The 144,179-nt window shown below is 37.4% G+C and overlaps 1 protein-coding gene across 7 annotated transcripts; it reads right to left on the minus strand.

Annotated features, from left to right (window-relative positions):
- Positions 1–1,212: 1,212 nt before the first annotated feature.
- On the minus strand, positions 1,213–74,343 carry SCAF11 (SR-related CTD associated factor 11). Of its 7 annotated transcripts, none has more exons than XM_022572392.3 (16): positions 74,088–74,343; positions 51,944–51,997; positions 44,786–44,867; positions 42,498–42,655; positions 32,718–32,795; positions 29,441–29,541; positions 27,452–27,513; positions 14,108–14,166; positions 13,748–13,857; positions 12,668–12,769; positions 10,782–10,891; positions 7,432–10,134; positions 6,114–6,349; positions 4,766–4,984; positions 4,283–4,402; positions 1,213–3,999 (listed from the first exon to the last, which is right to left on the minus strand). In XM_022572392.3, the coding sequence occupies exons 3-16, from the start codon at positions 44,844–44,846 to the stop codon at positions 3,853–3,855; spliced, it is 4,266 nt and encodes a 1,421-aa protein (XP_022428100.2). In that variant the 5' UTR covers positions 44,847–44,867; positions 51,944–51,997; positions 74,088–74,343; the 3' UTR covers positions 1,213–3,852. The 7 variants fall into 7 exon arrangements, with proteins under 7 accessions (XP_022428100.2, XP_089776707.1, XP_089776706.1 ...); XM_089920581.1 differs by having other exon boundaries at positions 4,766–5,047; XM_089920580.1 differs by having other exon boundaries at positions 4,814–5,047; positions 6,003–6,349.
- Positions 74,344–144,179: the final 69,836 nt, after the last annotated feature.

The raw sequence follows: 144,179 nt of genomic DNA on the forward strand, positions 1-144,179 counted from the left end.
ATCGAAGTTGGAACTAAGAGTAAACTATAAGCTCAGACACTGTGGAGGGACTATAAATTAGGACACTTTTCAGAGAGCAACTTGGCAACATCTATCCAAATGAAAAATGTGTATATCCTGAAATTCAATGTAACCTTGTATACAAAAAGATTGGCAGAGGTAAGTCACACAGGGTGTTAGTTAAAACATTGTTTCTAGTAACCAAAACGTGTACATAACTTAAAATGTCCATCAACAGAGGAACACGATATAGCCCCTATAAAATAGAACATGGACATGACTATACCTTCAAGTTATTAAGGGAACTAGAAATGCACAAGTTTACAGGATATAATTCATGTGCTGGGGAAAAAGATCTGTGAAAACTATTTTCCGGGAGCCTTATAAAAAGCATCTTTATAAATGCATTGAAGCGTTTGGGAAAAATAACTTTCTGATGGTTCTCTTTGTAGAGACAAATCAGCTTAGGAAAACAATGGAGTTTTAAACTAAATATATTCAGTTTTAAACTCAATTTAAAAAATTACACTTCAAGTGTATGTATATAATTACATCTTAAATTTTAGGGGGAAATAAAAACTGATCAAGATATTCTACTTACAGGAATCAATTCCCAGAAAATAATCTGAAACAGGCACAATTTATGTATAAAGATGTTTACATCAGTCATTTAATTAGTACAATTTATATTTTGCTAATTTTATTATTTATATTATTAAAAATAGCTTAATATCCAATAGTGGAGGACTGTTTTAAGTGATGGTATATAATACTATTATAGCTATTAAAAGTCATGCTGCAGAATTTTTATTAAAATGGAAACTTCTCAATACATTAAGTGAAAAAGATGTTACAACACAGTTATGTGCAGTTTGATCAGTGTTAATAGTTACCTTTAAGTGGTAGGATTACAGGCTATTTTTCTCCTTTTGTTTTTAGGTTTCTTCCTTCTTTTACAGATTTTTTAATTTACTAAATAAGCTTTTCTAATTTCCTACAATGATATGTAATTAGGAAAAAATGCTATTAAAATACATGCTTATAGCTAACTCCCCTTGCTTTACAACTTGGACATTTACGTTAACTGTGATGCTAAGCCTAACTACTTTGGTACAAATCCAAGAAATACTGCAACACATGTTTGGAAAGAGCTTATGTGGTGAAAGTCACTATTTCCCAGGAATCTTAATAATAAAATGTTAAAGACACTACTTTGTTTATCAAAAGAATTTATTAGAAAATATTACATACTACATATCTGTTTAATAAGAGTATTGTTTCAGTAGACAGCACTCCATCCTCATACTACAAACAATGTCTCACGGACCATGGAGCAAGCACTGTGCTTGTGAAGCTACATCTTTTGGATGGAACATTCAAGCAGTACACACTGTGGCCATTTAAAGGAAAATAATGGAAAAAATATAATTACCAGAGGAGAAAAATCAAAACTTTTGGAATGTTAAAATAACAACTAATTTTAGTCCCAAAATTCTAGGCGTCACTATAGCCTAAAACATCAGTCAATGTGACTAGGAAGTTAAAGAGACCAAGGTTTCAAAGGTTAATACTGAATCTTCATAAATAACAAGAGGAATCTGTAACCCCACAAAATGTTTTTAAGTTTGTGCACATGCAAAATTAATGTAAATTTCTGATAAAAGAATGGGAAATGTTAAAAAGCAATGTATTTTTTTAACATAAAGCATGCACTTTCTAATACATTCTTAAATATTTCAAAGTTGATTCTAGTCCAGTAATATTCTTCATTAGCTATTTCAATTGCAGGCCAACCAGTACCCCAACCAGATACAGAGTCGTACACTGTTGTTATTCAAGAAAGGTGGAATTAATTCTTAGCACTGCTACCAAAGATGCGAGACTTTTAACTCTTGACCACAGCACCTATTTTTCTTCAAAACTTTTAAACATGTTTGCACAAGCTAAACGGTATAAAGCAAATTTTAAACTGTCATCCAACTCCCAAATGTCACTGAAAGAAAACGTCGGAAAAATATGTTGTGTGATTAATCAATTTAGGCAATTTGCTACAAAATTTTCTAAATGTGAACCAGCTTTAACCCAAAATAGATTAAAAATTCACACAATTGTTTCTAGAGTTCAAAACTGAAACAAATGAGGTGTGCATTGATATTTAAAACTGTCTTAATATTTTATTAGAAGAAATATACTTCCAAAACTCTTTCCCCATCATAATCTAAACACAAACTTTAATTAAAAATATATATAAATCAGTAGAATACCATATTACAAATGCCCAGAAATGCAGAATAAAGATCAGAAACTGCTTGGAAATATTTCTACCACTTTGGGGATTATACTCATAATCTAATAAAGATTATGAACTAGCACAATCATTACTGGGGCCAATATTTCAAAATTCGCCTATCAAAGCTAGCACCAGGAGAGTATTATACACATAAAATTGAGAAACAGATAATCTTTACCTCAGAAAAGCACAGTCCTAAAGAGTATTGCTTTCACTATTTAGCTAGAACAAGGGTCAGTCTGTCTCACTGAGGCACACATCCATCTTTGTGCCATTAACATCTTATCTGAAGTGCTTTCCAGTCATTTGGTATCTATTGAAAACTGTTACTGGAATGAAACAGTTTATCATGGAAATAATCCATTTTTTCTTCCAAGATGCCAAATAAAATAATAAGGCTAGAACATTTTAAACTTACCTTTAATAAAAATAGTACTAAAAAAAAACCCAATCTCTAGTCCCTGAAAGCCTAAACAAGACTCCATTATTTAATTCCTCTCCTTTTTCCAAAACACCGGTTTTAATGTCTAGAATTTCGCAACACGGTTAATGGCCACCATATGGTCACCAAATTAACACTTTATTCACTGTAAAGCATTTGGAGATTTCTAAAATGTGAGAATTTCATTAGTGATTAGTCAGATGAGCAACAATCTGAAAGCCACTGAAGCAAATGTCATGATTCTACCGTAGCCACAGGGAAGGGGGGGGTCACTACTTAAAAGCAATTCTCCAATTGGCACAATCAATTTACCATCTCTGATAAGTAGAAGATATTATGGAAGAACATAATTTTTACAAAGCCAACACTTTCTCCAAACAGGTCTTCTAAATTCAACAGAGCCTTAGACTGCCGAAGTTGTAAATCTAGCAAATCAAATTGCTTCATCTCAACTGGGGGAAAAAAAGGCACAAAAGAAAACCAAGCAGCATAACCTTTATTTGGTGATACAACAGGTGAACAGTGTTCTAAAGTTTTGAACACTGAATTTTACTCGTGTGATAATTTGTTTTCTATCTAAGCAATTTACTCAGATGTGTGCTTTAAAAATACACAGTAGGAACCCTGTAATTGGTATGTTCTGTGATTAGAAATATTTTTCATGGTAATACATTATTTATCTTTGTATAATTAGAGAGAAAAATCATAAAGATCATACTTTATTTTTAGCCTGACAGAATAAATGTATTATATATATCTCTTCCAAAACCAGTGCACTCAGAAGTTCATTTATGCACTCCACTGTTCAAATCAAAAAGCTGTACATCTTCTTCCAGTATCCACAATATAACACAGTCCTTGTAAAAATGCACATTCCTTTAACCCCTTTACTTTCCCTTGAATTTTTTTTTTTTTTGGGGGTGGGGTGGGAGGAAAAGATATAGAAGTTGCGGTGCAGAACTATATTTATTTAGAGCAAAACATTATATCCTACATTAAAAAAAATAATTTTATCAAAACCAAATTTCAATCACAGTTACGTATGATTTTCCATTAAAGGTACATGTTGAAATTGCACTTTGCAGGTATCTTGATAGTGTCCTTTATAGTGCTCCCCACTTCAGCCTATGTTTTTATCAGCAGACACAGGTTCTTCCAGAGTTTTCTTTTGGCTTCCCTTCCGTGAATATTTGTATTTGTCTACATAGGCTTTAACCAGATTTGCCACTTTAGTAGAATTTACTTCTCCACTCTTACTATGACAAACCTATAAAAAAAAAGAAGGGGGAATATTTTTCTCATACTTAAACAGATTAAAGGAAAATAGAAAGCTTTATGAAAAACAAATATGCCAAAGAGATAACCAGACATTTTTTAATGTTTCATTATCTCCTGTTGGGTACACGTTTCGTTATCTCAAAAGGTAAAAAACAGACAAGAATGGTAGAAGCTACCTCTTACTATTTTAATTAATTTAATTAATCATTCCTTTATTAAAACAGGCATGTTCAAAACAATATGTACATAACTCCACTAAAGCTATAACTTACTTTATCTACCGCTTTCCGCACAATCTCTTTATATTCTTCCTTGGTGATATCTTTATTTTGATAAAATGGCTTAATGGCCAATTTTACCTCCTGTGCTGCTTTTTCTTGAATTTGCAATTTCTGATAAGAGGAAAATGTATAATTATTATTTGCCCAATTACGTACTTTCAAAAAAAATTCTTTAAAAATATAAAATTGAAAACACTGTACATTTACATTATTGCAAGGAACTATTCAAATATTAGTGTTATAAATACAAAATAGTTATTTACTAACACATACCAAACATTTCTAAAAATAAATATGAAATACTACCAGTAATTCAACTGGCACCAACATATTCAGACAGAACCCTTTAAATAATATTGGAATTTAAGACTATCAACAATAAATTCCCTTCACCACTTATACAATAGAAAGCTGTTATTTTTTCATCTTTATCATATACAGAATCATGTAAGTTGCTCTCAACTTTGAACTTGCCTTGTCTGTCTTCGAGCTATCTGCGCTGGCTTCCACTGTAACACTTACTTTGCTCTCTGCCAATTTTACAGCAGCATTAGAAGCTCTGCTGTGACTTGATGACGAAGTATTACCAGAACTTGGTCCCTGAACTGCTCCCACATTTCCTGGGGCTGCTGTCGGAGCGGGCAAGACTGGTGTACTCATGTTATTACTTGCATGAGAAGCACTAGGAATGCCCTGTTTTAAAGAGTTATCATCAGTTAATGAATTACTTGTGCTCGACAGAAGTCTTTTAGTCACCTATTAGGAATAACATCAAAAAAAAAAATCAAAGCAATCCAATACTTAAGTACTTAAGGGAAGTGCATATTTCAGGTCATTTATATCTAAAGGACTCTGAAGAAAAATGAGTAACATTCTTAAACACAGCCCCGTTTAAATATTTCATGATGACTTTTAAAAAATATATATGTATTGTAATGTTCTGACAGCAACACTAAAACCAACAAGAAGCAGAGCAGCATTAATAACAGTATCTTTCCTACAAGGCTCTTGAGAGTAGACGCCCCCCCTTCAAAGACGGAGGAAAGTGAGACAGTGAAGTCAAATGACTTGCAGTGAGTTGACAGCAGAAAAAGATACAAGATCCCAAATTCCCACTCCCCTGCTCTTCCAACTCTTGCTGTCAGGATTCTAGAATTTCTGAGATGTAGACATGAAACTATAATCAACACAATGTTTATAGATTATTATTGAAATTTTTCTATATTTAAGAAGTGCCTCAGAGGCACTTTTTTCACATGGTAAATTCATGAAAATGAAACACAGAGGGTAATGGACGATGAACAGCTTTATCTGGTGTTTGAACAAAACAGTACAAGGTTTATCACAGTACCCAATCACAAGTTCCCACCCCCTAAAAGTCCAATAAATCAGGGAAAGTGTCCACCACTTGATTCTAGTTTGGCTCATAATTTGGTCTTTTTAACGTGACCTAAAAACCTGTTTGGGTATCAGCAATAGCCTGTATGTAGCTCAGATTTGATACTATGCATTCAGTTCATTTTCTCATTTGGGAGTGGGAGGTTTGGGGAAGGACAGTGAAAAGGGGGTTATGAAGGTTTACCATAAACCTAACCGAATAAGTCACTGTGTATGGATATCCAGCCAGGAAGCCCTTTCTTGAACATCTGTCCCTAATAGCTAAATGTTTACAATGGCTATGTTGATGAAACTTGAGTTGCTGAAAACATACCTGCAATTGCTTTCCATCTGGCTGTGAAGCAATGTAGCTGACTTGCTGGGATGGAGGGGGAGGGGGTGGTGGTGGTGGTGGTCCCTGAGATACACTGGTGGGAGCAGCTACCTGCATGAGAGGTACTCCTGTGTGCAGATGCAAGGGCAGCTGAGGATGAATGTTAAACGGATTGCGCTGGAGATTCATCAAAGGAGCGTGAACACCCACTGGATATGGGAAGATATTCATAGGCTGGTGTTGTGCATTCATTTGTTGCTGCATTACATTCATTTGTGGTTGCATCATATTTATAGGTAGCTGAGAACCATCACCTTGTTGGTTTGTTTGGTCTTTTAGGTTAGAATCTATCAAAAGAAAAAAGGCTTATGAAAAAAAATCATGTTACAAATTTCTTTAGCCAGAGAAACAAAGCACCACTGGTTACAATAAAATAGCAATTAACAGAACGCCTAAACCAATACCCAATTATTCAGTTTAATCCTGTCATTCCTAAATAACGTGGGCTGATTTTCTAACTGAAAGAAAACATTCAACTAAAATTATTTTAAAGCATAACTCCACACAATAACATCGGTCAACACTCACAAAGAATCAGTAGCTCAAGAAACTTCCTAGTTAAAGAAATAATCACATAAAATTTAAGATTACTAAATTAGAAGGTTAATCACTTTTTAAAAATCTGCAACAGAGTTTTTCTTGCAATGTTCCCAAGAAAAGTCAAGGAAAGATAAATCTTTCTTTAGCAGAGTGACTTATTTATAGGAAAACGATAAAAAAATTTCAAGTGCAGGGCTTCCCTGGTGGCGCAGTGGTTGAGAATCTGCCTGCCAATGCAGGGAACACGGGTTCGAGCCCTGGTCTGGGAAGATCCCACATGCCGCGGAGCAATTAGGCCCGTGAGCCACAACTACTGACCCTGCGCGTCTGGAGCCTGTGCTCCACCACAAGAGAGGCCGTGACAGTGAGAGGCCCGTGCACCGCGATGAAGGGTGGCCCCCGCTCGCTGCAACTAGAGAAAGCCCTCGCACAGAAACGAAGACCCAACAGAGCCAAAAACAAACAAACAAACAAATAAATAAATAAATAGAATTCAAATAAAACATTAAAAAAAAAATTTCAAGTGCACACATCTGATATAAATGAAACAGAATTTAAATCCTGCATAGGACTATCTCAAATTCTTCTACTGTAGCAAATTATACTTAAAATATTTATGTCTTTGGCAAGGTTTGGGGCAGGCATGGGGTGAAAAAAGAAAATAAATATTGAAGTGTATATCTATTATACAATACAAAGTGACTTGTAAATAACTGGGATTCACTTTAACATAAAACTATAAATAGGGATTATTTCAACTCATATAAATAAGGTATTAAATTTATAATCTCTTTCTTCAAATAAAAGTGTTGATAAACAAACACGTTACCCTGTTCAGTTGTTTCCTCCTCTTGCCTCATCCATCCAGACTGTGGACCTGAAGAATTCCTCCCTCGTCGTGAATAGTAGTTTTGTACATCTGCTGGCAGAGTCTTTCTCACAGCCCAGCTAGATGCAGATGTCCACCCCGACCTATCTGCCGGTGTATCAAATGAGAACTCTTGCTCACTTTTCCGTTTATAGGGCTGCTGTTCCACAAACTTGAAAGTCTCATTCCCTGAACTATTTGAATTCCCTGAGAGGGGTTTTCGGTTTTGCCACCTGTTTTCATTTTGATCTGTGTAGGCAAAACCACCTCTGTAAGCGCCTCTGCCACGGTTACCTCTACCACGGTTCGACATCCAACCTGAACCAAAGTTTTTATTCCAAGAATTCCCTGCATTTTCATTTCTATTTTCTTCCCAATGAGAATCTTTTAACTTTTCTGGATTTCTGGTCCTCGGATCAGGCCCAGAATTTATTTTTTCTGTTACCCAACTGGGACAGTCGTTTCTATGTTTGTCAGCAGAATCTGAATCATCAGCATCTGGACTGATGTCATTTTTTTCTTTTCTTGTATTTTCATTCTGTTTCTCTGAGTCATTCTTTCTGTATCGATCATTTCCTCGTGGACATCTCCAACCATCATTTGCCCATCTTTCCTTCCATCGAGGAGAATAACTGACTCTGTCATTTCTACCAAATGATGAACTCTTACTTTTTGTTCTAGATCTTGATGGTGACCTAGAACGAGATCTGGACCGAGACCACCTTCTGGTTCTCCTTTCTCTATCTCGATCTCTCTTTGGCCCATCTCTATCACTTTCTCTTTCTCTGCTCCGGGACCTGGATTTTTCTCTTGGGGAGGAATCTTTCAGTCTTGACTGAGATCTTCTGTTCTCTCTAGAAGTGTCTCTTTTTGGGGAGAGTGATTCAGATCTTTTGCCTTCCCTAGTGCTATCTCTTTTTGGAGATCGAGACTGAGATTTCCTCCTTTCTCGTGGGTCCTTTTTTGGGGACTGAGAACGAGATTTTCTCCGTCCTCTTGCAGATTCTTTCTTGGGAGATGGTGATCGAGACTTCCTGCTTTCTTTTCCAGTTTCTCTCTTGGGAGATGGAGACTGAGACCGCTTCTTTTCTCGTGCAGTGTCTTTGTTGGGAGACCAAGTTGTAGATGGAGAATGAAATCTAGATCTTCGAGTACGAGGCTTTTTGGCTTTGTCTATCGTATCTATTGGGATTTCAGATGGCTGAGACACAGTTTCAACCTTTTCATTTGAAGGACCAGAAGATGACATATTCTTTTGGGAACTGTGCTCCACATAATTTTCATTCAATTGTTTAGCATCAGCACTTACAGACGGTTCTAGTTCAGATTCATTCTGGTCACTGCAAAATGAATCACATTCCATAGGTATCATTTCATTATTGTCCTCACTAAAATGCTTCTGAATCAGTGCAACATGTGTTTTAGGCAATTCTGTAGATCTGGGATGTTCAACCAGAGATTCAGTCTTTTCTTCGAAAGATTTGTCCAATTTGGTGTTAAGATTTTTTTTCAATAAATTGTTTTCAGAGTCTTGAATACTATTGAAATTTTCATTTCCTGAAGTATCACATGTTGCAATTATTTCTGCATCTTCATTTTCAACATGCCCAAGCAAATGAACCTCTGAGCTCTCAATGGATTTTTTGTCCACTGTTTGTATAATTCCACCCTCAGAAGATTCTAATTTGGGGCTGTCAATAAGATGTTCTGTTTTTACTGTAGAATCTTTATGATCAATAATTTTTACTATAGGACTCTCCATAACTTTTTCTTCATTAACCGCTGACTCTGCATTCTCAGGGATCTCACCTAGGCTTGATATAGGTTGGTGTACTTCAATTTCAGATCCTGAACATGTAAGAAAATCATTTGGAAGATGATCTGTACATCCATCAGCTTTTACTTCTGATTCTGAGGGTAAAGCTATTTGGTCTTGATTTTCCAATGGGTCACCTCCTTTTTCAGAAGTATTCTTAGAAATCTCACTTTCCAGACATAACATATTAGCCTCTATACCTGTATTCTCAACTTTTTGAATTTCCTCCTCCTCTCCAACTAGCACAGGAGGATCTTGGGTACCAGATTCAGAATATAAAGATTCTACTCTTTCCTCTGTATCATGGGTCTCACTATGTTCCTCACTTTCTTTTACTGGCTCACTGCAACTTCTCAATCCATTAGCAGACTCATTTTCTATATTTATCTGCACAGTGTTACTACTTTCTACATCTGATTGATGTTCTTTCTCTAACACAGGTGGTATGTCAGATTCTACTATTTCTTCATCTACTGAATCACTGGAAGATGATTTTTCAGGGGGAGGTACAGAGCTCCGAAGTTTCTTTTTCAGTAAAGGTAGTTTTCTTCCTCTTCTTACAGACTTCCGTTTTGGAGCCTGCCTTGTTTGCTTTTCTGACTCACCTGAAGAGGAAACACTTACAGATGGATTATTACTATCTGGGGCATCACACCCAGAATTATTTGATACTGGGGACCTCTGAGACTGACTGACTGGTTCAGCTCTCGTGTTACGTGTAGATCTCCTTGTAGGAGTTGTTGCTGCTGGTTTTCGTCTTGATCCTCTGGTGTTTGAGGTACCAGAAGTTTGCTTCTTCTCTTCTCCTTCTTGAGTATGTGCTAATGCATATCCTTTGCAAGAAGTACCTAATAATACATGTTTTTTAAAAAGTAAAAATTGTATGTTTCAAAAAATGATAATAGTTTGGCTTAAGCTTATTTTAGCATAAAATAGACATCTATAACAGAGTGAAACAAAATATACTTGTGAATCAAATTATAAATAAATGCATAGCTACTAACACCTGAGTAATACCAATTTTTTAGTGCTACTGAAATGAGTTATCCCAAGATTTGAATCCATGTGGGCAATTTTATAGGGAAAACAACAAAAGAAAATATGTTTCGTCTGATAACTGCCATTTGCTTAATGAATCAATAGGCAAAAGCAAGAGACAATAGCTATCCACAAACAGTAGAGACTCAAACTATTTGTTCATAATTAATAGGAGATATTACTTTAAAGATCTATGGTTTGAACATTGAAGCCCTAAATAGAAAGGAGACTTCTAATCAGTTCCTCAAAGACATGAAGCTGTAATTTCTTAAAAGGAATTTTCTAGTTGGGACAATTTTAAAGTCAAGTCACTGTACAAATATTTATAAAAATATCTAGGACTTACTATCTATACCTTAATTTACACTTTTTCTAAGTCATCAACACTCATTCTTTTTATGAGACTGAAAGAGGCTAATAACTTTTTTTAAACTAGAAAGAATTTCAAAAACTTTACCAAAATTTTCTAAAGATATGGTACTTGTTGGAAAAATAGTTCTTGGCAACACAGAGGAGGAGATGAGAGGAAGCACTTCTGTTTCAATATTCCAGGGTATAAAACTAATTCTGAAAATTCAAAAAAAAAAAAAGACATTTTTGTTTAAATGGTTTAAAAATTAAACCAGCAATTTAAAGGTACTAATTTTCCAAATCAGGTTAGCGACATTAAAATACAGGGTGCTTAAATTATTTTCTGCCAAATAGCTAAAAATGTAAGCTCAAGGTTACTCATTGTTCAAAGATGGTTACCAACTGGCTGCAAAAAACAAAAAACAGAAAACCTTTTAAAAGCATGTTTTTTGATAAATTAATAGCAAAGGGAGATCAAAGGCAACTTAATACATAACAGTTGTTTCTTGTTTAAAGAAGTTAATGCAAGACTTTGTCAAAAAAATTTTTTAGCCTTTTTTTCCACCACTCTAAAAAATAATAAATTTGGATAACAAAATGCAGATAAATAAAATACACAAATGAAATGCACAGATTTTAAGTTCACAGTATGATGACTTCTGACCAATGTATACACCTGTATAACCTCCACCCCAAACAAGAAATAGAACATTTCCGCCATCCCAGAAAGCTCCTTCATGCCCCTTGCTCCAGCCCCACTCCACTTCCAGGCAACCAAAGAGATAATTTAGTCAAGTTAATCAAATCAGGTTTTAAAGAAATTATCAAGGTCAAAGGGGAATCAGTCCATACATTTTAAAAAAGTAACAAAAACTGAAAGTAAAACTACATCACTTGAATTTTGAATGTGATAAACATTATGGATGTTTATCACATTTTTTATTAGACTTCTTTATGTTTTTACAGCATATATCAGGGCCAAAAACATCAAAATAAATACATTTTTAAAAAGGAAAAAACCACCTGATTTCTATTGCTATGTTATATTCTAAAATTCCTCAATCTGAGGATGATGGCTCTTCAAGGTTCCCAGGGTCTCTATGGACCTGCTAAAACGCCAAAGTTTCTTCATTCACAACCAATCCACCCTCAGCTTCTTCCTACTCTGATTCATATTTTGTTTAGTCAGGTCTCATAACAAAAGACTATCTCACCCAGTCTAAGGTGAGATTCTGGAGTAGGAGGAAAGAAGCTTGAAGAACAATGTGCAACTTGCACATGTACAAAGAAAACAGCTCTAAGAAAAGGTTTCATATTATACATATCTGGACTTTCCAATTTTACTTATGTTCCACTGTTATTCCTAGAGGGTGAAGGCCCTTCGCAGAACTGTATTACAGTGATATCTAAAAGTTACAGTATGTTACAGGAATGAATATAAAACTCTGGCAAGGAACTTGGTCTTTACATAGGAACCTGATTTAAGTATACATCGTGTACCTACCAATGTGTTAATAGCTTCAGAAAAAACTAAGAAAGAAAGGGCTAGATTATAGAAAGTCATGAACGCCAGGGCAAAGTAGGGACTTGATCAAGTAGTGATTTAGAATAACACTGTGGAGATGGGAAGTGTCATGATAAAATCAGTGCTTCAGCTAATAGCACACAGGGAAGACTGGAATGGAGGAAAAGATAGAAGAAGGATGGAAGATCTGAATGCTATTACTAATAATGGATCTTATCATTTGGGTGCTCTCCCTGTTAAAGTAATCAAATATCTACATTTATTAAACAAATAAATAAAATATTCTTTACTTTTCAAGGGGTTCTTTAAATAGGGGCTTTTCATTAGGCAACTGAAACACCAAAGTTGAATTAAACAAAACTTTCTTAGAAACATACCCATTGAATAAGATACCTCTGTGCCTTATTAATGATATCTTATGCACATGTTAGCATGTAGACACTTTAGTAAACAATTTTTTTTTTTACCTTCCAATTCCAGGTAATGTATCAGGAAACCATGACAATTCCAGTTCCTGTCTCTTCTGCCTAATCAATGCACTGATTTCATTGACTTCTATAAATTCTGTACTAAAAGATAAATTTTAGACCCTCATCAGAATTCCAAATATTTAAGTTCAGAATAACAACTGGGTTATACCATAAATAGCAGAAGTTTTTATACCTAGCATTATAAATCACATTTTTTAAAAAAAGAACATTTTTCTATTTAAAAACTTTCAAAATGAACTCATTCCTAAACTAAATTTTTTATATTATAAATCTAAATTGTACTAATCCGATTCATAAAAATAACACTTGAATTTCTATCTTGACAGAATTTTAAAAAAGTCAATTCAGACTAATAGCCTTATTATTGAGAGAAAAAAGCAACACTACTTCTATCCCATGAACCAAAGTTGCAGCAAGCAGTTCCAGCCAAAATTCTAGGTGCAATAGTTTGCCATCTGAAACTAAGCATAAGACAAAAGAAGAAAGTAAAGGAAGGCATGGTTATTTTTGTAACTAAAAATGGGTACAGTTCAGTTTTTCAAAAGGCTACTTGGATGTAATTGTTTTCTTTGGTACCTTGCCAACCTCTAAAATTAAATCACAATCTTAATCTGTCTCGTTCATTCAACCAACTCCATGTGATTTTAAAACTCCAACTTAATCTTCAAATTCCACAAATATCTACTCACGATCTATAATGCCAGTTACTAAAAGATTCAAAGATGACTGAGTCTACTCTGAAAGTGTTCTGCTTTATTAGGTACTTCCCTCATCATTTAACAACTAGCCTACTTCTCTATCACATAAAAACCTTGTGTAGAACAACTAAATTTATTATTAAGGAAAAGGAAGACCACTAGGATAGGCAGTCACTGCATAATAGAGGGTCACAAAGTAACAGGTTTCCCTTTGTTTATTTGCCAAAAGAAACAAAAACATAAAACAAGGTGCTTTCATAATGTTTGTTGAGCCAAGTTTAAATTTCTACCAAAAGTTAACTTTAATAACTAAAATATCAAATATAAAAAGCATAAATTAAAAGCAGAAAATACTAACCAGTAAGCTGTACTGGTAAAAGAAGATTCTCCAGTGTGACTACTAGAAGAGAAGATATTGGAGAAAAAATTTCTGAAGCACTGATTTGTACACGGATTTGATCTTTGAGGCTAGAAAAGTAAAGAGAGGTTGGTGTTACAGCAAACAAAATCTTTCCATAATAGGTAGGTAATATTGGGTTAGCCAAAAAGTTCATTTAGGTTTTTCTGTTAAATCGTACTGAAAAACCCGAACGAACTTTTTGGCCCACCCAATAGTTATATTTAAATATTCTGATATACCTGAGGCACTAGAGTTATGTACCAAAACAATAATAAACTTATTAATCTACGAAAAATATTTTTCTTTATTTCAACAAACCTTATTTGTCTTTATTATTGCATTTTCTTTTCCTCCCATTTCACTGTATTTAGAGTTTCCTGTACAAAGACACAAAAAGATCTTACCTTAATTTTTATTTTAAAAGGTTTTAAACGAGTATGGATACTGGCATATTGACAAGAGAAGGTTAAAATGTGTAGAAAAGTTGTATTTAAAATAACAGTACTTGCATTTATATAATTTTTTTTAATGCTAATTTTATCTTGTTAAGCCACAGACAAAAGGAAAATATAAGAGGGCGCAATACAGAAAACTAGTGAAGCATGTAAAACTGCTATGCTCGGAGCATTAAGTATTAAAATTCTAGTCAATATTTTCTGGCACCATGTGCAAACTTAAACCATCCTATAATGAAAAGCATATAAAAGAAGTCAAATTATGTAATATCAATAATGCACTTAATATATCCTTTCAAGTTATGACCTAAACAACAGGTACTGTTAACTCACCTCAAGTAGAAGCTGACCAGGGGAACTGGGGCCATCAGCCCTTGTCAACCATAAATTACCATTTGGCCACAGTCACCAATTTCAATTAAGTACCCTCCCCCTTCCTCCTCAAACTTTATAGAATTAGGAAAAGTAGAAGTGTTGATTAAAACAGCTTTCTGCTACAGCAACGTTTTTGGTTGTATTGCTTACGACTTATTTTTTGGTTTTACCTGTCCCATCTGAAAATTTATTTCTATGGATACATACTTCCAGGTTAAGGAAGATAAAGGAGGAATAGTTTCTGCTAACCACAAAAATTGTGTTAACATCTTTATAGATTACTGCTCTTGGTTTTCTTTATCATCAAACCTATGTTATTAGTCATCTCTACCTATCAATACACTTGTCTGCAATAAACTGCTGCTGGTACTGCCACTGCTCTCTCCTCAGAGCTCTGGGAAAAGTTTACAGTACAATCAACAACTGGTCTTTCAATCTCCAGCCAAACTTGTCTCACAAAGGCCCTACTAACTTTGTTCAAAATAAATCAACCTGACTGACTGGGAGGCCTGTTTCCTGCCACTGCAAGATTGTAAGTACTTTGGGTTTCTTCTGTCAGTCCAGTTGGTAACAGTCTACTTTCTACTTAATAACATACTAATTTCCTTTTAAGTTACTATATAACAGCTGTATGGTTTCATGCTATTATCCATCCTTCACACACGTCCCACCCAGAACTGCTGTAACAAATGAAATGTCATGCTGGGGAGAGGGGTGCTGGCTGAGTTCCAGGAACTTATTTTCCTACCCTTTGATGTATATCTAAAAGATGATACTGACTTTTTCAAGTGGTTAAAGAAGCCAGGAATAAAAATGCGTGATAGGTACCCAGCCACATTCTTAGAAATAACAATTTCCTTCAACTAGACTGAGAATTGCTGTGTTGTAGCTACACAGTATTTTTTACGCCCAAAGGGTGCTAAGTTGTTCTCATTCAGGTTTCATTCACTCAATACTGAATAAGTACATACTGCTGACACAGCATTCCTTCACTTGGAAGCCTATGTCAAGAAGCCACCACAGATGAAATGCTCTCTGTTAGTTTTCTGGCCAATGCTAAGTATGAAAATCTCGTCCAAAAGCTATTTCACATATTTCAAGGTAATTCTCAGGTGATTATGAGCAGCTCCAATGGTGGATTTGTCTAAACTGTGGTTTCCTAGAGACCATTTCACAAGTTCATTCTACTAATCTATCCTTTGGACAGCAGTGATACATCTTTTCATTTAATTTTTATCAAAGTAATGCATGTACATACTTTAAGAAGTCAAACAGCATTTCTAGACTTATTAAAAAAAAAAAAAAAAACTACAGCAATCCCCACTCCTGATTTCAGCTCCACCAAAGCACTCATCAAATCCTTTAGCTGTTTCCTCTCATATTTCACCTCTTTATTTCTAAATAACATGCTTACTCTACCTTGATTTTTTTGGTTTCAGATATTTTCCAATTTTTTTTTCTATAGAAGATAAAGACTTTTGCTCCTCTACCCTAATGTTCTTTTGATATATCAACATTGGACATAAGCAATATTACATAATTATAACTATACAGACATTCTCGGCTGAACCATGTACTGAATTATGATTACTTTTCTTGCACAACTTCTTGCTTCTCCTAGGGATAATGACTGCTTTGTTTTCTTTTTTCTTTAATTATATTATCTACCATTAACTTAGCTAACTCTACAACAAAAGTATAAATCTCCTCTTAATACACTCAAATACATCAATTCATCCATCAAGTTTGCTCCCCACTCTCTTGGAAATACTCTTCTTTTGTCTTGCTCCAATCTGAACGGACAGCTCTCTAAATGCTGCTGTTCAACCGTCATTCTGAGACTATCCTCCATCGTAGTCACGATCCCCTTTTTTCCTGAGTCGAAACTCATTATTTTTCTCCTTTCTCTGTTTCTTTTAGGAACTCATTTTCTGAACCTCACATTGTTCCTTTGTTTACTTTCTCATTAAGTGACACATACATATCCTCCAGTATAATTATGAGAGAGGATGTGTGAGAATGAATTTTTGAGCTCTTATGTATTTGAGAATGTCTTCATTTTGCCCTAACACTTGACTGATGGTTTGGTAGTGTACAGAATTTTCTAGGTTAGTAATTGTTTTCCCCAGAATTTTCAAGGCAGTGCTCCACTGCTCCATCTGTTGTTGATGACAACATTCTTTTACACATGGTCTATTTTCTCTCTCTAGAAGCTCTTCAAATATTGTTATATGCAGAGTTCTAGGATTTTATAAAGCACTTAGTATAGTTCTTTCCTCATTTACTAGGTATTAGGTTAATTATCTGGATACTCATACTCTACTATTCTGGGAAATTTTCTTTTGTTGTATTTTTCTTGATAAATTTCTCCCTTTTATTTTTCCTTTCTGGAATTTTAGTACTCAGTACCGGAACCTCATGAACTAATACCCTACCACCTCTTTGACTTCTGTCCCACTTTCTGAGGTTTCTAAGCTCATCTTCCACTTCTGTTCAATATTTTAAACTTCTACTGTAATATTCTAAATTTCCAAAGGTTTTCTTTTTTTAGTCTTTTCTTGTCTCACTGATGAAATATCCCTTCTCTTATCTCTGAGGATATTAACTTTCAAGTAGTTCCCTGTTTCCCAGCACTGGGTTTCTATCAGGTTCCTTTCCTTTGTCTCTTTATTGATCTCTATTATATTGGAGGTTCCCTCAAATCTCTGGTGATCCTTGATTGTTTGCGGGACACTAAAATACTGATTGAAGATGATGTGGATGGGTGGTCAGCGCCTTTCAATGGCTTTCACTGTAAGGTGATCAAGCACAGACCTGGCTGCTTCATTCAGAGACACCCAAATGGCAGTATCTCCAAGTCTTTTAGGCAAGACAGTATCCTGGAAGATACCTTCTATCTCCCACTTTGGGAACAAGCAAGATTGCAAGTGCTTTGGGAAATGATCATGGGTAGGGAACTAGAGGCCTCAACATCTGACTTAATTTCCTTTTCTTTACTGTTGTTTCCTCTACCCCCATGTGTGCTACGGTTTAATCTAGTTCAACCACTCATTCTGGAGAGTAAGCCTCCAGTCTTTGCCTGCATAGACTCCTTCCCCTACACTGGCCAGAAATGTGCAGGATAAACTTCTCCTTTAAAAAATTTAACCAATTCTGTTTTTCAGCACAACTGCATATACCTGCTTTCAGAGAGAATAGAGGCCCCCAGACCCAAGACTAAGGTTCTATGGTACGTGAACTGATTTGATTCTTAACCCCACTCTCTCCATGAAAGGTTTGGGCTTCAGCTTTCTGCTAAGACAGTTTACCATTCACCTCAAACAACCATTTTCAAGCTTCTATTTTATGGACATCTCTTATCTGCTGTCCCTTCTCTCTAGTTCTCTTATCTTTCTGGCTTTAAATTTTAATTTTCTTTTCATTCCTTTATGGTCATTTCCATAGGGTTCTAGGAGGGATAAGAGAATTAAACAGGTGCTCAATCTGTTATGCTTAACCGGAAGCTTATCTCATTCTTTTGAATTCAGTATATCCCAAAAGATGTTTCATGACAACATCTTTTTCTACAATACGAACCAGTATAACAAAGGCTCTGAGCTTAGAGCCTAGTACTTGGCAGGCACCCAATTAAAAACTTCGAAAAACTTGAAAAAATTAAAGACACTAAACCGCATTGCTTCTGAAATCTAGCCAAGCAATCATAAAAAGACAGATAATATTTTCTCAAGAAGTTCTTTCATAAAAATAAATTTAAATTATCCTTTGGGCACCATGGTTCCTGCTCAGTCTAACTAGGTAAATACATAAAAATGTTCTTAATTTGCACAACTTCCCACTAACTCTACCTTCACCTTAACTTTCATCTTAGTTCCTTGCTCAGTCATCAAATGCCTACATTTAAGAGTCCAAGGTTGCTTCTCTTTTGCATGATAGGTTCATTATTGCCTCTAAACTTTGAGACAATTACAAGTAACTTTACAGATTCTCTTGGTCTTCTAATGAGGCAGTTTGTTAATAAATGATATCTAAGAAATGTCAATGTGAAAATTAAAGGTTAAAACCCTTAAAGGTTCTATTCCTATAGTTATGACTTATAAACTTGAGCCTGAAAAAAAACAAAAACAAAACCTGTTCTCTATTACATTTCTGAAAGGAAACACAAAATAAAGTTAATTACAAAGTTAATTGGTCCACTAAGTAGGGAGCAGTCTGCTATTTATATCGAGCCATTAGAAAAAGACGATAATTTGAGTTATAAAGCTTGTGGACAGCCACAAAGTGAGAGGCTTAAGATGAGTAATATTAATAATATCATACTTCAGCATTATTCTGCAGTGGTAAGAGGCATTAGACATAAGAGTCAGAAGACTGGATCAAATTCTGTCTGCTCCAACTGTGTGATCTTGGCCAAGATATTCAGCCTTTTAAAATTGTTTTAAAATTTATAATTATGAACAATTTTGAACATTCCATAAAGTACAAAAAATGACACCTACAGGGCAGATTTAACTGTTAACATTTAGTTATTTTACTTTTATATTAATCTTTGTTTCAGTCTCTTTGCCTTCAAGAGAAAACTACTTTCCTAAAATTGTCTTTTATTTTCACGCATCTTTTTATTACTAAAGCTTTCTGACGTTTGTTTGCTGTCTGTTACAGGCATAGATCAGTTACCTTTTATCATCAGGTAGCTACAGCCAAGGACAATCAAATACTAAGTACTTAATTACCATTACCACTTTGTATGATACCCTGGAAAATGCCATACAGAAAACACAACTATTCACAACTTAAAATCTTACTAGAAAAAAAAAGCCACAAAACAAGCTAATATACTTTATTTCATTGAAGTTAACGTAAGAACTTGAATTATTTTATGCACCACTATCAGGGGAAAATGGCCAATTAAATTCTCATAGTACATTTTTTTTAATTACAGAAAGTTTCAAAAAAACACAAAATAGAGCAAATAGCATAATGAAACTCCATTATACCCATATCCCTGCCTCCACAATTATTAATTCACATCCACTGTTAATTTATCTACTACCTTCTCAAGTCATTTTGAAACAAATTCTAGACATCATATCATTTTAATGCACAACTATTTCAGTAAATAACTCTAAAATATAAGTGTTCTTTGGGGAAAAAAATAACATTAATACTATTATTACAAGTAAACAAAAAACTTCCAATAACTCCTTAATACCAAACACCTGAAGTTCAATTTTCCCCAACTGTCCTTAAAGTTTTATATATATATATTTTACTTTCTTTTTACAACATGTCACAATAAGGATCCAAATAATCCAACTGTGACTAGTTGAATCTTTCTTTTGTCTCTTTTAATCTACAGGTTCCCTCTCCCACTTTTAAACTCCTTGGAACTTTTTGACAGAAGAAACCAGGTCATTTGTCTATGGTCTACATTTTGTTGATTGCATCTCCTTGTCACTTAACACGCATCTCTGTCTCTTGTATGTCTTATAAATTAGTAGTTAGATTTCTTAATCAGAAATGAGAGGCCCGCGTACCGCAAAAAAAAATTAAAAATAATAAATAAATAAACTTTCCTTTACTACCTGTTCAATTACCTTGATGTATAGTTTATATACAAAAGGCAAGGTAGATGCTTGTATCTTTCCTTTCATATATTGGTTTTAAAAATGAGTTAACTTCCTAGCATCCTCTAAAATAGACCAATTTGTGTTTGTTTACTTATAAGGTAGCATAATGAACTCATGAACTTAAACATATCTGACAGGTTTCAATAACTGTCCTTGACAGTTACTGAAGTTATTATCCTCTTCATGCTCAGATTGTTCCATTTTTGCCTAAAGGGAGCCCAATCTAGTTGATTCTTGAGACTTTTTGTTACAATCCTAGCACTGCTTTGAAAGTTTCCTTGCCTTCTGTTAAGAAAAAAATATTCTAGGCACATCTTATTTATTTACTATCTCAAACCTGGAAACAGTCATTTATTTCAAGGAGGCCTGGTTCTTTTATTAGGAAATGTTATTTGGAGAACACAATCTCTGCATCAGAGTTGGGTCACAGTGATTTCTCATCACTTAGAAATTTTATTTCGGAATTACTGAAAGAGCTGTTTTTGACCACCAAGCTGTTTTGGCCACCAAGTTTGTAATGAATTTTTTACAGCAGCCCTAGGAAACTAATATAGACCTAGGTACAGTTTTTAATTGACTAATAAAAGTGAATATACAGGCATAATAAATTGGTTAAGGCATTCATAAAACTTCTTTACATGCAAAATCCAACTTTTTCTAATTACTTTTCAACCCAAGTTTGTTGATGACCATTTTTCACATGATATCATCCTCTATGCTATCAAGAACAGTGGTGATTTGTGGAGAATACAGTCCATAAATTATGTAATATCTTTGTATGGTGACAGATGGTAAATGGGTTTATCATGGTGATCATTTTGAAATGTATAGAAATATCAAATCATTATGTGTGTACCAGGAACTAACAGTGTTGTAGGTCAATTATACTTCAAAAACAAACAATCAAACAAACTCATAGAAAAAGAGCTCAGACTTGTGGTTACCAGAGATGAAGGTTGAGAGGAGGGGGAATTGATGAAGGTAGTCAAAAGGTGCAGACTTCCAGTTATAGGATAAATAAGTACTAGGGATGTAACATACAACATGATAAATATAATTAACACCATTGTATGTTATACCTCAAAGTTGTTCGAGAGTAAATCCTAAGAGTTCTCATTACAAGGAAACAAATTTTTTTCTATTTCTTTAATGTATCTATATGAGATGATGTTCACTAAACTTACTGTGATAATCATTTCATGATGTATGTAACTCAAAACATTATGCTGTATACCTTAAACTTACACAGTGCTGTATATATCAATTATTATCTCAATAAAGCTGGAAGAAAAATAAAGAACAGTGGTGATTCTTCAGGAAATCCATACAAGAACTAAATCATTGGTGCTGGCCTCTTATATTGGCCTTGCAGTTAAGTATGTACTTAATAGAATTAGCCAACTTATGACTTTCTCGGGAATGCTGGTGCATGTGTCTGATGAATTTCCCCCAATTCTCTCTCAGTTAGAGGTCTAGGGGTTAAGAAAACTCCAGGATTATCTATGGATCTTCTCCCAAGTTTCTGCTATCTATTCTCCAGATTTAATGACAGCACTTTGTATGTTCATACAATCACAGGCAGTGACAACTATGCAGCTGCTTGGTCAACAGTGATCATATGAGACAAATGATAAGATAGAATCCTACTTCAGAGATGTTACAATGGGGGAAAAAAAGGGTTCTCAGAATTGATCAAGTAAGGCGTATACTAAATGAGTCATAAAGACAAAAAAGAAACACAGCCTGAGAACAAAGAGACAGCTCCAGAATTTTTCAAACAGATATTTAGCTTCCTATCTTTTTGGAGTAACTTTTACCAAGTTTTCCTAAAATGGTTTCACCACATTGTAATCCAGTGAAAAAAAACCTTTAATGGTATCTTTTTGCATAACATTACTCCTTGTAAGATAATATGCAGAAATTTTAGCTTTATTGCTCAACTCTCTATGACAGCCTCAACCTTCCTTTTCCAGTCTTATTTCTGATCATGGTCTTTATTAACATTTTTGCCCAAACTCAAGAGTGGGGAAAGAAATGATAACTGCAAGAAACCATCAATATGACTTAAGCCCCAAACACTAATTCACATATCAACATGAACCAATTACCATTAAAACAATCTAAAGATGAAAAAACCTTTTGCATATGACATGCAAACATCCATATTTTTTCAGAGCATCTCTACTTGGTTGTAGAGTAAGCATCTTACATGTCCAAAAGAGAAATCTTTATTATACCATCCCAAACATTCTATTGGCCTTCCCCATCTCAGTAACTGGCAACTCCATTTTAACAGTTGTTCAGGCCAGGACTTTAGTCTCACCCTTGACTTCTTTACCTCACATCCAATCCATCAGCAAATCCTTTTAATTTCACCTCTGAAATACAACATTTACAGAATTGAGCCACTTCTCACCACTTCCACTAATATCTTCCTGGCCCAACCCACCATAATCTGTGGCTTGGAACACAGCCACCAAACTAGTCTCTCAGGCCTCCTATGAGGACCTTGCCCTCCTATGAACTATTCTCTCCTTCACAGCCAGAGATCCTTTAATAATATGTCAGTCCATACTATCCCTGAAAATGCTTGCCATTTAGGAGGCGTTAAATGACCTCCCAGCCAATGGCTTAACTCTTCCTCCTCCATCTACGTAATTCAATTGTTCTAGTCATACTGACCTCCATGCTATTCTCTGAACATACCATGATTGCTCGTCTCAAGGCTTTTGCACTTGCTCTTCCCTCTCCTGCAACACTCTAGATACATTTATGGCTTGAACCCTTACTTATTCTAGATTGCTGTTCAAATATAATCTAATCCAAGAGGCTTTCCCTGATGCCTTATATAATCACCTCCAGAACGTCATCATCCTTTGTCCCTTTACCCTACTTTATTCTTCTTTGAAGCACGTATAACACCTGTCATATTATACATTTATCTCTTTATTGTCCACAAAAGATACTCTGTTAGCAAGCACTTTGTCTCTTTTGTACATTACTACAACCCTAAGAGTCCAGAGCTGCTTCAGTCTGTTGAATGAATGAGTTCATCTCAATTCCCTTTTGCTCTCCTAGTACAAACTTCTCATACTGAGTATGTGGTGAGTATGGATTTAGAATTTACACCTGAATAATCTTCATTAAACATGATAACTAAATGTAAGCTATTTCATCAGGTACATAATCTATCTCAATGCTGGAAGAAAAACTGTCTTAGTAAGATGTATTAAACGCCACAAGTAAAAAGCAACATCACAGAAAAAAATCTAAATGGGTAATCAGTAAGTACCCAATACCCTTCAACTCAATCCAGACTTGTTCAGTTAAGACATCTGCTAATAATTACATGATAGGTATTAGTACTCTTGTTCTACCCACTCATAAAGTATAAAGAATATTCTGCCTATCCTAAACCAAACAAATGACTTCAGGCATCTTAACATAAGTAGACATGGCATTAAGTTACAGGCCTTGGATAATGTTAACCTTCTGGCAGGAAATACGTTTTTTAAGAACTATAATTTAAAATTACCTATTCAAAATTTTAAAACTCCCAACAAACAAAAGTCCAGGACCAGACGGCTTCTCAGGTGAATTCTACCAAACACTGAGAGAAGAGTTAATATCTACCCCTCTCAAACTATTCCAAAAAACTGCAGAGGAAGTAACGTTTCCAAGGCCAGCAACCCTAATACCAAACCAGACAAAGATATCACAAAAAAAGAAAATTAAAGGCCAATATCACTGGTGAACATACACCCAAAAATACTCAACAAAATAATGGCAAACCAAATTCAACAGTACAGTAAAACGATCATATATGCCATGATCAAGTGGGATTTATCTCAGGGATGAAAGAATGGTTCCATATCCACAAATCAATCAATGTGATACTCATTAACAAACTGAAGAGTAAAAACCATATAATAATCTCAATAGCTGCAGAAAAGCTTTTAAAAAAATTCAACACCCCTTTATGATAAAAACTCAATAAAGTGGGTATAGAGGGACCACACCTCAACATAATAAAGGCCATATATGACAAACCCACAGCGAACATCACACTCAACGGTGAAATGCTGAAAGCATTTTCCTCTAAGATCAGGAACAAGACAAAGATGCCCACTCTCGCTAGTATTATTCAACATAATTTTGGAAGTCCTAGCCACAGCAATCAGACAAGGAAAAGAAACAAACAGCATCCAAATTGGAAAGAAAGAAGGAAAACTTTCACTGTTTGCAGATGACATATTATACATAGAAAATCCTAAAGGCGCCACCAAAAATCTACTGGAACTCATCAATGAATTTGGTAAAGTTGCAGGATATAAAATTAATATGCAGAAATCTGTTGCACTTCTCTACCCTAACAACAAACTATCAGAAAGACAAATTAAGAAAACAATCCCATTCAAAATTCCATCAAAAAGAATAAAATACCTAGGAATAAATCTAACTAAGGAGGTAAAAGATCTGTACTTGGAAACCTATAAGACGCTGATGAAAGAAACTGAAGACAACACAAACAGATGGAAAAATATATCATGTTCATGGACTGGAAGAATTAATATTGTTAAAATGACCACATTACCCAAGGCAATCTACAGATTCAATGCAACCTCTATCAAAATACCAATGGCATTTTTCACAGAACCAGAACAAATAATTCCAAAATTTGTATGGAAACACAGAAGACACTGAATAGCCAAAACAATCTTGAGAAAGAAGATTAAAGCTAGAGGTATCATATGATCCACCAATTCCATCCCTGGGTATTTATCCAAAGAAAACAAAAACAGTCATTCAAAAAGATATATGCACCTCCATGTTTACTGTAGCATTACTTAAAATAACCAAGAGGGCTTCCCTGGTGGTGCAGTGGTTGAGAGTCCGCCTGCCGATGTGGGGGCCCCGGGTTCATGCCCCAGCCCGGGAAGATCCCACATGCCGCGGAGCAGCTGGGCCCGTAAGCTATGGCCGCTGAGCCTGCGCGTCCAGAGCCTCTGCTCCGCAGCGGGAGAGGCCACAATGGTGAGAGGCCCGCGTACCACAAAAAATAATAATAATAAAAAAAATAAAAATAACCAAGATATGGAAGCAACCTAAGTGCCCATCAATAGATGAATGGATAAAGAAGATGTGAGATACACACACACACACACACACACACACACACACTCCACACAATGGAATATTACTCAGCCATGAAAAAGAATAAAGCCCTGCCATTTGCAACAACATGCAAGGACCTACAGGGAATTATGCTAAGTGAAATAAGTCAGACAGAGAAAGACAAATACTGTATGATATCACTTATACAAACAAAATCATAGAAAAAAAGATCAGATTTGTGGTTACCAGAGGCAGGTGGTGGGGGAAGGAGGAACTGGATAAAGGAAGTAAAAAGGTACAAACTTCAAGTTATAAGATAAATAAGTACTAGGGATGTAATGTACAACATGATAAATATAATTAACACTGCTGTATGTTATACATGAAAGTCATTATGAGAGAAAATCCTAAAAGTTTTCATCACAAGGATAAAAATTTTTTTTTCTATTTCTTTAATGTTGTATCTATATGAGATGATGAATGTTCACTAAACTTACCATGGTAATCATTTTATGATGTATGTAAGTCAAATCATTATGCTGTACACTTTAAACTTAGTGTTGTATATGTCATACATAATTTACATAGGTAATATACATAAGTTATGCACATAATTTATATACATAATTTATATATGTATATATATATATTTATATACATAAATTGGAAGGAAAAAAATTAGCTATTCAACTGGCTTACGATGTCCCCTGAAAACTTGTTTAGTATTTTATATTCTGAATAGTAAAACAAATTCTCAAATCCAAATGAATCAGAGTCTTATAAATGGCCTTCACCATACTGAAGCACTATAGATTTAAGATTTGCCTATGTTTTCCTCTCTAAAAATAAATCCAGGCAGGAGATACATAAAGAAAATTACAGTAGTCTTAAAACTAAGATTATCATAGGGAGAATGGGCCAGATTATCTAGAGAAAATCTATAACATCATTTACTCTTCCTTAGCAGTAAATTTTACATCAGATCCTAGAATTACCAAACAAAGGCTATTCATTAAAAAGGATGCTATTCTACAGCAATGACACATAAAAACAAAGAAGTTTTGATACCTAAAGTTCTTTAACAAAAGAAAAATGCTTATCTAACCATAAAGTCCTTATAGTGAAATTCCACTTTAAGAGTAAATTATCAAAGACAGACATTCATTAATCTGTAAATCTGGGGTTATCTATAATCCTGAGATCATGTTAATTCAAATAAAAAAGCCAATAACAACAACAACCAAACTTGGTATTCAAACGTATAAAAAATGAAGTTGATTATTATTTAGTTTTAAGAACAATGAATTCATTAATTCTTTCTATCTATAAATAGAAATTAATTATAACCTGGCCTGGAAAATAAATGCTCACTTCTCCCTGCTTACAATTAGCCTATAGTAAGTTGTTCTTTGTAACAAGAATAAACCGCTTGAGCTCCAAAGAGTCACAAAGCACTATAGTGCCATTTTTCTCAGGCCCTGCTGCAAAGCTTTCCTGTATTAAAGAACCATACACTAGACAACAAGAGACAGGCATATCTATGCTCATTTAGATAAATATATAAGAAATGCTTTATTTCCAAATAAAGTTTCAAATTAAAAGTGTGGCTCAAAGCCAAACCACAACTTCCTCTGGGAACTATGAATTACCTTCTCACTGTCACAGGCTTCTCTTGTTACTGCTTACAGTTATTGTCCCACAAGGTATTTCATCTCAGTTCCCATAAGGACTTCTGCACTAATGAATGGAGTAGGGCCACGATGTAGGTTGCTAACCAAGTAGTTGGAAAACATCCTTTTCTCCTTTTCCTCCCCAACATACATGCGTGCGCGCGCGCGCGCGCACACACACACACACACTCATTCACTCTCTCCTTCCCTCCTTACAGCTGAGCATGAAAACAAAAAAGGCAGGAAACAGTATAAATGACTCCATGAAAGCAGTTTATGTAAGACTGAATACAGTGTACAGAGCTCAGCAGAGTTCTGTGCATGACTATTTTCCAAGCCAAAATATTACTTACAAGAACTCTGGCACAAGCATTAAAGTAAGAAACAAAAAAAGGTAGAACACACAAGAAAGTCACTTACTGTATATCATCTTCAAGTCATAAAGTTTTGCACTTAATAGATCTTCTCTTTTGACTTTTTTTCTGTAAACACCAATAAAGAGATGAAATAAGAGAAAACTGTTACTTTGCTCATTTATTTTCAATCCACTGCCCACCAAATTGAAAGTATTATGCACTAAGTTTTAAATTTTAGCAAAGAAAGCATGATTAGTTGGACTCCCCACTTAGCTGCCACTCCAATGACTGCAATGGAGATTCACTAACAAGAAACAAAACACTCTTGCAATCCCTTTCCCTGGAACTGGGAGAAACTATCAGAAAGAGGAGTTTTACAGCTTTAGAAGGGAGAGGCAACACTGAATGGGATATCTTCTAAGTGCAGGAAATGAGGCATATGCCTCATAAACATAAGATTGAATGAGAGGAATTCTAAAAACATCCAAAAGACTCCCAAAATAATGTACGGTAAAAATCTAATAGCTGACAGATTTTCCACCTTGTAAGAAATCATTAAGGGTATGACTTGGTGAGCAAAAGCAAATTATTATTTTGCATTAGTATTTTGCATTACATCCCTATACCATCCCTCTACCACAGTCCTTGAGAAAAAAGTTAAGCATGTGGACTACCTCAGCTCTGTTAGACCCACCGTATGACCCTATCACAGGTCATACAATGATGAGCACTGCACTCTCAGCACGAGCCAAGAGAACTGGGTAATTCTGAAAAAATGCCTACCTATGACATTGTCACAGCCAAGAATAGGAGATGAATCAATAATGAAGCTAGCAAAAGGTATTTCTTCACTATGCTTGGGAAAAATGTGCTATTTACTATATAACCATAAATGGAAGACTCAAAGCTGACTCAGATATAATTAAAAGAAACTGTAAATAAAATTTGCTCTACTGCAGTTATTAACTGGCTTTATGGGTGGGCTCTTGAACTGAGTGTTCCAGGAATCCCTTAAAATCTAAAAACTTTTATCTCTAAGTATGTTTTCAGATAGTAGTTGTCTATAGTTTTCTTAGGATTACCAAAAGAAGTCTGTAACTTCCCAGAAGTCTACAACTTCTAAAGAGCTACAGGGTTCTAAACTAGTTGCATGATTCAATAAATCTCAAGGAATATTGTTAACTGTTTTGGTAACTAATATATTTACTCTCTTAAGATATTAGTATTCTGATGAAATGTACTAATGAATCATAGATTTAATTATGACTTTGACAACTTTTGGACAGCTCTAAATATACTTCAGATCAAAAAGGGCTTCAATTTTAAATGTACTGTAAGAAGTTATTTTAAGTATTAATAATAAATGAATCTCCAGTACACTACTAATTCAATTTAATTCAAAAATATGTTAATATCTGTTAAACCTGCGTACTAAGTATTTCTAGGCAATTATGTTTTAACAATAGCAGTTAATGAAACAAATCCAAACGTGTTTAAAAATTTTTTTAAACAATAAACATTTGTTATAGCAGTAGCAAGTGTCTGCTATAACACAGAGAAACAAAATGAGAAAGATAATAAGTAGTTTCAATTACAACTGTCTCATGAAGAATGTTGTACTATATCTTTAGTTACTTTCTACTTTCTGTCCATAAATACTAGAGCAGTTACTCAAAATGTGGGCTGTGCACCAATGCTTATCCATATTTGTTTGTGATATGTACAAAAATGCATAAGCATTCAGAAAATTTTACAGAAATTTTACACTGTTGTAACTTTTATTGTACAAAAATATCAATCTAAAACAAATTAGGAAAAAACTAAAAAAAACTAATTCATCGAAGATAGAGGTCAAATAAATTATATTCTCAGATTTCAGCTGGTCCTTCCTTAACTTATCAAGGGTGTGCCTTAAAAGAAGTAATTAAATACATTTAAACCTCACCTCAAATTAAATACAGAAAACCTCATTTTTTTAAGTACTTTTTTTCATTTTACTAGCTATCTTCTGATTCTACACAGTTGGATTCCACTTCTGAAGTTCAGCACTAACCTCATACAGCTTTTAGAATTTTCCTGACAGGACAGCTGTTTCTTAAAAGAGCTTTCATTTTTCTTGTCATTTGTTTCTCTCAACTGTCTTTTTATGTGAACCTGTGAGAAAAAGCAAAATCACCTATTTAGACTGATAATCTGGCATCACAAATGATAACCTACACATTTCCCTTGAAAGGACAAAAAATTAAAGAAACAAAATTATCTGAATGAACGTGCAGCCCAAATACATATGCTTATTAATTCAAGCATGCTAAACTATAAACTTAGTATGTGTGCTAAGCTCTGGGGAAACATAACAGTAAGAGAGGGGCATGTAAATAGATTAAGTGCTCATAACAAATATAAACACAGATCTTTGTATACATGTAGAACTGACTTTGAGGATATCAGAGAAGACTTTAATGAGTAGATGATTTATGAGTTGGTCTTCAAGAATGAGTAGGAATCTGTATAAGGAAAAAATATTCTAAATGGAGGGAACACAGTTATAAGAAACAGTTAAGAAGCCAATGCAGATGGGGAAGAAAAAATTAGCAGGATATGAAGCTGATACAATGTATTAGGACCAGACTGTAAAGGGTCCTGAATAAGAAAATAATTCTATAGGAATCAGAAAACAGAGTTTTTAAAGCATGTGAATGAGATGATCAAATCTGTTTTCTTTGGCAGTGATATGGAGAATGAACCAGTTAAGGGAAACTATAAAAGTCAGGAAACTGGAAAAAAGTTCTTATAACAGTGTAGATCTATACTGTATGAGACAATAGTCACTAGCCACATACTTTTAAGCATGTGAAATGTGGCTGGTTTAAATTGAGATGTACTTGTAAGTGTAAAATATACACCGAATTTCAATGAAAACAACAACAAAAAATAAAATCCTTCAATAATAATTCTTCTAAAATATTACATGTTGAGATAATACACTAGATATGTTGGATTAAATAAATTATAAAAATTCAATTTAACTGTTTCCTTTTGGTCTTTTAATGCGGCTACTAAAAATTTTATATTATAGAGTGGTTTGTGGTATATTTCTATTGGTAGAACAGGTCTAGATGACAGCATGAGGGCCTACAAAGAGGTAATGACGTGGGAACAAATTTAAGACATTGTGCAGAAGGAACAGGCAAAAATAAGACAAAGAGAAAAAATGGAAAACTCCCAGATGTTTTTGATCTGGGTGACTGGGATTATGGTACCATACAACTGGGGTTAGGGGACGGCGCAGGGAATGAGATGAGTTTGGGGTTTGTTAATATTTAGATTCCTTTGGTATTCTAGATGGAGATGTCCAACAAGTGGTTGAAAATATAAGCAATTATATATGACCCATTCGAGTTTAATTGTAAAGGGAAAAGGATAATAAAGATTCAAAAGAAGTAAAAGGGCAAAGGAAGATATTAAGAATATATGGATAATGCCACACACAGAATTACCGTATGACCCAGCAATCCCACTACTGGGTATATACCCTGAGAAAACCATAATTCAAAAAGACACATGCACTCCAACGTTCACTGCAGCACTATTTACAATAGGCAGGTCATGGAAGCAACCTAAATGCCCACTGACAGACGAATGGATAAAGAAGATGTGGTACATATATACAATGGAATATTTCTCAGCCATAAAAAGGAACAAAACTGGGTCATTTGTAGAGTCGTGGATGCATCTAGAGACTCATACAGAGTGAAGTACATCAGAAAGAGAAAAAAAATATCGTGTATTAACGCATACATGTGGAACCTAGAAAAATGGTACAGATGTACCCGTTTGCAGTACAGAAACTGAGACACAGATGCAGAGAACAAACGTAAGGACACCAAGGGGGTGGGTGGGGGGTGGGAGGTGGGGTGTGGTGTGGTGTGGTGTGATGAATTGGGAGATTGGGATTGACAGGTATACACTGATGTGTATAAAATGGATGACTAACATGAAGCTGCTGTATAAAAAAATAAAATTCAAACAAAAAGAAAGAATATATGGATAATATCACACATGATAAGAAATACCTTTTAAGTTTGGCAAAATTAGATTAACACTCCCCCAAGCTTTTAACTTAAGTAACACTCAAACCCTATTAAATAAAACATAAATTTTTATTCCAAGCAACAGAACAAAATTCACATGAAGCAACAGAACAAAATTTTACAGAAGAATATCTTTGAAAGCTAGTTCATGCTAAAGAATCTTCAGCAACATAATATACGTAGTCTGGAAAAACAGAACATGTCTTTCAGAGAAGTGTTGCTTTAATTTTGATTATACTATCACACACATATATAACGTTTTATCTTTTCTCCAAGATATATACTAATTTGTATAGATGTCCAGAGTTAACACAATTACAACATGCAGTATCTTTCACATGTCATTTTATTTGAATTGCAATCTCATTTGTACCTTATGTCACTGAGACTTATCTGGAAAAAATATATCAAAACAAATTATAAACACCTACACTGAGAACATCTAACGCTTAAATAGTTTTATGTTGCTTACATGCCCCTTCCTATTCACAAAGATAGCAACCAAAGTGTTGGTGCTACTTGGGAAGTTTGTTTTTCCCATCAATGGCATCATATATGTATATATTGAGTATTCTCATTTTTAACTGTATACCATTCCTGACTTACTAATGAGAACCTCAAGACATCTTTCTTACACATTTCACTTTACGTAAATTACTACTTACTCTCTTTTCACTTTTTATTCATTAACTCAGGAATATGTTCCTATCTCTTTCTTCTTCTTTTATTTGTAAGCCAAAAATAAATGTGAATACAAATCATAATCATGGCTCTTAATCATAAGTAACATCAGCATGGTATGTGAATCTCAAGAATGTGACTAGGATTAAGCATTACAATAAAATTGTAAGTAACGAAAGAAGTCATCTGCCCATGACAACACTGAAACCATGAGAAGTCCCTCTCAAGATCTTCACAAACCCCCTTATTCTTCTCGAATTAAACTCAGTTTCCTTCAAGCACCAGAATTTAAGAACAAAGACACCCTTTTATATTTAATTTTGTTTAATCTTCTCAACATTATGTTTTTCATGAAAACGTAATTTTCAGGTACTCTGGACTTAAGTTTTTGTGGGGGTTTGTCTTTGAATCTAATATTCCATTCAAACATTTTTTCAATGGAAATTAAACACATTAAAGTTGAACAATTCACAAATATACTCAAACTGGAAATTTAAAGCAAAATCATCTCAATTAAGTTTAAAGAGTTTGTTTTACAAAATAAAATCTAAACCTTACCTTAACACAACCTTCCAATGCACTGAATTTACACACCGCCTGAAAAGGTTTCCGGTCAATAGGACATGAAGCCAGTGTCTGAAAAATGATGAACAAGTTATAACTTTACGAATGTCTCTTTAAAACAGATCAAAATTAAACTATAACAAACGCATTTACGGTAAGTTTTTCACCAGAAGAGGAAACCATAGAAAAATAATTTTTTCTTCTTTCAAAGATAAAGATGAAATACTTTCCACCTGTATTACTCCACAAAGTAATAAATGCCATAATTTTAAAAATTCATTCAAACATTTACTGAGCACCTACTGTATGCTAAATAAGTGGAATACAACGATGATCAGAGATAAGATCTTTGTTATTAAGATAATACCTATTAAGACTTGTTGCACAGTTGAGTACTACAGCTATAATGAAAGGAAAGCTGGGCTGAAATCACTACCTCTCTGATCCAAAGCACTTGAGTAACTCTAAATAAGCTGTGAAAGGAATGGCTTGGACAGGTCCCTTATAGATTTTAATATTCGATGACAATATTTTCCCCCAAAATAATTTTGAATAGGCAGTTGTACCAGCAATAAAAAAAACTGTAGATATGAAGAAAAGCAAGGATTCCTCTGCTGCTCCCTCAGCCATGTAGATGCCCTCTCCGAAAGTAGTTTCTTATGTATCCTTTTAGAGATACCCAATGTTTATGCATAACGTGTATCTTTTAAATATAAAATATAATTCAGATGCTGAACTGAATCTTGTTTTTCTCTTAATTACATATTTTAAATTGGCTCATATTACTATTTCAGAGCTGTCCCATTCTTAACAGCATGGTATGTCATATAGTTTTAATTTACATTTCCTTTTATATGAGTAAGGTTGAAAATATTTCCACATTTAAGGGCTCTTCAAAGTTCCTTTTCTTTAAACTGTCTACTCATGCCTTTTGCCTAACTTTTTTATTAGGTTGCTGGTCTTTTTCAAAGTGAATTGTAGGCTTTCTTTATAAATTAAGAAAAATTGTCCTTTGTTCACTCTGTAATTCTAAATCATCTTTATCTTGACATAAATATATTTCCTATACTTTCAAAATTAACATGCATCAACTATAATTGAGTTTCTCTGATAATACTATTAAATGTTTGTACAGGAATAGGCTTATATTATTTAAATAATTTAAGATAAAGTATGTTGTCTACTAGGGTAAAAGGGAAGATTCTGTAGCCTAAGAAGAAAATGCTGAAAGGCGGTATTTTAATACCTATGGTTATAAAAGTAAAACAGGATTCTAGCAATTTAATAGCAATAGTCTAATAGATAATATAATAATGAAGTTTTGATAAATTATCCTATATTCCCTAGTGGAAAAATGTGATATTTGCTTTTCTGGACTTTGGCACATATCAAGATATGCTTACACAAAGCACAAGTACAACAGACTGTGTGTGGCCCTCGATCATATAATACATTTTCACAAAGCTTGTGAGTCACTTTGGAAGCAGCCAAAGTATAAACAGAGTTACTTTTTACTACTCTGCTAAAAAGTGATTTTTCTTTTCTTAAGTAGGTAGGGCTTGATAAAATGCTCTACACCGTATCTGAATTAGGAAATTTGACTTTCCTGACTATATTAAACCAATTCAGACTGGTAGAACCCAGCTCAGCTTACTTCCAAGTACTATGCATTTAGGATGCTAGTACACTCCCTACAGAAAATTTGACCTTAAAAAGCTTTGCTACAAGTAGCAACAAAGCTGTCCACAGCTTTTTAATAATGCATTACAAATAGCAATTCTAGTTCAAAGAACTCAACATCATAACTACGTGATTGTTGTTTATATTACCATTTACTGCATGAAATTTCTTAGACTAGAGGTTATATTAACACATTTATAATTCAAAATAATACTTTAAAGTGGAAACTTTCAAATATTTATTTTTACTAAAGTTTCAAAATATATTTGTATTTCTATTTTAAAGGTAAATTTAGATAAAATTCATTAAAAAGATAAAACAGGGACTTCCCTGGGAGTCCAGTGGTTAAGGCTTCGCCTTCCAATACAGGGGATATGGGTTTGATCCCTGGTCAGGGAGCTAAGATCCCATATGCCTCGTGGCCATAAAACCAAAACAGAAGCAATACTGTAACAAATTCAATAAAGACTTTAAAAATGGTCCACATTAAAAAAAAAATCTTTGAAAAAAAAAGATAAAACAATAATAAAATGTGTTTCCTTCAATGTTTTTTAAAAAATTATTAAGGCATGTGTAAGGGCTCTGGATTTACTGTCTATTTTTATATCTTGTCCTGTGTATAACCTTGAGCAAATTACATAGCCTTCCTTTGTCTCATTTGTGAAACTGGGGATAATAATAATCTGAGGTTTTCACAGTAATTAATGGCATACACTAAGTACTGTGTAAAGTCTTCTAAATATTAATGAGCTTTACAGCACTAACAATAAAAAAGCTTGGTTCACTAACAAAAAGATAACTCACAATATGATGTACATATACATGTGAGAGACTGAATTCTTAGTGAGTTTTCTTGTTGGAATTTTCAAAGTTCATGACATATATGGAAATTAAACTATTCCATTTTTAAATATCTATTTCAAGTTGTAACACTTACGAAGATCCAAAGAAAGCCACTGTGTTAAAGAAATTCATTCTATATCAGATGCATTGAACCTTTCAAAAACTCTGAAATTACACAATCCCATTTTCTTCTTTATTAAATTTCCTCTGTTGACAACAGCTAAATGGCACTCTTCCCTTTCCCATGTTCAAACTGACAAGAGTTTTAACCTGAGCCGTTCCATTTTGATCTGTGACAGGTATTAGGGTTCTGAGTAAGATTTTGGTTTTGTTCTTTTTTCCTTAACTATAATTGTCATGGATTTGTCTAAGGTTTCATGTGGAGAAAGGGTTCCACTGCTATTTCAAAAACAAAAAGAAAGAAAACAAATAAAAAATAGTAGTCGGAAAACTACTGCTATCTATTATGATAATCTGTATATACTTACATTTCCTAAAAATAATCTACTTAACCCTAGAAAACAAGTTAACAGATTTTCTTTGGCTCAGGCTTACCGTCAGAAAAATTTCTTAAAAGCAGGTTATCCTCCTCAGATTAAAAAAAAAGCATAGGTCAGAAAATAAGCTACCTATAGTAGACAAAATATCTTTGCTATGGCTACTGAGAAATGATGATATCCATTTCTGACCTTAAAACAGTTTAGCAAAGCATTTCAAACGGGAAACAGAAAAGAAATTCAGTTATCCTGAGTTAAGTCTTTACAGCATACCTCAATAAATAGTGACTAAAGAACTTAATGAAAAAGAAATCAAAACAGATTTTTAAAAACTAAATGGATCTTTCATTTTTTGTTAATGTATAACGTAAGAAAAATATAAGGCTACTTTACATTAGCATATTAGCCAAAGTGCAAAGACACTGTCATCAGTAGGTACTAAAGCATAAAATTATATATCACATGATGATCAAACAGCTTTAATAGGAAAGTAAAAAAAAAAAAAGGTTTTAAAAAATGGTTTGCATTGGCCTAATTTTAAAGCATTCCTAAGGAATCTTCATCCTTATAATCCAGCAGATACCCATTCAGAAAATCTCAAAGATATTTTAATCTCACTTTCCAGAGTTTGTGTCACTAAAATAACTAATTTAGTTTTTAAGTTGTGTGGTTTAAAAAATTCACATTTAAAACTAATGTTGAAAAATTTTATCTAATATACTTAATTCTTCTTTAAAATATATTTTTAGTTTTAAAGGAAATTATCCCAAATTTTATTTTCCTTGTATACAACAAAAATAAATACCCTTTGGTTATTCACCATTTTGAGTTCTTATATACAACAAAAATACCCTTCAATTATTCACCTATTTAAATTGACAATGACTTTTATTTCAATAATTTTTCAAGTATCTAATTTAATTAGCTTCATAGTCAAAGTAATCCAATATCATCATTCAACTTTGTGATACAGCTACAAAATTAACAGAATTTGATCACTACTTTACAATGTAATGTGTATTAAAAAACAGAGCATTCATTTTACTGTGAATGCTCTGTACTGAGGTTATATCAGTTAAGGAGGCAATTTCAATAGAAAAAAATAATCTTCCTAATGATTTCAGTAAAACATACCCTAGTATTCTGAAGCGTTGTAAATTCCCAGCTCAGATAAACCCATATTTAAATGTAAGAACAGGAAACCTTCCTTATTTGGGAATTCAGGATTCTTGATTTCTAATATTTCTTGCTTCCTGCTGCTGCTCTATCCTCAATCACAAAGGCTGCCTACCGATAGCCCCTCCTAGAGAGAGAGAAGCAAGTGTTAAAGGTAAGTGCTTAAAGACTAAATCTCAGTACCTATGCTTTAGGTAGGTTTGTCTGTTCATGGGAATCTCTAGAACATTTATCTCTCTTACTAATAAATAGAGCACATTATATAAAACTGCAGTTCAAAATCAAATAAAGATGATTTAGGAATGCATACCATTAGAGGTTGCTGCTTATTTTAAAGCCATTCACTAGGACCTATCCTTTCTTCTTGATGGTCCCAAGATACCTAGTCTGCACCTCTAAAGAAGTGCTCACCTGTAGTCGGCCTACATGTACACTATCACATTTAACCAGTTCTTTCAAGACAGTCCTATCACATTTAACCAGTTCTTTCAAGACAGCTTTCAGGAATGTATCCCTACAGGGCAAATGGCTGTCAGTAATAAAATTAACAGCAAGAAAACTTTTTATCCAACTACTCAAAAGGAACTCTTTCATATTCTTAAAAATAAATTACAACAGTTGGGTAGAATTACTTTTAACCTTTCTTTTCTTTTGACATTTAATAGTTAAGACTTTCGTTTTCTAGCATAAAAACAGAAAATCCCATAAACTATCTGTATAAATCACTTTACAAATTCTGACATTTAAAATTAGACTACACAGAAATACACATTAATTTACCCAACTGGTAAAAATAGAATATTAAATGAAAACCTATTACATATATGCTTTAGGTAATGAGCATTCACAATATAAAAATATTCTTTGCTCTACCAAAGGTTTTACCAAAGGATCAATACAGAGTGAAAACAACTAGGAATTTGGAATAATTAGTCACAAATTCAAGTTCTGGAGGAGTCAGAACTAGCAACCTCTCTAATCTACTTTAAGGATGAAGATAGACAGCTCTGAATCACCTATCACACAAGTTGTAATAATTAAATGAATTAACGTATTTGACAATGCTTTACAGATTATAAAGATAAGGACTAACAGTAGCGCTCCACAGGTATGCTTACATTATTGTTCACAAAGAAGTAGAAGTACATAACAGAGAGGTTTGGTTTAGTTCAGGAATAAAGAAAAAATTTACATCTTAGGAAAAACTGTTGGGGAAATCCAGGCAATAAAACTTTGCTGAATTATGTTACCAAACAATAATCTAATCACTAGAATGATGTATAAGTTTCTACTCACTGCATAAGGGAACATCTGTATATAAAACATATCAGTAGCCAAGATGTAAGTCAACGGGTCACATTTTGATTTTTTTTGGTATGTACTATTAATCCAAAAACATACTCCTCACCTGTCTGCACTGAACACTGTTGTCTGACTTCTTCAAGAACCGTACATCACCACAGTAAGACCCTCTTCATTTCTAGTCTCATGAGAGAAAACATACCTTTGCCAACTGTGCAATTTTGATTTCATTAACCTTACTTTCTCAAACTGAAGCTGTCAGCATTTGATATAAATGGAGGACTGAGAGAAATAAGTTGAGGGAGGATAATTTGCTTATAGTAGGAAAGTTAATCACATTAAAAAAATTACTTTAAAAATAAGGGAAATATTTACATTACTTAAAAAAGAATCCCAGTGAATATCAAAAACCTCCTAATCACATATATTGCATGTTCCTTTTAAATAGAGTAAAAACTCTTAACCACTTCAAACATGAAATGTCTCCAAGTCCTCAAACTTTAACCCTTTTAAGGGTCAAAACTGTAACCACTTCTTGGCAACCTGCCAAATCCTAACTCTTATTTTCTTAGTGTGTGTGTAGGTTACCCTATTGTCTACTGAGGATCATAATTATGATTGGCTGTCAATGCTATGGCCATGTGTCAAACTTCCCTAGCCTTCACTTTTCTAATTATCTACTTTAAAATGTGCAAACTCAGACAATCAAGATTAAACTTATGTGTAAACTAAATGCCCTCAATATGTTTAGACTGTATTTTTCCTCACAGTATGGATAAAATAATTAACTTTCTAAGTGGCTGATAAACTTTAGTGTATTGGTTCTATACATATTTCATCAGGTTAAAGGCCTTCTTTAGTTCCAGATTCTCAGTTCTAATACTGCTGATTTAAATTAACAAGAACTTCAACTTTCCTAAGTGTCAATTACTGTGTCTTTGTTTAGATCAATATTTCATTTCTACATCATCATTTTTATTTTATAAACCAGCAGGCTTACCATCTGTGAACTTCTTGAAACTAAACACAGAATGGACATGTTTAATTTCAATTTGTTCTAGTGTCCCTAATGGGAGGCAATTAGGCTATGGGCCATGAAGACCACCAGCTTCCATTATTCTGAATCTTTCTGCCCTAGGTAAGTAGATTCTATGAATATCTAGAGACTAAATTCAGTTACTTAATTAGTCCTTAAATGGCTTTTGTTTTAAATAACCAAAGAACCAAAATTTTAGAACTTGAAGAGACTGAAACTGATTGTGACTCTGGATATAGATATTTTAAGAACATGAGAAATTTCAGGAATGTGTCCAAAATAAATATACTAGACTATTAAATACTTTGTTTCTTATGGAGAATTTCTCCAATGATTAAAATATTAAGGTGAAAGTAAATAAATGAGTCCTTCTTGGCTCTTGATACCTATTCTGAATCAAATTTTAATAAACCTTGAGAATAAATCTCAGATAGCTCAACAGAATTTCTGAAAGACACATAAGACTAGGAAGGTGATCCTGAATACATTTTGTACTTTTTTCTTATTATGTAGATTTCCAACCACTGTAAATTTCACTTTTGATTTCTAACTCCCTACTAAAAGTGAACATTAGTAAAATTTAAAACTATGGATCAATTTTTAAAAACTATTTTAATTTCAGGCTCTTGAAGTATTTAGAAACAACTTAAGAGTTCAGGATCGATGCCTTGCATTTCAAATAAACATTAACATAGTAATTTAAATGAAAGAATATAAAAGAAAGCCTTAGCACAAGGCCGGGCCAGTTAGCAGAGTCTGAATACAAATGCTCTTTCCTAATCCTGAAATCCAAAGTAAACTACATGCCTCTTTTTCAAAACAGAAGGAGGCTGAGGAAAATGAGAAGAGAGATCTTAATAACTAATGGCCATAAATAAAAACACTAGTGAATATGAAATCTGCTTCTATTTGTCAAAGCACTGATATACTTCAAAACATATCTAATTTTTATCATACCAATAAAAGATTCAAACTGAAAATTTTGAAGTGATTTTGTTAACCAGTAATCATTTATTAATTATAATGAACATTTTTTTTTTTTTTTTTTTTTTTGGCGGTACGCGGGCCTCTCACGTTGTGGCCTCTCCCGTTGCGGAGCCCAGGCTCCGGGCGCGCAGGCTCAGCGGCCATGGCTCACAGGCCCAGCCGCTCCGCGCCATGTGGGATCTTACCAGACCGCGGCACGAACCCGTGTCCCCTGCATCGGCAGGCGGACCCTCAACCACTGCGCCACCAGGGAGGCCCTATAATGAACATTTTATTAGTAGATTGTGTTCTTGTTACTGCTCAACTTAATGGTTTATTTAACTGATGTCTGCTATCCCCACTAGGGACAATGAAATAATTCAGAATATTCTGTTTATTCTCTGCTTTCAAGGTTAACTAGTTTTGTTTAAACAATACCTCAACTCCCCCACTGCCCATCACAATTTATGGCAGTACAGCCAATAAGTATTTTCTTTTAGAAGCAATTTGGCTTCAACAAAATGTTTACATCCAAAGGGGTAACACAAAAGAAGAAAAATATTACATGCAAGAAAAGTGCTGATTGCAATACTATGTATGTTAGCAAGTATTTTTAACTTAAAAGTATTCAACAATAGTTAAAAACATGGACAAGTTTAGCACTATCTAGTGGAGTTGAATATGTACATAGTCTACAATCACTTCTAGATACTTACCCTAGAGACACCTGAACTTGTACACCATGATAAAGCTAATGGTTGTATCAAAGATGCATGTAGTGTAATGAAGGATGACGAATCAAGCCTATTTTACACATTCTAATCCTCAGAGAAAAACACATACTCAAATCATGGTTGTTGAACCTCCCAATTATGTGGTCACTGAATGCAATCTCACAAAAAGCACTGCATTGAAGCCTTCTAGCCATCCAGTAATTCTCTACTGGAAGCAAAATCTCCTCTATTTTTAAGATATCTAATCACAAAGCAAACCATGGTGCACTAAATTCAACACAGATGAAATCATTAGTTGGGTGGCAGAGAAAAATATGCATTCTTATTTCATTAGTCAATGCTCCTGCAAACACACAGAGATTTACAATTATATTAAATAATTAAATTAAACTCAAAATATTTTTTCCCAGAATACATTTTCACCTATCCTTAGTCCTTTCTTGCCAAAAACCAGTTTAGACTTTTATCTAATTAGAACTGTTTCCAAGTATACTATTATTAACTCAATTGGTATAACAAATCTTTTTCTTCCCCCTCCCAGAACTTGGCCATAGAGTCAGTACACAGTTATGCTCTCTTTTTCATACTACTGATGAAATATAAGCTAGACACGGAACTCTGAAAACCCCAGTTATATAATAGACAATTAACTCCAATGTGCATAAGGACAACAAAGAATTTGAATGCAGCTAATGTTAAAAACATTTTTAAGATTTATCTCCTTTACTAATTTTTTCACACTGACAAATTACTAACTCAGAAAATATAGCATGAGCAGTATGATAAATTTTTATTTCACAATTTCTAACAATGGGGCTCATAATGAATATTCAATATACAGTACCGTGATCTACTTGACCCAAAATGAATCAACATAATACATTAAAAGTCCCAAATTTTCCTGTTTCTTAATCATTAACTATCTATGAAGAACCTCAATAATATCTCTAACTTTGAAATTAGTTCAAAATAAATGAAACACAGGAACTAGAAAATGCAGTTGTAAATTTATTTCTGTCTCTTTAAGCTATGAGACCTTGGCCAAGTTATAGAACACAAAATCCAAGTTTCCACATCTGTAAAATGGAAATACACTGATATATCTGTTCTGGTTATCCCACAGGCTGATATAAGGAAGAAATTTAATAATCTATGTAAAAATTCTCTGAAAAATATAAAACACAAAGCAGAGAGAAGGTGTTATTATTAGTAGTAAATAGATATAATCACAAGAGGGTCAAGTACACTGAAGATGAATTACTGCATTTCTACCAGAAAAAAATACTTAATCCATTATCCCGTTTTTTTAATGGTATGCATTTAAAATTTTTTAATCATAAAAGAACAAAAAGCTGAATATAAAAAATTTAGAAGGGAATATACTAACAAAATTTGAGCAATACAGAGATGTTTGTCCTAAGTGGAGGAAAACACATTACTGTGAAATAATTTATGAAAGGCAGTATCAAGTCTTTAGACTAGGTGGAATGAAATCATGCTAGGGAACTAAAATACAATAATATTTAATACTTAGACTCACCTCTGCCCATTTAAGAATACAGGTCAAGCAGAAGACATGATTACAGCTTTCTGGAAAACCAATTTCCTTCTCTAACAGGCAACTGAGACATATTGGACATCTATCAGCTTCACTGTACAACAGACCAATGGTAGCAGTATTATCTTTGTTTTCTTCACCTATAAAGTAAAGCAACGATATATGCTTTCAATTTCTCCAGGCCAAATGACTTATGTTTGTGGTGGTACGATGGACTAGATACTCTAAAAGGCCCTCCTTCTACAAAGTAATTAGATCTTAGATACACTATAAGAAACAAACTCCTTGAGCACAATAACCCCAACGTTTACTGATTTATAATTTAAGGGAGGAGTGAAAAGAATTTTTCATGAATTAATTTTAAAATAGGTAATAATCACATAGTTCAAATATTTAAAAGTGAAAAAAGGTTATAGTGACAAATCTCCCAAGCAAATCTACTCCCATCCATCTAGTTCCACCCAATGCAACAAATAACAACTGTTGTTTGTTTTGTGTTCTTCCAGAGACAAGATAGAATGCACAGACAAGTAAATCCTAATATATATTCTTTCAAACCTCCTTCTTCACACAAATGCTAGAACACTATACACAGCAGTCTGTGTTTTTTGTTGTTTCAACCTATGGATGGGACATTCACCTGTTTTCAAACTTGGGCTATTACAAACAATGCTGCAATGAAAAACTTTTCATTTCCCATTTTTAATAGTGTATCTACAGAATAAATTCTTAAAAATGGAATTGTTAGACCAACGTGCACATACATTTGTATTATGAATAGATGCTGCCAAATTATACCCCTTAGGGTTTGTACTAATTTAAACACCTACCAGCAATGTAACCAACACACAAGAAGTAAGCAGTGCTGGCTCAAAAGTAAAAGAAACTCCAAGATTCAACATAAAACAAAACAAAAATACAGAAATGGTCAGCTGAAATGTGACCAGTATATGCCAAGCAAATGGAAAAGCTGGCATTGCCCTGGAAACATGTCCATACTAGTGTTCAGATCTGGAGACTAACCTTAGGACCAATCCAGGTAGGGAAACTGATCCTAGGAGATTCCAGTTTTAAGCCAAGACCCTCAAATGGGGTTAAAGTGGTCCCAGCATGGGTTCAGAAAAAAGCAAATACATACAAATCCTCTGAAGGAAAGCATCCCTAATTTAGGCCCTCAGGATTCCACAGATTAAACAGATCAAATATGAGCTCATAATCAAACTTTACCAAACAGAAGAAAATACGCTGCCTTGAGTAAGAATCAGCAGAAACAAGAATGAGTTTAGATTTATTTTTATATTTATGTATTATATTTATTTATTATAAATTTATTTAGATGTCCACTGGCTTCAAATATCAGAACTTTCAAATACTACATAAAATAACTGAACAGCAATTAGACCCAGAAGAAAAAAATATTTGTGAACTGGAAGAACTGAAGAAACTACCTAGACCGTAAGAGACAGACAAGGAGATATAAAAACAGAGGTTGGGAAATGAGGTCAGAACAAAGTCTAACATATTAATTGAAGTTCAGAAGAAGAGACTAAAGGGCAGGCAATAGTTGAAGCAGTAATGGCTGGGAAATGATAAAACAAAAACATGATCCAACAGATAAAGGACACACAAGGTATACTAAACAGGAGTAATAAAAATAATCCATGTTTAGAAACAAAGTAGCAAAACTGTACAATATCAAAGATGAAAACAAGATCTTAAAAGCAAAAAGAGGGAAAAGACAGATCATCTACAAGGGAATGACAATTAGGTTGAAAAGACATTCCTTGACAGCTAGTAAGAAAACTAGAAAATAGCTAAATAATATCTTCAAAGTGCTAAGAGACAAAAAAAAATTTATCAATCCAGAATTGTATATCTTTCAATAGTTTTGAAGAGGATAAAATAAATACAAAAACTTAAGTTTACCACCAACAGACTTTCACTAAAGAACGTGAGATTTTTTTCAGGAAGAAGGGAATGGAGAAAAAACCAAGGACAGTAATAATAAAAACAGAAAAATGTCATTCCTAAATCAGTAGGGAGCAAAACTTAAGAAGAAAAAGAGCAGAGCTCAATGAACTAAAAACTGACTGATCAAAAATAAGACAAGAGAAGAGGGAAAAAAAAGGTGTGCACTTCTTATTTAGGCAGCTTATTTCACAGTTTAAGAACAACAAAAATATGTAAATACAAAAAACTCCTTGTTAACAAACAGTATGGAAACACTAACTTTTGCTTTCAACACACAAGCTTTATAAAAATTAAGTTACCTTCCATATCTTCATAGTCCTGATCTCCCACATTTAGGGTATATAGAGTTTTCTTCTTCATTTCTCCTTGAAAAAGGGTTTCCTATAAGATGAATTATAATAGAGAATTTTTATGTTTGCCTTGTCCCAATAATATCTATATTAAAAAAAAACCCAAACTGTAAGAAATTATTTTACACATAAAAAAACACAATACAAACCAAGCCAGTAAATTTTCTGGATAATCCAGTACACTTTTATACTCCTTGCCACCAAGCACTGTCTTACTGAAAGGAGAAGCCTTGTATAAGTATTAAACAACAAAGACTAATGATAAATTTTTTGGTACAGACATAAATACAATCAGAGCTTAGAGAAAAGAGATCCATTTGGACTGAAGTTTTCATTGAAGTTGACAGGTTACATATGTTAAGGAGCTTAACACATTTAAGGAGCAAAACAGTATGAAGGAATAAAAAGGAATTTAGCTAGGCCAATCTGACAAATAAGAGTCAGTGGGTATAACAACTGACACTACAGAAATACAAAGGATCATGAGAGGTTACTAAAAGCAACTATATGCCAATAAAATGGACAACCTGGAAGAAATGGACACATTCTTAGAAATGCACAACCTTCCGAGACTCAACCAGGAAAAACAGAAAATATGAACAGACCAATCATAAGCACTGAAATTTACACTGATTAAAAATCTTCCAACAGGGCTTCCCTGGTGGCGCAGTGGTTGAAAGTCCGCCTGCCAGTGCAGGGGACACGGGTTCGTGCCCCAGTCCGGGAAGATCCCAACATGCCGCAGAGCGGCTGGGCCCGTAAGCCATGGCTGCTGAGCCTGCACGTCGGAGCCTGTGCCCCGCAATGGGAAAGGCCACAACAGTGAGAGGCCCGTGTAACGCAAAAAAAAAAAAAAAAATCTTCCAACAAACAAAAGCCCAGGACCAGATGGCTTCACAGGCAAATTCTATCAAACATTTAGAGAAGAGCTAACACCTTTCCTTCTCAAACTCTTCCAAAATATAGCAGAGGGAGGAACACTCCCAAACTCAATTCTACAAGGCCACCATCACCCTGATACCAAAACCAGACAAAGATGTCACAAAGCAAGAAAACTACAGGCCAATATCACTGATGAACATAGATGCAAAAATCCTCAGCAAAACACTAGCAAACAGAATCCAACAGCACATTAAAAGGATCATACACCATGATCAAGTGGGGTTTATTCCAGGAATGCAAGGATTCTTCAAGATACGCAAATCAATCAATGTGATAAACCATATTAACAAATTGAGGGAGAAAAACCATACAATCATCTCAATAGATGCAGAGAAAGCTTTCGACAAAATTCAACACCCATTTATGACAAAAATTCTCCAGCAAGGAGGCATGGAGGGAACTTACCTCAACATAATAAAGGCCATATACGACAAACCCACAGCCAACATCATCCTCAATGGTGAAAAACTGAAACCATTTCCTCTAAGATCAGGAACAAGACAAGGTTGCCCACTCTCACCACTATTAATCAACATAGTTTTGGAAGTTTTAGTCACAGCAATCAAGAAGAAAAAGAAATAAAAGGAATCCAAATTGGAAAAGAAGAAGTAAAACTGTCAACTGTTTGCAGATAACATGATACTATACATAGAGAATCCTAAAGATGCTACCAGAAAACTACTAGAGCTAATCAATGAATTTGGTAAAGTAGCAAGATACAAAATTAATGCACGGAAATCTGTTGCATTCCTATACACGAGTGATGAAAACTCTGTAAGTGAAATTAAGAAAACACTCTCATTTACCATTGCAACAAAAAGAATAAAATATCTAGGAATAAACTTATCTAAGGAGACAAAATACCTATATGCAGAAAATTATAAGAGACTGATGAAATTAAAGATGATACAAACAGATGGAGAGATATACCATGTTCTTGGATTGGAAGAATCAACATTCTGTAAATGACTCTACCACCCAAAGCAATCTACAGATTCAATGCAATCCCTATCAAACTACCACTGGCATTTTTCACAGAACTAGAACAAAACATTTCACAATTTGTATGGAAACACAAAAGACCCGGAACAGCCAAAGCAATCTTGGGAAAGAAAAATGGAGCTGAAGGAATCAGGCTCCCTGACTTCAGACTACACTACAAAGCTACAGTAGTCAAGACAGTATGGTACTGGCACAAAAACAAAATTATAGCTCAATGAAACAGGATAGAAAGCCCAGAGATAAACCCACGCACATATGGTCACCTTATGTTTGATAAAGGAGGCAGGAAGTTACAGTGGAGAAAGGACAGCCTCTTCAATAAGTGGTGCTGGGAAAACTGGACAGCTACATGTAATAGAATGAAACTAGAACACTCCCTAATACCATACACAAAAATAAACTCAAAATGGATTAAAGACCTAAATGTAAGGCCAGACACTATCAAACTCTTACAGGAAAACACAGGCAGAACACTCTATGACATAAATCACAGCAAGAACTTTTTTGACCCACCTCCTAGAAAATGGAAATAAAAACAAAAATAAACAAATGGGACCTAATGAAACTTAAAAGCTTTTGCACAGCAAAGGAAAACATAAACAAAGACGAAAAGACAGCCCTCAGAATGGGAGAAGGTATTTGCAAATGAAGCAACAAAGGATTTATCTCCAAAATTTACAAGCAGCTCAATATCAAAAAACAAACAACCCAATCCAAAAATGGGCAGAAGACCTAAATAGACATTTCTCCAAAGAAGATATACAGATTGCCAACAAACCAATGAAAGAACGCTCAACATCATTAATCATTAGAGAAATGCAAATCAAAACCCCAAGATATCTCATCTCACACTGGTCAGAATGGCTATCGTCAAAAAATCTACAAACAATAAATGCTGGAGAGGGTGTGGAGAAAAGGGAACCCTCTTGCACTGTTGGTGGGAATGTAAATTGATATAGCCACTATGGAGAACAGTATGGAGGTTCCTTAAAAAACTACAAATAGAACTACCATACGACCCAGCAATCCCACTACTGGGCATATACCCTGAGAAAAACATAATTCAAAAAGAGTCATGTACCACAATGTTCATTGCAGCTCTATTTACAATAGCCAGGACATGGAAGCAACGTAAGTGTCCATCATCGGATGAATGGATAAAGAAGATGTGGCACATATATACAATGGAATATTACTCAGCCATAAAAAGAAACGAAATTGAGTTATTTGCAGTGAGGTAGATGGACCTAGAGTCTGTCATACAGAGTGAAGTAAGAAAGAGAAAAACAAATACCGTATGCTAACACATATATATGGAATCTAAAAAACAAACAAACAAAAATGGTCCTGAAGAACCTAGGGGCAAGACGGGAATAAAGACGCAGACCTACTAGTGAATGGACTTGAGGATAGGGGCAGGGGGAAGGGTAAGCTGGGACAAAGTGAGAGAGTGGCATAGACATATATACACTACCAAATGTAAAATAGATAGCTAGTGGAAAGCAGCTGCATAGCACAGGGAGATCAGCTCAGTGCTTTGTGACCACCTAGAGGGGTGGGAGGGAGGGAGACGCAAGAGGGAAGAGATACGGGGAACATATGTATATGTATAACTGATTCACTTTGTTATAAAGCAGAAACTAACACGCCATTGTAAAGCAAGTATACTCCAATAAAGATGTTAAAAAAAAAAAAAAGTCAGTGGGTGAAAGAGCAACTGTGTGTATATACTGAGAAGGAATGGGCATGTAAGCCAAGAAGTTCATCTGAAAGATTACAGTGAGGGTAACGAGAGTAATAAGCAGAGCAATATAAATCAAGTAGGGCTAGATTATAGACAGATCTCTAATGATTGACTGAGAGGTTTAGAGTCAATCCTATAGATTCTTCTGAGGAAGACTGACATGAATATAAGCAATGCAAATGAATCTTTTAAAAGAATGATCTGCCTGCAAAACACAGAACGATTATAGAGCGGGGAGAGATTGGAAGCAGAGATGTTTGCATAGCTAGAGTAATTGGCTATGAAGTGAATAAAAAAGAAAGAAATTTTGAAGAGCTGAAGAATTTCTGACATTTGGCGACTAAATAAATACAAAGGAAGGAGTAAAAGATCATTTTGGCCTAGGGGACTAGGTAAATGGTGATTACAAGAGACAAAATGAGAAACAGAGGAAAGGAAATTAATTTGTTAGTCGAGGGGAACAAATTTATGAAGTAAAATTATTTTTTAAATCAACTCTTAGAATTCTTTCTTGAACTGATGCAAGACGAGTGATTGCAATGAAGTATTCAAATATATTTTGTAATATCTAGGCACAAGAAATCCCCAATTTCATCAGTTATGATTCTTCCATGTGTACATGAAGTAGTTTTTCTATTAGTTTGTTAAATAACGTACACATGTGAGTTTCTACATTAAAGGTATGTACTGCCTAGGAAAATTCTGTATTAGATTAATAAGGAGAAATGCAAAGGCCCATACTTCGATTCAATACCCAAGCAGAAAATAAGAAACTAACAGATACAAGAATAATTTAAAGGTTTTTAGTAGGTTAAAAATTGGAAATTTGAGTCAGGACTAGAGTTACTTTTAAAAGGTTAATTCAATCACAGTCTACCTTAATAAAAGTAGATAGAATGTCAAGAACAAAAGGAAAACTTCCCACTCAGCCTACATTAACATTTGTTTTAGTTCTGGTGCTATTCTTCAGGTATCAGGTAACAACTTATAGGCTAAGGTAAATACATTGGCTTCTTTGAGTGTGATAAGCCAGTAAGGGGTTTAAGGCAGAGGAGGCAGCAAAGGGAAAAGCAGAGGCCAGCAAGCAGACTACTGCAATAATCTAGAGGGGGAGATGACAGTGGCTTGTACTAAAGTAGTAGCAAGGTTGATGAAAAGTGCTCAGATTCCAGCAGTTTTCAAAATACAGCCATCAGGATTTGCTGACAGACTAAATGCGGCATATGTGTTAGAGCAAGATTCCAGGATTATTCCACAGTATTTTGATTTGAGTAACTAGAATGATGGAATTGCTGAGATAGAATACTTTTAAAAATATTCCGATAGTCACAGGTTACTATTCCACTTGGTATTTACTCAGGACAGTATCAATATCACTTGGGAACTTGCTACAAAGATACCTCAGGCACCACTCTAGACTAGTGAATAAGAATCTGCACTTTATCAAGATTTGTGCAAGATTCATATGTACAGTAAAGCCAACTTCCAAACTTAGCTGATTTTAGAATCATACTATGCCCCTGTATGATCTATAATTGAGTGTAATTCTTCATTTGGGGAAATTCATACCACACCATCTTACCCCATTATCCTAACTACCTGAGAATTAAAAAAAAAAAAAAATTGTAATTTTTGTCATAAGCATACCTGTGCTTATGACACTGTCTAGCAATAAAAAGCATTCAAATGTTAACCATTACTATTAATGCACATTTTCCATCCCAATCCCAGTCTTAAAACCATTAAGTGCCTGCCAATTAACTACTCAAAAATTTGATACTCCCTCTAAGAATGTTATTTTTATTTTCCCTTGAAGAAACCATAAGCAAGGCTATTTGTTAGTGATGTCGGGGTGGCAGTGGGGGTGGGGGGTGGAATTCGATCCATTATTATAGGCCAGCGGTCAAAAAACTGGCTGTTTCTGTAAATAAAGTTTTGTTGAAGAACAGCCATGCTCATTCCTTTATATATTGCCTATGGCTGCTTTTGCACTACAATGGCAAAGCTGAATAGTTACTACAGAAACTGTATACTTGGCAAAGCCTAAAATAATTACGATCTGGCCCTTTTCAGAAAACGTTTACCAAGCCTATTACAGACTATAGAAGGCTGCCTAGTTTGGAGATGTGGCTCAGTCTTTCACTGCAGAGGGCCCGTCAAGCTTTCCTAAGTATAGGCATCTATTTACATTTGTACTCAACCTGTACTATGGCACAACAGCTTCTCATTACACATCTGAGTCAATGGTTCTGCAATGGTGTCCTTGAGTTTCTTTAAAAATACCCTGAAGGCTATGTGATTTTGTTGATTTATCTACATTTATTTTATCAATCTGGCTTAAACTATCATGGATATTTGCCCTAGTGCTTTCCACTTGTTCGCTTCAGAGTAAGGTTAAGGCAATTACCTCCTTCAGCTTAATAGTAATTTCCTTTCCAACTTCTTTGCTACATAATCAACTCCCTCCTGCTTCTAATATGTCACTGTTAATTTTTAAATCCCTTGCAGAATGGTCCCTCTAATTTTTTTTCCTACCTGATTTCCACCGTATAACACTCTTACCACACTTTGCAAGTAGACCTGTTTGCTTCAAGTGGGCTATTTTGACAAGTTTTTGTTTAGAATATCCTTCGCCTGGAGCTTTAATACCAGCACTCTTCAGTATAGATAGGAATGTCCCTTTAGCACTAGTTTTAGAAAAAAACTGTCTGGGTTCAAACATTAACTAGTCTGACACTTACTAGTAGTATGACTTCTTTAAGCCTGTTTCCTATTCTATAAAATGGAGATAAAACAGTAACCATTTCAGTCATTATGAAAATCAAATTACATAATCTCATAATCCATTTAAAGTGTTCAGACTAGCACAAAGTACTCAACAACAAACACACATGCACAGACACATGAATACCTCCCCAACTCAAACGGATTTTACGTATATCACAGGATTAAAACTGATAAATCTGTATGACTCTCAGATTTTCATTATTAACAAGTGAACAAATTTTAAAAACTCCTGTAACTCAAAGAATATCCACATATAGAAAGAATATGAGTAAAATGTTTACAAAATTTAAATTGTCAAATAGTTCTTCAAACGAAACTTACACAAAGATAAATAAGTTCTTTATTCTACATTGATAATATTTATCAAGATTCCTGTTTATCTGAAAATAAAAATGTTGAAGCAAGACACAAAATCTAGGACTCACAAAGTAAATAGCCCTAGGATTTTTGTATCCTATTTTCTACTTTATATAGATATAGGAGATAAAACACTAAATGCCGTAACATATGGCAACTCCAGCAAAAAAGAAGAGGTCATGTTTAAGTGAAGCTCCAACCACAACTTCCTAGGTGGTACCTAAGAGTGTCATTTAGTTTTTAATAAGTATACAAATATTTACAAGGCTTCTTACCCTTAAGATGCTTCAGGTCGAGCAGTCAGGTAATCGGTTTTCCATCAAACTTTTCTGGAGAGGGAATTATGAAAATTAGTCCTATTTCATTTCATTTTCACCTGGCTGCTCCCTTATTTAACTTGGGTACAGAAGAAAGGAGACTAGCAAAGTATAAAGAAGTACTTATTACAGAGGGCCCCAGATGTGAGTATAATTTATCTAGAACTTAAAACATTTCGACAGAGTGACTATATGCCTGCAGATATGAAGACACACATATGTACTGGAAGCAAACAATAATGAAAACATTTTGTTCAGGGAGGGAGAAGTACAAGAAAGCACATTTCAGCATATAGGAGAAAACCGACTGAAAACAGAGTAATGGAGAATTAGAAGAAAATCTACCCCAACAAATACACATAGGCTTACCACCTAAGAAAGCAATTTAGAAAAAGATATACAAAAAGATATTTAAAGAGCCCAGAAATTCAACTACTAGTATTTCAATTACTTCCTGAACTCCAGATTTTAGTATCCTTAGCCAATAATCACTTTTCTCTTTTTTTTCTCTTCTTTTTCAACCGGCCCCACACCGGACTCCCCACATTTCTACAGCCTGCCTCTTTCTCTCCTTCTCTTTCTCTCTCTCTCTCTCTCTCCCTCCCTCCCTCTCTCTCTCTCCCTCCCTCCCTCTCTCTCTATTTATTAAATATTTAGTCAGTGCTCCATATTTTCTATTTATTTATTAAATATTTAGTCAGTGCTCCATATTTTCTAGGTACCAACTAGACCTTAAGCACTGACACACCTGATAAAAACAAAAACAAAAATCAGTAACAACAGAGTATAGCAGATGCTGTAATGGTGGTAAGCACAGGATATTACAGAAGCACACAGTGAGCACTGATGTATCCTTGCAACATACGCCTTTGTAAAAAAAAGGCTTCCGAATGAAGACCAAATATATTTAAAATGTATTTTTCTAACCCCACCCAACTATTCTGTACCATTATAGCATTTCCATCCTTAAAGGACTCAAAAATGGGATTGTCAACTTGAACATGATAGTGAGGATTTTAATTTTTAAAACAAACGAAGGATATATGCAAACAGGTAAGGTGATTCTGACTATTTTACACTTCCTCTATGGGAGTGACTATTAGGCAAACATGAAACACACACTGTACCTGATCCCACACAATAAAGTTTTATCCCCAGAAAAAGCTTTTCAGACTAATGCTTAGACATATAGGTAGAAAAAAGTATCTTTTCTCTTTCTTCAAATTTTATAACATAGTACATTTTCATACAATGATCTGAGTATGTTAATATCTAACTGAATGTAATGAATTAAAAAAAATAATTTACAGGTCTTTAATAAACAAAGTGTTTGCCCTTCAACACACCAATTTCTCTCTACTCATGATCACAAGTTACATATTTTTTCAACATCAAATTTTTTTAGTTAAAAATAAAACTCTTTGGCTTCCCTGGTGGCGCAGTGGTTGAGAATCTGCCTGCTAATGCAGGGGACACGGGTTCGAGCCCTTGTCTGGGAGGGTCCCACATGCCGCGGAGCAACTAGGCCTGTGAGCCACAACTACTGAGCCTGCACGTCTGGAGCCTGTGCTCCGCAACAAGAGAGGCCGTGATACTGAGAGGCCCACGCACCGTGATGAAGAGTGGCCCCCGCTTGCCACAACTAGAGAAAGTCCTCGCACAGAAACGAAGACCCAACACAGCAAAAATAAATAAATTAATAAACTCCTACCCCCAACATCTTCTTAAAAAAATAAATAAATAATAAAAAAAAAATAAAACTCTTAATCAGAAAATAATTCAATGGAGAACCAACAAATTAGGATATCTATTTACAAAAACAGCAACAAAATTTTCATTCCTGCCAATACTTTCAATTTCACCCCAACTTTATAAATACCAACCAACAGTAAAACTGAAATGGATATAAAAATCAATTTTTGTTTTATTGGATTCATTTACATGCTGCTATGGTCTTAATGTTTATATCCCCCCAAAATTCATGGTGAAATCCTTATCCCTAAAGGTGATGGCATTATTAGTAAGGGGGGCCTTTCGGATGTACTTAAGTTAAGAGGGTGGAACCCTCATGAAAGGGATTAGTGCCTTATAAAAGAGGCTCCAAAAAGATCCCTAATCCCTTCCACCATGTGATGATTCAAGGGAAAGTCTGAGACCTGGAAGAGGGCCCTCACCCAACCACGGTAGCACCCTGATCCTGAACTTTTAGCCTCTAGAAATAATTTCATTCTTTTTTTAAAAAATTTATTCATTTTTGGCTGTGTTGGGTCTTCGTTGCTGTGCGCCGCAGGCTTTCTCTAGGTGCAGTGAGTGGGGGCTACTCTTTGTTGCAGTGCACGTGCTTCTCATTGCGGTGGCTTCTCTTGTTGTGGAGCACGGGCTCTAGGCACGCAGGCTCAATAGCTGTGGCTCGCAGGCTCTGGAGTGCAGGCTCAGTAGTTGTGGCGCACAGGCTTAGTTGCTCCGTGGCAGCTTCCCAGAACAGGGCTCGAATCTGTGTCCCCTGCATTGGCAGGTGGATTCTTAACCATGCACCACCAGGGACTGTAAGGTCAGATCTTAACAAACGGCACCGCGAAACAGAGGAAAGCTTCAAGTGAGCTTTATCAGGGAGCGCTCCCAGGCGAGGTTCACTGGTCCAAGAGAAAGGGGGCCAGAGAAGTCGTACCCGGGCGAGGGTTGGGCAAGATTTTATAGGGGAAGAAGGGAAAGGGGTGTGGTGAATCTGGGAGGGTGCAGGGTATTCCTTATTTGGTGGTCTTTTCGGGTATCCTGGGGGACCGTTAGTCCCGCCCCTCGAAAGGCGGGAAGGCTGGGCCGGGTTCAAAGTCCCCAGGTCAGTTCCTGGAACTGGGTGGTCCGGAGAGTTTCGGTCTGATGCAACCTGTGAATCTGATTGTGTTCCCCTGCCTCTGTTGGCCTTACAGGGACGTCCCAATTTCGTTCTTTACAAACCACGCAGGTTTTGGTATTTTGTTATAGCAACCCAAACAGACTAAGACACATGCTCTGCTTTCAGTTACTATTGCATATCAGGCCCTGGAAATACTTTCTATCTAGTTCAGTTTTTGACAGGGTTATCAGTGATTTGGTTGCTTGTCAGCAGTTGATCAACAGTAGCAATTTGGAGGAATCTTTTCATATTCAACTCCTTCATTCTAAACCTATATCCAAAAAAAGGCTTGTTTTCTCAGCACCATTCACTGATGAACAGATAATCCTATGTCTTGTAGTTTACCAGGTAAACTGAAAATAAAGAACCTGAAGTCACCCACATTTATACGTCTTGTAATAAAACCAGCTTCATATATCGATCCAGGAAGTAAAGATATGCCTTCAAAATGTCTCTAACATTCTTACAGTGTCTGCAACAGGAAGTGAGTGCCAAAAGACTCCACTAATATGAAGGATGTCACCTCATACTATGCTCTATGATGAGCAATAACCTAATTATTGAAATGAATCATTTTTTAAAAAGGTTAAAATGAATAAAAACTAAAACATTTCCAAAGTGAAAGGCAAGCCAGAAATCCTCAGGCAGAGAACATAGATTAAATTGAAAATAGGAAAACAGTTTTTCAAATGTAATATAATTTTGGTAAGAGTTCATGAAAACTATGCTATTACTCCAAAAGAAAAATTAATGTTCCCATTTCCTTCTACACTTAATGTAGCATCATCTCCTTGACAAAACTTGCACTGTTATACATGGCAGGATCACATATATGTTGAAAAAAATAAGATATAACTGACAAACCATATTTAACTACAAAATAAGGAGATTCAAGTTGCCGTGACATTCTAAAACAGATAAGCGAGACTGGGAAGTTTCCATTCTGTGTAAAATGGAATAAGCACATTCTACCTTGTTAATCTCACTGAATGAAACTATAAAACCTAGACAGAATAAATGGAGCAGCTAACTGAAAATTAAAAGGTAAGCAATAACAGGTAGATTGGGGAAGAGCCCAAAATCTGATATATTATCAAACTGGTAGTGCGTTTATAATTTCTTCCCCATCCAATTTTCCCTCCAGGCTGGGCTTCATGAAGCCTGAAACCTATAAAGTGACCACTAGTGAGAGAGAGAGCGAGAGTGAGCGAGCGAGCGAGAGAGAGAGAGAGAGAGAGAGAGAGAGAGAGAGAGAGAGAGCACGCGCGTGCACAGGCTAGCACTCTAAGAAAAGCCATCTAGCTCTGCCCAAGGAGTAGGAAAGGGGCCTCCCAATACTCAAGAGTGAAGGAAATCTTTTTTTTTCTTTCTGTTCTTCATTCCCCATGCCCCAGTTCCCAAGCAATCCTGTGGTGGCGATGGCTGCAACAGTGACAGCAGCAGGGTCAGCAGAAGCTTAAAACTCTAAGGGAAAGGTACCATACTCGCTGACTGAAAAACTCTGGGCTAATCTCATTGATTTTTCTCCCGTCTTCCTGTCATTAGGCTCCAGATGCAACTGTGGAAAGTATACAGCACAGTAGTGTAAACAAAGACTGAGCTTTCTAGCCAGAAGACAGAAGTGTGCGGGGTGGGGGTGTGGGGGTGTTCTAGGGATCTAGAAAATACCATGGATATAACAGAGAGGAAAGAGCTTGAGACAGTAACCTGTTAAGTTGTTCAAAATGTCCAAAATTACTTGGCATACAGAGAACCAGGAAAATCTCAAACACTCATGGGAAAAGACAACCCACAGAAACCAACACCAGGAAGACACAGATATTACAGCATTGGGTGAATTTTCTGACAAAGATTTAAAGCAGGTAATAAAAATGTTCCAACAAGTAAAATCAAATACTCTTGAAACAAATGGAAAGCTAGAAAATCACAGCAAAGAAATAAAGTGCTGCCAAATGGAAATTTTAGAACTGAAAAACGTAATAACTAAAATAGAAAATACACTGCACAGACTCAATAGCAGAATGGAAAGTCAGTGAACCTGGAAGACAGAGCAACGTAAATTACCCAATCTAAACAACAGAGAGAAAAACATAGAAAAAGAAAAAAATCATTAGTGCCTCAGGAAACTGTGGATCAATGCCAAAACCTTAACATTCTTGTCAAAAGCTCAAGAAGGGGAGGAAAGGAGAGTAATAATAAGAAATAATGGCTGGAAACTCCCCAAATTTGTTGAAAGACATAAACCTCTACATTCAAGGAGCTCATAAACCTCACACACCATAGTTCCAATGAAAGTCATTCCTGGACACACCACAGACAAACTGCTGAAAATTACAAAGGAAAAAAATCTTACAAGTAGACTGAAATAACAATACATTACTTATGTGGGGAAGATAGGTTAATGATTTGAATAACTACTGATTTCTCATTAGAAACGACACAGGCCAGAAGGAAGTGAAACAACATTCTTAGTTTAAAATGGAAAAGAACTTTAAAAACCTAAAATCTTCAAGCTAGTGAAATTATCCTTAAAGAACAAATGTGAAATCAATGAAACTGAAAACAGAAAAACAAGAAAAAAAATGAATAAAACCAAAAGCTCATCCTTTGAAAAGATCAATAAAACTGAAACCTCTAGCAAGACTAATTAAGTAGAATAGCACTGAATAGCCCCGGTATTATTTAAAGAAACTGCATTTGTAGTTAAAAGTCTTCCAAAAAAGAAACCTCCAGCCCCAGACAATTTCCCTGGTGAATTTTACTAAACATTTCAATAACACAATCACTTCCAGAGTTTGGAAGATAAATACTTCCCAATTCATTTCATATTTATTTTTGTACAGACAAAAATAGTACAAGAAAAGAACAAACTGATATACTAGATTTCATCAAAATAAACAATCTATGATACGTTCATCCACACAGTGGAATACTACTCAGCCACGAAAAGAAATGAACTGGTGTTTCACTCAACAGCTTACATGAATCTTAAAGGCAATATATTGAGTGAAAGAAGCCAGTCTCAAAAGATTACCTATTACTGATACATAATTGCATTTATAGGACATTCTCAAAAAGTCAAAACTGTAGTAATGAAGAACCGTTATCAGTGGCTGCCTGGGTCAGGGGAAGGTTAGACTACAAAGATAGCACAAGGCAGTTTTCTGGGAACCATTCTGAATCCTGACTCTGGTGGTAGTAATAAAAATCTATACATGTATTAAAGTTCACAGAACTACATACCCCAAAAAGGTCAATTTTACTATATGTTAATAACTGTTAAAATTTTTTAAAAGTAAAGACTGACATGAGAGAGCAATCATGGGCTAGAATATAAATCAACTTTCTCAACAAAGGTACTTTTTCACTGACGACTTCACTCATACTCTCAGTCTTTATCACCAACACAGAGACCACCCAAATTACATCACATTTGAGCTTGAGAGGAGGTATCTGAGGGTTCCTGTATTTCTGTAGCACTGAAAGGTCTCACAGACAACACATACCTATTGCTTGGGGAGACACAGAGATTAAAAGCAACAGACACAACTTCACAACCCCACTCAATTCTAAGACAGAACTATAAAAAGAGATCCGTTCTAAGACTCTAGTGATGGTATAGAGCTAGCAGGTTTTTCATTGTATGGGGGAAGACAGGCACTATAGATGGCTCCCAGTTGGGTTACTCTTATGTGATAGTTGTCCATTCTATGAGAAGAATATTCCTACAATGCACTACTTTAATTTAAAAAGAAAAATGAGTGCCTTCTACATGCTTGGATAGTTTAACCATAAAGAGTTAGATAAAGAGTTAGATACCATAATAATATGACAGGCTTCCACTATTTCTCCAAATGAGACACAATTATAGAACAGCAGCATGTTATATGTACTCTAATAATTTCAATATATATTTATGCAATTCTTCTCTAATAAATCCCACCCCTGCCTAAGGTATGGAGGAGGGAATAGAAGAAGGAAGTGATTATGTAATCTTCATTTGTCCTTGAGATTCTCACCTCCTTGTTCTCAACCCCATTTACTAAAGCACTAATTTAAATGATAAAGGCAAACCTAAAGCTCTTACATTTTTGCTTCTTCCCATCACCCATTCCTCAACATTTATTACAGGTCTGCTGAAGGCAAGAGTTACAAGTCTGGAAAAGTAGAGTTTACGTTTAGAAGATTAAACCTTATGCCTACTAGAGACAAAAAAGCAAAAAGAACAATGAGGTGTTAAGAGGCTCACCTCACAACAAACCTCCCAAGAGGACTACAAGAGCCCTTGGGATCAAGAGCAATGTACCCTCATATCTGGGCAGAATAACCAAGAGGAAAGGGGATCCTGGAAGGAAGCAGTGAAAAAACTGGAGTCTTTTTATACTTTTCTTCTAACCCCAAACAGGAAAACTATAGACCATTTCTTTAATTTAACCTTTAATCTACCTTAGACAGATGCCTGAATTTAAATGGTAATCTCTGTCTACCTACCTCCGAAAAAAGGAGATGGGAAAATTATGTAAGGCACAGGAAACATACGCAAATAAACAAACAAATCCTAAGAATTAAAGGAGAGGAAACACAATAAAATAATGTACACAAATGCTTGTTACAGAGGAATGGAAATGAATTTCATCTATAGCAGTGGGGGGAAAAGGACAAGGTTCAAAACATTGCTTCTGAAATATTGCTCTGTTCAGTTTAAACAAGATTTTAAAAACCTTACATTATAGAATTTCAACTCTAGAAATCAGTCTCTCTTTTGCACAGATGTTAAATGTCATTCTTTGACTGGTTCCTCAAGAAATGTCACTTCCTTTGTATTAATCCCTTCCAAATTGTACAAGTTGCTATAGTGAAACTCATACGGGGGGAGGGGGGAGCAACTGTTTTGTATAGTACACAGGACATCCACTCTCTCTTTACTCTAGCTATACCTATTATCAGAATTTCTTAAACTCAGCCTAGGTAGCTATCTCAGAGATAAACACAATTTTATTATGTTATGTAAGTATATGATGAATGTGTTCTCAAATGAATTTTTCACACATAATTTAAAGAGGCATTTCACAATCCTACTCCTATGATACACTACTATTCTAACCTAGAAATGTTATTACATACCATGAAAATTTACTTTTAAAAAAAGCAAAAAACAAAAAAAACCAACACTTTTTCATGCTAGCATCAGGCATGGGCAGGTACTGCGATCCTCTCTGAAATTTAATCTTATTATTAGGGCTTCAAATGCCCCAAGAACTGGACTTTTGGCTGTGATTTTCACACTGTTTCTAGCCATTACTTTCCCTTTTTTTTTTTAACACCTTTATTGTAGTATTAATTGCTTTACAATGTGTGTTAGTTTCTGCTGTATAACAAAGCGAATCAGCTTTACGTATATATATGTCCCCATATCCCCTCCCTCTTGCGTCTCCCTCCCTCCCACCCTCCCTACCCCTCCCCTCTAGGTGGTCACAAAGCACCTCGCTTATCTCCCTGTGCTATGCAGCTGCTTCCCACTAGCTATCTATTTTACATTTGGTAGTGTATATAGGTCCATGCCACTCTCTTTGTCCCAGCTTACCCTTCCCCCTCCCTGTGTCCTCAAGTCCATTCTCTACGTGTGCGTCTTTATTCCTGTCCTGCCCCTAGGTTCATCAGAGCCACTTATTTTTTTTTAGATTCCATATATATGTGTTAGCATACGGTATTTGTTTTTCTCTTTCTGACTTACTTCACTCTGTATGAGACTCTAGGTCCAGTCACCTAACTACAAATATTTCAATTTTGTTTCCTTTTATGCCTAATATTCCATTTATATATGTGCCACATCTTCTTTATCCATTCACCTGTCAATGGACACTTAGGTTGCTTCCATGTCCTGGCTATTGTAAATAGAGCTGCAATGAACATGTCTCTTGGTACATGTCTCTTTTTGAATTATGGTTTTCTCAGGGTATATGCCCAGTAGTGGGATTGCTGGGTCATATGGTAGTTCTGTTTTTAGTTTTTTAAGGAACCTCCATACTGTTCTCCATAGTGGCTGCATCAATTTACATTCCCACCAACAGTGCAAGAGGATTCCCTTTCTCCACACCCTCTCCAGCATTTATTATTTGTAGATTTTTTGATGATTGCCATTCTGACCAGTGTGAGGTGATACCTCATTGTGGTTCTGATTTGCATTTCTCTAATGATTAGTGATGTTGAACATGCTTTCATGTGTTTGTTGGCAATCTGTATACCTTCTTTGGAGAAATGTCTATTTAGGTCCATTTTTGGATTGGGTTGTTTGTTTTTTTGATATTGAGCTGCATGAGCTGCTTTGTATATTTTGGAGATTAATCCTTTGTCAGTTGCTTCATTTGCAAATATCTTCTCCCATTCTGAGGGCTGTCTTTTCGTCGTTTATAGTTTCCTTTGCTGTATAAAAGCTTTTAAGTTTCATTAGGTCCCACTTGCTTATTTTTGTTTTTATTTCCCTTACTCTAGGAGGTGGGTCAAAAAGGATCTTGCTGTGATTTATGTCATGGAGAGTTCTGCCTGTTTTCCTCTAAGAGTTTTACAGTGTCTGGCCTTACATTTAGGTCTTTAATCCATTTTGAGTTTATTTTTGTGTATGGTGTTAGGGAGTGTTCTAATTTCATTCTTTTACATGTATTGGTCCACTTTTCCTAGCACCACTTATTGAAGAGACTGTCTTTTCTCCATTGTATATTCTTGCCTCCTTTATCAAAGATAAGGTGGCCATATGTGCATGGATGTATCACTGGACTTTCTATCCTGTTCCACTGATCTATATTTCTGTTTTTGTGCCAGTACCATACTGTCTTGATTACTGTAGCTTTGTAGTATAGTCTGAAGTCAGGGAGCCTGATTCCTCCAGCTTCGTTTTTCTTTCTTAAGACTGCATTGGCTATTCGGGATCTTTTGTGTTTCCATACAAATTGTGAAATTTTTTGTTCTATTTCTGTGAAAAATACCATTGGTAATTTGATAGGGATTGCACTGAATCTGTAGATTGCTTTAGGTAGTACAGTCATTTTCACAATGTTGATTCTTCCAATCCCAGAACATGGTATATCTCTCCATCTGTTTGTATCACCTTTAATTTCTTTCATCAGTATCTTATAGTTTTCTGCGTTACAGGTCTTTTGTCTCCCTAGGTATGTGATACTTCTTGTTGCCAACGGTAAATAGAAGTGTTTCCTTAATTTCTCTTTCAGATTTTTCATCGTTAGTGTACAGGAATGCAAGAGATTTCTGTGCATTAATTTTGTATCTTGCTACTTTACCAAATTCATTGATTAGCTCTAGTGTTTTCTGGTAGCATCTTCAGGATTCTCTATGTATAGCATCATGTCATCTGCAAACAGTAGACAGTTTTACTTCTTTTCCAATATGGATTCCTTTTATTTCTTTTTCTCTGACTGCTGTGGCTAAAACTTCCAAAACTATGTTGAATAATAGCAGTAAGAGTGGGCAACCTTGTCTTGTTCCTGATCTTAGAGGAGATGGTTTCAGTTTTTCACCATTGAGAACGATGTTGGCTGTGGGTTTGTCATACATGGCCTTTATTATGTTGAGGTAGGTTCCCTCTATGCCTACTTTTTGGAGGTTTTTTTCATAAATGGGTGTTGAATTTTGTCAAAACCTTTTTCTGCATCTACTGAGATTATCATATGGTTTTTATCCTTCAATTTGTTAAAATGGTGTATCACATTGAATGATTTGCATATACTGAAGAATCCTTGCATTCCTGGGATAAACCCCACTTGATCATGGTGTATGATCCTTTTAATGTACTGTTGGATTCTGTTTGTTAGTATTTTATTGAGGAATTTTGTCTCTGTGTTCATCAGTGATATTGGCCTGTAGTTTTTTTTTTGTGACACCTTTGTCTGGTTTTGGTATCAGGGTGACGGTGGCCTTGTAGAATGAGTTCGGGAGTGTTCCTCCCTCTGCTATGTTTTGGAAGAGTTTGAGAAGGAAAGGTGTTAGCTCTTCTCTAAATGTTTGATAGAATTCGCCTGTGAAGCCATCTCGTCCTGGTCTAGCCATTACTTTCTGATATATCATAAGTTATCTCATTTAACTGTTAGAGTATTTTTTGAAGAAGGTATCTCCATTTTACATACAGTGAAATTAAGTAGCTTGTCCAAGGTTGCAAAGCCAGTGGTAAGTAGTAGAATTGGAACTCACCAGCCTTTTGCCAGAAAATAAAACAAATATTAATCCAAGTCACTAAATATTAAAAATATTCAAACAGTGAGAAGCAGTAACACCCTTAATGACTCAAATGACTACAAAATTGTTAAGCTGTGATCTGCCTTATTCACTATATAACCCAGGTTCCAGCACCATGCCTTCAAATGAGTGCCCAATAAACAGCTTTGAATGAATGATTTATTAATATGTATAATAACCTTAGATAATATTTACTCAACACATTTGTCAGGCATGATTTTAAGCTAAATATATAAGTTATGCTCCATGGGGAAGAAAGTAACACTTTAGAAATGAATAGGAAGACAGAGGTTCTCAGCAGATAAATAGTAACTATATTAAAAAAAAAAATGGAAATTTCAGAAGTGAAAAACACAATGTCTGAAATAAGATCTCAACAACAGGATGGAAATGCAAAGGAATGAGTCAGTGAATATGAAGATACAACAGAAGTGATCTAATTTGAAGAACAGAGATATAAAAGACTGAAGGAAAATAAAGAGTCTCAGGGTCCTATGGACAATATCCAAAGTTCTAATCATGTCCAGAAAAAGGAGAAAGAGATTGGAACAGGAAAACATATTTGAAGAAATAACGTCCAAAAAGCCTCCCTAACTTGGTGAAAGGCACAATTTAAAAATTGACAGAGTTTTGTGTACATCAAATAAGACTAACTCAAAAGAAAAATGAAATGAAAATGGAAAAGATATTTCAGTGAAGAAAAACTAAGAAAATTTATCACCAGCAGGGCTACTTCAAAAGACAGGCTAAAGGAAGTGCTTCAGGCTGAAGAGAAATGACACGAGAGAAAACTGAAGTTTCATTAACAAAGAGCAACAACAAAATAGTAACTATTTAGGAATATTTAAGAAACTACTTTTTCTCCTCTAAAGTCCTTTTAAAAAGTATATGATTATTGAAAGCAAAAATTGCATAATTGTCTAATGGGGTTTTCATTTCATTGCACGTGTTAATACATATAACAACATAAGATAAATGTCACTGGGGAATTAATTGTAGGGCTTCTACATTTACTTCAACCAGTAAATATGAATTCTAAGTAAATCCTCTGGCATATATATTATGATCCCTAGAGCAGTACTGTGCAACAGAAATATAATGTGAGCTGCATATGTAATTTTAAATTTTCTAGTAGCCATATTTTAAAAGTTAAAACAGATAAAATCAATTCAGTAAATTTTACTAACCCTATTATGTCCAAATATTAATACTGCAACATATAATCCATAAAAAATATATTAAATGAGACATTTTATATTATTTTGTGGTAGTAAATCTTTTAAATCTAGTGTGTATTTTATATTTACTGCACACTTCAATTCAAACTAGGCACATTTCAAGTTGTCAAGAGAAGATCTCAAGCAACCACTAAAAGATAATGCGAAGAGATGCAGCCCAAAAAAAGGGCCAAAGATAAATTTAAAGTAGAATACTAAAATATATTCACCTAGTCCGAAAAAGGCAGTAAATGGGGAACAGAGGAACATATCATATCAATAATTACATTAAATGTAAATAATCTAAATATACCTATTAAGAGATTGTCAGAATGGATTGTTAAAAAGACTGACTTACTTGGATCCACCTTCTAGAGTAATGAACATAAAAACAAAAATAAACAAATGGGACCCAATTAAACTTAAAAGCTTTTGCACAGCAAAGGAAACCATAAACAAAACAAAAAGACAACACACAGAATGGGGGAAAATATTTGCAAAAGATGCAACAAGCAAGGGATTAATCTACAAAATATACAAACAGCTCTTGCAGCTCAATATCAAGAAAACAACCCAATCAAAAAATGGGCAGACGATCTAAACAGCCATTTCTCCAAAGACATACAGATGGCCAATTGGCACATGAAAAGATGCTCAACATCGCTAAGCATTAGAAAAATGCAAATTAAAACTACAATGACCTCACACTGGTCAGAATGCCCATCAGCAAAAAGTCTACAAACAGGAGAAGGTGTGGAGAAAAGGGAACCCTCCTACACTGTTGGTAGGAATGTAAATTGGTATAGCCACTATGGAGAACAGTATAAGATTCCTTAAGAAACTAAAAATAGAGCTGCCATATAATCCAGCAATCGCACCCCTGGGCATATATCCAGAGAAAACCATAATTCAAAAAGATACATAAACCCCAATGTTCACTGCAGCACTATTTACAATAGCCAAGACACAGAAGCACCTAATGTCCATTGACAGAGGAATGAATAAAGAAGATGTGGTACATGTATACAATGGAATATTACTCAGCCATTAAAAAAGAATGAAATAATGCCATTTGCAGCAACATGGATGGACCTAGAGATTATCATACTAAGTGAAGTAAGTCAGACACAGAAAGACGTATATATCACTTACATGTGGAATCTTTAAAAATGATACAAATGAACATATTTACAAAACAGAAACAGACTCACAGACTCAGAAAACAAACTTATGGTTACCAAAGGGGAAAGGCTGGGGGTGGGGAAATGATAAATTAGGAAGTTGGGGTTAACATATACATACTACTGTATATAAAACAGATAATCAACAAAGACCTACTGTATAGCACAAGGAACTCTACTCAATACTCTGTAATAACCTATATGGGAAAAGACTCTGAAAAAGAATAGATATATGTATATGTTAAAAAGAAAAAAAAAAAGCCCTAGGATAAGAATGAAAAAAAAAGGCAGTAAATGGGGAACAAAGGAGCATACCATATCAATAATTACATTAAATGCAAATAATCTAAATACATCAATTAAGAGATCGTCAGATTGGATTGTTAAAAAGACTGACATGCTGTCTGCAAGAAATTCACTTTATTTTCTTTTTCCAGGAAAGTAAATTTTATTGAGCTCCATGGCTGCCTTTAGGAACAGCCAGGAGGGAATCATGACATCATGGGGCGGGGTGGGGGGAGAAACTCACTTTAAACATAAGGACATAGTAAATAAAAGTACGGAAATAAAAGTATGGGAAAAAATTACATCATCAGAGAAAGTTGGAATGGCTACATTAATATGAAACATACTATAAACTTCTTTTAAGGGCTTGATTGAATTTGTTTCTCCTTCATGTTCTGTTTCAGTTTTATCTAATTCTGTAGCAGTTTTGAAACAATAAAGATATTTTGTTTCATGCATCTTCCTCATATTACTCATGTTTACATCCAAGTAACTGGACATGTACAACAGTTCCTAAAGAAATATGGCCTAAATCATTAAAGCTGTCCTATCTGAAGCCTTTTTTTTCCCCCTAATAAATTCATTCATTTATTTATTTTTGGCTGCATTGGGTCTTCGTTGCTGTGCGCGGGCTTTCTCTAGTTGTGGTGAGCAGGGGCTACTCTTCGTTGCAGTGTGCGGGCTTCTCACTGCGGTGGCTTCTCTTGTTGCAGAGCACAGGCTCTAGGCACGCGGGCTTCAGTAGTTGTGATGCGTGGGCTTCAGTAGTTGTGGCTCGAGGGCTCTAGAGTGCAGGCTTAGGAGTTGTGGTGCATGGGCTTAGGTGCTCCGCGGCATGTGGGATCTTCCCAGACCAGGGCTCAAATCCGTGTCCCCTGCATTGGCAGGCAGATTCTTAACCACTGCACCACCAAGGGAAGCCCCTGAAGAAGGCTTTTCTATGATAAGGTTTTCAGGTGAATGACAGCTTACAAAATTTTAAGTTATTAATATTTTATCCCCAGTTAGAACAGTAGTTTAAAGAAACAATTTTCTTGACAGGCCATCCAGGCATACAAAATATTTATGTTAACAAATCATGTATCATTTGTAAGCTGTTTCACTGATCCCAGAGAATTTTCAAAGCAATGTTGCTGTGGCTGCTCTTTTTAATGTTTATATTTCTGTTTCTGTTTACTTTAAGCTGCTGAACTACTACTATGGTTAGGGTATTGAGCCTGGCATTGGACTACAAAGACAGATTAAGATACTTTATCCTTTCAAAAAGTGGAAGTGCAAAAATAGGATACAAAAGATGAACAACAAAATAGCATATGCTAAGTGCCAAATGTGAGGTACAGGTCACTTTTCAGGACTAATTTAGTCAGGACTAATTTAGTCAGAATTCATTTAGGAAACTAATAGAAGATAAGGGCAAAGACATAATTATGGGCCAGAATGTAAAGGGACTTAAAGTTTAAGTCCAAGGTAGGACTTAAATTGTGTTTTGTAAAAAGTAGAGAATCACTAAGGAAAAGTCCACCTCTCTCTCACTTATCTATTTTGAGAGTAGCTTCTGAGATGTTTAAATTGGGAGTTTTGAAAATAATCCAGCAGCAGAAAGGGGGGAAAGTGAGGAAGCTATGGAAAACTAGTTAGGAAAAAATACAAACAACACTGGGGAGCAATAAAGAAGGCCTGATTAGGACTAAGCTCCCCAAGAGCAAAGGCCATGTTTCATCCCCAGACCTAATAGACACATAGATATCAACAAACCTGTAGCACAGAACTAAAGGTAGAGAGAATGCCTACTTTATATCAGGAAATGAACTGAATACTCTGGCACACCTTTGCACATTTAACCCTCAAAACACATACCACAGTACATTCTAAGAATTAAAACACCACCAAGATTCAATACTAGAACACTGCTAAAAAGGCTTGAAAATCGCTCACTAAGCAGAGCTAACTTAAGGGGATGAAAGATAGAGATGGAGTTAGCTGCTATTACCACTGGACTCAGGTAAATGTTACTTAAAATTAAAATAGGTGAGGAAACTGGGACATTGATTAAGTCGCCTAGGAAAGGTGACAATCAGTAGTATACGGGACAATCAGCATTCAAAGCCAGGTCGGATTGACTCCAAAACCTATATACAAAAGAACTCAACTAATTTTTACCTTACTACTAAAATTACATTAAGAAGACTCTCTCAAAAGTACATCTGAGAACTCTAAGGTAAAAGGAAAAATGAGGAGGAAGATCAGTCTTATCACTAAGAGATGTGAGAATCTCAAGGGGGGTTCAATTAAAAGTTGAGAACATATCTGGTCATTAATTTTCACTATAACTTTTGGTGTAATAATCTTTTGTAAAAACAAGTAACTATAATCCTTAAAAGAACATGTCTGTATGCTGCTATTCTTCCTGGATTTGTGGGAACCCAACTCTGTGACCAAGGTGTCCTCATGAGGGATGGTGAAAGAACCCAGAGTGAGGTACTAGAACTCAAGCAGAATGGCAAGATGCTCTGCATGAGGTATAAGAGAAGCCTGGAATGAGGAATGCATCCTGGCACAAGGTGTCAGAGCCAAAGTAGAGTGAAAATGTTATGCAAGACGGGGGAGAAAGCAGCAGTGGCAATGGGAAACTGGTTACATACCAGGGATTGATCATCTAAGTAAATACACTAAGGATGATAATGGGAGCTAGGCTATTCCTTTTAAAAGAAAGTAGTTACAAATTTTGAGAAGGAAAACTAAAGCAAACACTGTGTACTGAAATTGGAGAAACTGGTACCAACTCATGGTTTTTTACATATAGATGGAGACATAAAAACAGCGCTTGGTTTCTAAATTCCTTTCTCCACTAAAAGAAACCACTCCTTGGAGAAATGGTTGATTCCAGGGCTGTGGCAAGGAAAGTTTAAGGTGAGCCTGGAACATTTTCTTGTGTCAAAAAGTAAGGAAGTGCTCAAAGCAAGTCAAAAGAACACAGAAACTAGCTTGAAGGGGCTTTTGGTCCCTGGCCAAAGCTGGGACAATTTGAGAATCAACAAATAGCAAGTTTGATAAGGAATGGGCTTAATATGGTCTCAAAATACTTCCCCACAAAGTACTTATTAATTACTAAGACAGGAAAAAAACTTGCCAGTGAAGAAGCTTGGGAGACGTCACCTTAATTAAGTGATCAAAGTGCACATCATCAGTAAGGGGACAAACAGAAACTGTTATTAATGCCATCTGACAGGATGCCATGAGAAAACAGTATCATCACTGTGATACTCCTACCAAGAAATGCACAATCTGAATCCAATCATGAAGAAGTATCAGGCAAATCCAAATCGAGAGAAATTTTACAACAAAACTGACCTGTAATCTTTCCAAGTGTCAAGGTCATGAAAATCAATAAAAGGCTAAGGAATTGTTCTAGGTTGAAGGACATTACAATTAAATGAATGCAACACAAAATTCTGAACTGGATAATTTTGTTAGAGAGGAAATTACTGTGAAAGCTGGCAAAACTTGGATGAGGTTTGAGGGTTATATGGTAGTAATATAGCAAGGTTAATTTCCTAATTTTAATATTGTTTATGTAACTGAAAGAAAGTCCTTGTCCTTGTTTGGGGTGATGAGACTGCATCTGCAGCTTACTCTCATATAGCTTTGGGAGAAAAGTTCTTTGCATTGCACTTGGAACTTTTCTGAAAGTTTGAGATTGTTTAAAAAAAAAAAAGGGAAAAGAAGATTACTTACAAATATTCATTTACAGCATCTAAAACTAGAGTATAAGCAAAACAGTACTCCTTTCAAATGAGAAATATGTGTTTCCATCTCTAATAAGAAAAGGCTCTCCTTTATTATTCATGGGATTCTTTTGATCTATATCTGCACTGTCCAACACAGTACCACTATTCTGTTCCCCGACTGCACTGGCTACATTTCAAGTGTTCAACAGCCACTATCTACTACAGTTACTATCAGCTACTATATTGGGCAACAGAGATACAGAACACTTCCATCATCACAGCAAGTTCTACTACTAGACAACACTGATGCAGAGTTTGGGAGGTCAACTGACGTAACGACTAACTAAAGGCCAAAGAGTCAGATGGACTTGGGTATAGATTCTTTGCAAGTGCTCTGACACTTAGCAAGTCATCTGACTTCTTAACTTCTCCAGAGCCTCAGACTCCTTTCTGTAAAATGGATTAAATACAACCAATACTGCAAGGCTGCTGAAAAGATCAAATGAAAATTCATGCAAAAAGTCTAGAACAGAGTGTTTGGCACACAGTAAATATCTGATAAACATTAGGTCTCTTCTGTAATGTGAGTAGATAATTTCTTAATCTTTGATCCCAGTACTTTTAGATATAGTTATGCAATTACTAGAGCATTGGTTTAAAAATAAGTTTACTATCCTGCTTGTTCAAAAACCCAATGAGCTCCATGTTGTTAAACGTAAACAAAAATCTTTTTTTTTTTTTTTTTTGGCCATGCCAGGCAGCTTGTGGGACTTTAGTTCCCGGACCAGGGATCGAACCCAGGCCCTCAGCAGTGAGAGCGTGGAGGGCTAACCACTGGACTGCTAGGGGATTCCCCAAAGAAAAATCTTTCAGCTCTGACCTTATTCAACTCTCATCATCACTTGACTACTGACTACTCTCCCCTTGAAATACTCTCTTCCTTTGGTTTCTGTAATACCACACTCACCTCCTCTCTGACCTTCACAGTATTCTTTGGGAGCTCACATTCCTCCAACAAACTTTTTTCTTTTTTTTTTTTTTTAATGTTAGAGGCCACTGTGATTCCATTTTAGCATCTCTTTTTTCCAAGTTATATTAGCAGTTTATGCAAAAGAATGAGACTTGCATAGTCTCAAGTTTCAAACCACAATTACTATTTTTAATGTTTTCTAGCTGAAAGCATGTTAATTCATTACCTATTTGTTAAGTATCTACTGTGCGTCAGACATTGTTCAGTGTTTGGGGACAAAACAGTGACCCAAACTGACAAACCCCATTCTCATAGAACTTGCATTTGAGTAAAGAAAAAAATATAATAAACTTAAGTTAGTAAATTCTACAGTATCTTGGAAAGTGTTAAGTGCTATGGAGAAAAATCTGGCTTAAAAAGGGCTAAGAAATGTGGGAGGAGGGCCTGTGTTTTACGGAGTAGTCAAAGAACACTTCAGTGGTAGAGTACAAGTGTGGCTACAGAAAGAGTGAAGTAATAAAGTCAGAGAGGATGAAGAGACTCAAAAGGCTCAGAGCCTGAGAGACCATAATAAGGATTATGGATTTTACTACTACTGAGAAGGGAAGCCATTTGCGAAGAGAAGTGACATGATATGATATGTTTTATCAGGATCACTCTGGCTGTTGAGTGTTAAAGATTCTAGGTGAAGAAAGGTCATGGTGAAACCTTTTAGGACATTATTTTGTGAGAGATGACAATGCTGTTTTTAAATTTTATATTGACCTTTTATGTGCTTAAGTACTAGGAATTACAAAGCCACGGCTTTAAATAAGAAACGCAAGGACCACAACAATGCAAAGATGAGTCTTGGGAACAGCAGTAAAATGATAAAGGGTATTTTAACTCTAGGCTCTAGTCAGTGCTACTAAAAGTTAGCCCTCGGATGCAAGATAAGATACAAAGCTATTAACTTACTCTTCAGGACAGAGGATACAATTAAGATTATTTCACTGGGGCTTCCCTGGTGGCGCAGTGGTTAAGAATCCGCCTGCCAATGCAGGGGATGTGGGTTTGAGCCCTGGTCTGGGAAGATCCCACATGCCGCGGAGCAACTAAGCCCGTGCGCCACAACTACTGAGCCTGCGCTCTAGAGCCCACAAGCCGCAACTACTGAGCCCACGTGCCACAACTACTGAAGCCCGCGCACCTAGAGCCCGTGCCCTGCAACAAGAGAAGCCACCGCGTTGAGAAGCCCGCGCACCGCAATTAAGAGTAGCCCCTACTCGTCACAACTAGAGAAAGCCTGTGAGCAGCAATGAAAACCCAACGCAGCCAAAAATAAAATAAATTAATTAAAAAAAGAAAAGATTATTTCAGTGGGCAAGGTAAGTCAAGATCCAACTTACATCACTAAAAGACAAGGGTAAATGATGGCAGAGCTTACTAAAAGGAAGTTACAATGAAAATTATTCTAGGGCTGATTCTTTATTACTTTTATGCCTGCCACTCTCCTTAGTAAGGTTTTACAACTATTTCTCACTGATGAAACTAAAAAAAAAAAGAAAAACAAGTTCTGTATTAGGTAGATGAGTAGGATAATTCTGCACTCTCTTATTACTAAAAGATGCTACTGATGAATCAACATCACGTAACAGCATTGATTCATCCTATCTCTGATTAACAGCACAGCTTTTAAAGAAAATTGCTTACTTTTAAAGAAAATTGCTTAAAGTATTGGTTAGTCCCCAAAGAATTATGGGGAAGCTGAATGATCTCTGAAAAGTTTCAATCTTAACCCAAGAACCCCGTTACCACTGCCTAAAGGCATACAAAAAAATTTCCCTTAAAAATTTCTCCATGACATATGTTTCAGGCAGCATATTTAGGAACAATTTTCCATTTTCTTCCACAGTTCTTTTCCCCCTTAACATAGTGAAGAGTGTCTTTACAGCATGAATACACTTAGAGTAAGCAGACATCCAAATCTTACCCAGCCAAAAACTTAAGATGTACTCAAATTATCAGGCAAAAAGGTCACTATCTGAATGTAAAATGGAATGATTATTACTATACTTGCAAGCACCAAAAAATAATACAGCGAAAAAATGCAGTTACAAGAATTTCTAATTTTTTTTAAAAACCTTCATAATGCATAAACAAAATACAAAGTAAATTCAGATTATCTTTGATAGGATAGTATAAGACAAAAGAAATCCAAAGACAGTTTCATTTCTTCTGCCCAATAAGTTAAACAACAAAAACAAAAGTCCCACAAACTTTTTACTGAAGCTCTTAGCCAAGAGCAAAAAAAGTGAAATGATTAAGCCAACTGCCAAAGAAACAGGAAAGAGAAAGCAACAGTCTGGAAAAAGACTTGATTACATATCAAAATTTTAATACCAATAAAACACAAAAACGACCAGTTATTTAAGAATGTACTTCAATACCTTGCTACTGAGGTAAGTGGTCATATGTATGAATTAGCTTCTCTCTTAAAATGAAAGAAATGCATCTATTAAACATGCTCTTTCCAATATTCAGTGAATTTCCCAAATTGGGAAAATTTTAGGACAGCATCTACTAGCCAAAGCATTACATTAAAAACGTTTTGGTCAGTTTTGCCTAAAAATCTTAGTTCACTGGTAGTATGACAAAGACGTTAAAATGCAATCCAAAATGAATGAAAAACGCTCACCTCGTAGACACTTTATGTAATGCGGTACAGAAATACTTTGAGGATATTTTAAAATTCCGCATTCGAGTCTGAATGTTTTAATCAACTACTCTAAATCAGGCGCTTACTTTTAGAACAATTTTTCAAAATGGGGAGCAAGACGGCCAGCCATCTCTAAGATTTGACTTCAACGGTTCAAAATTCCTAGTATCTGAGGAGGGGCGACTGGTGCAGCTAAGTTTAGATCTCCCGGCCCTTTTGTTGTCAGTCCAGGAAATTGGTTTAAAAATCGGCGGTGGGAGAAGAGTTTGAAATTCAGGGCATGGGGTAAACGCGGATGCTCAGAAGCGCCGGCACTTCCCTAGTCGCGCACTCCGAGAGGTCACGGCGCAGTAAAGTTTGGTTTCACAAGCTGGCTTGGACGCTACTGACAAAAGCAAAGTCTCCCAAGTCAAGCGGGCGCGGGGGTCAGGGAGCGCCCGGAAGCCCAGAAGGACACGTTTCCCCGGAGGGAGGGGGTGGACGTGTAGCGACCCTGTAGCTGAGCCTCTAGCCTCAACCCACTCCCCCAGGACCCCCGGGCGGGTACGGGCTGCGCCGGCGGAGGCGGCGGAAGGCGGGTAGGCCACAAGGAGGAAATGGGACGGGGTACCGACAGCTAGGCGGCGGCGGCCGAAACGGGGCCGCCCTCGTGGGGTGGCGAGAGGGAAGGGGGGGCCCTCCCCGCCGCAGCTTTCCCCGCTTCGAGAAGCGGCTTCAACTTTCCTCCGTGCGCAGAACGCTGCCTGGGCCGCGCGGATTCCGAAACTTTGTCCGCCCTCCCGTCGCCCCGGGCCCGCTCACCGGCTCTGCGCCGGCCCGTAACCCCCACCCTGCCCCGACAGCTGCCCGCGCCCGTCCACCCCCAGGGTCGGCCCGTGTTTACCTCCGACTGAGATCGAGGCGCTGGCTCCGGCGGCGGCGGCCCCACTACAAGTCCCTAGGTCCCCGTCACGCCGCCGCCAAGTTCCCCAACATGGACTCCTTCGTCCGCTTTGAGGTGTTCCGGGGGCCGCTGGGGCGCCGGCTCTGCTGCCTGGGGCGGGTGGCAGCGGCGGAGCAGGGAGCGGACCCGGGCTGCGCGGCTCCGCGCGGCTTGCGCCACCGCTGCTCCCCTCCCCCCCGCCTCGTCTGGCCTCCTCCCTCCCCGCTCCGCGCGTCCTCTTCCCCCCACCCCCCGCTCCGCTCCTATCCACTCAGCCGCGCCACCACAGGTCGGCGCGCTACGGTGACGCCGGCGGCGGCGGCGGCGGCGGCTGCGGCGGCGGCGGGACCCTCCGCGCTTGCCCTACTCGCTCGCTCTGGCCCTGCGTGCACGGCCGCAGCGCTCAACCGGACCGCAAGGGGGCGCTGGCAAACCACCGTTTGCGACAGAGGAACGTGACGGGCGGAGTCACGTCACGCGGCCTGCGAGCGAGAGGGAGGACGGTAGCGAGTGGCCCGGGCTTCTGGGAAACATCCTCAGAACCTCAGCTCTCCTCCCAAGTCTCGGGTCCTGCGCATGCGCCATGCGTGGCACGCTGGAGTCCGCCCTGCTTTGGCGGCTGTACGGGCTAAACTGCTGAAGACAATGAAGAAGGGTCTTGGGGACCGGGACGTGAGGGGGTTTGCGCGGCATTTGCTATATCCTATCTTTATGGTAATCTGATATTGAAAAGAGTGTTGATATGTTGTTTGGCTGTGTACTGAATTTTCACCCAGCAGCGTTGCCCGCCTGAATTACATCTTGAGAGGAGGCTGAAGTGGCCATAACTTGTAAGCCCACCTCTTTCTTCCCTCCGGGTGGGCATTTGTAAAAAGCCTTGGAGAGGTTTCCCACGTGACTTATCAAGCCTAGGCATATCCCCGTGTCTTAATTACCACAACAAAAAAATTAAACTTGATCCGGATCCACTTGATGGTTAGATAGTAACATGTGATGATTCATTCAAGAATATGTCGGAGCGTGCGATACTGAACGTGCGTGCCATTGTCAGTTCCTTCTCCGTCGGGTCGTCAAATCTTTTATTTTACCTCAAAAATACCTTTCACGCTGTTTTTTAAAGTCACTGACTCTTTAATCTTATAGTTTCTCTTCCGGTCAATTTCTTCACGCTCCTGACTACTCTTCCTGCCGTCGGTGTCTACTCTTCTACCAGCGGGTCCTTGCAGCCCCTCCCCCCCACCCCGCCCACGTCGTTGTCCAGCCAACAGCCCCGAGTGATGTAGCTCTGCCTACGGGCCACCCCGCAGACTTGGTTCACCCAAGTCTCAGTTACATCCAACCTTGCCGCTTGCAACTTTTCGGGTCGTCTGCCCCTTCCTCCCTTTCCGTGCGCGTTGCGCTCTACTAGCCACCCTGAAGCCTGCCTGGGATGACTTTCCTCCCCACTTTCTCGGGACCCCGCCGACTGGGTACTTCCCTAAGGCACTCGCCCAGACTAGGCTGGCTGCCGTGCCCCCTCCTTTCTCTGACAACCCCATCCTGTTCAGCGTGTTTGGTCTGCTCAGTGCCTGTCTCACACAGTGAGCCCTGGGAACAATGCCGTAACACTTTGCGAACAACAGCTCCTGGCACAGTGCCTGTCCCTCAGTAAGGACTTGGTAAATAATTTGCGAAAGGATCATATAGGAATATATGAATGGCAGCCTTTTCTGTTTTCAAAGTCTTGGGAGTTTTACGATGTATAGTTTTGGATATGAGCTTTGGGAATTTAGATGGGCTCTACTGTGTTTGGGATATTTGAAGAAATAATGATATAGAGGAGTTTATAACAGTACATTATAAAGAATGTGATAAAGGATGACTAAGACAATCACTGAAAACTTTGTTTAAAGCATTATGTGATGTAACCAGATCAACAAGCACTGTTATGAGCCATCTGACTGAATGAGAGTGTAGCTTTGTTACATATATATGCACGTCCTCACCCAGGAGAATCCAACCTCTAGGAGTAAAACTCCAGATAGTGACTTCTGGTACAACATTCTTCTTTTATGTAAAAACTTATTGTAAGGTCGGATCTTAACAAACGGCACCGCAAAACAGAGGAAAGCTTCAAGTGAGCTTTATTAGGGAGCACTCCCGGCCGAGATTCACTGGTCCGAGAGAAAGGGGCCAGAGAAGTCGCACCCGGGCAAGGGTTGGGCAAGATTTTATAGGGGAAGAAGGGAAAGGGGTGTGGTGAATCTGGGAGGGCGCAGGGTATTCCTTATTTGGTGGTCTTTTCGAGTATCCTGGGGGACCGTTAGCCCCGCCTCTCGAAAGGCAGGAAGGCTGGGCTGGGTTCAAAGTCCCCAGGTCAGTTCCTGGAAGTGGGTGGTCCGGAATGTCTCCAGGGCAGTTTCTGGAACTGGGTGGTCTGGAGAATTTCTGTCTGATGCAACCTGTGAATCTGATTGTGTTCCCCTGCCTCGGGCCAGTTGGCCTTACACTTATGTACAAATCTCTTTACATATTTGTTTTGGGGGAAATGTTCTCTCATAAAAATTAATCAAAGGTCAAATGATAGCATTTGCCAAAGAGAAAACTATAATTTTTAATTTTTTATTTAAAAAAAACTTTTCCACATCTTTATTGGAGTATAAATGCTTTACAAAATTGTGTTAGCTTCTGCTGTATAACAAAGTGAATCAGCTATATGTATACATATATCCCCATATCCAGTCCCTCTCCCTCCCACCCTCCCTATCCCGTCCCTCTAGGTTGTCACAAAATATCGAGTTGATCTCCTTGTGCTATGCAGCAGCTTCCCACTAGCTATCTATTTTACATTTGGTAGTGTATATGTGTCAATGTTACTCTCTCACGTCATCCCAGCTTCCCCTTCCCTCTCCCCCCCGCCCCCGTGCCCTCAAGTCTGTTCTCTGTGTCTGCGTCTTTATTCCTGCCCTGCCACTAGGTTCATCAGAACTGCTTTTCTAAATTCCTTATATATGTGTTAGCATGTGGTATTTGTTTTTCTCTTTCTGACTTACTTCACTCTGCATGACAGATTCTAGGTCCATCCACCTCACTACAAATAACTCAATTTCATTCCTTTTTATGGCTGAGTAATATTCCACTTTATATATGTGCCACATCTTCTTTATCCATTCATCTGTTGATGGACACTTAGGTTGTTTCCATGTCCTGGCTACTGTAAATAGAGCTGCAATGAACATTTTGGTACATGTCTCTTTTTGAATTATGGTTTTCTCAGGGTATATGCCCAGTAGTGGGATTGCTGGGTCATATGGTAGTTCTGTTTTTAGTTTTATAAGGAACCTCCATTCTTTTCTCCATAGTGGCTGTATCACTTAATGTTCCCATGAACAGTGCAAGAAGGTTCTGTTTTCTCCACACCCTCTCCAGCATTTACTGTTTCTAGATTTTTTCATGATTGCCATTCTGACCGGTGTGAGGTGATACCTCATTGTGGTTTTGATTTGCGTTTCTCTAATGATTAGTGATGTTAAACATCCTTTCATGTGTTTGTTGGCAATCTGTATACCTTCTTTGGAGAAATGTCTATTTAGGTCTTCTGTCCATTTTTGGATTGGGTTGTTTGTTTTTATTGTGAGTGTGTGTGGTACGCGGGCCTCTCACTGTTGTGGCCTCTCCCGTTGCGGAGCACAGGCTCCAGACGCGCAGGCTCAGCGGCCATGGCTCACAGGCCTAGCCGCTCCGCGGCATGTGGGATCTTCCCAGACCAGGGCACGAACCCGTGTCCCCTGCATCAGCAGGCGGACTCTCAACCACTGCGCCACCAGGGAAGCCCGGGTAGTTTATTTTTTTGATATTGAGCTGCATGAGCTGCTTTGTATATTTTGGAGATTTTTTTTTTGTCAGTTGCTTCATTTGCAAGTATTTTCTCCCATTCTGAGGGTTGTCTTTTCATCTTGTTTATGGTTTCCTTTGCTGTGCAAAAGCTTTTAAGTTTCATTAGGTCCCATTTGTTTATTTTTGTTTTTATTTCCCTTACTCTAGGAGGTGGGTCAAAAAGGACCTTGCTGTGATTTATGTTATAGAGTGTTCTGCCTATGTTTTCCTCTAAGAATTTGATAGTGTCTGGTCTTACATTTAGGTCTTTAATCCATTTTGAGTTTATTTTTGTGTATGGTGTTAGGATATGTTCTAATTTCATTCTTTTACATGTATCTGTCCATTTTTCCTAGCACCACTTATTGAAGAGGCTGTCTTTTCTCCATTGTATATTCTTGCCTCCTTTGTCAAAGATAAGGTGACCATATATGCATGGGTTTATCTCTGGGCTTTCTATCCTGTTCCATTGATCTGTATTTCTGTTTTTGTGCCAGTACCATACTGTCTTGACTACTGTAGTTTTGTAGTATAGTCTGAAGTCAGGGCGCTTGATTCCTCCAGCTCCGTTGTTCTTCCTTCTGATTGCTTTGGCTATTCAGGGTCTTTCGTATTTCCATACAGATTGTAAAATTTCTTGTTCTAGTTCTGTGAAAAATGCCATTGGTAATTGATAGGGATTGCATTGAACCTGTAGATTGCTTTGGGTAGTATAGTTATTTTCACAATATTGATTCTTCCAGTCCAAGAGCATGGTATATCTCTCCATCTGTTTATGTCACCTTTGATTTCTTTCACCAGTGTCTTATAGTTTTCTGAGTACAGGTCTTTTACCTCCTTAGGTAGGTTTATTCCTAGGTATTTGGTTCTTTTTGTTGCAATGGTGAATGGGGTTGTTTCCTTAATTTCTGTTTCTGATCTTTCATTGTTAGTGTATAGGAATGCAAGAGATTTCGGTGCATTAATTCTGTATCCTGCAACCTTACCAAATTCATTGATTAGTTCTAGCAGTCTTCTGGTGGCATCTTTAGGATTTTCTATGTATAGTATCATGTTATCTGCAAACAGTGACAGTTTTACTTCTTCTTTTCCAATTTGGATTCCTTTCATTTCTTTTTCTTCTCTGATTGCTGTGGCTAGGACTTGCAATACTATGTTGAATAATAGTGGTGAGTGGACATCCTTGTCTTGTTCCTGATCTTAGAGGAAATGTTTTCAATTTTTCACCATTGAGGATGATGTTTGCTGTGGGTTTGTCGTATATGGCTTTTATTATGTTGGGGTAGGTTCCCTCATTGCCCACTTTCTGGAGAGTTTTTATTATAAATAGGTGGTGAATTTTGTCAAAAGCTTTTTCTGCATCTATTGAGATGATCATATAGTTTTTATTCCTTAATTTGTTAATATGGTGTATCACATTGCTTGTTTTACATATATTGATGAATCCTTGCATCCCTGGAATAAATCCCATTTGATCGTGGTGTATTTTTTTTTTTTTTTTTTGCATTACATGGGGCCTCTCACTGTTTTGGCCTCTCCCATTGTGGAGCACAGGCTCCAGACGCACAGACTCAGCAGCCATGGCTCACGGGCCTAGCCGCTCTGTGGCATGTGGGATCTTCCAGGACCAGAGCACATACCCGCATCCCCTGCATCGGCAGGCGGACTCTAAACCACTGTGCCACCAGGGAAGCCCATGGTGTATGATTTTTTTAATGTGTTGTTGGATTCTGTTTGCTAGTATTTTGTTGGGGGTTTTTGCATGTATGTTCATTAGTGATATTGGTCTCTAATTTTCTTTTTTTGAGATATCTTTGTATGGTTTTGGTATCAGGATGATGGTGGCCTCGTAGAACAAGTTTGGGAGTGTTCCTTCCTCTGCAATTTTTAAATTGACAATAACAGTATACCATTTCAGCAAGACTAAACAACACAAATCTTTTGATATATTTATTCACTGGCAGATAGTAAAATTTTCACTTTTTTACAGTTGGCTGCCTAGGTATTATGAGAGCATGTTTTAAGAGAAAAACACTCTTGTGCTAATGTGCTAGTGGTTTTTACTTTCATGTGCAAATAGAAAAGAGGATGATGGTTTATGATAGGCCATCTCTTGCGTCCCCAGGGAAAAGACCATGTGTATTTCTGTACATGCAGTATTCTCCTAATAATGTTTGCATGATGAAGATATATTATTCTCTCTATTGTCTCAGTATTTTTTATTTACAATATAATAAAGAGATACTGAGTTTTAAATAAAAAGATGAACTATAAAATGTAGGAGTAAAGATTGATATACCAACCACCACTGTCAAAATTGTAGATTTTATTATAACCATAAAATACACACATGATATGCATCATAAAACAAACTTCAACTGATTGTCCAATTGGAATGTTGCACTTTACCCAGCACTTAACATATCAAACATGTCATGCAGCAACAGAAACCTATATTAGCATCTTTAGAAATGAAAGGCAATCAGTGTATCATTTTTGACAGAGCTTTATCAGAGATAACAACTATCATTAATTTAACTCTTCTGAATTCAATAAAAGTCAAATCAAGAGGGGTAATTAATCATGGTATAAAGACACTTGGTTACATGGGGAACGTGGTTCTAATATAGACTGTCACTTAAGACCTTTGCAGTTTTGTTTTGTTTTGTTTTTTGCGGAATGCGGGCCTCTCACTGTTGCGGCCTCTCCCGTTGCGGAGCACAGGCTCCGGATGCGCAGGCTCAGTGGCCATGGCTCACGGGCCCAGCCGCTCCGCGGCATGTGGGAACTTCCCGGACCGGGGCACGAACCCGTGTCCCCTGCATCGGCAGGCAGACTCTCAACCCCTGCGCCACCAGGGAAGCCCAAGACCTTTACAGTTTTGAACAAATTGTCTAATTTTACTGGTCCTCAGTTTCCATATCTATTCCAATGGAAGTTTTTAGTTTAATGATCTCTGTGGCATTTTTATAGCAGAAGTGTATGAATTCAAAGGATGTACAGTTTAAGAGTCTTACAAGCAAACCATGACCAAATATACAGTATCTTTGTAAAAAATGAAAAATGCATGCTAAGTTAGTTTACAGGAATATATTTTGAAAGCCAGTGGTTTATTCTTGCTTTCACAACTGTGAAGAATTTTAATCAGGATGATACTGATTATTGTCCAGTTGTCTTCTGTGTGGAATTAAATTTATTTCAGCAACAATCAGTTGGGTCTCTACTATCTGGAGGGTGCTATGATGTGGTTATAGATAAATGAACAGTGTGTCAGAGACAGTTTAGTGGGTACAGATAAGTACATAAACTAAGGAAGAATATAAATGACCTAATAGGAATAAAAAGAAAGTGCTGGGTCGAGGCAGGGATTGTCAAATAAGGGAGAGAATACAACAAGGACCAAGGACAATTTCATGAAAGAGCAAATCTAAACAAAATATAGTCAGACATTATTCCAAATTTGACGTCTCCAGTTTCTGTCAGGTTAGTCTCCAATTCCCCATAGCACCTCCTCCACTATTTTACCACTCCCTTCAGGTCTCACCCTACAATCACTCCCACTGAGCCCCTCAACCTTGAACCCAGCAGAAGATCTTATCACCATCTTTATAGGAAATAACTTCCTCAACTTCTTTCCCTGTACCTACAAAGTCTGTCTATAACTGTCTGTATACACACACACTTGTTTTCCTCCATCACAGAGGAAGAACTATCTCTTCTCTCGATTAAGGCTTAGGTTTCTACTCGTGCTGTAGATCCATTTATTCCAGACTTTGCGATTTACAGGCCATTACCATTTCTAACAGTTTGGGAACTGACATAGGACTGCTAACTTTTTTTTTTTTTTTGCGGTACACGGGCCTCTCACTGTTGTGGCCGCTCCCGTTGCGGAGCACAGGCTCCGGACGCGCAGGCTCAGCGGCCATGGCTCACGGGCCTAGCTGCTCCGCGGCATGTGGGATCTTCCTGTACTAGGGCACGAACCCGTGTCCCCTGCATCGGCAGGCGGACTCTCAACCACTGCGCCACCAGGGAAGCCCTAGGACTGCTAACTTTTTAATCCTGACAAATAACAGTCCACCCATCTCTTTAACATCATGATTTCCTAAAAGAAATGTATTTGCAACACAAAAAAAACTAAATTTTTATGAACTACACTTTTTTTGCATTTCCTTGTGGAACAACAGTGAAGTCATCAGCCTTGGTACACTTGGGACTCTGCTCTGAAACAGATCCCCTGAGGGCCTACTCCACGGGTTACTCTGTCTTCACATTTTCAGTCTCTACTGTAGATTAATTTATCTCTTCTCTCTAAATCTAAAAATAGTGTACTTTTTATTTATTTATTTATTTTTATTTATTTACTTGGTTGCGTTGGGTCTTCGTTGCTGCACGCGGGCTTTCTCTAGTTGCATCGAGCAGGGGCTACTCTTCGTTGCGGTGCATGGGCTTCTCTTTGCAGTGGTTTCTCTTGTTACGGAGCTTGGGCTTTAGGTGCATGGGCTTCAGTAGTTGTGGCACGTGGGCTCAGTAGTTGTGGCTCGTGGGCTCTAGAGCACAGATTCAGTACTTGTGGCGCATGGGCTTAGTTGCTCCGTGGCATGTGGGATCTTCCCGGACCAGGGATCGAACCCGTGTCCCCTGCATTGGCAGGCAGATTCTCAACCACTGCACCACCAGGGAAGTCCCTTGCGTACATTTTAAGACACTTCCTCATTTTACTTTCCATTCATTTTTTTAAAGGTAATAAATATTCATTTCAATAATTCAAACAACACAGAAGTATATAAAGAAAAAGATGGTATAAAAAGAAAAAGATAGTCCTAGATAAAACCAATGTGAAAAGATTGATGTTTCTCTCCATACTTTTTCCAAGAAACACATACATATAAATAGAGGTTTTGATTTTTATTTTTACAAATAACACATCACATCATATATATTTTTCTGCAACTTCGTTTTTTTACTCAACGGTTTACAATGGGTACTCTTATCTGGGTCATTTTTTTAACTAGTTGCACAATATTATGTAGTATTCATGTACTGTTTTTGAAGCCATTCCTTTATTGATAATGCAGATTTGTCTGGATTTTGTGCCATTATAAACAATGCTGGAGTAAGTATCCTTTGTATGTATCTTTTTTTTTAAGGTTTATTATTTATTTATTTATCTTATTTATTTTTGGTTGTGTCAGGGCTTAGTTGCAGCACACAGGATCTTCGTTGCAGTGTGCGGGCTTCTCTCTAGTTGTGGCATAAGGGTTTTCTCTTCTCTAGTTATGGCGTGCGGGTTCCAGAGCACATGGGCTCTGTAGTTTGCGGCATGCGGGCTCTAGTGAGGTGCCCGAGCTCAGTAGTTGTGGCATGCAGGCTTAGTTGCCCTGCGGCATATGGGATCTTAGTTCCCTGACCAGGGATTGAACCCACGTCCCCTGCATTGGAAGGCAGATTCTTAACCATTGGACCACCAGTGAAGTCTCAGAAGGATCCACTTCTAGGTTCACTTAGGTTGTTGGCAGAATTCAGCTCCTTGAAGCTGCGGGACTGAGGGCTCTCATTTCTTCCTGGCTATTGAAGGGCCACTGTTTTCAGCTCCTAGAGCTGCCCAGTTCCTGGCCCTGTGGGACTCACCAACATGGCTGTTTTCAAGACTCACCTGTGGAAAGAGTAAAGGAAGCAGGATTGGGCGGAGGAAGAAGTTGAATTGTGATGCAGTCTAACAAAGACCTCAGCCATTCCTACATGGAGCTCTGAAGACTATATTCTACCTCAATGACCAATCATTTTGACTAAAACCTGAAAGGCAGGGTGGCTCTCTTGAGCCAGGGGTGAGTTCTGGAGAAGGATTCAGTTGAAAGCTATCAGCCTCCAACAATTCCAACAGCTGGTAGAATGACTTCTTCAGTCCTGGATTGGGAGATCTCTGCACCAGGATATTCATGACTGTCCACCCATTTACATATAATAAGATCTAGGAACAACTCTTCAAAAATTCTGTTGGGTCTTTACTCCTGGAGAAACCTACTAGAAAACTGTTGGTGGGGTTAACAACAGCCCTTGAAGCTGCTCTTGGGGCCGTAATTGAAGCTGATGGTCTTCCGCTGCCACTCTTCGTAGGCTCCTCTCACTCTCTGCTGGTCTAGGTAGCTTACTTTGTGCAGCGGCCCAGACCCTCTTCACTAAGGGGCCTGACACCTTCATCACCAGGTCCTTTTCTAGCTGTGGCTGCTGTACCTGTCCGTGTACCATGTAAATTAGGCAAGTGAAAACCAGAACACAGGTGGATAACCTAAGTATCAAACATATCCTTTCTTATCCCTATTGCCTAACAGCTGCCTAATAAAGATCGAGGTCAATTATCCTTGCCTGCTGGTTTCTTGGAATGATGAGCCAGAAGTGACCAGGCAACAGCTGGGGTTTAGTAGGACTCTTCCTGTGTCCCCTAGTGGAAGCATTTCCCCTCTGGAGGCCAAAACCTCTTGCCTCTGGGGAAAGAAGTTTGAAAATTCCCCAGATGGATCACTGGGAACCAGTATACAGAGGTACTCCCATTTCCACACTTTAGCCAAATGGATTCACGTACTCTCTCTACTGGGGACCCTGTACCATACGATGAATATCAATTTAGAGTGTACCTTGAGTCCTGGAAGGTGGTACCTCTCCTCACAAGGTATTCTTCGCAAGCTAACACCTCATCTGAATCTTCGACAGGTCATTCCAGTGCTCTAGGTGGTGGTGTATGTGAAAGGATCAGTGGAGCCCATGGTCATGTGCCCGCTGCTGCACCAACACCTAGGTCAGTAGATAAGACACTTTAAACCCTCAGTGGTACTTGCTAAGACCCTTCAGGCAGGAGGTCTAAGTTGGAATATGTTTAAATTCCAGTCAAAATAGATAGATACTACTTGTAGGAATGAATAGGTCCAGTGTAGGGAATGGGTCCAACTTGCCACCAAGTAGCTGGTAGGTTTTCTAAAGGGATGGTACCATATTGGGAGCCAAGCATTGGTCTCTGTTGCTGACAGGTTGGATATTTGACAGTGACAGTAGGTAGATAAGCCTCAGCAAACGGGAGCCCATGCCATTGGGCCCATGTATAACCTCCATTCCTGCCCCCACTCTTATCACATGCCTGTTGGACCAACACTAGTGTAGCTAACAGCAGAGCCTGACTGATGTCATCTGGACAAGTCATTGTTTCTAGTGGTTGTTTAGTGCCTCTTCTGTGATGGATGCTCTCTGTTGGGCATTAACAAGTGAAACAAAGATCTTCACATTTTATACCCACTTTTATAGCTTCATCCGCCTGTCTCTTTTCCCAGACCTCTTTATCCCCCTTCTCCATCCTTCTCCCTTATCTGTTTTTTTTTTCTCATGAGTTAGGGGGGCAAGGGCTGGATCCCATCAAATACCTTTAGGTAGTCCAGGGCTGGGCCTCACACTTGGTCTTGAGTTGGCAAAGCACTTCACACAGTTCTTCCAACAGAAGCAGGGAGGGGCCTGGAAGTGTTAAGGGCCCATATGTTGTAGGAACCTCAGGACAAGTTGGTGTTTATACATTTGTGGAAGAAGACCAGGTACTGCAACTTCCTTCTGCAGAAATTACCAGAAGTGTGGATGCCCTCACAGCATATGACCACCACTTTCCCGCCTGGGAGTAACTACTTAGCTACAATGATTGCCTGGAGACCAGGAGATGGCCTCAGCTATTCAAGTACCAGGACCTGCTCCTCCACTTCTTTGGCAGCTGTCTGGGGAAAGCCAGAAACTATTCTACAAAAGGTATATAAATCTCCACCGCAGGGCTTCCCTGGTGACTCAGTGGTTGAGAGTCCGCCTGATGATGCAGGGGACACGGGTTCGTGCCCTGGTCCGGGAAGATCCCACATGCCGCGGAGCGGCTGGGCCCGTGAGCCATGACCGCTGAGCCTTGCAACAGAAGAGGCCACAGCAGTGAGAGGCCTGCGTACAGCAAAAAAAAAAACCCAAAAAAAACAAAAAAAACTCCACTCTAAATGATGTGTTGTCACTTGAGAACACTAGGGATCTGTGTTGTTTTTCTCCCATGGGGGCTTACCATAAACGTAAATGTTTACACAGACAGGAAACTTCGAATATACAAATTTATAAGAAAAAAATCCTTACAAATCTCATTATTAGGGACAATTCCTGTCAAATCATCAACATCCTGATGAGTCTCTTTTTAGACCTTTCTATATGTATTCACATAAATAAAACATCCTATGTAATTGCTGTTTTACAACCTGCTTTTTGATTCAACAATTTGTCAATGAATCTAGATCTACATCACTCCTGTGTTTGCCTATATCATAAATTATTTAACCAGTTAAATAATAGAGTTAACTAGGTGGTACTGCCCTCTAGAGTATGTTTTGTGTCTAGGGTGTTTACATATTGAAATACGTATTGTTTTGTTACAAATTACTTTCCTTTTATTGTTTTTAATATAATAATTAGGTATATTTGGTTGTAGGTATCTATGACTTTCATTTCAGGACTGTAAAGGGAGTATTATAAAATATTCTAAGAAGGGGACTGAGTTGGCTACGGTTGAGAAGCTTTGCTTGTAGATGGACATCAAGCATTTCCAATTCTCAATATTACGAAAGCTCTGATGAACATCTTTATGCATTCATCCTTTGGAGTGGGTTTGCTGTATTAAAGGGTATGCATGTTTAAAGTTTTGACACACTGCACCAATTTACCCACACACCAACAGGGCATGAGAGTGCCAGTTTCTTCATATACTCACCAACAGCAATGTAATCTTAATGTCTATGGAAGTAGCCCTTCCCATAAGAGGTAGATAAAATTTTCTTAAAACTTGTATTTTATGTCCTGGGGTGAATCTAGAGTCCCCCAACTCCTTTTCTGAAAGTTCCAGGAATGTACTTTATTCCTAGTCACTTCTGGGTTTATTTTCTGACTTCAGTTGATTTCTCTTTCTCTTCTGCTTTTTGTTTGTTTGTTTGTTTGTTTTTAAATTAAATCTATAGGGCTTCCTTGGTGGCACAGTCGTTAAGAGTCCACCTGCCAATGCAGGGGACATGGGTTAGAGCCCTGATCCAGGAAGATCCCACATGCCACGGAGCAACTAAGCCTGTGTGCCACAACTACTGAGGCTGTGCTCTTGAGCCCGCGAGCCACAAGTACTGAGCCTGCACGCTACAACTACTGAAGCCTGCGCGCCCAGAGCCTGTGCCCCGAAACAAGAGAAACCACCGCAGTGAGAAGGCCGCGCACAGCAACGATGAGCAGCCCCCGCTCACCGCAACTAGAGAACGCCTGCGCGCAGCAACGAAGATCAAACGCAGCCAAAAACAAATAAATAACTTTGTGAAAAAACCATAACATCTATATTGAGATATACTTCACATACCATACAATTCACCCATTTAAAGTATGCAATACAGTGGTTTGTGGGTATATTCACAGAGTTATGCAACCATCACCACAGCCAATTTTAGAACGTTGCTTTCAACACCCTCCTTCCCCAAATCCCATACCCGTTGGCAGTCATTCCCCATCTCCCACCCTAATCCTCCAGCCTTAGCAGCTACTAATCTACTTTCTGTCTCTATGAATTTGACTATTCTGGACATTTCATATAAATGGAATCATAAAATATGTGGGTTTTCGTGATTGGCTTCTTTCACTTAGCATAATGTTTTCAGAATTCATTCATGTTGTAACATGGAGGAGTACTTCATTTTTTTAAAAAAAGTATTATTTGTTTATGTATTTTTATTGTTGAATAATATTTTGTTGTATGGATATACCACGTTTTATATATCTGTTCATCAATTGATAGCCCTTTTGTTTGTATCCACTTTTTGGCTATTATGAATGATGTTGTTATGAATATTCATGTACAGGTTTTAGTGTGGCAAATGTTTTTATTTCCCTTGGATTTATACCTAGGAGTAAAATTGGTGGATCATATGGTAAGTATGTTTAACCTTTTGAGGAGCTGCCAAACTCTTTTCCAAAGTAGCTGCACCACTTTACATTCCCATCAGCAGTGTACAAGGGTTCCGACTTCTCCACACCCAACAGCACTTGTAATTTTCTGTGTTTTTGATTATAGCCATTCTATTGAGTGTGAATTTGTATCTCATTGTGATTTTAATTTGCCATTCCGTGATAGCTAATGAATCTTTTCATGTGTTTGTTGGTCATCTGTGTATCTACTTCGGAGAAGTGTATATTCAGATCATTTGCCCATTTTTAGTTGGGCTATTTGTCTTTTAACTATTGAGTTCTAATAATTCTTTATATATTCTAGATGCAAGTCCCATGTCAGATATATGCTTTGCAAATATATTCTCCCATTCTGTGGATTATCTTCACTTTCTTGACGATGTCCTTTGAAGCGCAAATGTTTTTAATTTTGATAGTGTCCAAATTTATTTCTTTTTTCTGTTTTCCTTTTTTTTTTTTTGGCCATGTCACACAGCTTGCAGGATCTTGGTTCCCCGACCAGGGATTGAACCCAGACCCTGGCAGTGAAAGCACCGAGTCCTAACCACTGGACCGTCAGGGAATTCCCTCCATTTTTTTCTTTTGTTGTTTGTGCTTTGGTGTCTTATCTAAGAAACCATTGCCTAATTCAAGGTCACAAAGATTTATGCATATGTTTTCCTCCAAGAGTTTAATAGTTTTAACTCATACATTTAGGTCTTTGATCTGTTAATTTTTGTATGTATATATGTATAAATTTTGAGTTTATGCAGCTTCAGTCTTTTGCATGTGGATATCCATTTGTTCTAACATCACTTACTGAAAAGACTTCCTTTCCCCATTAGATTGTCAAGCATCTTTATTAAAAATCAATTGACTATAAACGTGAAGGTTTATTTTTAGACTCTCAATTCTATTCTGTTGATTTATATGTCTCCTCTTGTGCCAGCTGATCTTATGTCTTGATTACTATACCTTTGTAGTAAGTTTTGAAATTGGGAAGTATGGGTTCTTCAACTTTGTTCTTCTTTTTCAAGATTGTTTCAGCTAATCTGGGTCCCTTGAATTTTCTTATGAATTTTAGGATCAGCTTATCAATTTATGCAAAATAAAAGGCAGCTGGAATCTTGATAATGACCAGGTTGAATCTATAGATCAATTTGGGAAGTATTGCCTTCTTAACAACATTAAGACTTAACATTAAGTCTTCCAATCTAACACATGGGATGCCTTTCCATTTATTTAGGTCTCCTTTCATTTCTTTCAACAGTGTTATATACTTTCCAGTGAATAGGTTTTGTGGGGTTTTGGTTAAGTTTATATTTTATTTTTTTTGATGCTATTGCAAGTGGAATTGTTTTCTTACTTTCATTTCAGATTGTTCATTGCAGGTGTATATAAATACAGTTGACTTTTGTGTATTGATCTTACATCCTGCAACCTTGCTTAACACATTTATTTGTTCTCATAGTTTTTTAGCGCATTCCTTTGGATTTTCTGTATGCAAGATTATGTCATCTGCAAATAGAAAGTTTTACTTCTCCCTTTACAATCTGGATGCCTTTTGTTTCATCTTCTTGCCTAGTTGCCCTTGTACAATATGAATAAAAGCAGTGAGAATAGACATCCTTTCTTGTTCTTAATCTCAGGGGTAAAGCGTTCAGTCTTTCATCATTAAGTATGATGTTAACTGTGGGTTTTCACTGAAGTCTTTCATCAGGCTGATGAAGTTCCTTTATAGTCTTAGTTTGTTTAATGTTTTTATCATGAAGCGTTGTTGGATTTTGTCAAATGCTCTTTCTGCATCTGTTGAAACAATCATGCCGTTTTTGTCCTTTGTTCTACTGATTCTGGTGCATTACATTAATTGATTTTTCTCATATTAACCACTTTGCATTTCTGGGATAAATTCCACTTGGTTATGGTGTACAACTCTTTTTATATGTAGCTGCATTCGATTTGTTAGTTCACCTCTGTCTTTTGCAACTGATTCTTCATCAATGTCCAGCTCTTAGCCCAAATACGGGGCATGGCTACTTCTCCTTGATTTTCCTCCAAATACCGCTGTAGTGATCATTTCTCATTTACCTGGTACCTGAAGTCTGAACTTCTTGTGAGTCTTGGTAAGGAGAAAAATCCATTTCTCACTGCAGGAATTAAAGCAGTTCATTTCTGCAACCTCCTTTTGTTCTAGGACAGGGGCATACGATCAATCAGACACACATTAGTTTGTATATAATTTGAGATCTAATGCCACTAAAAGTAAGGTAAAACTCTCTCTCCCTCTCTCCCTCTCTCTCTCTCTCTCTCTCTCTCTCCACAGTGATAAGTGTTTCCCTTCCAGAAGCAGGCTTCAGGCATGATCTGGGTGTTTTTTCCAGGCCTAGTTCTCTAGCCCTTCTAGTGCTTCAGTAAGCTGCCCAATATTTTTTAAAATAAATCCCTTTTTGCTTAACTCAGCCAGAGTCCACTTTTATTAATGGCAACTAGTAGCCTTGTCAGATAAAGGCAAGACATTAATGTTACTTAACTTATACTGCTAATACAGGAGATGATGTCAGAGACTCATCAAAGAACCATAGAGCAAATAATTTAGAATTGAATATTTGGCTTCCCCTTTTGGAAAAAAAGAACCTTGGCCATTCCTCCCAAAACAAGCTTCAGCCTTCTGTAAGGAGCTTTACCCCATTCTCTTTATTTTTTCTTCTCCCTGCCCCATCCCCAAACCCCTGTTTATTTCTTAAGTAGAATGACTTATCTAATTCTCTTTACTTTGCCAATCCCAAATAAGTTACCAAGATCTTTTCACAGTAAGTCCCCTACATACGAACTTTAAAGTTGCGAACTTTCAAAGACGCGAACATGTGTTCACATGTCCAATCACGTGTTCACATGTCTGGCGTACATTGTCACGTGCATGCATCCCCTACGTGTGGCTGTGCTTTTGTGTACTTTACAGGACTGTATGGAGTACAGTAGTACAGTATCTTTATTTCAAGCCCAGGAGGTCCAGAAGCAAGTGTAAAAGCAGCGGTGATGTAGCTGGTACTGCTAAGAAGCGCCAGCTATTGTACTGCACTACTGTACTATTCAAGATACTGTACTGTAAGATTAAAAATGTTTTCTTTATTTTTTGTGTTTGTTTTTTAATGTATTATTTGTGTGAAAAATATTTTAAGCCTATTACAGTACAATACTATATAGTCTATTGTGTTAGTTGGGTACCTATGCTAACTTTGTTGGACTTGCAAATGCACTTTCGGAATGGAACTCGTTCGTATGTAGGGGACTTACTGCAAAGGCAGCTCTTTCCCTAAAGCAAACTAGTCACATATTTTTTTTTCATTCCACCATGCTAGATATTCCCTGTTGTTTTGTCGTAACCAATCTGACAAGTAACAAAGATATCACACTTATAAAAGCTTGCATTTGTTGAGTCACTTCATTTTTTTAAAAATTGGAGACTAACATTTCTTCTTTTGGAAATTACCTGTGATTTTACTCATTTTTCTTATTTGAATATTTTTTCCTTGTTATTTTGTAAATTCTTTCAAGCTCTTTATATATAGGGAATATTAGTATATGATCATATATATTGCAAATAATTTCCCCAGGTGGTTGTTTGCCATTTGGCTTTGTTTTTTCTTTTTTGGCCACACTGCACAGCAAGTGGGATCCTAGTTCCCCAACCAGGGATCTAACCCATGCCCCCTGCAGTGGTAGCACAACATCCTAACCACTGGACCACCAGGGAATTCCCCATTTGGCATTGTTTATAATGAAGTTTTGCTTGTTTTACCAAGCAGAAATTTTGGTTTTGGTTTTTAGAAAATAAAACCTTTCAAACTTTTCCTGTATGATGTCCAGATTTGTGCCATGCTTAGAAAAGCTTCTCCCACTGACTCTGGCCCCAAGATCATATACATGTTTACCTGTCTTTTTTCCTTCTCCATCTGTAATTCATTAAAAATTAAGAAACTGATGTCCAGATTGATAAAATGACTTGCCCATGTTTATACAACTAATTAAAGATAGAAATAGACTACAGAAAAGATGGCAGTTCTACTCAAAGCAGTCCTAAATAGTGGTACTTCGTTTAATTTAAAATTTTTATTTAATGTTAAGTGAGATTTTTTACTCTTTAAAGATTCTGGCTATTTTCTAGAAGCTCTCTTAGGAAATAGGAAGAAAATACTCTCAAACACTGACAACCCAGAAGACACAATGGGATTTATTAGACAAATATATGCTCACCCTTGAGAAATTCCTTTATTAAAACGTATGGGAAAATTTGCATCAGTTTAATAAACCAGTCATTTAAGTCCCATTACCCTAGAGCTACTCTATAATAGTTAGAGCCAACAGAAAACAGGGTATTCAAAAAAGCTACCATATTCTTTCTTAAAATGATATTTGACATATAAAAATTTATATTCTCGGGGCTTCCCTGGTGGCGCAGTGGTTGAGAGTCCGCCTGCCAATGCCTTTGGCAGCTGTCTGGGGAAAGCCAGAAACTATTCTACAAAAGGTATATAAATCTCCACTGCAGGGCTTCCCTGGTGGCGCAGTGGTTGAGAGTCCGCCTGCCGATGCAGGGGACACGGGTTCGTGCCCCGGTCCGGGAAGATTCCACATGCCGTGGAGCGGCTGGGCCTGTGAACCATGGCCGCTGAACCTGCGCGTCCGGAGCCTGTGCTCTGCAACGGGAGAGGCCACAACAGTGAGAGGCCCGCGTACCGCACAAAAAAAAAAAAAAAAATTTATATACTCATATTCAGCTAACAATACTTTGCCAGCTACATAAATTATTATTAATTTTTTACTATTTATCAGAATATGTAAGGAATTCTTATGTTTTGTTATTTTTAACAAGCATATTTGCACACCTCTCAAACCAGCAGAATAGTAACATTCAATATATATATAGGTCTGCATTTCTTCTGAATTCACAAATGAGTTTCACTGATTTCTGCTTTCTATTATAGATTCATTTTTAAATAATATAACAAACATCTTTGAGATGAAGTTATTCTCAGAAAGATCTATTTTAGTATGCAGACAGGCAATAATTGGTTATTTTCCAAATTGAATCATTTCTTAGTTGGATTTGGTTTCAAACAAATTTAGTCTGTGCTTTCTATAACAACAAAAAACTTTTAAACACAGTCTTTACTTTGATTAAGCTCTAACATCCGGGAAATATCTTCAGAACCTGCCTCATTACACCTGCTTTTTACAATAAATAAAAGTGAATTTGTTCTTAATTTTTCCCTTCAATAATTATGATGAACATTGAACAACAGTAACACAACTCTAGAACACAGAGCAGGAGAAATTAGCAATCATCATCCCACTCGTATAGTATTTTTTTCATTTATGCATGTTTTCTTTCAATATTTCTTCATATAGTACACGTAGCACATAGTTGCAATTCAAGTGTTCATACATTTTATGTTTTTATTTTTCTGTTATTATGGCATAAAACTTTTGCTATTGTCATTTGATTGACAAGAATTGAGTTACTACAATATTCCTATGAGGATGTTTCACAATTTAATTGTTTTTCTTTCTAGCTACTAGAATATTTCAGTTGTGTCTTTGTTTATATTTCACATACTTGAAAAATGATTTGAGGCTGTATAAAAACAAAACAAAGATTACTGAAATAGAAATAAAGCTTTGTAAAGTGTTTAATAAATAAAGAAGCTAAGAAAACAGTGTTAATTTAATTAAATAGCTCTAAGTTTCCACAATATTCCTTCATACAGCTGTGTCTAATAATAAGACAATCTAGGTCTTACTAGAAAAGTGTGAGCCTGCAAGTTCATAGATGTGAGTTTACATATATTTGGGGATGAATATTTGTTTACAGACGTATTTATTTCCAGCCCCTTTAACATGAAAGCTTCATCTATTTTATTTAATACTGTCAGATTTTGTGTTAGGGAATGCTGGCCTCATGAAATGAGTTAAGAAGTGTTCCCTTATTCTCTAATTTCTGGAAGGTTTGTGTAACATTAGGAGTATTTCTTCCTTATATATTTTACAGAATTCACCAGTGAATCCACATGAACCTGACATTTTCTTTCTTTTGTCTTCTTTGAAAATTAAGTACATTTTCAACCATTATTTTTCCAAAAAAATTTTTCTGACTCATTCTCTTTTTATTTTCCTTCTGTGACTTCAGCTTCAAATATCTTGGGACTTTGGTATTTTCACACAGGTTTGTTAATGTCTCTTCATTTTCTTTCAATCACTCTTTCTCTGTTCTTCAGATTGGATAATTTCTATCAATATATCTTCAAGTTTACTGATTCTTTCCTTTGTTATCACTATTCTGCTGTTAAAACCAGTGAATTTTTGTTTCAGATATTGTGTTTTTCAGTTCTAGGGTTTCCATTTGATCCTTTTTCACAATTTTTATTCCTCTTGTGAGTTTCTTTTCAATTTATTACAGTACATTTTTCTTTACCTCATTAAGTCTGGTGGTAATAGCTAGATTAAGTTCTTGTCTGCTGACTTAGGTCTGCTAATACCAATATCTGAGTCATCTTTAGATTGGCCTCCATTCGTTGTCTTTTCTCTGGAGAGTAAATCACGTTTTCATGATCCTTCATATGTCATGCCACATAATTTTGGATTTTATCTTGAATATTATGAATTTTACATTGTGGAGATTTTGGATTCTGTTATAAAGACTGCTGATCTCTTTGGATGAGCTTGCTATTAACTCAGGTATTAAACAGCAGACTCTTTTAGTGACAGGCCAAATCTCATTTTAGTTCTTTTATACCTGAGCTATTTGCAGTGTGCTCATGCTTCAGGGATCAGCTAGAAACTTGGTTATATTTTAGGTACAGAATTTAGGCATCCCTCTTTGGTTCTCTCTTTTCTAGGATTACACTCACACCTTCTAAGGACTCAGGTTGCCCTGAACTCTGTATTTTCATTCTGTAGGCCAGATAGACTACAGATTATTTGAGTCCTGAACATTGTCACAACTGTGGACTGACCTCAGGCTAAACCATCTTATACCCCAAAACGTGAAATGCCTTGTGACACCCCATCTCTCAATTTTAAAATTTTCCTTCAAGAACTGCCTGTTGTTTCTTACTGTACTTACTCTCCAGAATCTTCAAGTAATTGTTGTATTTTGTCCGAAGTTTATACTTGTTATCTGTAGAAGAATCAGTGTTTTAGGAACTAACTCAGTCACCTAAATAATTTCCTGTTCAATTTTTTTCTTTTGAAAAGCTGTTTAATAAATTCTCACAAGTGCCCTCTGCAAATTGCAAAGGAATATGGACATATTCAAAGAAAACAACTACTCCTTTTCTCCTCTCTTTTTCAACTCCCACCCACTGGAGGTATCTACTATTAACAATGTAGACTGTCTCCCTCCTTACCAGATCTCCAGACTTACATGCTGTTATGTTAAAATAGACAGGATTTTTCTTTTAAAAAAGTGAAATCAAACTATACCCATTGCTATGGAGCTTTCTTTTCTGAATGTGTCTTGGACAAATTTCTAGGTTAACATATACACACCTACCAAATTTTTAGTGATTTCAAAATCTAGATTTTTGACTAACCATATAGCATATGGGAAGATAATGTCTTGAAGATAGAAGTGACATTTCCCATCAGCTCTTGCCACCTCAGACCCCAGCCCTAGTCTGGATTAGCAAAGAGAAAGAAATAGCAGCCTCCATACTGGTTTTAGGATCCTCCTAGATTAAAAGAAGACTAGAATCTTTTGCTACAGAGGATTAGAGCCACTATTATTGGAAATTATTTAGTGTCTTCCTCATACAAAGAGAGTTTCCTGGGAGCATTATAAATAATCAAGGAAGAGCATAGAAGAGAATTTTCCACTATTAAAACAACTAATGAAACATTTTTTTATGACAACACTCTAAAGCTTTGTGTAACTGATCTCTTTTCCTTGTATGGTGGGTCATTAGAGTCAACTGGGAGTAGTTCCATGATAAAATCGAAAACAGAATAACAGGACTGGATTTTTTTAAATGCAGCTGACTTTATGACCATTTTTGGAATATTTAGCTGGAAATTATAAGTTTATCTTATCCGATGCCTATTTAATCATGTTGTCACTTGCATAGCTGGAAGAATAAATTTTCCTAAATCTAACATCAGTTGAGATCTTTATAACTAATTTAATCTATCTTTTCCCTTTTGATCATATAAAACTTTAGCCCTTTTCCAGAGATATGAGACTTTTGCCTGACAGATCTGTATGTGTCTGACTGTTTAAACACAATGCCAGAACATTCATTATATATGTGTGTGCATAAGTACAGAGATACCCAGATTGACATTTAGATAGAATTGATTGAATTTATTGTGATGTTAATATAATTTAAACCTTAGTAGTGTTTCATCAAGATTGCTTTATACTCTGGCATGGGCTAATATAAAGGATCAAGGATTTTGATTGCATATATCAGAATCTACTCTAGGAAGTTTAAGCAAAAAGGATTTCTTAGAGGTTAACAGGTAGTTTGTAAAAACTGTGAGAGGACCGGAGAACCAGATGTGGGTTGCTGCACAGCCAACAGCAATAGCAGCCAGAAGAAGCATCCAACCACACCACAGGACTGTCCTAGCAAAATACCCACTGCCACTGCCTCCCCCTGACTGTCACCTGTTATTCTAGGACCAGACATTAGCACCTCCTCCAGAACTTCTCCAGAAAAACCAGTAACTTTGCCATCATGTTTGCAAGAAGGATCAATTTCCTCATGTGTGACTTATCTCACATTGCTCACTTCTTCCTATTAAGTCTTGTGCAGCTCTGTCTGCCTGGAAGGACCCAGACCACTTCTGGAGCCCTAGGTGTAAGGGACACCAGGAAATGTAGTTTTAGTTCCCCAGCCTCTACAGTTCAAGTAGGCACACCCGAGAGGGGTTGTGATGGGTGCTTACCACTACTCCACTATAGTGTGTTTGGTGGAGATGATATGTTGTGAGAGTACTGAGATATACTCTGTTTTTATGAAAAAGAAATATTTTCCAATACATGGGAGGCTTAAATGCTTTGGTTTTATTTGAGTTAAATGTCACAAAAAGGAAGCCAAACAAGACAGGCGCTGGATTGAGTTGACTCAGGCTCGGTAGTTTGTGCTTATTCTCCCAAAATGCATTTTGGCTACAAAATATTATGCCCAAAGGAGCAGCCCTGTGCAAAGAAACCTCTTCACCATACTCAACTATAGCTGAAAGTGGACTTGGACGATAGTTAAGGTGTCCTCTGCATCATTAGGATGTGATTACTAAGTAGAGGAGAGTCATCAAAAAGTGGGTATGAACATCTGTAATCAGAAACTTAGACTACAAAATATAACTTTATTTTTATATAATTGAATTTACTTCCCGTCTCAAGGCCCCTTTCTAACTGATTCAGAAAACTTAATCTCGTCACTTCCAGATCAACTCAGTCAAAGCAGTGCTTTGCTGCCATTTCATGTTTGAATTTAACTTAAACCTGGTTAATTCAGTTTTTACCTCCCTCTTCTAGGGAAGTTTCTGAGTTTTGGGAGAACTTAGGAGTCGAACCATGGTAGACAAAAGGGTATCTCATTCGTGATCTCTGACCTCCACAGATTCATCGTAGGAAGGTGTACCTTGTTCCTAGTAGGTCCTTGGGCATGAGCCTCTGTTTGTGATGCATCTGCTCATATCTGTGGCCCTTCTTACTTGTCAGGGGAACACAATGGCATCCACTCAGCATGATCTGGAGCCTCTCACCACCCACTGGTCTCTCTAAGCCACTTTGTGCCCTCCTCAGCGTCTTGGAAAATTTTCATATGCTCTGCCTTGATCATTTGGGGGTCCTCATAGAGTTTGGGGGAGGGATTTCTGGCCCTCCTAGCTTAGACATGCTAGGACTAACCTCACTAATCTGTATGGAGGATTTCTCTATCAGGCTTGCTGCCTTAAGACCCATTTACCTCCCCAAAGCCTCAAAGCTTCTTTGGGGTTTCTCTGGCTACCAATCCAGAATTTTTCCCAGGGTGAGTATGCAGGTTCCCTTCTCAAAGACTCACATCTGTGCCTATTTCTCTCTTCTTTTTCTCTTTTCTCCTTCTCCCGTTAAGGCTGATAAACCTTAATCTAGTTTTGGATTGTAGAAACTTAACATCGTCCCCAATTTGCCCAATTGTGTTTTTTATGGCATAAAGGCTCACAGCTTTTGAGAACTTAAAACAATCCTTTCCACTTTTTGAGCAAAGTTTAACTCTTGCAATTACTGAAATCCTTGAATCTTATCAATAAAAACCTTAACATCCAAGAATTTTGACCCTCTTAAGAATTTCAAAAGCCCACTTGGGGATATTTGACTCTTTAAGCAATACGCCTCAGTCTTATCATCTCTCTAGATCTATATCTAGATAGATAGATATAAAATTTGTAAAATTTATTTTTTAGAGAAGTTCTAGGTTCACAGCAAAATTGAGTGGAAGGTACAGAAATTTCCCTCCTACCCCCTACACATGCGTAGCCTCCCCTATTATCAGCATCCCTCACTAGAGTGGTGTCTGCGTTACAGTTGATGTATCTACAATGACACATCATTTTCACTAAAAGTGTCGTTTGGTGTTGTACATTCTATGGGTTTTGACAAATGTATAATGACATATATCTACCAATATAGAATCATACAGAATAGTTTCATTGCTGTAAAAATCCTCTGTGTTCTGTCTATTCATCCCTCCCTCCCCCACAAACCCGTGGCAACCACTAATCTTTTTACTGTGTGGCTAGTTGTGTCTTTCCCACAATGTCTTATAGTTGGACTCATACAGTTTGTAGCCTTTTCAGATTGGCTTCTTTCACTTAGTAATATGCCTTTAAAGTTACTCCATATCTTTTCATGGCTTAATAGCTCATTTCTTTTTAGCACTGAATAATATTCCATTGTCTGGATATGCCAAAGTTTATCTATTCACCTATTAAAGGACATCTTGGTAGCTTCAAAGTTTTGGCAATTATGAATAAAGCTGCTGTAAGCATCCACATTCAGTTTTTGTATGGACATAAATTTCCTTTGGGTAAATAGGAAGGAGTGTGATTGCTGAATTGTATGGTAAGCATATGTTTAGTTTTTAAGAAATCACTAAACTGTCTTCCAAAGTGACTGCACTATTTTACATTTCACCAGCAATAATGAGAATTCCTATTACTCTACATCCTTGCCAGCATTTGGTATTGTTACTGTTCTGGACTTTGGCCATTCTAATAAGTATATAATGGTATCTCATTGTTTTAATTAGCATTTCTCTAACGACATATAATGTCATTATACTTAATATGCATAGACTTATTTGCTATTTGCATATCTCTTTGGTAAAGTGTCTGTTAAGATCTTTTAGTTTGCCCAGCCCACTTTTTATTTGGGTTGTTTGTTTTCTTACTCTTGACTTTTAAGAGCTCTTTCTATATTTTTTTTATAACAGTACTTTATCAGATGTGTCTTTTGAAAATATTTTCCTTCAGTCTGTGGCTTGTCTTTTTTTTCTTCCAGTTTTATTGAGATATAATTGGCATACAGCACTGTATAAGTTTAAGGTGTACAACCTAATGATGTGACTTACATACATCCTGAAATGATTATCACAATAAGTTTTGTGAATATCATTATCTCATATAGATACAACATTAAAAAAATAGGAATTGTTTTTTGTGTGTGATAACTCTTATGATTTACTCTTTTAACAACTTTCATACATAATACACAGCAGTGTTAATTATATTTATTATGTTGTACATGATAGTACTTATTTATTTTATATTTTATTTATTTATTTATTTGGTTGCGCCAGGCCTTAGTTTTAGCAGGTGGGCTCCTTAGTTGCAACTCACAGGCTCCTTAGTTGCTGCTTGCCTGCTCCTTAGTTGTGGCATGTGTACTCCTTCATTGCAGCCAGCAGGCTCCTTAGTTGCGGCTCACCAGCTCCTTAGTTGTGGCATGTGAACTCTTAGTTGCAGCATGCATGTGGGATCTAGTTCCCTGACCAGGGACTGAACCTGGGACCCCTGCATTGGGAGCATGGAGTCTTAACCACTCCACCACCAGGGAAGTCCCTACTTATTTATTTTATAACTACATCCCTGGTACGTATTAATCTTATAACTACAAGTTTGTGGTACATTTTGACTGCCCTTATCCAATTCCCCCTCCCCCAAATCTAGCAATTGGGGTGGAATTGTTAGATCATATGGTAGTTCCATTTTAAGTTTTTTGAGGAATCTCCATACTGTTTTCCACAGTAACTGCACCAATTTACATTCCCACCAACAGTGCATGAGGGTTCCATTTTCTCCACATCCTTACCAACACCTGTTATTTGTTGTCTTTTTGATAATAGCCATTCTGACATGTGTGAGGTGGTTATCTCATTGTGGTTTTGATTTGCATTTCCCTGATAATTAGTGATATTGAGCATCTTTTCATGTGCCTGTTGGCCATCTATATGTTGTTTTTAGAAAAATGTCTATTCAGACCCTCTGCCCATGTTTTAATCGGGTGGTTTGTTTTTCTGATGTTGAGTTCTATGAGCTGTTGATTGTATGAGCTGTTTGGATATTAACCCGTTATCAGATATATCACTTGCAAATATCTGCTTCCATTTAGTAGGTGGCTTTTCTTATTGATAGTTTTCTTCACTGTGCAAAAGCTTTTTAGTTTGATATAGTCCAATTTGATTATTTTTACTTTTGTTTCCCTTGCCTGAGGAGACATATCCAATAAAACATTATTCTGACCAATGTCAAAGAGAGAACTGACTATTTTCTTTTAGAAGCTTTATGGTTTCAGATCTTATATTTAAGTATGTAATCCATTTTGAATTTATTTTTGTGCATGGTGTGAGAGAGTAGTCCAATTTGATTCTTTTTCATGTAGCTTTCCAGTTTTCCCAACACCATTTATTGAACAAGCTGTATTTTCCCCATTGTATATTCTTGCAGCCTCTGTTGTAGATTAACTGCCCATATAAGTGTGGGTTCATTTCTGGGCTCTCTATCCTGTTCCATTTATCTATGTCTGTTTTTGTGCCAGTCCCATGCCATTTTGATGACAGTAGCTTTGCAGTATAGTTTGAAATCAGGGAGCATGATACCTCCAGCTTTGTTCTTCTTTATGTGTCTTGTCTTTTCATTCTTTTTTTTTTTTTTTTTTTTTTTTGGCTGTGTTGGGTCTTTGTTGCTGTGTGCCGGCTTTCTCTAGTTGCGGAGAGTGGGGGCTGCTCTTCGTTGTGAGGCTCAGGCGTCTCATTGCGGTGGCCTCTCGTTGCGGAGCACAGGCTCTAAGGGCGTGGGCTTCAGTAGCTGTGGCTCGCAGGCTCTAGAGCGCAGGCTCAGTAGTTGTGGCGCACAGGTTTCGTTGCTCCGCGGCATGTGGGATCTTCCCGGACTGGGGCACGAACCCGTGTCCCCTGCATCGGCAGGCGGACTCTCAATCACTGCGCCACCAGGGAAGCCCTCTTTTCATTCTTGTGGCAATGTGTTTTGCAGACCACAAATTTTCAATTTTAATTGAACTCAGCTTACCAATTATTTCCTTAATTGATAGTGTTTTCGGTGTTGTATCTAAAAAGTCATCACCATACTCAAGGTCATCTACCTTTTTCTCTTTTTATATTATCTTCTAGGAGTTTTAGAGTTTTGCATTTTACATTTAGGTCTGTGACCCATTTTGAGTCAATCTTTGTGAAGGGTGTAAGGTCTATGTCTATAGTCTTTCTTTTTCTTCTTCTTTTTTTTTTTTGCATCAATTGTTCTAGCACCATTTATTAAAGAGACTCATCTATGCTTCACTGTATTGACTTTGCTCCTTTGTCAGAGATCAGTTGGCTATATTTATGTGGGTCTATTTCTGCACTCTCTATTCTGTTTAATTGATCAATTTGTATATTCTTTCACCAATACTACATTGTCCTGGTTACTGTAGCTTTATAGTAATTTTTAAAGTCAAGTAGTGTTGATTCTCTGACTTTGTTCTCCTCTTTCTATATTGGGTTGACTCGTCTAGGTCTTTTGCCTCTCCATATAAACTTTAGAATCAGTTTGTTGATATCTGCAAAAGAACTTGCTGATATTTTGATTGGAGTTGCATTGATTATATAGATCAAGTTGTGAGGAACTGACATCTTGACAATACTGAGTTTTCATGAAATATCTCTCCTTTTATTTAGTTCTTCTTCAATTTTGTTCATCAGGGTTTTGTAGTTTTCCTCACATACATCTTGTACGTACTTTGTTAGATTTATATGCAACTATTTCATTTTGGAGAGTGTTAATGTAAATGGAATTGTGTTTTTAATTTAAAATTTCAGGGACCTCCCTTGTGGTCTAGTGGTTAAGAATCCACCTTCCAATGCAGGGGAGGTGGGTTCAATCCCTGGTCAGGGAACTAAGATCCCACGTGCCGTGGGGCAACTAAGCCCATGTGCCGCAACTACTGAGCCTGTGCACTGCAATAAAGAGCCCGCGCACCACAACAAAAGATCCTGAGTGCTGCAACTAAGACCCGATGCAGCCATAAATAAATAAATAAATAAATAAATATTTTAAAAGATAAGATAACATAAAATTTCACTTATTTGTTGCTGGTATTTGGAAAGCTGCATTCAATGCTATAATGAATTCAGTTCCCTCTGATCACTGCTTTTGGTGCATCTCACAAACTTTGATAAGTTGTGTTTTTATTTTCATTTAGTTCAAAATAGTTTTTAATTTCTCTTGAGATTTCTTCTTTGACTCATGTATTATACAGAAGCATGTTGTTTAATCTCCTCATATTTTGGGATTTTCCAGTTATCTTTCTGTTATTTATTTCTACTTTAATTCCACTGTGGTCTGAGAGCAGGCATTGTACGATTTCTAGTCTTTTAAATTTGTTAAAGTGTGTAATATGGCCCAGAATGTAGTATCTTGGTGAATATTCCATGTGAGCTTGAGAAGACTGTATCCGATTGTAGTTGAAGTAATCAATAGATGTTAGTTAGATCCAGTTGATTGATGGTGCTGTTGTATTCAACTATCTTCGTACTGATTTTCCACCTGCTGTATCTGTCCATTTCTGAGAGAGAGTGGTTGAAGCCTGCAACAACTGGATTCAAGTGGATTCATCTGTTTCTCCTTGCAGTTCTATAAGTTTTTGCCTCATACATTTTAGTGTTTCGTCACTAGGCACATACACATTAAAGATTGCAATGTCTTCTTGGAGAATTGAATGCTTTATCATTATGTATGCCCATCTTTATCCCTGATAACTTTCCTTGAAGTCTGCTGTGTCTAAAATAAATATAGCTATTCCTGCTTACTTTTGATTAGTTTTAGCATGGTATATCTTTCTCTACCCCTTTACTTTTACTCTATATATGTCTTTACATTTAAAGTGGGTTTTGGTGGAGGAGGATCAAGATGGAGGAGTAGGAGGATGTGGAGCTCACCTCCCCCCACAAACACATCAAAATACATCTACATGTGGAACAGCTGTCATGGAAACTGACAGAAGAACTTCCGTACAAACAAAGCTGCAAGAAAGATCAGCACACAACTGTGTAGGAAGGAAAAAAGACATCTGGTTGCGACCTGAGCTCCTTGGAGCCCTCTTAAAGGAAAAGAAGGTCCACAGAGGTGGATCCTCATCCTGGGGAGCAAGCAGGGTGAGCCACAATCTGGGCATCCCAGTCCTGGGGTCCTATGTGGAGAAGACAAGCCCACTTGGCTGCTAGAAGAACCACTGGGACAGACAGAAGGGTTGGAGAAGCCTAGACTCTACTTGCAAGGAGTGTGTGTGTACTGACTTGCCAACAGGGCAGAAAGACTCTTGCACTGGTGGCTACTGCCTCACCACACTCCCCAATCCAAACAGGGTGAACACTGTAGCCCTGCATACTCCACATCATAGCCTGGCATGAGATCTGGGCCGATAAGGCCCTGCAAAAATACTCAGTCTAGGTATACAGAGACAGACCAGCATGGGAGAGACCTGGGGTGTGATTTGGGTGGGGCAACAATAGCCATTGTCAACACAAGCATGGAACAGTGCCACAAGAATGTGCAGCGGCTTAGCGCTGAAACTCGGGGCAGACAGGCCCTGGGGGAGGACTGGATCTAGCTTTGTAGAGACAGCCTGGGGGGCTTGGGGTGTGGTCTGGGTGGGGCAGCAGTGGCAATGTATACATGGGGCACCACAGGAACACACAGTGGTTCTTCTCCCAGCAAAAGTGGCCTGATCCCACTCCACACTCGAGCTTAGTGTTGGATATGAGGCAGACAGGCCCTAGAAGAAGACTGCCACAGAGGCAGCCCAGATCTCTGACAGCAGTGCAGCTTCCTCAGTTTCTGCAGCCACAATGCCCTGACCCCCCAACCCCAGGCTAGGCTTGCACTAGATCTGGGGTGAAAACAAAACAACAAGGGAAGGAATGAGGCCTTGGGCTGCTTCTGAGCAGAGCCACAGATACCTACACAGTCAGTGCATACGTCCTCTGTGACTACGCCTCATTTGCTTCAGCATTCACCTTTTTTGAGGGAGGGCATGCACTCAAGGGCAATGGAGCCTGATGGAACGTGACCCTCAGAGCTTCTACTCCAACAACTGGGGAGGAAGTCCCCACGCCTGACAGGGCAGCGACAGTCATGCAACAGAAAGGAACTCCCACCTCACACCCTGCACAGGTTTTAGATCTTCCAATCACCAACCACACCCCTTATCAAGGGGATAACAGTCAGCACACCCTGAGGAAAGACTTGACTGACATCATTCATATCAAAACCAGCTGTTGCACCAAAGACACTGGACACACACAATCTACACAAGGATACTCTCACATAAAAACACCCCTTGAAGACCACAGTAGATAACATTTTCTCCTAATTTCATACAGAAAGAAAAGTAAAATGAATGGGCAGAGGAACTACTTCCAGTTAAAGAGCAAGAGAAATCACCTGAAAGAACAAATGATAAAACAGAACTCACCCATCTACCAGATCCCAAGTTCAAAAAGGTGGTAATAAATATGTTAACTGAATTAAGAAAGAATATCAACAGAAATGCAGATCACTGTAACAACGGGCTAGAAACTATAAAGATGAACCAATCAAAACTAGATAACTCATCACCAAGATAAAAAGCAATCTAGAAGCAATAAATACTGACTAAATGACACGGAAGAATGAATAAGTGAACTGGAAGATAGAATAATGGAAACCACCCAATCAGAACAACAGATTGAAAGACAAATGAAAAAAACAAAAACAAAAGCAACATACAAGACCTATGGGAATATAAAACATGCCAGCCTACCCAAAATAGGGATCTCAGAAGGAGAAGAGAGAAAGGGATCGAAAACGTATCTGAAGAAATTGTGGCTGAAAACTTTCCAAACCTAAAGAAGGAAACAGATATCCAAGTACAGAAAGCACAGAGGGAGGGTCCCAAACAAGATGAAACGAAATAGACACTCACCAAGACATATAATTAAAGTGGCAAAAGATAAAGATAAAGAGAGGTTTCTACACAAAACATAAGAAGAGAAAGAGAGAGAGAGTAGAGGTTTCTAAAGGCAGTAAAAGAAAAACTAAGAGTCAGTTACAAGGGAACCCCCATTAGGCTATCAGCTGATCTCTCTACAAAAACTTTGCAGGCCAGAAGGGAGTGCCATGATATATTCAAAGTCCTGAAAGGGAAAAACCTGAAAACTAGGACACTCTACTCAGCAAGATTATCATTTAGAATATAGAAGGAGAAGTAAAGAATTTTTCAGACAAACAAAAACTAAAAGAATTCAGCAATACTAAACCTACCCTAAAAGAAATATTGAAGGGTCTTCACTAAATAGAAAAGAGGCAAGAATCTATAGGAAAGGGAAAATCACAATAGGAAAGGAAAATATATAGCAAGAATTGAAGACCACTTAAATAAGCCAGTACACAGATTTAAAAACAATCACAAAAATTGTAAAAGCAATAATAAGTACAATAAATAGTAAAAGAATAAGCATGGAGATATAAAATAGGACATCAAGATCACAAAATGTGGGGAAGGAGAGTATAAAAATGTAGGTCATTTAGAAAGTGTTTGAATTTGAATAACTATCAGTTTGAAGCAAGTAGATATAGTTATAGGTCCACATACTTGAACTACATGGTAACCAAAAATCAAAAATATACAATAGATTCACAAAATCCAAAAAGAAAGGCATTCAAGCATACTCTAAAAGAAAATCATCAAGCCACAAAAAGAGGAAGAAATGAATAAAGTAGAACGATAAAAACAACTGGAAAACAAGGATTAAAATGGCAATTAGTACAAATCTGTCAATAATTATTTTAAATGTCAATGAACTAAATGATAAGAAGACATAGAGTGGCAGATTGGTTAAAAAAACAAGAACCTACAATATGCTGCTTACAAGACACTCACTTCAGGGCAAAAGACACACAGTCTGAAAAGGAGGGGATGGAAAAAATAAGTGAGGGTAAAAACGACAAAATAGACTTTAACACAAAGGTCAAAAAGAAAGACAAAGAAGGACATTATATGATTTACAAGAGATCAATACAAGATGAGTATATTACACACATTAACATATACACATCCAATATAGGAGCACCTAAATATATAAAACAAATAGAAACAGAAATAAAGGGCATAATAGACAATAATAAAATAATAGTAGGAGACACCCCCACTGACATCAATGAACAGATCACCCAGACAGAAAAATCAATAAGGCAACATAAGTCCTAAATGACACAATAGGCCAGTTGGACTTAATTGATATCTACAGGACACTTCAGCCAAAAAAACAAAAAACAACAGAATACATATTCTTTTCAACTGTGCATAGAACATTCTCTAGGGTAGACCACATACTAGGTCACAAAGCAAGTCTCAACAAATTTAAGAGGATAGAAATCATTTCAAGCATCTTTTCTAACCACAATGGTTTGAAATTAAAGATCAACTAGAGAAAAAAAAACAGAAAAGAACACACACGTGGAGACTAAACAACATGCTACTAAAAAACCAATGGGTCAATGATGAAATTAAAGAGGAAATCAGAAAATACCTCGAGACAAATAAAAATGAAAACAGAACTTTACAAATCTATGGGATGCAGCAATATCAGTTCTAAGAAGGAAGTTCATAGTGATACAGGCCTTCCTCAAGATATAAGAAAAATCTCAAATAAATAACTTAGCCCACCAAAAATGAACAAACAAAACCCAAAGTCAGCAGAAAAAGGAAGTAATAAAGGTCAAAGAGGAAATAAATAAAATAGAGATCAAATCAACATTAGAAAAGATCAACAAAACTAAGAGATAGTTTTTTGAAAAGATAAACAAAATCAACAAACCTCTAGCCAGGCTCACCAAGAGAGGACCCAGATAAACAAAGTAAGTGAAAGAGGAGAAATAACAGCTGATACTACAGAAATACAAAAAAATCATAGGAAAATACTATGAACAGTTATGTGACAACAAATTTGACAATTTAGAGGAAATGGATGAGTTTCTAGAAACACACAGCCTGCCAAGACTGAGTCAAGAAGAAACAGATAATTTGAACAGACCAGTCACTAGGAGTGAAATAAAATCTGTAATAATAAAAAAAAAATTCCCAGCAAACAAAAGTCCAGGACTGGATAGCTTCCCTGGGGAATCCTACCAAACATACCAAGAAGAACTTATACCTATCCTTCTTAAATGATTCCAAAAACTTGAAGTGGAGGGAGCACTCCCAAATTTATACTATAAGGCCACTATCACCCTGATACCAAAAGTAGACAAAGACCTTAGGAAAAAAAAATTAGAGGCCAACAATATCTTTGATGAGTATAAATGCAAAAATTCTCAACAAAATAGCAACCCCAATCCAACAATACATAAAAAGAATCATACACCATGACCAAGCTGGATTCATTCCAGGGACCCAAGGATGCTTCAACACACCCAGATCAATAAATGTTATACACCACATTAACAAAAGGAAAGACAAAAACCATATGATCCTCTCAATAGACACAGAAAAAGCATTTGACAAAATTTAACATCTGTTCATGATAAAAAGTCTTATCAAAGTGGGCATAGAGGGAACATATCTCAACATATTAAAGGCCTTTTATGACAAACCCACAGCCAACATAATAATCAATGGTGAAAAGTGAAAGCCTTCCTGCTAAATTCAGGAACAAGACAAGGATGCCCACTCTCACCACTTCTATTCAACATAGTATTAGAAGTCCCAGCCACAGCAATCAGAAAAGCAAAAGAAACATGAGGTATTCAAATTGGAAGGGAAGAAGTGAAATTATCACTATTTGCAGATGACAAGATACTCTATATAGAGAACCCTAAAGTCTCCACACAAAAATTATTAGAACCAATAAATGAATTCAGCAAGGTAGCAGGATACAAAATTAATATACAGAAATCTGTTGTATTTCTTTATGCTAACAATGAAATATCAGAAAGAGGAGGTAAAAAACAATCTCATTCAAAATCGTGTCCAAAAAATTACCTAGGAATAAACTTAACCAAGGAGGTAAAAGACCTATATACTGAAAACTATAAAATATTGATAAAGGAAATTGAAGCTGATTCAAAGAAATGAAAAGGTATCTAGCGTTCTTGGATGGAAAAATCAGTATTGTTAGAATGGCCATACTACCGAATGCAATCAACAGATTTAAGGCAATCCTTAGCAAAATACCCAGGATGGTTTTCACAGAACTAGAACAAAAAATCCTAAACTTTATATGCAACTACAAAAGGCCCAGAACTGCCAAAGCAATCCTGAGGAAAAAGAACAAAGCTAGAGGCATAACCCTTCCAGACTTCATACTATCCTACAAAGCTACAGTAATTGAAACAGCATGGTTTTGGCACAAAAACAGACATATAGATTGGGACAGAATAGTAGGTCCAGAAATAAATCCATGCACCTACGGTCAATTAATCTATGACAAAGAAGGCAAGAACATACAATGGAGAAAAGATAGTCTCTTGAACAAGTGGTGTAGGGAAAGCTAGACAGCTATATGTAAATCATTGAAATTAGGACATTCTCTCACACCAAAAAAAGAAATAAACTCAAAATGGATTAACGACCTAGATGACATCATAAAACTCCTAGATGAGAACATAGGTAAAACATTCTCTGACGTAAATTATAGCAATGTTTTCTTATTTTCCTAAGGCAAAAGAAATAAAAGCAAAAATAAACAAATGGGACCTAATCAAACTTAAAAGCTTTTGTAAAACAAAGGAAACTATCAACAAAATGAAAAGGTAACCTATGGAATGGGAAAAAAATATTTGCAAACAATGAGACAAACAAGGAGTTGATACCCAAAATATACAAACAGCCCATACAACTCAGTATTGAAAAAATAACCCAATCAAAAAATGGGCAGAAGACGTAACCAGACATTTTTCCAAAGAAGACATACAAGTGGCCAACAGGCATGTGAAAAGATGCTCAACATCACTAATTATCAGAGGAATGTAAATCAAAACCACAGTGAGATATCACTTCACACCAGTCAGAATGGCTATCATCAAAATGTCTACAAATGACAAATGCTGGAGAGGGTGTGGAGAAAGAGAACCCTCCTACACTGTTGGTGGGAATGTAAATTGGTGCAAGCACTATGGAAAACAGTGTGGAATTTCCTTAAAAAAACTAGAATAGAGCTATCATATGATCCAGCATTCCCACTGCTGGTTATACAGCTGGAAAACTCTAATTTGAAAAGCTATATGCACCCCAATGTTCATAGCAGTACTATTTACAATAGCCAAGACACGGAAAGAACCCAAGTGCCCATCAACAGACACTTGGTTTAAGAGGATGTGGCATGTATATTACTCAGCCATAAAAAGGAATAAAATATCGCCATTTTCAGCAACATGGATGTACCTGGAGATGGACGTTATGCTTAGTGAAATAAGTCAGAGAAACACAGATACTATATGATATCACTGATATGTGGATAAGTGATATACTATTTCCTATAATCTAAAAAATAATACAAATGAATCTATATACAAAACAAACAGACTCACAGGCATAGAAAATAATCTTATAGTTACTGAAGGGTAGAGGGAAAGGCGAGGGACAAATTAGGAGTATGGGATTAACAGATACAAACTACTATCTATAAAATAGATAATCAACAAGGATTTTACTGGGAATTATACCAAATATCTTGTAATAACTTATAACGAAATATAATCTGCAAAAAAACCCACAACTGAATCACTATGCTGTACACCTGAAACTAATGCAATATTGTAAATCAACTATACTTCAATTTTTTAAAAAGTGAGTTTCATGTAGATGACAGGTTTTTATCCACTCTGTCAATCTGTCTTTTGATTGATTATTTAGGTCATTGATGTTTAAAGTGATTATTGATATAGTTGGATTAATATTTACCACATTTTTTACTGTTTCTTATTTGCTGCTCTTATTCTTTGTTTCTATTTTTACCTTCTACTCTTTTTCTGCCTTTTATGGTTTTGATTGAGCATTTAACATGATTTCATTTTCTCTCCCTTATTAACATGTTAGTTTCACTTTTTTTGTTAATTTACTGGTAGCCCTAGAATTTGCAATATATTTTACAACTAATCTTAGTCCACACTCACCACTATACTGCTTCATAGGTAGTATGGGTACCTTATATGATAAAATAATTCTAATTCCTCCACCCCATCCCTTGTATCATATATTATTGCTGTCACTCATTTCACTTATATAGATAAATGTATATGATTACACTGTTGCCATTATTCTTGTGCATTAAAATTTTTTAAATATATTTTCCAGCTTTATTTAGATACAATTGACATATAACATTGTGTAAAGTTAAGGTGTGCAAAGTAGTGATCTTATGTATGTATATGTTGCAATATGATTACCACAATAAGTCTAGTTAACACATCCATCACCTCCCACTGTTACAATTAGGGGTGGGAGGTGAGAACTTTAAAAATCTCCTCTCTAAGCAACTTTCAAATATACAATACAGTACGGTTAACTATATTCCCCATGCTGTACATTATATGCCCAGAACTTATTCATCCTATTGCCAGAAGTTTGTACTTTTTGACCATCTTCACCCATTTCTCCCACCCCATCCCTCATGATCACCAATCTGTTGTTTCTATTGTTTTGTGTGTGTGTGTGTGTGTGTTTAGATTCCACATATAAGTGAGATCATATACTATGTGTGTTTCTCTGACTTAATTTACTTAGTGTAATGCTCTCAAGGTTCATCCATGGTGTCATGAATGGCAGAATTTCCTTTTTAATGACTGAATAATATTCTATTGTGCGTGTGGTGTGTATCACATTTTCTTTGTCCATCCATCAATGAACACTTAGGGTGTTTTCATGTTTTGGCTACTGTAAATAATGCTGCAATGAATATAGAGGTGCAGAAATCTCTTTGAAATAGTGATTTCATTTCCTTCAGAGACATACTCTGGAGTGGAACTGATGAATCCTATGGTAGCTCTATTTTTAATTTTTGAGGAATTTCCATACTGTTTTCTATGGTGGCTGAGCCAATTTACATTCCCAACAACAGTATACAAGGATTCCCTTTTCTCCACGTCCTTACCAGCACTTTTCTTTGATTTTTGACAATTTTATTATAATATATTTTGGAGAATGTCACTTTGAGTTTGTTTGGGGACCTATGGGCTTCATGAACTTGGATGTCCAAATCTCTTCCTGGCATTATTTCTTTAAATAAGTGTTCTACCCCTTTCCCCTTTTCTTCTTTTTCTAGGACTCAATAATTTGCAGATTTTTTTTTTCTGGTGGTATCCCAGTCTCCAGGCCCTCTCCCTTTCCCAGAAGATAGGGCTGGGGTAGAAAGTTCCAACTTCTAATCATGACTTGGTGTTTCTGGTGAACAGCTCCCATCCTGAAATTATCCAGGAGTCCACCAAGTCTTCATTAGAACAAAAGACACTCTTATTACTCAGGAATTCCAAGGGATTTAGGAGCTCAGTGTCAGTGACAGGGGTCAAAGACCAAATATTAGAAGAAAAAATGCTTTTAATATTCTTATCACTTAGGAAATTACAAAGGTTTTGGGAGCTTGGTGCCAGGAACTAAGGCAGAGACATATATATATATATATATATTTTTTCTATTATTTCACATCACAGTTGGCCCTTGAACAACACAGGTTTGAACCATATTGAATCTACTCATATGACTTTTTTTTTTCAATAAATGCATGCTACAATACTACACCATTCACAGTTGGTTGAATCCATGGATAAGGAGAGCCAGCTGTAAAGTTATATGCAGATTTTTGACTGCACAAGGGATCAGCACCCCTAATCCCTGTGTTGTTCAAAAATCAGCTGTAGTTGTCCCACAGTTCTTGGTATTCTATTCTGTTTTTTACTGTTCTTTTTTTCTCTTTGCTTTTCAGTTTTGGAAGTTTCTACTGCAATATACTCAAGCTTAGCTTTTCTTTCCTCAGTTGTGTCTTCACTTCTATTACCGTGTTTTTGACCTCTAGCATTTCTTTTTGATTCTTTCCTGGAATTTCCATCTCTCTGTTTACATTGCCCGTCTGTTCTTGCATGCTGTCTACTTTGTAATAGAGCCTTTGTCATATTAATCATAGTTGTTTTAAATTCCTGGACAGATAATAGTAATATCCTTGCTGCATCTGAGTCTGGTTCTCTGATGCTTGCTCTGTCTTTTCAAACTGTCTTTTGCCCTTTAGAATGACTTATAATTTTTTTTCTTGATTCAGTCTGTGCTATATGTTTGTGTCCCTCCAAATTCAAAATTTCCCCACAAAATGTTGAAACCAATGTGATGGTATTTGGAGGTAGAGCCTTTGATTAGATCATAAGCGTGGAGCCCTTACAAATGGGACTAGTGCCCTTATAAAAGAGGCCCCAGAGAGCTCCCTTGCCCATTTTGCCATGTGAGGACACAGCCAGAAGTTGGTTGCCTGTGAACCAGGAAGTGGGCTCTCACCAGGTACTGAATCTGCTGGCACCTTGATCTTGGAATTTCCAGCCTCCAGAACTCTGAGAAATATATTTCTGTTTTTTATAAGCCAGCCAGTCCATGGTATTTTTGTAATAGTAGCCCAAATGGACTAAGACATACCGGGTTAAAGTAACTGCTTTAAACAGGACTTTAATATTATAATATGGTGGTAAGTTTTGGGGAGAAGTGAAGCCTTCTGTAGTCCTAATGATTAGGTCTCAATCTTTAGCGAGCCTATGCCTCTGAACTGTGAACCTCACAAGTTCTTCTTAGCCCTTTCACTTCCTCCTAAATGGGATATTACGACTGAGTGTGCTGGAGGTGGATATTTCCCTTCCCCAGGTGAGTTAGACTCTCAACTCCGATAGTTTATGCTCTGCCAAACTAATTTCTCTTGAGGGTAGGCTCTGTTAAGAACAGGATGCTCTGGCGTATTTCAGAATTGTTCCTTTCCTTCTCCCCCTGTTGGAAGCATAAATGTATTTTCCCTCCATAGTCCTTATAAGAAATTGGTAGGGCTCCAAATTAATACTCATCAAAGTATCGGGACCCTTTCTGTGACCAGGTCTCCCTGGAGTTTTTAACAATCAGAATTGTCCACGCTGAGCTTCCAGAAATCCATCAGTGATGGTTTTGGTTTTCCTACCCTGGCCGTGGTTCCCACTGAGATTTCTGCTTGTGGGTTTCTGCTTCGGTAAGTTGTGATTCTTTGTATTTGTCTCTATGTCTCTCTAATTTGGGGAAGAGTGGTTTGCCCTGTGACCTCACTTCTCTGACAGATCTATAAAGAGTTTTTGACTTTTCGTTTTGTTCAGCTTTTTACTTGTTGTTGGGATAGAGTAGCAACTTCCAACCTCCTTATATGTTGGATTGGAAACCAGAAGTTCTGTGATGTCATTTTAATGATGAAAAGACTGAGGAGTAACAAAGAATTGTTGAATAAAAGAAACAATAGTTTAAAATTCAAATCTTATCCTTCTGTACACTTCAAATATTATCAGTATTCAATTCAAATATTATTCCTTTGTATATTTAGTAAGAAAAAACATTTTGTCAATGCTTTCCTCTAATTGAACATAGAGATTCTCAGCTTGAGGCATGGCTATATTTTCTGCTGGCGGAATAGGGTTCTGAGTATAGCTCAGTGATTATTACTCAGTCTACCTTGGGTCTAGCTCCCTGGGCAAATTTCTGGGTCCCAGGAAGAGAAAACTAAATGGCTTTAAGTAAAAACAGAAAGAACTCTTTTACTAAAATCTTTAACCCACTGGGTCCCAAACGTTTTTGGCACTGCACTCAGAGTAGTTTAGAAATCTGAGGGAGCCATCTGCCCATTCCTGCTCTGGACAACAATGCAGCTTGGGCACCATGAGAGCTAAGTGTGGTTGTCTCTGGAAAACTGCTGCGCCTGGCAAAGCTGTAGGAGGGACAATGAAATGCAGAGGAACAGCATGTGATGGTATTAAGTTCCCACCAGTGCTCTCAACAGGGCAGCAGTAGTCATCAGCAAAGAATTACTTTGTTAGATAGAACAGTGGGAGAGTGTTTTTGTTTTTTTGTACTCTAATAGAATAAATATGGTGGGAGTTAAGGACAAACAAGACATCTGAGGACTACTTAGGGGGTACTTTGCAAGGGATCAGAGACTCTACATCATCACTATGCAGTAACTAAGCAGTAAAATTTGGGCCTTAGTAAAAATGTGACATAATTTGTGATATCAAGTGAAACTTGGCTACATTATATTAATATCTACTCAATATCTTGACATGTAAGCCCTTTTTACCTTTGTTGCTATTAGTAAAAAGCAGCAGATTTTTTTTCTTAGCCTAAAGCTGTTATCAATGAGTGAATGAGACAAATAAGTAAAATAACCCCTGCTAAAATGACATATACTCAGCTGATAAAGGGATAAAGTAAAACTCGTGTCAAAAGGGTTAAAGCAAGGCAGTATTAATTACCCATAAGTCACAATATGCCACTTTCAAAATGAGTTTTTTATTAGCCATATTAAAAAAAGGACTCATCCCAATTTCTTTTAAGGAAATTGAAAAATGACTCACGCCACTCCCAAACACAGCTGAAAATAAAGGCAATGCTAATGTAGAGACCACCAACATTAACACCTTTCCTTCCAAATTACAACACACGAAGGAAATTTTAATAGCATCCAACAGAAAAAGTTCTCATTGTAGAATCTATAAGAAAGAGTTCCTGTGTTTTGGAGGAACAAGGAAATGAGATGTTAGATAATTGAATATAAAATGCTACTTTGCCATATTGTCTCCTAAGGAAGATACTAAATAGATGCTTTCCCTTAAGTAGAGATCAAGTTATTTCAGTGGAATCACCACTGATTATTTTAATACCATTTTATTTTAGTTCTAACTCTTAACATTTTCTGAAGATTCTGAAACACTTAGTACTAAGGAGAAGACACTAAAATTTATATTACTCAAAGGAAGAAATGAGCATTGTTTCTTTCTAGACAGTGATAAAAATAAAATTCCCTGAGCTTTCTTGCTTGTTTAAAAAATCCATCATTCTGAGTACTTTGACTAATTTGGAAGGAGGAACATTAATTATGTGACAACTTTGCATTGCCCCTTAAGCTGAAGAAGCTCTTATAGTCCTTTGGAAGAATCTTCTGTCATAATGATTCTTTTTCTCAGATTTACTAAAGTTTTCTGGAGACATCAGGAATAAGTATAGGCACTTGTTCATCTTAGCAACAAATTCATTTTAAAATTTTATCATTGGAAAAACTAGTATAGAATGTGACACACTATCTCTTAGGTGATTTTTGTCATAGACATTGTTTTTTATCAAAATTCCAACATTTTTAGTTATTCTATTTTTAAAGGATAGGCTTACTTGTTTATATTGATTCTAGTAAAATTTTATCTTTGTCAATCATAATGTTATAAGAGGTTTTGGTTATAGTGAATAGGTTCAAAATTTCAAACACTGACCTAAAAAATCTTTTGCCTGGTAATCACGTATGAAATGTAGGGATCTAGGATGGCAGTTTTAATAACTCCACATTTTCCACAGTGGTTTAGAGTAGTAAACCTTGTAAATTTTCTGCCCTTCCTTATGTGTTTTTCAACAAATTTTTCTGTGCTTTTTATGATGGCCTAGCAAGGGACCCTTGGAACACCTTTATTCCTCTTTCTCAAACACATTTACCTAATATTACATACTTTAAAGTTCACCATGCTTGGCAATTGTTCTGGTATGGTGTGTTTGAAGAAGATAATTAAAGTAAAAAATACAGATCTGAACATAGAATAGCCAACACAAAACTTAAAAAGAAGAGTAAAATTGGAGGACTCACGCTACCCTATTTCAAATCTATAAGCTATAAAGCTACTGTAAAAGCTACTGTAATCAAGTAGCATAGTACTGGAAAAATAATAGACACATAGATTAATGAAACAGGATAGAGAACCTGGAAATAGAGTGACACAGATATAGTCAACTGATTTTTGCAATGGTATAAAGGCAGTTCAATGGAGAAAGAACAGTCTTTTCAACAAATATTGCTGGAATAATTGGACATCCATATGCAAAAAGTGAATGCAGACACAGTCCTTACACCTGCACAAAAATTAACTGAAAGTGGATCATAAACCTAAGTATGAAATGCAAAACCGTAAAGTTTATAGAAGTAAACATATGAGAAAATATACATGATTTTGAGTTTGGTGATGAGGATTTTGATATAACAACAAAAGCATGATCCATGAAAGAAAAAAATGGATTTTAGGCTTTATTTAAATTCAAATATTTTCCTCTGCAAATGATACTGTTAAAAGAATGAAAAGACAAGTCATTTTCTGGGAGAAAATATTTGCAAATCACATATCAAATAGAGGACTTGTATTCAAAATATACAAAGAACTCATAAAACTCAACAATAAGAAAAACAATTTTTTTAATGGACAAAAGAGAGCTATCAGTGAAATGGTAGAGTAGAGAACCCCAAAAGTCTATCCCTCAACAAAAGCAGTGAATAAGCTGGCAAAAACTGTCAGAATAAACTTCTGGAGGAATATGGAATCTAAACAAAAGCTCACAACAAGCAGAGTAACCATTAATATAGAAAAAGAAAACCCTTAAGTTTAGTGAAAAGATAAATAAAGTCATAAGGGTGGGGCCCTGATCTGATAGAGATGCCACAGATTGCTCTTACGGCATGCATGCACAGAATAAAGGCCATCCAAGGGCATAGCAAGAAGGTGCCACCTGCAAGTTGAGGAGGGAGGCCTCACCGGAAACCAACCCTGCCTGACACTTCAACCTTGGACTTCCAGCCTCCAGAACTGTGAGAAAAATTAATTTCTGTTGTTCAAGCCACTTAGTCTGTGTATTTTGTTATGGTAGCCCTAGCAGTCTAAAATGACCAATAATTCTATATCCAGCAAAACTATCATTCAGGGATGAAGAAATTAAGACACTCCCAGATAAACACAGATAGCTAATAGACCTGCTCTATAAGAATGTTAAAGGGAGTTCTTCTGGCCGAAATGAAAGGACACTAAGCCGTACTTCAAGTTCACTTGAAGACATAAAGAACATTTGTAAAGATAACCACATAAATATGAAGTTAGTATTAATATATTTTGGGTTTGTAACACCTCTTTTTTATACATGATCTAAAAGACAAATGCATAAAACAATAGTTATAAGTATATATTAATGGGCACACAATGTATAAAGATATAATTTGTGACAATTACATTATAAAGGGGATGGAGCCATATAGAAGCTATATTTTTGTAGACTACTGAAACTAAGCTGAATTTGAACTAAGCTCTTATAAATTACGATGTTAATTGTAATCACCAGGTAATCATTAGGAAAACAACTAAAAATATATAATTAAAGAAATGAGAAAGAAATCAAGGTGGTACACCAGAAAATATCTATGAAATACAAAAATGTAATAGAGGAATTGAGGGAAAAAAGATACGACGTATAGAAAAATGGTATAAGTAATTCCTTTCTCATCAGTAATTACATTAAATGCTAATGGATTAAACTCTCCAATTAAAAGACAGAGATGGTAGAGTGAATTTTAAAAAAGATGCAACCATATGCTGTCTACAAAAGAATCACTTTAGATCTAAAAACACAAATATACTGAAAATGAAAGGATGGAGAAGATTATGCCATACAAATAATAAACAAAAGAGAGTTGGGATGGCTATACTAATATCAGACCAAATAGACTTTAACCCCAAAATTGCTTCTAAAGACAAAAGACATTATATACTGATAAAAGGGTGACTCTACTATCATACTGAGTGAAGTAAGTCAGAAAGGGAAAAACAAATACTGTATGCTAACACATATATATGGAATCTTAAAAAAAAAAAAAAGGTTATGAAGAACCTAGGGGCAGGACAGGTATAAAGATGCAGATGTAGAGAATGTACTTGAGGACATGGGGAGGGGTAAGGGTAAGCTGGGACAAAGTGATTGAGTGGCATGGACATATATATACTACCAAATGTAAAACAGATAGCTAGTGGGAAGCAGCTGCATAGCACAGGGAGATCAGCTCGGTGCTTTGTGACCACCTAGAGGGGTGGGATAGGAAGGGTGGGAGGGAGATGCAAGAGGGAGGTGATGTGGGAATATATGTATATGTATAGCTGATTCACTTTGTTATAAAGCAGAAACTAACACACCGTTGTAAAGCAATTATACTCCAATTAAGATGTTAAAAAAAAAGGGTGACTCTATCAAGAAGATGTAATAATTATAAACATATATGCACCTAACAACAGAGCCCCCAAATATATGAAGCAAAATGGACAGAGCTGAAGGGAGAAATAGGCAATTCAATAAGAGTAGTTGGAGACTTCACCACCTCACTTTCAATAATGGATAGAACAACTAGACAGAATATCGAGAAGTAAATAGAAGACATGAAGAACACTATAAAATAACTAGGCCTAACAGACATACAGAACACTGTTCAACAACAGAATACATGTTCCTATCAAGTGCACATGGGACATTCTACAGGTTCGATCACATGTTATGTCACAAAACAAGTTTCAATACACTGAAAGTAATAGAAATCAGAGTATCTTCTCCAATCATGATGGAATGAAAGTAGATATAAATAACAGAAGGAAGTCTGGATAATTCACATATATGTGGAAAATAAATAACACAATCTTAACCAATGGTCTAAGAAGAAATCACATGGGGAATTAGAAAACATCTTGAGACAAATTAAAATAAAAACAAAATGAAGCAAATTAAAATTAAATATCTTGAAACAAACAAAAATGAAAACACAACACTTACCAGAGGCTGGAGGTGGGAGAAATGGGGACATGTCAGTCCACGTGTACAAACTTCCAGCTGTAAAATGAATAAGTTCTGGGGATCTGACATACAACATGGTGATTATAGTTAATAATACTGTATTATATACTTGAAAATTACTAAGAGAGTAAATCCTAAATGTTTTCACCACAAAAAAGAAATAGTAATTATATGATGTGATGGAGGTGTTAGCTAACAGTATGGCAGTCATGATTTTTCAATATATAAGTGTATCAAACCTTAAACTTGTCTTAAACTTACACAATGTTATACCTCAATTATACCTCAATAAATTTGGGGGAAAAAAGGAATCACAACATACCCAAATTTATGGGATGCAGTGAAGACAGTGCTAAGGGGAACATTTATAGCTGCAAACAACTATATTTAAAAAGAAAGAAGATCTCAAATTAATAACCTAGCCTTCCCCTGAAGGAACTAGAATAAGTTCCTTATATAAGGAGAGAAAACTAAACCGAAAGCAAGCAGAAGAAGGAAATAATATTAGAGTTAACAAGGCTAAACATAGCCTTACCATACGATTCTGCAATCATGTCCCTAAGTATTTATCAAATTAATTTTAAAATTATGTCCACAAAAACTTGCATGCAAATGTCAATAGCAGGTTTATTCATAATTGTCACAAAGCTGGGAGCAATCAATGTCCTTCAATAGTTGAACGCATAAACAAACTATGGTACTTCCATACAATGGAATACTCCTCAGCCATAAAAAAAGAATGAGCTATCAACCATGCAAAAGCATGGGTAACCCTTGAATGTATGTTGCTAAGAAAAAGAAGCTAGTCTGAAAAGGTTATATCTTGTATGATTCAATTTATATGACATTCAGGAAAAGACAAACCTGTAGAGATGGTAAACAGATCAGTTTTGGAGGAGGGAGGTTTGAATAGATTTTTTTATGGTGGTAAATATTCTGTATGGCACTGTAATAATAAATACATGGCATTGTGTATTTGTTAAAATCCAAAGAAATTTACAACACAAAGAGGGAACCTTAATGTATTGATAGCAGATTTAAATAATTTAAAAGTTATTTAGGAGGTTGGGGAATCCCAGGATGGAATGCAGACTGTGAGAAAAGAATATAACTATTTCAGGGAGTGGGGTCAGGGGATGTGCTGACCTAACTAACTTTGGAAATGAGTGGGAACAAAGACTAAACGCAAAAGGAACTGTACATAAGCACTGTACTCTAGTTGGTAAAGTCATTTTTCATGGAGGTATGAGTTAACAATTCTGAAATCACTAAAAATGTATGCTGGAATTAAGTGAATGAATAACAGATTCTGGGAGCTACGTTTCTTCCTGTTGAAGTAGGAGGTTATAGACAAGAAAAGAGGCAAAGTTTGGAATGATTTATATATGTGGTCAAGGATTTCAGTTACAAATGTCAATATGAACTCATGTTTAGCCTAATATAGGTACAGAGGGATACATAAATATTCAGATATGTGTGCATATGTGGGTCAGCACACAAACATGTATTTCCTTTCTCTGTCAGCTAAGAGAGCCTAGAAGCTATGACACCCCAGTAGCAATGAACACACCCAACACCCAGATCTTGGTTTCTAATACTGTTCTCCTTGGAACCAGGGCTTTTTGGAGAAAAGGTTATTCTAGAGTGGGGACAAGGAACATACATTATGATCCTGTAGTGTTTTGTAGTTCCAGAAAGTAAGGACATGCTCAAAGAAATAAAAACCACAGCAACGTGGTATGTCAGAGGGACACAAGAGCCAACTGAAAGAGATCCCAATGGCCTAAGCTGGAACAATTTTAGCCACAAAACAAATAATTAGTATTGGATCATAACCCAAATAATAAAATAAATATCTGTGAGTCCATACAGATATAAAGAAACGATTGAATAAATAAATAAAATAATTACAAATTTTCTATGCAGGAGCATTCCAAATTATTTATATAGATACTTTGCTCTCAAGGAGGTAGAGCATACCTCCCCAACCCTTAAGTGTGGGCTGTGCATAGTGACTTCCTTGTAAAGAATACAGTATGGAAAAGAGGGGGAAAAAAGTAACTTTACAGTGGAGAAACCTGACAAATACTACCTTAGCCAGGTGATCGAGGTCAACACCAGCAGGTTGGTGGCAGGTACCCTTGATACGATGTGTTGAGACTAGTACTTTGCCTCTGCAGCCAAAATGCATAAACCCCAGTTCAATCGTAAGAAAAACATCAGACAAACCCTAAATCGAGGGACATTCTACAAAATACCTGACCAGTACTCCTCAAAACAGTGAAGGTCATTAAAAGCGAGGAAAGTCTGAGAAATTCTCACTGTTAGAGAAGACATAATGCCTAAATGTAGTATGAAACCCTGGATAGGATCCTGGAACAAAAAAGAGACTCTAGGTAAAAACTAAGGCAATCAGGATAAAATATGGACTTCAGTTAATAATCATGTATCAATATTGGTTTATTAGTTGTGACAAATGTACCATACTAATGTAAGATGTTAACAAAAGGGGAAAGTGTGTGGGAGGTATGTGGAAGTTCTTGTTCTATTTTTGCAACAGTTCTGTAAGCTTAAAGTCTTCTAAAATGAAAAGTTTATTTTTCAAAAAGACATGGAACTTACTTATCACGTAAGGATGCATTAGTGGGTGATATAGGTAGATAAGGTCTTCCTAGGCATCAACAGCGCATATGAGACTGTACCCACCAAGTCAGAGGAGACCTCAGTGGTGGGGTGCTCTGGACTTAGAGCCCTGCCCTCAGCAGTCACAGTAGACATTTTTATTAATAACCCTTACTGAAGACAAACAGGAAACAGCTGTGACCAGAGACACTCACACAAAGGCATTCACATAACTTGCAGGTATAGCTGGTCAGCTCTCCTTTGCTTCCTCTGCAGCCACATCTCATACCACTCTTCCCTTAACTGTTACATTTAGCCATACTAGATATTTTTAGACCCTTATAGAGATAATACCCTCTCTCAGCTCTGGGTCTTTTCCTTCTGCTTGCAATTCTCTTCAAGCCCCAACCTCCATCTTCTCCCTGTTTGCCCAGGTAATTCTACTTCATCCTTCAGTGGAAATGCCAATTTTTCAGGAAGGCCTTCCCTGGCATCCTAGACAGCACACTGTACTTCCGCTTTTGTGGCATGCATCCTACTTGCAATTATTGTTTATTCTGACTTCCCCCACTAGATTTTAAGCTGCCTAAGGATAGGATTGTTGTCAAACTCAAGTTCATGTGCCCAACACACAGTGAGAAAACAATCCAAAACATTGGAGTTTGGAGCAGAGAAAGGTTTATTGCAAGGCCATGCAAGGAGAAGAGGTGGCTCGTGCTCAAGACCTGAACTCCCTGACGGTATTCAGGGAAGGGTTTATAAAGGCAACGTGAGGGAGGAGAATCATGGGGTATGTGATTAGCTCCTGCACAATTCTCTGGATGATGGTGAGGCAACAAGGTGGTGTCACAGGGGTTTACATTATCAATCTTCAGGCTCCAGTAGGTCTGGGGGTTATGTGCTCATGGTCATCAAATAGTTAACTTCTATCTGGTGGGGGTTTTAGTATCTGTAAAACAACTCAGGAAATGTGCATCAGATACTGTTATTTAGGTACTTCAGGGAGGAGCTTAAGATTCTGTGACTGCTATATGGCTGATTTACCGTTTGAATTATTACCAGTTCTCCTGGCCCAACTGCTATTTTTGTCACTACACATTCACACCCTTTCAATTGTTAATTCTTCAGCCAGGCTTTTGTGACTCAGGGGAGGTCTGGGAGACTACAGCTTTTCTACAAACAAGAGGCAGGCAGAGGACATGGGGAAAGGGGTCTGTCCCAAGAAGGCCCCACAGGGTCCTGCTCAGTTACAGAATTGCTGTACCCCAGTGCCTAGCACAGGGCTTGCAACATCCGAGGTGTTTGGTAAGTATCTATTGAATTGAAAACAATGAAGGAAGGTTTAGAACTGAGCATGATATTTAGTAGAGCAAGGGCTCTGGAACGACTGGCCCCAGATAAGATTGAAAAAGTAGGTGGAAGAGAGACTGTGAAGGAATTCATAAAGGCTGACTGTAGAGTTTGGACTTTAACCCACAGTGTTGAATGGTCTAAAGCAGGAGAATGATACAAATCAACTGGTACTGAATTTCCTGGAATCTTACATGCTGAAAATATTTCCTATAATATTGGCCTCTCCTTGTTGTGTGGCCTCTCCCGTTGTGGAGCACAGGCTCCGGACACGCAGGCTCAGCGGCCATGGCTCACGGGCCCAGCCACTCCGCGGCATGTGGGATCTTCCCGGACCGGGGCACAAACCCGTGTCCCCTGCATCGGCAGGCAGACTCTCAACCACCGTGCCACCAGGGAAGCCCCTTCTAGTGTATTTTTAATTTCAGTTGTATTCTTCAGCTGTTTGGTTCTTCTTTATATTTTCTAACTCTTTGTTAACATTCTCACTGTATTTATCCATTCTCCTCCGGAGTTCATTGAGAATCTTCATGATCAAGTTACCCTGAACTCTTTATTGGGTGGATTGCTTGGCTCTACTTTATTAAATTCTTCTTGTGAAGTTTTGTGTTATTACTTCATTTGGAATATATTCCTCTGTCTCCTCATTTTGCCCACTTCTCTGTGTTTATTTCCATGTATTAAGTAGGTTGGTTACTTTTCCTGATTTTGGAGAAGTGACCTTATGTAGGAGACATCCTATGGGGCTCAGCAATGCTGTCTGCTCAAGGGGTGCCCCTTATGTGGGCTGCATGGGCCCATCTGCTGTGGTGGGGTCGATTACTTTGGGTGTACTTGTAGGTGGGGCTGGTTCCCCGTGTGGCTGGCTGTTTGGCCTGGGAAGTCCTGGGACTGGTGCCAGCCCACTGGTGGGCGGGTAAGCCCCCAGAACAAACAGGCTAGAGGGAGAACTCCAAATAGTGCTTACCAGTACCAGTGTCCTTGTGGTAGAATGAGCTCCCCCAAATGGCTTCTACCAGCGTCTGTGTCCCCAGGAGGAGTCCCCATTGCCTCTTGCTCTCTGGGAGGCCCTCTAAGATCAGCAAGTGGGTCTGACTCAGGCTCCTTTAAAATTACTGCCTCCGCACCAGGATTTGGAGTGTGTGAGATTTAGCATTCACCCTTTAAGATAAGTCTCTGTTTCCTACAGCCCTCTGGCTCTCCTGTACACAAGCCCCGCTGGCACTGAAAGCCACATGTTCTGGGGGCTTGTCCTCCTGTTGAAGGACTATTGGGCTGGGAAGACCAATGTGGGTCTTGGACCCCTTGTTCTTCGGGGAGAACCTCTGCAATTGTGACTATCCTACTGTTTGTGGGTCACCTACCCAGGAGTATGGGTCTTGACTATGCTGTGTCTCCATCCCTCCTACCCATGTGATTGTGGCTTCTTCTTTACATCTTGAGATGTGCATGCCTTTTTCCTGTTAATCTTCAGGTTGTTCTTATAGATGGTTGCTCTGTAAATGGCGCAGTTGTAGTGAGCCTGTAGGAGGAGGTGAGCTCAGGGTCTGCCTGCTCCATCTTGGCCAAACACCAGGAAGATATTACATTCTAAGCCATAGCCAGCTGGAGCCAGGAACCAGGAGCTTCACTGACAGTTTTTTGCGGAAGGAAAACTGATATGAGTCATCCAGTGCTGGGAGAGGCCAGGACAGAAAGAACATCAAAAGTGGGCCAATGTTCTCTCTGTTTTTACCTTTTATTTATACAGCCTTCCTATTTTTATACTTCTCTCCTTCTTTACCTCTTTCAATGTGGTACTTCTGTATACAGATCTAAAGAGTTTACGTTTTTATGTTTAGAATTGCTTTTGAAATAATGATTTTTAAAAGTCATTTGGAGTTTTTCACATTTGTGCAGTTTAGGTGTTCTGAAAGTTTTAATCTGATTCCAGTCACTGCTTCTTGTATAGCTTTGGGCATCATTGACTTTTTGTGGCTAAAAATCTCAGAAAGTCTTCCCATCTTATAGACTCTTAGATATAACATCATTTTAAAAAGTATTTTGAGCAAGTAAGTTCTGCAATAGTAAATTGATGAACTAAGAGTGGTGTAAGAAATTTGAGATTGATGACAGAAAAGTAAACATATACAAAAATTTTAGGGACTTACCCTTAAATTTGTGCTCTGCAACTATTTTACAACAATGAATTGTTATTTTAAAAATCCCATCTATGTCTGTTACAATGATCTATGCTGCTATTAAGTCATGCTCATAGAAGAAATTTCTCCACCCTAAAATGGAAATGTAAAAGATAAAAATCAACTGTTCTTTCCACTACAGTTCACATCACTGAAGTCTTCAACTCAAAGTTTAATTTGGACCTTATGTTTTCTAGTACATTTACAAACTGAGGATGAGTTCTGAAAGGTGTAAATAGTACCATATGTAAGTTCAAGTAATATGGTAAAGTTATTTTCATATGACAATGTGCTTCCTTTTAAAAACTATTAAATTCATGGTTTTCCCCTTTCCTGTCATAAACAGATTTGTTCATGGAAACTTTCAGGGCTGAGATAATAGCTTATCTTCTGATATAATTTTATAGGAACAATTATGTAGCATACTTTTCTTTAGAAATTATGATGATTTCCACTCCTTAATAACTCTGATCATACCAGTTAATTTCAACCTAATGAAAATGTATTGCAAGGAACCAAGAGGTGTCTGGGCAGAAGTTGATACTTAAGGGGGATTTGAAAAAGACTTATTAGCTTTCAGAGTTCCCCAGCCATTTCTACCTATGAATGTATACAATGATGCCCATCAATCTCAAATTGTTTACCTCCTGTGTCCATCCCTTTGTTCCGTGTCTATAATCTGTCAGGTTCTATGTTGTATTTTAAAGATGCTAGTGGAAAGCAAAAGTAAATCTACCTGCAGGATTATCTGGTTAGGAATGATACCAGTTGGCAAAACCAGATTACCCTCAGGGATGTCCCTAAGTCCTGTGGACACAGGCTCCTGGTGTCTCATTACTACACTCTACTGATGTCCTCAGCCTCTTTGTCTTTGCCTCTTTGATCACAGCCTGTCTTCTGCTCTCTGTCACTGTCCCCAGCATGCCACCAATAGCCACTTCTTCCTCTTCTTGGACTCTTCTTACATCAAGCCCTCAGTTGTTACTCCTTACCACCAGTCTCTCTACGTTGTACGTCTCCTCTCATTCAATCCTTCCTACCCATTAATGTCATGTTAAGTCTCCAGAATGTACTTCTCTGATCCTGGCACTAACTCTAAAGACCCCCTATGGCCCGCTGGATTAAATCCAAAATCTTCAGTTAGGGCCTTCACAATGTGAACTCACCTTTATTCCCTGCAAGGCTCCACTACACATTTCTTTACCCCACCCAATCGAGTCCCTGAAGTTTGCAATGAACTAGAAGACATTGATCTTCTAGGAGAGAAGTCAGGAAACTTTCTCTGTAAAGGACCAAATAGTAAATATTTTCAGCTTTGTGGGCCATTCTTTGCTGCAACTATGTAACTCTGCCATTATGACATGAAGGCAGCCATAGGCAATATATAAAGGAATGAGTATGGCCATGTTCCAATAAAACCTTATTGATGGACATGGAAGTTTTAATTTCATAAAATTTTTGTGTGTTGATTTTTTCCCAGCCATTTAAAAATATAAAAGGCATTCTTTGCTCATGGGTCATACAAAAACAAGTGGCAGACCAGATTTGACCCATGGACATAGCTTGCCAGTCCCTGTCCTAGTTGATCACTGACCATGGCCTTGAGTCAAGCAAGGCTGAGGACCACAGGGTGGCAATAGCAGCACGTCCTCTCCGCATGATGGTGTCCTTTGTCACCCACTGTTAGTGTTCATCTGTATAGCCTGTGTCACATGAGGTGCCCAACATCTCTGAGTCTCTAACCTACTGAGAAGATGGCCTCCCACTAACCGCCCTGTCATGAGAAGGTGGAAACCACACTACACGTGGCTGGAGGACCGGGCTAGGGTCAGTGGTGGGTCCTTGGGAGGGAGGGCAAGCCCAAGCTACTGGCAATACGTAGTACTTCCTTTCATCCAGTCCCACTGGAGTCCTTCTAAGAGTTAGACCCTCACGACTGAATTGTTCCCTTTCAGATTTTAGATGAGGCAGCTCTCCTGTGGGTGAAGTTTGCTGACAGATTCCTGGCAAAGTCTGCAGATGGTGTCAGTGGTCGTACCACTAGGTAGGGACATTGAACCTGCAGCTTAATGCTGCTAAGAAGCTGGAGGGGTTTTCTGGATGTCCACTACCAAAGAGAGGCACTGCTGACCTTCAGATACCCCCTCAAGTTTGAGAACCAGAAGACAACCCTCTTGCCTTGCTTGAAAACCGAAGATAAGCACTTCTAAAAGAGGGAGATTAAAGTGTGTCCAAGCTGTCTGTGAATTTCTTCGGAAGGAGTGGTAGCGGAGAGGGGACGATGTTGGAGGTGACGGTAGGAAAGTGTGCAGAGTTCTCCTTTTCAAGCTCCTACCCTTGTTCCTGCAGTTGGATTTCTACTACTGAAAATTATGCCTTTGAGGACAGCCCAGAGGTGAGAGTCTGGAGTTGTGCTGACATTGCAAGCCTGTCAGTGGCCACTAGAGGGCGCCAGAGCTTGAGTTTGGGGAGCTTGAAGAGTCATTTCCTCGTATGGCCTGGAGAATTATTAGCTAGATAAGAAGCAAAGGCAATAGACCCTACGGATGCTGCTCTGCCTATGTGGAGCAAGACAAACAAGATCACAAAAAGTTCGGAGCCCTAGAGTACAACAGACCAAGTGACTTCCTACTTTGTCTAAGGACAATGACTGAGGCTGGCATCTCATGAAACTGGGCTAGGCTGAGAATGGCTTCATGGCTACAGTGAAATAGGCAAACTCCCCCCCCCTTCTTGGATCCTATGTTGAAATCACTAAATAGATTTTTTCTTTTAAGTGCTAAGAAATAAAGAATAAGAAATGGGTAGAGGTATAGGGGCTTGGATAGAGAGTGGTCAGGACCATGTTCAGATCAGAGCAGGTAAGGAGATGAGAAAAGGTAAAAAATGCTACTTCCAAGGGTTCAGTGGAGATCAAAGCCAGGAGCTGAGGCTTGTCCACAGAGGTATTACCCACTCTGCTCTCTGCCTCTCCCAATAGTAACTGGCCCAATTTGCTTTTAGAAATCCTTCAAAGAAAAGTATGTGGAGAAAGTATGTGGAATAGAGAGGAAGATGGTCATTTACTCAAAAGTCTTTTTAAGAAAATAACATTTTAAAATTGGCATAATAGCCTGGAAACTGGTATTGGTTGTAAAAAATTAATAACAATCTGTAATTAAAATCCAAAGAGATTTCAATCAACATGGGTGATGAAAGGGAGAGTTGATCAAATACAGAGGGCAGTGAAATCCTGTCATGATTCTTATATTTTTTTAGGGGATATAGATTCCGATTAATGTTGGGAATTGTTAGAAAAAATATTTTAATATGTGTGTTAATAATAGAAGCCATTAAAAGAGAAATAAACTATACAATTTTCAAACCATTTGAGAAAAAAATGAACAAAGAAAACTCAATTAACTCATCCAAAGTCAAAAAAAAAAAAAGGAGATGGGGAAAAGAAACAACCAGAAAGGCATGGAAAACAGAAAAGATAAGATAGCAGAAATAAATTCAATATCACAATGAATGAGTTAAATGTACCTAATTAAAATACAGAGATTATGTATTAGGTTAAAAAAATCAATTGACTGTCTATAATAGACACATATAAAGCAAAATGACACAGGGAAGTTGAAAGTAAAAGGATAGGAAAAGATATACTAGAAAATACTAAAAAAGAGAAGGCGGGAGCGGCAGTGCAGATGGAAGAAGATGTTGATGTGCCTTCTGTGTCTCAGTTTTGGTTGATAGCACCAAAGCTAACAACAGTACAGTGGGTACCAAGGACTCCACAATCTAAAGGGAGGAGCCAGATTCTCCAAACAGGACACGCTACGAAATGGTAGGACTGATTCCCTAGCCTCCAAAGAGTAGGGGAATGAAAGACGGGCTTTGGAGAGAGTTTTTGGATGCTGTGTGCTTCTTCCACTGTCATGGGGAGAGGGGAGGGTGTGATTCCCCTTCACCTCATGTCAAGTGAAGAGCGCTTCATTTAGAGAGTTTGACTGGAGTGTCTGGAGTAGGGGGAGTATATGGGCTGTATGAGAAGCTGTGGCTAGATTGGCTCAAACAAGCAGAGAAGGAGAGCAAGCAAGCAAGGGAACCTGTTGTTTGTTCTCGCTTCCCCCTGCTGCAACAGGGGCCCCAGTAAAGCCTTCCCTGAATTTCTTGTCTGGCCTCTAGTCAATTTCTATTGACTGGGGAAGGCCAAGAACCCTGGGTGGTATCAGATTTATGGCACCCTACGTTGGGCCGTTGTCCCCTTCTGGGGAGAGGATCTGGGCACCTCCAGGACCACCAAACGCAGCTTCCCCGTGGGTGACAAGTGGCCACCTGAACCTCTTATTTCAGCATCACTGCGTTTGGTAAGTCTGTCTTCCTGGACCCTGGGGAGCTCCGGACTCTCATTCAGGCAATGCTTTCCCCTCTCCCTTGTCCTTTTCCCTCTCCTAATATCTCTCTACTTCTTCTCTCTCTGTCCTCTGTTACTTCTGTCTTCTCCTTTCAAGAGAGTGACATCCGGCAGCTACAGCATCACTCCTCTCAGCTTGTGAGACCTGCTTCCTCCCGCCGGCAATGGCTCCCCTTGATGGGTGGCAAGCAGAGGTGGGAGAGGCTCGCCTCACACCGTGCAGATCCTGGTCCAGCAGGCTCTCCCTGACCGGAGATTTATGAGAATGATAGAGGTTTAAACCTCATATCGTGTAGCGGCTGGAAGTCTGATTGTCCCAGTATTCTCACCTTTATGTTCCTGCTGTCTCTTTTTCTTTTTCAGTCTTTTCTGTCCCTCCTCCCTTTACCTCTCCCTTGATCCTTATACCTGCACTCCCATCCCCTTTATCCTGAAAGCTTCTTGCTTGTGTCTTTAAGTTTTTGTCATTGGCATCTTTGTTTTATGTAGTTTTGTCTGTCTAACTGCTCCTGCAAGGCTCTGCCAAAATTGTGGGCATGGTGGAGCATTTAAACCTTGAAATACAAACGCAGCCCACATTGCCTGAGACTCCAGTCTTGGATTACTTGGTGGGATTTTAGAGAACAAAAAGAAAAGAAAGGAGCTTGCATTTTCCCCTCCTCTGCCTTTGCAGTGTAACTGTTCTTCTTGCCTGAGCTGGAGGGGCTTGCATCTGTCTCCTCTGCTTTTGCAATATAACCATCTGCCTGGGCTCTCAGGAACTATCGGATTCTTCTGTAGTTCCCAGACTGAGGGAAAAAAAAGGGCCAATTTAAATTCAAGTGGGAAAACTATGAGACCTTTGGTTCTGCAGAAGTTGGTTTGTCTGGCTTAAGCTTGTGAGTTTAATTAATACAGACCTGTGTTTAGAGTCATCAGCATTAAGTATAATATTTTTATTGTACCTAGGGTTACTGAAAGTCAGTAAGTGCATATTGTTTTTGTTATGAAATTTGTCAACAGGGAAAATAACCTGATATGGTTAAATTTTAAATTAAATGTAACTGGAATAAGACCTTTTTGGTAAACTCTATAGGAATAATTATGTTTTGGAAACATCCATCTAAAACAGTCTCTTCAAATTTTGGTAAATTTGAAACTAAATTAAGTTAAATGATAGCAATTCATTGAGTATCCAGGCCATTTCAAATAAGATTAAATATTGGGAACATTAATTGCTAAACAGGTCTAAATTTATCTACTTTTGTCTTCTCATAAGAGAGAAACTAAAGCTGTTTAGTGCCACCTTGAGGTGTTCTCTACCAATCTATAGAATGCTAATGAAAAAGACAGTTCATGGTTGCTTAAGGAAAGTAGGATGTGTGTTTTCAGAAAAGAAGGTATGAGGAATGGAAATGTATTTCGTTAAAGGAAAAAGGGTGATTTTGTCCTAAGGCTGGTTATTTCTAAATGGAAAGAATATGGGACAAAGTATGGCTACAGAAAGTTGCAGAAGGTTTGCAGAAGAGGAACATGGAGAAAAGAATTTTGTATGTGGTCAGGGTCTTCTAAGGTTGGATTAAATTTGATTAGGTAAATGGATTTTACTAAGAGTAGGCTGATGTAAGACTGGATTTGGTTTCTCTCTCTCATAAGAGAACAAAGTTTTCCTGGAATGTTGCTTTTGATATCAGATTGTGTGAGTTTCTGTGCCTTTAAGTGATCTGTATTTATTTTTGAATTTTTTTTTCACCTTAGCTCAAGGAATAATTGTTTCACAGTGACTTATGACTCTGACTAGGGGTTTTAAAACTTTTTGAGATTTTTTGATAGACTTCCCAAATATCAAATTCTAACTAAGGTTCTTTTTTTTTTTTTTGTGGTACGCGGGCCTCTCACTGTTGTGGCTTCTCCCTTTGCGGAGCACAGGCTCCAGACGCGCAGGCTCAGCGGCCATGGCTCACGGGCCCAGCCGCTCCGCGGCATGTGGGATCTTCCCGGACCGGGGCACGATCCCGTGTCCCCTGTATCGGCAGGCGGACTCTCAACCACTGCGCCACCAGGGAAACCCCTAACTAAAGTTCTTTTGACTTCCAACTAACTTTGGGGTGCTTCAAAGTGCTCCTCAAGCATCCCAAAGAGAAATCCTAAATTAATTGAATTCATTTGGTATGTTCAATTACACGGGAAACGTTGTCCAAGTTCACTGTTGCCTGTTTCAGATGGAATCATCAGGCCCTCCCCAATTTTCTCGTAGCTGCCAGACAGGGGAAAGGGTTATGGGTTTTCTGCTGTCTAGTCTCTCACCTTACTCTATGTCCAAAAAAATCCCCTGTGGGAATGCTCCCAAACCTAGGCCCTCAGGTCCTGACCCCATGGCATTTTCCATTGCGCCCAACCCCAATTCCTCCAGGAGTTCCTTTGTGCACCTCTAGGCCTGCACTCCAGGCTTTGGCAGCCCAAACCTTGTTACAGACTACCTGCTGAGCTGGCTATTTCCAAGCAGCCCACATCCTAGGCTTTATAGATGCTCAGTCTCAAGGACTACACCACAACATAGGGAAAACTGTTACAGGACATAAGCTTTACAGACAACAGATACCCCTCAAGGAGAGTCCTGGCAATGCACTGGTACTGGTTTAAACGTCCCCTATCAGGGACTCCTCGCATGAGGGACCAATGGCCAGAGATGTCTGGTTAGGCGAGGGACAGTAGAGGATGCTCAAAATCCCATTAGGTAAGAAGGGAATTTGGAGGACACTCCAACCCCCTTCCAACAAAAGCCTCCCGGTAAATGTCTCCGGGATGCTGGACTTCATTTCTAGGAGCGCCCTTGCTTGCAGGTTACTCAACATGGGAGGATCCTCTTCTAAGCCAGAAAAAACACCTCTGGAATGAATCCTTAAAAACTGGAAATTTTTAAAAATAGATGGGCTGAAAAGGGAAAAACTTAAACTCTACTGTAACACGGCCTGGTCTTTATATAAGTTGGGGGATGAAGAAAAATGGCCAGAAAAATGGGTCTCTAAATTACAATACCATTTTGCAATTGGATCTTTTCTGTCACAAGATGGGAAAATGGACTGACATTCCATATGTCCAAGCCTTCATGGTCCTTTACCAAAACCCTGCTCTATGTGGCCCCTGTAATCAAAAGCCTGGGGAATCAGAAAACACTTCTGACATTTTATATTTTTTGGGTTCTTTTTCTGACCAATCCCACACTCTGCCTCCCTGTGTCCCTTTATACCCTCCATTACACCAGAGGGGAGAGACTAGTCCCTCTGGGGTAACGCTTAGTGGAACTTCCTGTCACCCAGGATCAGGAAAAGTGTGCCCTCTTAGGGAAGTGGCAAATGGCAAAGGGACAATCAGAGTACATGTGCCCTTCTCTTAATAGATTTAGCCCAATGCAAACAGAGACTGGGCCAGTTTTCTGAAGACCCTAGTAAATCTGTTGAAGGGTTTCAGGCCCTAACTCTGGCCTTTGATTTAACTTGGAAGGATGTCCAAACAGTCCTATCTACTTGCTGCACCCCTGAGGAAAAACAGAGAACTTGGGCAGCAGCCCAGGGACACGCTGACCAGCTTGCCAGGGACCAACACAAACATTTTGTTATGGCTGGAGACGCAGTCCCAAATCAGGAGTCCACTGGAATTATAATTCCCAGGCGGGAACAGAAGCCAGGAAGCACATGGTCCAATGTGTACTAGAAGGGATGAGAAAGTGTATCAAAAAGCCAGTTAACTATGAAAAGGTTAAAAGGATTGATCCAAGAAAAAAAGAAAATCCAGCCCTCTTTCAGGGATGGCTTGTGGAGTCTTTTAGAAAATTTACTAACATTGATCCATCCACCCCTGAGGACCAATCCCTGCTGGGACAACATTTTATCAGCCAATCTGTCCCTGATATTAGGCAGAAACTCCCAAAGTTACAATTAGGCCCACAAACACCAATGACCCAACTCCTAGAGGCCTTTGGGGTATTTAATAATTGAGATCAAGCTGAGGAGGAAGAGAGAAACTGATGTGAAAACAGGCAGGCCAGGACTCAAGCTAAACTGATGGCCGAAGCTGTCAGCCATGCCTTACAACCCCAGGACTACTCAAGGGGGCCGAGGAAGTTTAACCACCCATCCGGAGGTAAAACCAGCAAGGGGGGATGCTTCAAATGTAAGTCAACTGGCCACTGGGCCCAAAAGTGCCAAAAAGAACGCCCTGGTCCATGCGCAGTCTGCAAACGAACAGGTCATTGGAAGTGGGACTGTCCCCAGTCCCAAAGCGGAAGGGGAGCTCCTGCTGCTGAGATGGCCGTGCTGGATGACTGAGGCGGCCCTGGGATTCTGCTGGCTCCCCGCAATGAGATGTCTATCTCCATCGAGGAGCCCCGGGTGGTCCTTGACGTGGCAGGTAAGAAAACCAGTTTTTAATTGACACAGAAGCCACTTACTTTGTCCCGCTTTCTCACTCTGGGCCTCTTTCCTCCAAAAGCTGTACTGTGACTGGTGTCAACGGAAAGCCTTGCACCTGTTTCTTCACTGGGCCTCTCACTTGCCAATTTGAGCAGCGTTTAGTCTCACATGCCTTTTTAGTTGTGCCTGAGTGTCCTACCACACTACTGGGGAGAGACCTCTTGGGGTCCCTTGGAGCCATATTACGATTAGGAGGTCCCAAGCAGCCCTAACTTGAGACTTAACCTTGGGGGAAGGAAAAGTTATAAATATGTACACAGACTCAAAATATGCCTTCTTTGTTTTACATGCCCATGCAGCTATCTGGAAAGAAAAAGGACCTTTACGTGCAAAAATTCCCCTGTACTGTAAAATATGGGGCTGAGATTTTACATCTCATAGAAGCGGCTCAAAAACCAAAGCTAGGAGCAGTCATTCACGGCCGCGGGCACCAAAAGGAAAATTCTCAAATTACCCAAGGGAACATCAGGGCAGATTGGGAAGCAAAGAAAGCAGCCCTGATGCCCATACCAGGTAGAAACCAACATTGAGAAAATTCGACAGCAAGCTACTTGGCTTCAGCAGACAAATAACCACCAGTCCTCGCTATTCAATATGGGCGGGGAAATTGAAAACTGGTTCTCTAGTTTGATCTCTTGAATCCCACAGGGTATAAAAAATTTCTGGCAAGAGGTTTTCATTTTCTCATAACCCTTTGCTTTTCAGTCATACTGATTTATGCCATATTTCATCTAGTGCTCCGTTGTCTTCCCTACTACTGTAAACGTGTGACTAAGGCTTTTCAGTCCAAGAAGGAGACCTGGGGCCAACAGGTCCAGACCTTCCATTCTAAAAATAGAGAAACATGTTCAACTTTAACGCTGAGATTAACAAAAATATATACCTAAGAAGAATGGCTTCTTGGCGGGGGCGACGTCACCTCCCAGGAAGAAGTTTCAGAAGAAGAGGACTTCGGCCCCTTCCCCTTTAAGAATAAGGGTGTTGAGGGGCTTCCCTGGTGGCGCAGTGGTTGAGAGTCCGCCTGCTGATGCAGGGGACGCGGGTTCGTGCCCCGGTCCGGGAAGATTCCCACATGTTGTGGAGCGGCTGGGGCCGTGATCCATGGCCGCTGAGCCTGCGCGTCCAGAGCCTGTGCTACGCAACGGGAGAGGCCACAACAGCGAGAGGCCTGCGTACCGCAAAAACAAAACAAAACAAAACAATAAGGGTGTTGAGTCTCTCAGGCAGGAATGAGACAGGCTGAGACCTAGGCTCCTTTGCTGCAGTGCTTGCACCTGGACACACCTCTCCTGGAGCAACAAAATACTAATAAACTATATGGGACTAAAAATAACTGTGTGCATGCACAGTTGGGACAAATTCTAGACAAAAAGATACAAAAGACCAAAAAACCCAACTGCCACTTTTGAAGAGCCTGGAGCAAAAACAGGGTGTTGCGAGCAAAAGCAGGGTACTGAGCATGCCCCCTGTGCACAACACCACCTAAGGGGTGGGCAAAACACCTAAGCCACCCCTCCGGCCTGACTCTTGGACACATCCCTCCCCTCCCCTCAGGAAGCAAGCAAGCAAGGGAACCTGTTGTTTGTTCTCACTCTCCACTGGTGCAACAGGGGCCCCAATAAAGCCTTGCCTGAAGGAAAATAAAAAAGAAGCAGAGGAGAGAGAAGCAGAGCTGCTTAGGGAGCACGCCACAGTTGTTGGTGGTGGCATGACAGCTGGGGCAATTTGCATGTTTCCTGTGGACCAGAAATGAACCACATGGGGTTGGGATGGGATAGATGAGCTTCCCTGAAGTCTAGAAGAGGAATCTGCCCCCACAGGATGGCTGAGAGGGATGATGGCAACCAAATTCAATGGTGATCCATTGAAGCCGAGGGTGGAGGGAGGAGTAGAAAGCAGCCAGCTGGTATCAAGGGATCAACAGTGGTATGTTTCCACTGGGGGAATCTCTGAGAAACCCACAAAATTGCTCCTCAAGAGAATGAGTCAGCTTGGAACATCCAGATCACAATAGTATTAGTAGATAATACTCCTTCCAGCCCTGGAGGAAGGAGGTGAGCAACGGAGAGGGAAGTGGACCACACCCCTCTGCTCTGTTGCAGACTTCCACGACTGGAGCAGACCCAAGTCGGCATAAGGAAGAATCTGGGTAAAAAGGAGTTTGCACTTCTTATTATCACATTGGATTTGTCCTCTACGTGTAAAAACGAAAGGACAATTTGTATATTATCTAACAGTGACCCAGAGAAATATGGGACCTGTTTAAGATTTCATCCAAGGACAGGATATGGATTGTTTGATGGAGCAAGTTTAGTAAGGAGTGATGGAGAAGAACACGTTTGTTTTATAACTGTACCCTACTAATCTCAGCTCATTCAGTATAACTGTTGTATTAAAATAAGATGAATTGGAATTCAAGGTAAAAAGTATTAAATAATACCAAGGAGGGGGGCTTCCCTGGTGGCGCAGTGGTTGAGAGTCCGCCTGCCGATGCAGGGGACACGGGTTCGTACCCCGGTCCGGGAAGATCCCACATGCCGCGGAGCGGCTGGGCCCGTGAGCCATGGCCGCTAAGCCTGCGCGTCCGGAGCCTGTGCTCCGCAACGGGAGAGGCCACAACAGTGAGAGGCCCGCGTATCGAAAAAAACAAACAAACAAACAAAAAAAACCAAGGAGGGTATTTTATATTAATGAAATGAAGACCTCTAGAACAACGTTACTCTTTCCTGTTTCCCTCCTTGCTCTCTATCAGTCCAAGTAGGAGACTTTCTCTACTCTGTTCTCCCTGAGCCTCCACCAATCTGCCTCATACTCTACATTCTATAAATGTGACTGTTTCCAGCTCCCTTCTGTCCTCCTGTGGCCAGAAGTCCCTCCATCCCTGCATATCCTTCACCTACAAGAATTAAAGGGTGGCTTCCCTAATGCATTTCTGCGTGAGCAAATTACCTGCCTTCAGTGAATTTCAATTTATCATCTGTTAAATGCAGATAAAAAGTCATACCTTGAGGATTCAATAAAATAACGCTTATAAATTGCTTAACATGGCATCTGGCACATAATAATAAATGGTACTTATTGGTAAAACAAGGTTAGTGATAAGAGACATCTATATAGCCATTTCATCTTCTTTCAAGAGCAGAAAAAGAGCCTTCTCTGTGATATGTGCCAACCTAGCACATATAAAGTTCAGGATATGTTGCCTGATGGTAGTTATAATGACAATGAATAATGATTGACAACAAGATACCCCAGAAATCTGAAAGCACGTGGCCCAGGAAAAATACTAGAGTGGGTAATGGAGCCTAGTAGATTATTGCTAGGAATTGACAGGGGCAGGCAGGTTAGGTTAAGATACTGTAATTGGAGACTTGGGTGGCTCAAGTCCAGCATAAGTTCCATGCAGCCTTCAGAGCCAAACCAAACACACAAAGAGAATATTTGATATATATCCTCTGTGTGTAACATTCAGACAGACCCTGCAGGTGACCTTCAGTCTCACAGCTGTTCTTATACGTAGAGCGGCGTACCATCATATCTAAATATGAAGCACAGCAATACATTTTTAAATCTAATCTCAGCACCATTACCTAATGTCAGAAACATTAAAAGAAAATGCGAATATCTAAAGGCTAAGGGAATTGTAATTTGGAGTAAGCACTGGGTTCTATAAAACCAATGGCTTCCGACAAAACCAGTTGCAGTTTTGATAGAATTATAAAATCATTCCTTTATGGGATGACAATTATATTCGGACATTATCAAATTCCTCACTATGCCAATTCCTCACGCAAATTTAAATAATTCAGATTAGACAGACGTGAGCAATCACAAAATGGAATGATTCAGTGAAAACTGGCTGAGGATCTATAGATAAAGAGGTCACGGTGATAACAATATGTGAAACTCCAAGTGGGATTTGAGTGGGATTGCTCTCATCATGTTTAATATCTTGATTAATAGAGTGGGTGTTGGAGTAGCAGTATAAAATGTTTCATTAGCCCCATTTCAAGAGAGAGTTTGAATACAGTATAAAGAAAAAAGAACAGTGGGAATAGAGATTCAGAGAAGTTTAAAATTGCAGCAGAAAATAAAAAGCTGCCATTTAGATTGTAAAATTCAATGTACATTATGTGATGTAAAGTATTCCGATACATAGGGTTTATTAAGACTATCTGGTGATGCCTAAGAGGCAATTAGACAATGGCGGGCAAGACATCTGAAATAAATCCACGATGACAGTTTCTCTTTGCATCCTAACCCTCGCACTCAGAAGAGTTCAAACTGATGCCTATATACAATATATACTTTGTTAAACAAGGAAAACTAGGAACTAGAAGTTAAAATATTAAATGAATGGCAATAGCATTATAACTTGTAAATAATGGCTGTATGTAAGTTAACTGAGAAAACTGGATTTAATTTTCCAGAAGACAATGCTGTCTTCATATTTGTTTGGGTAGCGTTTAAAAAAATAAGTATTAGAGATATTGGATTAAAATTGCGTATAGGAACATTTGGGGGGAAAATAAAGTTCAACAAATGCAGGGTCTAGATTGCAGAAAAGCCCTCTGAGGTATCTGGCTCTATAAACTTTAGACATATTTCATTGTAAACAAAGTTGGGAAAATATGCTTGAATCTTGGATATTAACTAAATATGTGCTAATAATATCACTCATCAAAATTGTCACTGATCAGATTAGAATTTTTGACCTGGAAAAGACCTTAGAGATCTGCATTTATTTATTTATTATTTATTTACTTATTCATTCTTTCATTCATTCATTAATTTATTTTTATCAAAGTATAGTTGATTTACAATATTGTGTTGGTTTCAGCTATACAACAAAGTGATTCAGTTATACATATATGTGTATATATCTATATTTTTTCCCTGATTCATTTCCATTATAGCTTATTACAAGATATTGAATATAGTTCCCCGTGCTGCACAGTAAATCCTTGTTGTTTATCTATTTCATATATGGTAGTGTGCATCTGTTAATCCCATACTCCCAATTTATCTCTCCCCCCCTTTGCCTTCTCCTTTGGTAACCATAAGTTTATTTTCTATGTCTGTCTATAGGTTCCTCTGTACTATTTTTTAGATTGAGATCTGTATCGCACAGATGAGAAATTGAAACTCAGAATGAGCCCATCCTTTGCTGCAATATTTTTGTCCACTCTGCCTCAAGTGGCCACTTGATGAATGATGATATAAATGAGGCTAATCTCTCTTCTTGTTGAGTGCTGGGTCCAGAGCTTAACTCTGGGAGCCAAGCTACTTGGGTTGAAATCCTGGCTCTATACTTTACTAGTGTTGTAACCTTAACCTCTCTGTCGCTCTGTTTCCTAATCTGTAAAATGGGACAATAATAGTACCTGCTGCATAGTGCTGTTGAAAGGATTAAATTAGTTCTCTTGTTAAAAGGCCTAGAACAGTTTTCTGGCATATGGTAAATGTTAAATGTCATCATTATTATATTTGTGATTAAAAGTCTAGATTTCATGATGCCAAATTTAGTATAGAACATCATAGACGTTTTTGAGAAGTGTTCTTGGAATTTATGAAAAAGGGAACAGTTTACTTCCCGATAAAGCTGTGTCATTCAGTATGTCCTAAACATAATAGGAGCCTCTACTTTTACAATTTTTGCATTATTTTAGTTGGGAGAATATCATAAAGAGATAGATCTAATGTTATTTTTGTCTGGGAAACTTTGTATCTATTTGCTTTGTAGTTTGTAGTGAAATGCCTGCCAAGGTAGTCTATAATCATCATTGCCTAAATCAGTTACATTCTAAGGTCAGGTCTTCCAAGCCACATGGAGAATTGAAGATATATTTGTATATACACATAGACACATAGACATACACATACGTACATATATACACACATATATTTTAAAAATATTATTTCACTCTCATCCCTGTAATTTAGGAAAAAGCAAGAGCAAGCAAGAATTCTTTACTTACTTCAGATGATCACTGAGAACAGACTTAAGTACAAAACAGCACTTACTGAAAAAACTCCTACTTCTTATTGTCTTAGGCATCTAATGTGATCTAACTATTTTGCGTATTTTATGAGGGAAGGAAAACTAATAATTTCACTTAAAATGTTTTTTTATGGAGAACTTCAAACATATAAGATAAGATTATGAAGGTGCTTGAATCCACCACTGAGGTGAAGAACTTACTAACTCTTGGCCAACCTTATAACCTGTACACCTTCTCCTGTGGTGTGCTGGGACCAGCCCGGACCAGGTAGACAGTGGATTTTGAGCATCTGTTCATAGCTCCAAGTTCTGCACACAACTTGAGAGCTTGAAATCAGTCATGGTGTGAGTATTTACACCACGGCAATCAGCAGATGATACAAATGCTGCAAATCAGCTATTCCACCCCCAAGGTGGTTGTTAAGCATTTACCAGCATGCCACTACCCTTCTCACTTTTCCTTCCCAAATTATTTTGAAACAAATTTCAGATGATACTATTTCATTTATAAATAGTTTAGCCCCCCCAAAAAGGATGCTTTTTATTTAAACATAACCATAGTACTACATAAAAATAAATAATAATTCTTTAATATCAAATTGCCAATTAGTGATAAAATTTCCAACTCTCTCTCTCTTTTTTTTAAGTTTGTTTGAATTAGGATTTAAATAAGTTTCCTTCATTGAAATTGGGAAATATGTCTCAAGAGATGTATCTCCTTTAATATATAGATTCCACCTCCACCTTCACTGGCATGCCTTAATAGTGACCAATTCAGCCTTTTTTCTTTCTTCTTTTTCCTTTATTTCTTTTTGAGTGTTATTATGAACTCATGGATTTAGACATGTTTGATGGCATTCAATCTATTATAGTTATTATTCTCTTGAACTTCGAGGTATCTTTTCTTTGGCTAGTGAGAATCTCTTTAAGTTGGCTCCTGAATCCTTTTCACATGACCCTAGTTGTTTTTGAGAGTTTCCTTGAGACCTTGTACATTTCCTGACTCTGACCTGGAATCAGCCATTTTTCCTTTTAATGGAAAATGGTATTTAGAGAGCATAATCTGGGTAGTCTTTTTAGAAAAAGAGCCAAGAAGTGTTCTATTTGGTGTTGTTTTTTAGAAGATAAAATAAGCTATGAGTTGATATTGATAATACAAATTCAAGATTCCATACATAAACTATTCTATCTTATATCTGTGTCTGCTTTCTCCCGTGCCAAGGATCCTGTTTCTCAATGACACCAAGAATGATAGAATTAAAAATATTAGAAAGATCTCATAATTTTCTTTGTTATACATTATAGTCTCTGAATAACAATACCTACCCTATTGCCAACAATATGCTTACTGAAAAGAGTTTGACATTTTATTTTTTACACATCTCTTTGTCAGGCATATTCCACTAAGACTGTACAGTCAAATAACTGTGTTTTAAAGTCATTTGGAATTATTCATCTCTGTGTAGTTCTACCACCACCACCAAATGGATATGCATTTAGGTCCATTTACTTCATATTATTTTTTATTTTTAGGGATGTTATTGAAAATTTATTTTGATTTATAACTAAAATATCTACATTATTCCAAAGTCAAATCTGTAAAACAACATTTATACCCAAAAGTCTAACTCTATTCTTTCTCCTACAGATGTAACCACTTAAAAAAATTTTATGGCCGTTTTAATATAAGCAAATACGTATATATTTGTATGCCTCCTTTCTTAGGTAAAAAGTAGTATACAATGCACACATTTTTCTATTTTGTTTATTTTCATTACAAACTATAACCCACAGATGGCTCCATAATGATATGTAGAGACATTCTTCTTTCCTTGTTACAGCTGCAAAATATGCCATTGTGTGGACATACTAAGTAGTGGTTCTCAAAGTGTGACATCTGGGTCAGTAACGTCACCACCCATCACCTGGAGACTTGGTAAAATGCAAATCCTCAGGCCTCATCCCACACCTACTGAATTGGAAACTCTGGGGCTGGGGTCCAGCAATTTGTGTGTTAATAAGATCTCCACCTCACTACAAATAACTCAATTGTATATGGAATCTAAAAAAAAAGGTTCTGAAGAACCTAGGGGCAGGACAGGAATAACGATGCAGACGTAGAGAATGGACTTGACACGGGGAGGGGGAAGGGTAAGCTGGGACAAAGCGAGAGAGTGGCATGGACATATATACACTACCAAATGTAAAATAGATAGCTAGTGGGAAGCAGCCGCATAGCACAGGGAGATCAGCTCGGTGCTTTGTGACCACCTAGAGGGGTGGGATAGGGAGGGTGGGAGGGAGATGCAAGAGGGAGGAGATATGGGGATATATGTATGTGTATAGCTGATTCACTTTGTTATAAAGCGGAAACTAACACACCATTGTAAAGCAATTATACTCCAATAAAGATGTTAAAAAAGAAAAAAAGATCTCCAGGTGATGCTGATGCACCCAAAGTTTGAGACTCACCCAAACATAGTGAGTCTATGGTCACTTTCTAGGAGTCATATTCAATCAACCCTCTCTTGATGGACAGTAGGGTTGCTTTCAGTATTTTTCTATTTCAAATAACTTCATGATGGATTTCTTGTATACATATCTGTCCATAATGTTGCTAGTGTTATCTTTGAGATAGATTTCTAGATGTGGGATTCTTAGATAAAGGATAAGTTTCTTTAAATAAATTATATATAAATATATAATTTTGCTAGATATTGCCGTGTGTGAGCGCTAATTCCTTAGGCCTTTCCAACAGACTACCTTGTTATGCTTTTGGATATTTACAGAATTATATCTCAGTGAGGTTTCATTTGCATTTTTCTTATGGTTAAGAATGGTTTGCATTTTTTTTCTTGGTTCTAGCCCATTTTTCTCTAGGCTTAATGGAGCTTTTGTTCTCCATTTTTAAAAGTTCTCTACATAATAGGACCGTTACGTTTTTTGTGTGTGTGTGATATATGTTGTGATGATTTTCCTCCAGTTTTACTTCAAGAAAAAGATTTTTAAAAATTATGTAATTAAATTTTCCTCAACTCATAGCCCAATTTATTGGTCACCTTTCAGTTTTAGCCCATCCTAAATGTCTCTGAAAATCTTGTAGGGAGATATATGGGTTCTTCAAGGATAACCCTTTGGTGAGAAATTTTAGCCACAGGAACCTGAGGAGAAAAATAGATAAACCGCTGGATAATGGAATTTAGTGCAATGTGCTTAGATGCTCAATATTCTCTGTATCTTCTTCATGATTGTTAACAGGTGTTCGATGGTGTTGGTTGGGAAAAAGTTCAAGCTGGGACCATTAAATTCTCTCTAGGCTGTGCTCTTATTCTCTTCTTGGCTTCTTAACAAGTTGGTGCATTAATGCAGCTTTTATGAAGCTTTGATGCTTCACACTGTGCTTATTGTAAAGCAATTTGTGTAATAAAAATAGACTCCTGACACATTGGAAGCCTCTGGAAATGGGGAGAGTAGATTATATTCACTCCCCTGGCAGGAGCTAATTAAGAGAATTCAATGAAAATTCTGTTACCAACCTAAATATTCTGTTTCGTCTCCTGACGTGTATCTAGAGGTGCATAGCAATCATGGCATGATTCGTATGCACTCATTTGCTCTTCTATGACAATTCTCTAACCCAGCTTTCAAGAAGAGGTTCACAGTGTAGATGTCATAAGTTCGTTTTATAGAGATTGTGTGTATGAACTGAAAAGGGGGAGAAACTTTATTCTGGAAGTCAATTTCCTATTTGGGGGTACTTTTAGAAGTATGGATGACTGCAAACTCTTACCATCAACATTAAT

The sequence above is a fragment of the Delphinapterus leucas genome, chromosome 11 (assembly GCF_059928025.1).
Source record: "Delphinapterus leucas isolate spDelLeu-1000000601 "Yukka" chromosome 11, BTC_Dleu_Yukka2, whole genome shotgun sequence".
In the NCBI taxonomy this organism is placed as follows: Eukaryota; Metazoa; Chordata; class Mammalia; order Artiodactyla; family Monodontidae; genus Delphinapterus; species Delphinapterus leucas.

Bases quoted from the DNA above. Each gene is read 5' to 3' on its own strand.
- SCAF11 (XM_089920579.1), bottom strand. From the start codon at position 44,846: ATGAAGAAGAAAACTCTATATACCCTAAATGTGGGAGATCAGGACTAT. The intron at 29,542-32,717 runs GTAAGGTTTAGA...TTTTTCTCACAG, and splicing joins CATTGGAAGGTTGTGTTAAG to GTTCACATAAAAAGACAGTT. The intron at 4,403-4,765 runs GCAAGTTCAAAG...TCCTCTTATCAG, and splicing joins ATAGCTCGAAGACAGACAAG to AAATTGCAAATTCAAGAAAA.